Source organism: Microcebus murinus, chromosome 24 (genome assembly GCF_040939455.1).
Source record: "Microcebus murinus isolate Inina chromosome 24, M.murinus_Inina_mat1.0, whole genome shotgun sequence".
Lineage (NCBI taxonomy): Eukaryota > Metazoa > Chordata > Mammalia > Primates > Cheirogaleidae > Microcebus > Microcebus murinus.
This window is the reverse complement of record NC_134127.1, coordinates 16,464,515-16,608,693: the sequence shown is the minus strand read 5'-3', so window position 1 is coordinate 16,608,693 and position 144,179 is coordinate 16,464,515. Positions and strand designations below refer to the sequence as shown.

General features: G+C 40.0%; 2 protein-coding genes across 3 annotated transcripts; both read right to left on the bottom strand.

Annotated features, from left to right (window-relative positions):
• Window positions 1-32,774: 32,774 nt before the first annotated feature.
• LOC105882541 (arylamine N-acetyltransferase 1-like) lies at window positions 32,775-133,203 on the bottom strand. 2 transcript variants are annotated; one of them, XM_075997237.1, is made up of 5 exons: window positions 133,014-133,203; window positions 82,240-82,315; window positions 62,240-62,372; window positions 41,690-42,067; window positions 32,775-34,044 (listed from the first exon to the last, which is right to left on the bottom strand). In XM_075997237.1, exon 5 carries the CDS (start codon window positions 34,036-34,038, stop codon window positions 33,166-33,168), a length of 873 nt encoding a protein of 290 aa, XP_075853352.1. In that variant the 5' UTR covers window positions 34,039-34,044; window positions 41,690-42,067; window positions 62,240-62,372; window positions 82,240-82,315; window positions 133,014-133,203; the 3' UTR covers window positions 32,775-33,165. The 2 variants fall into 2 exon arrangements, with proteins under 2 accessions (XP_075853352.1, XP_075853353.1); XM_075997238.1 differs by lacking the exon at window positions 41,690-42,067 and adding an exon at window positions 36,953-37,073.
• A 5,519-nt stretch (window positions 133,204-138,722) lies between these two features.
• LOC105882543 (arylamine N-acetyltransferase 1-like) lies at window positions 138,723-140,720 on the bottom strand. The gene has a single exon (XM_012785045.3). The coding sequence runs from the start codon at window positions 140,070-140,072 to the stop codon at window positions 139,200-139,202; it is 873 nt and encodes a 290-aa protein (XP_012640499.2). The 5' UTR covers window positions 140,073-140,720; the 3' UTR covers window positions 138,723-139,199.
• Window positions 140,721-144,179: the final 3,459 nt, after the last annotated feature.

The window sequence follows — 144,179 nt, the reverse complement described above, 5'->3', positions numbered from 1 at the left end:
CTCACAGCTAATACATTTCTCTGTGTGATTTATTTTCCAAAGTTGAATTAACCATTTTACTTTCCTTGCCCTTAGGTTTTAAAATTTGCAACTGTGATGAGTTATTGAGTTGTTTTCCAGTTGCAGTAGCTCTATTTCATTTCGAGCGCTATTCATTATATGACTTAATTGCACGGCAGCAGAAATACTACTGAGACATTTGTTTCCTTGGACATTCGTTTTTAACCTAATGGCTGTTCTAAACTTTGTGCACCGTTTTCTTTTTCCTTGCCCCCAACTGGCCATTATTTCACTTGTTCTTCACAGTTGACCTTGTATTCTTTTTTATTGGAGGGATCAATGCCATCTGTCTTAAAATGGCTTTGTTTCTAAGTGTCTCACACCCTGTCTATTCCCACAGACCTAGGAAATGAAGTGTGTGTCCAAGGACGTGGCTCTTGACCCTGGCTGCACAGGAAAACATCCCAATGCCATGGGCCCAGCCCACAGAGAGCCTGATTGTGTTGGCTGGAATGAGGCTCAGACACTAATAGTTTTAAACGACCTCCCTGGGTGATTCTATGTACAGCCCAGTGTGAGCACGCCAGGTGAGAGCCCTTTCATTCTTTCTCTGGACCTCACCACCTCATAGAGGACATTTTTCCATCCATTTTCTTAGCTCTCTTATCCTTCTTTTCCCTTCATCCTATAAATTGTACAAATGTCTCCCAAGCAAAACCACTTTCTCATCATACTTCTCTCCGAGCTACTGCTCCATCTCTGACATTTGCTTTTTTGCCAAAACACAAGAATATACACTTGCTGCCACCACTCCTTGACTCTTTGATCCTTGCTAAAGACCCCAGGCCACTCTGGTGAAAATACTTCCTCAAATTTGCCAAACACCCTCTTAATCACCATTAACGAAGGGATTTTTTTTCTCAGTCCTTATTTACCCCATAGAAAGAACTTCACCATTGTTAAATATACTCTTTTCCTTTGACTCAGATGGTTTTTTTTTTTTTTTTTTTTTTACATCTCTGTCCTACCTCTCTGACCTCACCTTCCAACTTCTTTACCCTGTAGGCTACATTCCAAACAGGAGCTAATATCTGGTTCCAATAGCCGTGGTGATAAACTCTTAGAATCAAGATCACCTAAGCCTGGACCAACTGCTTGGATTTTACCCTAAGTGGACAAAAAGTTAGCTCAGACTCCAAGAAGCAAAAAATAAAAAAATAAAAAAATAAAAAAACAGTGAGAAGCAGACATTGCCAGCAGAATAATCCCCTTGTCCCCTGAAATTAACTCTTTTTATCTGGAGAAAGTCATGCTTGTCTATCCCAGTTGCAAAGGACAGAAACCCAAGTTAAATTAGCTCAAGCAAAGTAGTGATATATTTGTTGGCTTATGTAACTTACAAGGTTAAGTGTACACTAACTTCAGACACAGGTGGAACCAGGGACTCAAATAATGTTACATAGACTTTTCCTCTCTCCAATCTCATAGCCCTTTTTTGTTCCCTCACGTCAACTTGTAGCAGATGATGGTAACCAGCAGTTCCAGCCTGTTATTCTACCAGCTGGCCACCCCAGAGAACTGAGAGCCTCCTTGTCAGTAATACCAGAAAAAGGTCCAGCCGAATTTAGTTTACCCTTGGTGGGGGTATATGCCCTTTATTAAAACCCATCCCTGTAACTCTAATTGGGCAGACATAAGACTGTGGACTGGGATCCCCCACTTGAACCACATGGGTTGAAAATAGGAGAGGATGATTTCCAAGGAGAAAATCAGCTGTTAACTTATTTTCTCCTAACATCTAAAGAGTTGCTGCAACCCTGTTTGTTAAATAATCTGTTCATCCCTCCGCTGCTTTGAGATTCAACCTCCATCATCCACTAAGTTCTCATATGTACACGAGTCAGTTGCTAGACTCTCTATTCTGTTCCATTAAAGTAGTTTGTTTATTCCTGGGACAATACCATGCTGCTTAATTATTATATCTTTTTACAATGTCTTGATATTGGGTAAGGCAAGTCCCACTTTCTTTTCTCTTTCAAAATCATACCTTGCTTATTATTTCATGTTTATTCTTCCACTTGATTTTGGGGTCAGCTTGTTAAGCTCTTTGAAAAACTTAGTAGGGATCTGGATTTGAAGTCTATTAAACATCTATATTAACTTACAGAAAATAGATAGCTCTTTGCACTATTGAGCCATTCCACCTGTGAAGCTACTATAACTCATATTGATTCATTCATTTTTTTTTTTAGTCCTTAATAAAGTTGTACAGTTTCTTCTACAAGGGTGTTTTGCATTGGTGGCTAGGTTTATTCCTAGGTACTTTATGCTGTTTTTTTTGTTTGTTTGTTTGCTATTGACTTAAAAAAAATTTTTATGTTTTTTTTGTGTTATTTTAAAACTGACTTATGGCTTTATTTCAATTTCTGTCTCTATTCCTAGCTGGCTCAGCTACTGTGGTTCCTTAACCCCAAATCCTAACAAGCAAATCTGATTACTTAGGGTAGTGGGCACTTTTACTTTGTCTTTGTTTTTGTTTTTTTTTTAAATAAATTTCAATGTTGTTGGTTAACTTAAAAAGTATGCAAAACAGGATACTTAATAGAATCTCACTTATAAATATAATAAGAACCTTAGTAATATGTGAGTCAGTATATTCACAGAAAATAATCTGAATGAATATACTCCAAACTGTTAACAGTCATTATCTCTGGGGTTATGGAAAACTTTCGGTTTCCAAATTATGTATTCCAGGATTGTAATTGTTCTTTTTTTCTCCAAAAGAATGTCTTCTGTAATTAAAACATTAACTAAATATTTTACATTTTTTTAGATATATTGAAATATAATCATCACTGAACTATACATATTTAAAGTATAGAATCTAAAAACCACATTCAAGATAACAAACACTTCATCACATCCAGAAGTTTCTGTGCTTCTTTGTAATCCCTTCCTCTCAGTTCCCCCAACCAGCCCTCTCCCTGTGGGATCCCTGCCCATCGCCCTCCCAGCCCATTGATGTGCTCACTGGCCAGGAATCTCCCCCTGAGCCTCAGTGTCCTGAGTTTTTATTGGGGTTTCATCGTGTGGGCACAATTATGATGGGGCTCAGAATACTACTCCAAACTATGGCACTCTGGCATGCTGAATATTTTAAGCTGAAGGAATTTAAGAACAATCTCAGAATCAGAAAGGTCTCTCTGACCTTCCTTCATCTTTCTCCCCTGAAGCAGATCATAAAACCTATAAAAAATATTCTGACCTTGCCCTGAAGCTGGTCACAAAAATTCTCACGTGAAAGGTTCTTTTCTTATGCCCGGAGAAAGGGAACATCCTTATCTCTGAAGACCAAGGGTCACAGAGAAGATTCTGAACCAACAGGCCTTGCTAACTTTCCTCCAGCTTGTGGCCATTAGATCATACACTTTTTCTTCTATCATATTTCTCAACTATTATTCACACTCCATCAAATCTTCTATTAAAAAACACTAAAGTTTAAATTTTTTTTGGGGGGGGAGGTCTTCATTTCTTTATGAAAACTTCCATGTCATGTAAATATATTAAATACATTTGCATGCTTTTCTGTTAAAATCTATCTTTGTTAGTTTGATTTTTCAGACCCAGCCAGAGACCCTAAGAGGGTTGAGGAAAACCTTTCCTACCCTACAATTGATTGAATCATTGGCCGGCTGAACTCAATCTCCAACCCCACTGCCCTGGAAGCTGGGAGGTCAGGTTGGTATTATGGGGTTCAAAGGCCCAATCCCCTAATCGCATAGCTGATCTTTCTAATGACTAGCCCAATCTTGCATCATCTTGTTAGCATAAATTCAGGCACGAGCCCAGGGGCTTATAGATAACAGAGACATTCCTATCACTCAGAATAGTCCAAGGGTTTTAGAAGCTCCATGCCAGGAATCTGGGACAAAGACCAAATAAATTATGTATTATATAACTCTAGTTCAGATGGCCCCCCCCTTCTCCTTGGGGTCCCCTGGGACTCCCATTCAGATTTCATCTCTCTCTTGCACACCCAACAGTGCTTGACATGCTGGTTCTACCATTTATTATAGTTAGTCACGTACATGCCTTTCTTCCTCTGGGCTGCAGGCTCTTTGAGGGCATAAAACATAATTTATTAATCTTTCTAACCCCCTCAGTGCCAACACAGTGGCACTGTGTTTTGTTTGGAACTAATCTTAATTAGGAAGCTTCATTTCTCTCAGAAGACCTCCTTCCCCTTTCAAACCAATGCAGAGACTCATTCTTTTTCTAGCGATGTTGTGAGCAGCAATATAAACCATTATCTTCTTGAGGATTCCCTGAGGATGTGCTTTTTAAAAATCCCAGTTTATTCATTATTAAGTTAGATATGCATTCAAATGCTTTAAATCAACGTAGCTGAAACAGTCCTGTTCTTTGAAGGGAAGAGCTACCCAATAATATAGTCTCATTTTCATTTCAGAGCTTTGTGAGCTTTCCTTAATTCTCCAATTTTAGGTAGCCTATCATTTAAGCCTTTTGGATGAATTCCTAGATTTCCTACAAAGAATCACTAGGTTTGTTTTTTTTTTTTTTAAGATATTTTATATAGAGTCCACTCATTCTGCCATCATTTCTTTCTTTCATTGAAAATCTAATGAGACACTGCTTCTTGAATAATAAACTTGCACTTTGAGGAGTCTCCAGGGAAACCACATTCTATAACTTCCCTAATCACGTGCCTGGTGGTTTTCAGGTGTAGGATCACAATGTGGTTGGGGAGAGGAGTGCTGAAATTGAATGTAGAATTTTAGGTTTTAGTCCTTGTTTCTCCTATTTGGTGGGTTTGTGATTTGAGGGGGTCAGATGACAAATGTTTATTGAGCACCTGTATTGTGCCAAGTCTTGTGGGAATAAAGTTGTAACCAAGACAGACCTAGGAGCTTATGGTCTAGTGAGGATGGCGGACATTGGAAATAATTACAGGCAGAAGTGCAGAATTCAAGAGTGATATTGAAGCTTAGAACAGGGACCTGACTTAGCCTTCTAAGCTGTGGAAAGTGTATGGGTTCCTGAGAATTTTTGCCTTTTAGCATTCATTTCTCTTTCTTTTTATAACAGCATCCTGATTTTCCTTTAGATATCCACCCCTATTCCACTCTCATTCTGAGTTAGGCTGGACCATAAAAGCTTGTCAGGAATTGAAAATGAATATGAGGTTGCATTTACTTCACTTTATACCAAACTCGCAAACAAGCAGTGGAAAAGACACACATAAGATCAAAGATACAGATGAGTCAATGTAGCTCTCCACTGCCTCTCTTGTTCCTTGTGAGCTACGCTTAAAGTTGGATTTCAACACAGCTTACATAAGAACCCTAAAAGGCCAGGCACAGTGAGTGGCTCATGCCTATAATTCCAGTGCCCTGGGAGACTGAGGCAGGAGGATTGCTTGAGGCCAGGAGTTGAAGACCAGCCTGAGCACCACAGCAAGACCCTTTTTCTATTAAAAAACAGAAAAATTAGCCAGCCATGGTGGCATGCACCTGTAGTCCCAGCTACTGGGGAGGCCAAGGCAGGAGGATCGCTTGAGACCAGGAGCTTGAGATTCCAGTGAGCTATGATGACAACACGGCACTCTGCAAGAACCCACCAACACGGAAGAGCCAAACAAGGTGATTCCTCATTTCATATGGAAAGAAGAAAACATTGAGAATTTCTCAGAAGTTCCATAAAAGAAAAGCAAGTAGGAACTAGCTCTACAAAATACACAAACAATAAACTAATTAAAACTATAAGTTACTAGCGTCCAAATATATTGTCAGGACAGACCACTGGGGTATAATTGTTCCTAAAATCTGTTAATACATATATGGTGAGTCTGCGAGGAAATAGACACTCTCAGACATTGGTGGTAGCAGGATAAATTGATGTCAGCCTTAGGAAGGGCCAATTGGCAGTTCTCTGAAAGTTACAAATGCATATATCTTATCCTCCAACTATTCCAATTCTGAATCTTTTTCTATAGTAATGTTAGTATATGTGTGTGTATATATAATGACAATATATAATGACAATATATTGATGATTTTTCATTGTAGCATTGTTTGTAGAAGATTAGAAGCAATCCAAATGTCCATCAATAGAGAATGACTAAATAAATTATGATACAACTACCTGGCTACTTAAAAATAGCTGGAAAAAGGAATACGTAGGTTCTTTATATCTTGATGGGGAACATTCTCTTAGACACACTGCTAAGTGAAGAAAAAAAACAGTACAACAAAGTATACATTGTGGTATCAATTATTTTTAAAAGGAGGGGAAAGACAAAATTATGTATCTCTATTTGCTCCTACATACATAAAATTTCTCTGAAACAAACAAATAAAAAACCCCAACAGAAACTGTGTATTAGTGAGGGTGAGGAGGATCAGGGTACACTTTTTGGTGTTTGAATCATGTGACTATGTTACCTAGTCACAAAATTAAAATATTTATCCCAAACGGGGCCAAAGTTATTAGGAAAACATGGAAATTTAATTTCTTCTTGCTGTAGCATTTGCATTTTGGGGCATGTTTCATTCCAAACCATGTATTTTCAGACACGTGAATTCTATCTTTCCAGAGTTATTTTATCTTCTACTTAGGAATTGTGGCCACTCTCAGATCTGTTTTGTAGCGCCTGTAGCATACCTACCCTTCGCCTCCCAGGAGGAGGAACTGAATGTGGCCCATCAGGTTGGAGATAACGAAAGGAATGGGAATCACTCTTGCAATGCGTGGCTCAGAGATGCTCGTGTTAGGATTCTAGTTATTTCCCCTAAATGCAGTTGGTTGTTGACATTTTACCCACACTGAGACTCTTCTACCATTTCCCTTCCGGCTCACACTGCCTAGGAGATCTTGCTGTAGTTTGTCCTCACTGGTTTGGCATTTTTCAACTTAAAAGAGCTAGCTGGAAGGGATAAAAGAGGAGAAATTCTTGTGTTCTCACCTTCAGATCCTTTTCATGAAAATTAAGTGTTTATTTTTATTTCTTACTCATCTGTTCGAGGCATGGGGAGTGAACCTGAATTCCCACAGGGGCAGGAAGTAATGGGAATAATGGAAATGAATCAGGCGAGACAATAGGGGGCGGTGGGGACTGTGGAATGGGTGAGACAATAGGGGGCGGTGGGGACTGTGGAATGGGCGAGACAATAGGGGGCGGTGGGGACTGCAGAACTGGTCTGCATCTTATGCAGAGAACTCCCACTACCCGGACTGCTGATGGGTAGGAAGTGGGGAAAACATTCCCAGTGTGGCCCGATCCCATTTTTCAAGAGCAGCCAAAATTCAGATATTTTGGTGAAATTTTTGAATTTTTAGGATTCTGTACAGACCAAACAAAAACATCTGCAGGCAGATCAGATCTGCAGTTTCCAACTCCTGATTTTAGCCACCTCATCTTCAACAAAACTTGAAATCCTATAATTTAATTGTTTAAATCACCCTTGGTGTGAAATCTTGGAAGATATTTCTCGAGACTAAATATGTGGTATACATTCTTTTGACATTGTCCTAAAGATGATGTTTTAAATTCTAAAGGGATGAAATTCCTTTTATAGAAACAATACTGCCTTTACGTTAATAGGGTATGTTTTAAGCATTTAAGCTTTTTAAAAAGGGTGTGACCTCCCCAAAAATGTCCTAGGAAGGAGGAAAAAAAATTGGGGCAGGAATTGGGAACTTTCAACACAAAAGGGCTTGTAAAAGAGGCATAGGCTTAGGCTATGGTTGTGGGGACACCAGAAAGCCTATTTTGTTCAAATTGACTAATGCAAATAAAAGGTATGCATCAGATATCTGTGCAGAAGTGTCTGAGCATTAGCTACCATTTTTAATGATGATTCCAACTAAAAATGAGATTATAGACCCTTAAATAATTGTCTTTAACATCACACAATTTGACATGTGGATAAAAATCATACTATAATGGGCTATGAGACATAAATGCATTGATATCATTTAGTGCAACTCACCCATTTTACAGCCCAGAAAAGTGAGTTCTGATGCAGAAAGAATGTTTATCAAAATGGTACCGTGTAGTGCTGGGGCCAGGGCTGGAATCAGGCTAGAATAGGGTCTCCTGGTTCCTTTGTCAACACATCAGTATCCATATATGTTTATATAACACAGATGTTTACATCATTCATAGTTGTTGGAAAGCTGTTGATTGAGATATGAAAGTTACTTTCTCGGCTATGACGTCCTTGGACTATTCCGTCTAAATTTGTTGGGGCCTTCTAATTCCTATTGTCTGGGATAACAACAATAGGAAGAAGTCCCCATTCTGGCAATTTCCCAGTCCTCTCTGCTCTGCAAATCATTTAACAGAAAGCAGATACTTTTCTAAGAATGATGTCACGGTTTCTAAATCAAAATAATTGTCATTTATTTTCTGCCCCTTCTTATGCCCAGAATGGATTTCTTGCAGTGTTTCGGGTTTGTGCTGTACTGTCACGACGTCCTTGGTGAAGCTTTATGCAGAGCTGAACGGGGCGGGCAGGAGGGCACTGTGACATGGACGAGAAGCTGAAATTGGTCTGGAGACACCACGTGGCAAGGTCGGTCAAGGACTTCTTTGTCCTAGAAAATTGGTAGTTTCACGATGGAAAGTTGAAACGGGCTGAAATATACAAGTATAAAAATCTTTTCTGTTAAAAGTTCACAAATCCCTTAAGCATGTTTGAGATAATAAGGAGCAAAGCACCGGCAAGTAAGGGACAGATAAATTATAGCTGAATTTCGAGGCACTTGAGAGGAGAAAGGTGGGGTGTCGTTTTCTTTACTTGGTGTAGGTAATTATTTTCCTTTCATTTCTCAGTGTCTTCCTCTCCCACCTGCAAAATGATGCATCTTCATTTCGGTTAGCCGGTTCAAAAGGAGTCCATGGGATTGGAGTTTCACACTGATATTCCTTCGTAGAGTCCACATTCTGGTGTAACTGACCTGCCCCTCGTCCCCATGTGGACTGCAGAGAGTGACACGTTGCCATCAGTAGCTGGGGCCTGTAGCCCATGGTGTGTCCAGACATCTCCCAGTGCTGTGGAGGACTGGCAGTTCCAACATGCAACACGGGATATGGTGCACTGAGTAACAGCCCCCAAATATATTCAGGTCCTAATGTCTGGAATTGTCAATGTCACCTTAGAGGGTGTGCACATGAGAGCAAAGCAAGGATCTTGAGATGGGGAAATTATTCTGGAATACTGGGGTGGGCTCTAAACACAATCACAAGTGTCCTTTTAAAAGAGAGACAAAGGCATGTGTAAATCACTCCATCGATATTTTCTGAATGAAATCAATATAGTATCAAATTAGTAATGGCTTGTGTGGAGCTATTCCCTACATGGACAAATACCTATTTAAGAGGACATGTCCAATCATTATTGGGAAAAATTGCAACCAAACATATTAAGAGTTTTAAAAAACTTACTATGGGTAAAAAACTTGAGGAACTGTGTGTCAGGACTGTTTCTGTTGCCAGGAACAGAAAATGTAATAACCTAATTCAGCTGGGAATTTATTGGCTCATGCAATGGAAAAGTCCATGGATTGCTGACTTTAAGGCTTAGACAAAGTCACCCTCTGGGGTAACACTTCCTGAATAATGCTTTCTGCTGCAAGGGCTTCATTTGAAGGCTCTGTGTGCTACCGTCAGCTGCAAGAGCCTCACTGCCCCTTCTTTCTTCAACGAGCTAAAAAGAACAAATGACTCAGCCTGTGGATTCAGTATAAGCTTAGACAGACAAATAGATGGTGGACAGACAGACATCTCTGCCCAACTCACATATCATCCTTGCACCAATCACCATGGCTAGTGAGATGTGATGCTCTGATCGGAGTCTCTGAACTAAAAAGGTAGACGTGAAAAATTGGGGTGCAATTATCAGAAGAAGAATGAATGAATGCTGTTTTTGCCAGGTACCAATTTATTGTCTTTCAGCTCCAAAGCCACCATTCTGTCCCCCTGCTTTGTGTTCCTGGAGCTGAACCCTGCAAACATTTCTCGTTACGCAGCTGGGACAACGTTGGGCTTTGTCTATAGGGGGCGCTGGAGACCCCTTTCAGTTGGAAGGGGCTTCTCTTCCTGGTTTTAGTGGGCTTTCTCCCTTCTGGGTTTTTTGGTACAGCTGTTTGCTTGCATGACACGCAGTGTCACTCGGCCACCAGCAAGTCGTGCTTCTCAGCGCAGGCCAGTGAGTTCCTGCTCCCCGGCCTTGACCTGCCAGCTGTGGCCCAGCTCAGGCCCAGCACAACCCAATGAATTGTACATACAATTAAATTACTTTTAGTAGTTAAGGAGTTATACGACCATTGGCACAATCCAGTTTTTTAAAAAATAGACTGTATTTTTTTTTTTTTAGAGAAGTTTTAGGTTCACAGCAAAATTGAGCAGAAAGTATAGAGACTCCCATATATGCCTGCCACCTCCCCTATTATCACCATCGCCCGCCCATCAGAGTGGTCCTTACATGGCAGTTGATAAGCCTGCATTGACAAATGCTACCTGATGCTTCCATTCCCCTCTTCTTGTCCTCATTCAGTGACTCCAAGGCTACATTTAGACGCATCTTGTTGGCTCCCTGCCAATTTCCTGTTGCAGTAACACATACTCCCAACGCCTTCTCAATGATTCTTTTAATCTCTGGTTAAAAACTGAGTGGCAGAAAGCTCACTCTCTCAGAGGCAGATCTTGTCCATTATCAAGAGGTGGACCGGGCAGTCATCTTTGTTAGAATGAATCCCCCCTACTCAGTCAAAATCTAGCCGTCTCTAATTTCTACCTGACTTCCCTCCGGAACAATACAAAGTGAGTCTGATGAAAGTCTTATCACTCCTAAGCCTTCCTTAAAAGAGAATAAATGTCTTCGATCTCTAAATTCTTTGACATCTGGGTGCCCTCATCAGCTTTGTCTTTTGGAAACTGGAAGAAGGTTAAATTGGGCCGCAGAGGACAGTTGATCAGGGAGAAAGGGAGGGAGGAGGGAGGCAGGGTGGGTTTTACTCGCCAGGGAGGGACAGGCAGTGCTGAGAGCAGCAGTGCTTTGGGTGCAAGGCGAGCAGAGGGGAGACCTGGAGGTTTTAAGAAGGAGAAAAGAGAATTAGGAAGAGATGTCTAGGGTGGATTCTTGGAATGTACACTGTGTATCCTCCTCTGCATTTCTCCCCCAAATTTTTATGCAAACGTTTGTTGCTAGCCAATGATCTGGTGTAAGAGGTCTCGTTATGTTGACTGCAACCCAGGGAAGGCAGAAACTGCTTGCAGGAGCCAGCATCCGGGTTCTGACTGCTTAGCAAAGTGCCTGGTAATCTGCTCTGAGTGCAGAAGCTGGGTCGTGAGAGTACGTACAGGTTGGAAGGACACAAGAAAACACAGAGATCCCAAACCAGAATCTCAGAGTGAGAGAGCAGAAAAGCAAAGACTAGAGAATGGGTTGAAATCTGTAGAGAAAGGCAGCTGATGAGTAATTCTTGGTGTCAGGATGGCTCAAGTATTCTTTTTTAAAAGAAAATTAAATTTCTTATTTTATGATAATTGACTTTTCACATGCAATTGTAAGAAATGGGGCAAAGAGATCTTGGGTGCCTTTTACCCTTCTCCAGTGGTAATATCTTATAAAACTTGTCAAATAAAAAAATGTTTAAAAAAACTTATAAAAAACTCATAGAATAAAATTTATAAAATTAAAAAAAAACAGAAAAAAATTGTACAAAATCACAACCAGGATATTGACATTGATATAACCCACTGATCTTATTCAGGGTTTCCCAGTTTTACTTGTACTCGTGTGTATGCGTGTATTTAGTTCTATGCAATTTTATCACACATGGATTTATATATCGACCTTCATAGTCAAGGTACAAAACAGTTCCATCCCCACAAAGATTCCATATATTGCTTTTTATAACCACACCCGGCTCTCTCACACCCCACACCCCACAATCCCTAACCTCTGGCAACTGCAAATCCATTCTCTATTTCTATCCTTTTGTCCTTTCAAGAATGTTGTATAAATGGAATCATATGCTATATAACCTTTGGAGACTGGCTTTTTTTCATTCAGTACAATTACTTGGAGATTCATCTAAGTTGTAACATGTATCAATAGTTTGTTCCTTTGTATTTCTGAATAGTACTCCTTGGTGTGGATGTTTTTTTTTAAATAATTCACCTTTTAACCCTTAACCATTCATTCCCTGCCTTTCGCTACAGGCATCAACCCCTCCTTTCTGCTCTGTCCCACTTGCATATCTTGGTTTAGGGATCTGGGTTACTTCCAGTTTTTGCATATTATGAATAAAGCTGCCACCAACATTTATGTACAGGTTTTTGTATGGTTCATTTCTCTGGGATAAATACCAAGAGGGAAATTGAAAAGTTTTCTGGTATCTGCCTATTTGGTTTTATTTTATTTTTTATTTTTTTTATTTTGGCATATTATGGGGGTACAAATTTTAAGGTTTCAATAAATGCCCTTTCCCCCCCTCCCACCCCAAGTCTGAGTTTCCAGCATGACCATCCCCCAGATGGTGCACATCTCACTCATTATGTATGTATATACCCGCCCCCCTCTGGTTTTATTTTTTTAAAAAACCTGCCAAATTCTGTTTTTCAGAGTCACTATATCATTTTAGATTTTTATCAGAAATGTACTTTTAAGAGAATGCTACTATTTTAAGTTACTTATGTTATTCTATTCTAATGTAAATATATTCTATTCCTCTGCACTTAGACCCAAGTCTGCTACATGTATGAGTGCCTCACAAAGTCAAGGACTGGGCGCCAATTTCCATGCCATTGCTGATGCTGATAGAAAGCCGAGGATGATGGCAGGAGATGAGATAATTCTTGGGGTGCAGGCCCTAAAGCCATGAGAGTGAAATCCCCTGGAAATTCACCAGAATCTTGGAGAATCTATTGGAATTCCCACAGGCAGAGAGGCTTCGGTGAAGTACAATTCAATCTCCAAGTACAGGGTGTTTTCAGCTTACATCTGGTTTACAACTAAAATCTAGACTACATGTAAGTCTGTTCTTTAAACTCTTTATATCTTACCTAAAGAAAAATTCTGAAGAAAAGTGATCATTTTATCATAAAGTTTAAAGAGAAATGCAAAATAAAACAAAAGGTCACACCCGTCAGAATCCTCCCCCACCCCATAAAACAGTCAATTGGTGGAAATGAGAAGAAACAAGAAGCCCTGTTATATTCGAGATTCACAAGGCCGCAGGACAGAGAGACAGAGTCACCGAGGCTGTAGTTATCAAAAGGAGTTTTATTGTCTAGCTCGAGCTAGGGTCCGAGCCCCCAGAGTGCCATCGCAGTGGCCTCTTCTCTGGGCAGGGACCCTCCTTTGTGTGTTAGTCCCCTTTTTTATGACTTGGTTGTTCACACACTGGTCATGCATCCACCCCCACAGTGATTCATACTTCATCCTGCCCCTGATAGGCTCTAACCTATTCTGGGTCCTAGCTGAGAGACTCCGGTTTTCCGCGTTCTTTGTCTTTTTCTTCTGCATCCCATAATGTACTCACAATGCCTTGCAGTTAGCAAACAAGCAGTAAACAGAAGCTGGAAGGTGTCCATTGTCCTTATAGCCCAGTATCTTCCAGCCCCATGTACTGAGGGCGGGTGTGTAGCCTGGTGCAAGCCACTGCAGAACAATCTGGCTGAAGTCAGTCAAATCAATTATGCACGCATATGTCCCATGCCTTGGGAATCCACTAATGCATCCATAGCCCAGAGAAACGTTCAATGTCTGCTGTGAAAGCAAACCCATGAGGACACTCATGGCAGCATTTAGTGGCGCTGGAGGGATGCAGCCTACTTGCTTGTCACTGTAAGGTAGTGGAGACAAAAAAGTATGATGTCGTGGAATGCACACTAAAATGACACGCAGCCATTGGAAGCAACAAAGCTTTCAAAAAAACAAACAAACAAAACAGAAGCACCACAGCAATATAGATAAATAATCTTAAACACACAGTACTAAGTGGAACCGACCAAGCAATCCAAGTGTTTCTATATTAGCAAAATAGAACTTATGTGAATTAAATGTACACACAGATAACACTATGCATATTAAAAGAATAACTACAGATTTAAGGATGTATATCAAAAACGTTAGGGTGGTGGTCTGTGAAGGGTGGGATAGGGGAATGGAATGGGAGAACAAGTACAAAATAAAGAATAAACCAGTATTCAACCGTGCCGCCTTGCGCGGATCAAAGATGTGTGTAAGCCGTGAAGTACAATTAATTCAACATGAGACTTAAAGAAAAAGTGATCTTCATTTTCTTTACACAACCCAATGCTTCTTTCTTTTCAGTTAAAATTAAATCAAAAGCAACATTTCCCCCGACTATTTCTTTTACTCATTAACACTGGTCCCTTGGCAAAATGGTAGCTGGAAAATTCAGCATTTGTAAAATTGATTTTTAACGCTGGATGAAAACAAATCTAAAATAAAATATTAGCTGGATTGAAACTTCTGTTTAAGCTCCCTGGAGCACACGCTCTCCTACGGGCTAAGACTCTCTAACGACAGCTCTCTTAACTGTTTGGTCTTTGTGCTGAGATTCTCCCAACATTTGTGTACTAAAAAAGAATATTAGCCTTCCTGGGGATGATAGAATTCCTAATCTCATGGGAAAAGCATTAAACACTGATGTTTGTCATTTAATGTAAGAAGCTTTTTACTTTTAATCTGGAGATTGAAGCACACTGAAGTTTTTTTGTTTTTGGTTTTGGTTGACATGACATGACAGCTTTTGTTTTCATTTTGTTGTGCAATGAGATTTCTTTGTTGTGTGCCCCACCAGACAGTCTAGGTTCTTAGCAAACAAACCTCTTTGGAGGATGGTTGGAGGATGGTTGGGTATCAGCTTGGTGAAGATTGCTGTGGAGTGTTTTCCTCTGGCTTTGTCCTCCTCGTATCTCCTATGTCCTGACTTAGTGACTAGTTTCTACCTGGCTACGTCTGCAACTGAGTCAAAACACCCCAGTTCAGATGGCAGGAAACCAGTCTTTGAAATTGCTATCACTTAATACACCTCGTCTGCCTCCCCCGCCAAAGGGGTCAGGGGTTTATCTGGAGGTGAATGAATAAAGGGAGTGAGCATCATTGCATGTTTGGGGCGGAGCGCAGGGCACGCAGGCACAGTGAGAAATCATGCTAGCACATACATGGCACAATCAAAAATAGTGGAGAAGTCCCTGGGGGTGGATTTTAGGAGTATAATGAGCTACGGGTTAATATGGTCATTGTCTCAGCCTTGTGCACAGGTGGGATGCAGGGAGTAGGCTGCTCAGTGGGTCCTTGGGCACAATCTATGCGGGGTATCACTTATCTTGTTTTCTCTGGACAAACAGGGGCTGTAGGCTTTGTAGATATCTCGTGGCTGCAAGGAGGTTCTGCCATTTCGGGGAAAGAAACTCAAAAGGGAATTCATCAGTGCAGCAGAAAATTACAAAGTTCCGGTCAGCAAATCTTACTGGCCTGGGAACTTGAAACATAAGAGAACTACAAAACAAAAACGAAAACCACAAAAAAGCAAACAAATAAAAACCTGTAAAAAAAAAAAAAAAACAAAAACTTTTCTTACTTATGGAGCCAGTTACAGGTACAGATGCAAAAAGAAAATCCTTAAATAGAAAGATCCTTGGGGCCAGGAGATTTGGAAGCCACTTTTATGATTTCATGGCCTCAGAAGTGACATCACAAAGGAGCCCTCAGGGAGTGAAATGTACATGCAACTGTCCGCTCACCGGATTGGAAATGTTTATCTTATCAAGAAACAGTGAATGAGAATCTATGGGGTGATATTGAGGAGAAGGGGCTATTTTGGAAATGCGTTGACAAACAGAGGGAACCGAAGTGACCCCTGACTTTGTCACCACGCTGCACGTGAAGGAATAATAGTGGCTATTTGGGAAACGCTTCACAAATAGCCCTCATTTCTTATGGGAGGCCGTCCCATGAGTGTGCCGGTTGATCTGGTGTGTCAGCTTGGCTGGGCCACAGAGTGACTCTGGGTATTTGGGCAAACAGTACTCTGGGTACTTCTGGGAGGGTGTTTCAGATGAGATGAACAATTAAAATGGGTGGATTTTGATGAAAGCAGACAGCCCTCCATAACCTGGGTGGGCCTCATCAACTCAGGCCTGAACAGGACAAACAGACCCACCTCCGGCAGGAGGGAGTTCTCCAAAGACTGCTTTCAGACTTCATCGGAAACATCGGCTCTTCCTGGCTCTGTAGCAGACTCCTCTGGACTTGAACTCAGCTTTCCTAACTCTTCCCCCTGCAGACTTTGCACTTGCCAGTCTCCGTAATCGCATGAGCCAATTCCTTATAATCATTCTCCCTCTGGACATATGTACACACACACACACACATCCTGTACGTAGGATTTCCCTGGAGAACTCTGACTGTGATATTATCATCATCTTTATTTCACAGATAGGGAAACTGAGGCTCAGAGAGGACACCCAGGACATCGTAGAGATAGGTTCAAGCCCAGGTATGCCTGACTCTAGAACCTGAGCAGGTGGCCTCCTGAGAAGGTGAAACATAAGAGAAATGACAGCTCCACAATTATATGGCTGGGAAGTCTATATTTTGAGTCCTGGCTTCCACTCCATCTCACACCTGCTTTTGTTCCTGCCTTTGGTCAGGAGACATAAGAGGCGCTGAACTCAGGAAGTTCCCAGTCCAGAGCTGCCAAGACAATCCAAACCTCCCTGAAATGGCAACACCTGTGCAGGGTGGTAGACTGCCTCACCTGGGAGGCGGCCCCCCTTCTGTGTCCTCTGTCACCTGTATAAACAAACACAGGGGACATGGCTCTCAGGCACTTCAGCAAGATGTGTGGCCTCTGTGGGGTTATCAGCCAAACACTATATTTGGTTTTCAAATCACGGCATCTGTGAAAACCAATTTGTCAGGCTAATAAATTCGATTCTGAGTTAAAAAGCCCTGCGAGAGACTTGGAGCTTTGAATTCTTATTTTTAAATGTTTCATCTCCAGCCCTGAAAGGAAAAGCCCTTTCCTCCCCCTCAAGGGTAAGATTGTCTCATTCTTGTGACTCATATTCATCTTTCAAGATACAAGGTTTTTCACAGTTCTTTTCCTTTTGAAAGTGGGCGTCTTTTTTTTTTTTATCTCAGATTTAAACAATAACTCAATCTCCCCAGTGCTTGACTGTTTCTGGAAATCTATTTAATTTCACAAAACAAGTTACCAAAGCATGCAGACGTGTACCATTTCCATTTTAATAGTATCACCTCTCCCTGAAGTTTGGATTTAGATGAATATAGCCAAACGCCTGGAACATTCTGCATTTTGAACACCGCTTCTTTGTGGATGGGATATCTATTTGACAGAAAGGCTTTTTATAATAGTTCAGACCCACTTTTGGAATATGAAGGCAAAAATATAAAACTTGAAATTCACCTATGTCCCCATTGCTTTGGGTTTGTTGGAAAAATGGATGAACAGGACCACAAATTGCCTACACTAAGGAAACAAGAAATTCATTTTGGGTAAAGATTTATGAGGTCTCTGAGACCTCAAGGAAGATGCTAAGGGCCATCAATTATTCGTGGCTTCTGTGGTTTTTTCCCCTGTCTCAACTGCCTTGCCTAAAATTGTGATGAATTATGTCTTAACCCAGATCACATGTGCTCAGCTATTAACTTCTCTCTCACTCCTTTAAAGCGAAAGGATGCCACTGCTCGTCTGCAAGCTCATTTCTGTTAGGGAGTAATTCACTTCTTGGATGTGTTTTCCTCATTTTGAAAAAAATTTTGCTTTTTACCTTGTTTGGCTTTCCTGGGCAGTGGGCAGAGGATGGGAGTTGCAGTCAGTTCAAATCTTTCCTCTGCAATTTGACTAGCTGGGTGGCCTTTAAGATTAAGCTTTCAAGTTTTCTAGACCTCAGTCTTTGCACCTTTGCAGTGGGTGAAACAACATCCCCCAGGATAGTTCTGAAGAATGAGTATGTTTGTCCTTAAACAGGTCTGAGCCCAGTGCCTGACACAGTAAGGTCTCCAAGAAAGGTACTGGATACCCCACAAAACACTGTCATGTTCATTACCACATGTTACCTGTACATCACCTTTCTATTCCTATAGATGAGTGCATCACGTCCCACCATTCTTTTTATAGAGATGAGAACCTCAGGCAGGGAGTATGTAAATACACCACTCAAGGCCACTAAGAATCAGTAGCAGATCTAGTATGGCATCCAAGCCTCTTCTTGGTTTATTGACATGATTTCTCTCTTTCTGAACATGTTCCATTAAAGGAAAACCCATCAGCTCTGACATCACTTGGAGGAATTTTCTTATCCACAAAGGTCTAGTTCTTATTTCACTGCGTGATTTTAAGACTTTGATACAACAGAGAGTTAATCCTCATTCTATACTTAAGAGGCAAGGAGTGGGGATTTAATTTTTAAAAGGAGGGAACACCAAGATTCAAGTTATTATGTTAATGTGCTTAAATATCCCATATGCATGTGGACCCCTAGTGAAAACTATGTGGCATTAAATCTAATTAATTTTAATTGACATAATTATATATTATTTATCCCCTGCAACATGTTATAATATGTGTATGCATTGTGGGATGGCTAAATCAAGCTAATTAACAAATGCATGGAGGAAAGAAATAGCAGAGGATGTAAACAGGTGGAAGAATATACTATCCTCATGGGTCGCCAGAATCAACATTGTTTAAAATGTCTATGCTACCCAAAGTGACCTACAGAGTCAATGCAATCCCTATTAAATCATCATTTTTCCCAGATATAGAAAAAATAGTTTTATGCTTCATATGGAACCAGAGAAGACCCTATACAGCAAAAGCAATCCTAGGCGATAAAATCAAAATGGGAGTTATCAATTTACCAGACTTCAAACTACACCACAAGGCTATAGTAATTAAAACAGCTTGGGACTGGCACAAGAATAGGGACACTGACCAGTGGAACAGAACAGAGAACCCAGATATAAAACGATCCTCATATAGCCATCTAATCTTTGACAAAGCAGACAAAAACATACACTGGGGAGAAGAATCCTTATTCAATAAATGGTCCTGGGAAAACTGGATAGCCACATTCAGAAGACTCAAACAGGATCCACACCTTTCACTCTCACGCTGGGTAACAGACTTGAACATTAGGTGTGAAACTATTAGAATTCTAGAGGAAAATGTTGGAAATACTCTTCTAGACATTGGCCTAGGCAAAGAATTTATAAAGAAGACCCCAAAGGCAATCACAGCAACAACAAAAATAAATAAATGGGACCTGATCAAATTAAAAACCTTCTGCACAGCCAAAGAAACCATTACAAGAGCAAACAGACAACCTACAGAATGGGAGAAAATTTTCACAAGCTATACATCCGATAAAGGGCTGATAACTAGAATCTATTTAGAACTCAGGAAAATCAGCAAGAAAAAAATCAAACAACCCTATCAAAAAGTGGGCAAAGGACGTGAATAGAAACTTTTCAAAAGAAGACAGAATGCCCAACAAACATATGAACAAATGCCCAACATCTCTAATCATCAGGGAAATGCAAATCAAAAATATGATTTATCACTTATCTCCAGTGAGAATGGCCTTTATCAAAAAGTCCCAAAACAATAAATGCTGGCATGGATGCGGAGAGAGAGGAACACTCCTACACTGTTGGTGGGACTGCAAACTAGTGCAACCTCTGTGAAAAGCAATATGGAGATACCTTAAAGAGATACAAGTAGATCTACCATTTGATATAGCAATCCCATTACTGGGCATCTACTCAAAAGAACAAAAGATATTCTATAAAAAAGATATGTGCACTTGAATGTTTATAGCAGCACAATTCACAATTGCAAAGATGTGGAAACAACCCAAGTGCCCATCAATACATGAGTGGATTAATAAAATGTGGTATATGTATACCATGGAGTACTATTCAGCTCTAAGAAACAATGGTGATCTAGCACCTCTTGTATATTCCTGGTTAGAGCTGGAACCCATTCTACTAAGTGAAGTATCCCAAGAATGGAAAAATAAGCACCATATGTACTCACCAGCAAATTGGTTTCACTGATCAACACCTAAGTGGACATATAGGAATAATATTTATCGGGTGCCAGGCAGATGGGAGGGGGGAGGAGGGGATTGGTATATACATACATAATGAGTGTGATGTGCACCATCTGGGGGATGGACACACTTGAAGCTCTAGCTCTGGGGGGGAAGGGGGAAGAAGGCAACGAATGTAACCTAAACATTTGTACTCCCATAGTATGCTGAAATTAAAAAAAATTCATGACCTCATATTTTTCTGTGGTGTTATTGACTGTAATCACCACGTTATACAACGTATCTCTTAAACTTATTCCTCCTAACTGAAATTTTGTATCTTTTGACCAACATCTCTCCAATATCCCCCATCCCCCATCCCCTGGTAGCTACCATTCTATTGTCTACTTCTATGAGTTCATCTTTTCTTCGATTCCACATAAAAGTGAGATCATGTGGTAGTTGTTCTTCTATGCCTGGCTGATTTCACTTAATATAATGTTTTCCAGGTTCATCAAAGATGATAGGACTTTCTCCTATCTAAAGACTGAATAGTATTTCACTGTGCATACAAACACATATGCATGCCATATTTTCTTTATCCATTCATCCACTGATGGACACTGAGGTTGATTCCATGTCTTGGGTATTGTGAATAACGCTGCAATGAACATGGCAGTGAACATATCACTCCAACATACTGATTTCATTTCCTTCGTATAAATACCCTGCAGTGGGATTGCTGGATTATATGGTAGTCCTATTTTTATTTTTTTTGAGGAAACTCCATACCGTTTTTCATAACAGTTGTATTAATTTACATTCCTACTATCAGTGTACAAGGGTTCCCTTTTCTCTATGTCCTCACCAACACTTATCTTTTGTTTTTTTTTTTTTAATAATAGCCATTCTAATGGTCATGAGGTGATATCTCAATTGTGGTTTTGATTTGCAGTTCCCTGATGGTTAGTGATATTGGGCATCTGTTCTTATACTTGTTATTTGTATGTTTTCTTTGGAAAAATGTCTATTCAAGTTTTTTGCCCATTTTTGATAGATTATTGCTATTGAGTTCCTTATGTATTTTTGATATTAACCCCTTATGTATAGTTTCCAGATATTTTGGATTGTTAAATAGTCTAAGAAAATAGTTATCTATAAGTCATTTCAATTTATCCACTAATATCGGAGCCAAATGGGATAAAATATGTTGAGAAACTGTTGAGTACCAGGGTAGTTGGAATGGTTCCTAGACAGTGGTGTGCTCTGGTTTCCTACGGAAGTGATGTGAGTAATGACATCACTGCCTTCCATTCAAATTACCATCTATTATCTTGCCAGTCATCTTGTTCTTAGAAGTTTTTGAGAGTTTTGGAGAAAACAACATTGGCTTGTTTCTAATTTATTCCTTTCTTTATCTTTTCCTTTTTTTAGTTCTAGAATAATTGCATTCTGAAGGGAAAATGCCAAGGCGTATTAAACGATGAAGTTTTGATTACTGAATGGTTTAGGTGATGTTAATACAAGAAATGTTACTATATTTAAAATCTTTGGGGAGCCCTCTTGTTTCCCTGGGTTTGATTCAAAACAAAGGATGGAAAGGTCTTACGTGATCAAACTGAATCTCTCCGGGTGAATCACATGTATAAAAATATTTTCCTGTATCAGAGGAATAGTCTCTCATAGGCCAGAAAAATAATAGGAGCTGAAATAGTCATGGGACATGGAAATTAGATGGAACGGTTTGAAAATGTTATAGTTCCTGGCAGTGCAGGCAAGATTATGGATTGAAAACAACTCAAGGAAGTTTCCTAACAATGTGTCACTAATCAGCATCTTCACACTGTTCAATTTCCTGCTTCCTTATGTATGAAAACTATTTACCGACCACATTCTTCTCTTTTTGGTAGAAGCCTTTACTCTCCCCACCCCACTCCTCCCTCCCTTTACATTACAGACTGGAGCTGCAAACACTGACCATGCAAAGTGTTTTAATCAGCAGGGCCCTTTCAGGTCAGAAGCAGGACAGAAGACCTTTAAGGGTGTGAATAGACATTTAGGAAACAGGAACTGGAGGATGACAAGTGAACCAGTTAGATCCTCTTGGTTACAATTAATAGAAAATCCTACTCATCTGATGAGCAAATTTACTATCTCACGAAACAGGAAGGCTACACGTAGCAAAGTCTCCAGGGTTGATGGAATCGCTTGTTCAAAGATAAGCATCATTTTTTCTGTCTCTCCAAACTTCTGTCCAAAGCATTAGCTTTATTCTAATGATGGGCACTCTCCTGGTTATAAAATGACTACAAATAAATGGGTCAACATGCTTTCTTATTCACATCCAATAGAAGCAAGAGAGAAATAGCCCGGACTCTGATTCATCTCAGGCAGGGGCCCGCCCTAAACCAAAACCAGCAGCTGGGGTAGAGGCCTTACACCAATTGAGTTGAGGCTGAGTTGAATGAATCAAGTTTTCCCTTTGGAGTTGAGGAGGAGGAGGATAATAAAACAAAGTTAGATATCTGTTAGGAAGGAGAAAGGAGAAATGGATATTGGGTTGGCAAAAGACTATATCACACAGGGTGTTTGCTGACAAAATACACAAAATTATTCTAGTAATTGACACAATGGAAACATCTCAGGTAAGCCTTCCTCCCATCAGTGCAATGACAGACCCCAGCTGACATAGTACATATAATTTGTTCTCCCATTTTACAGATAGGGAAACTGAGAACAAGCATGGCATGGTTATTAAGCATCAGAGCTGGGATGTGAAACCCAGGCAGCCTGGTTCCAGTGACTGTAATCCCAACCACTGTAAAATAACCGCTCATGTTTCAGTGAATGCCACCCAGATGAGCCAAGAAATTTCCACCAGTCAATTCAAAGCAAACTAAGGTCATATAAAGGGAGCTTATGACATCCACCACGCCACACAACACAGCATTGCCTATAATTACAACGCAGGAAGCACCAAGCAGCAGTGAGCTCCGTGGCCATAGGATGGCTAACGTCCCAGCACAGCACACATCCCTGGCAAAGCGTATGGTTATCCACACCCCTGACCTTCTCTTCGACGTGCCTCTGTAAACTCTCCCTGACACCTGTGGTTCCATCTTCCCATCACTTTAGCCAACCCAGTTCTCCTTGGCCCTTTCTTCACAAGAGACTGACGACAGCTCACAGTGGCATTTGCCTTTAAGGCAGTGGTTCTCAACCAGGTTCCCTGTTTTGCCTCCAAGTGGACACTTGGCAATGTCTAGAGACATTTTTGGACCTCACAGTTGGGAGGTGGGGGGAAGTGCTCCTGGCATTCAGAGGGTAGAGGCCAGGGGTGCTGCAAAACACCCCACAATGCACGGGTCGGCCTCCCACCAAGAATTATCCACCCCAACATGTCAACAGTGCCAATGTTGAGAAACTCTGCTGAGAAGGAGGGCGTGTGTGAAGCACGTGGTAGAATTTGAGGCATCAGGTCATGGGGAGCAGGGTAGGAGAGGGTCTTCTACTTCTCCCCAAACGATGAGCATAGCCATGTGCCTGGCTCTCTGCTTGACTAAGTAATAAGACAGAAAAGCTATCTTGACACCTGTCTTCATTTGTTTCCTTGTGAGTAAGTAGTTTTGGGGAGAGGATCCATCTAACTTTCTATACAATCCAAATTCCTGGCACTGACTCAATTTTCCTTGTATATGCATAAAGGAAGAATGTTTATGATTTCTTAAAATGTCACTGAACCATATAATTATTACTTTTAAGGTCATCATGCAAAAATATTATTCCCATGCTGCGGTGGGAGCTCTTCTCCCCCTGGGCCTGCAGACGGGGTGGGGGCCACGCGCGCCAGCCCGGCCCGTGCCCAGCAGCCAACTTAGAACAGGTGCGGACCCGGAGAATCTGTTTAATTAAAACGAAGTATAGCAAAAGCGCATGGTGAATGGAGCTGTGGGTAAAGGGCTCGTGAGATCCAACCTGAGTAATCCCTCCCTGATTCTATTACCCAGCCTTTCAGCCCCTTTATTATGCAATTGCATGAAAGATTATACATACAGAATCTCGTCCCATTTACCTGCCTTTTGACAAAGTAATTCCAGTTGTAAGATAGTTGTCAATGGAAAAAAGCCAAACTCTGTAAAATAATTTTAAAGAGATTTATTCCGAGCCAAATTTGAGGACCATGGCCCGGAGCCACTGCCAAGAGGCCCTGGGCAAGTGGACTCGCTGTGGCTGGGTTACAGTTTGGTTTTTATTCATTTCAGGGAGACAGGAGTTACAGATAGTCATAAATCAATACGTGGGAGGCACACATTGGTTTGGCCCAAAAAGGTGGGACATCTCAAAGCAGGGGGTTACAGATTGTAGGTGGGTTTAAAGATTCTTTGGTTTGTAATTGGTTAAAGACATGAAGCTTTGTCTAAAGGCTTGGAATGTTTCAATGTAAGGAGCTGTTATCAGAGATAAGCCACCAGACATAGATTTGTTGTGTAAATTGAGGACCTGCAAGTTTGTCTTGCATACCCTTAGGCCTGTTAATGGGTTACAAAGGAAGTCTCCAAGAAGGGAGGAGGGCATGATAGGCATGTCTGACCTCCCTCCTCCTGGCAATTTAATTTTTAGGATATTCCTTTGGCCACGAGGGGGTCCATTCAGTCAGCCGGTGGGGGGGGGGTGAGCATTTTAGTTCACATAGTATAACAATTTAACATTTCTTTCAACGCCACTTCTCACGCTTGGGCACATACACTGGATTAAAATAACACTGTTCCCTTTTAGACATAGACTAACAGCTATAAATTGGCCATTCAGCCAATATTCTCCCCAAGGGGCTTTCAGAGGGAACTTCCCTATGTTGAAACAGAACTCACTAACAACAAACACAGATGACGAAAACAATAATGCCAAGGTCTTCCAACAAAGGGGAACCATCCAAATGAGAACCAAATTCTCAAATGAGAACCAACATCTCCTAATCCAAAGAGGAATGAATTGCCCATGTTCCCCAGGAACCATGCAAACAAGCTCCAAATCCAAACCAGGTTCCCCAGATCCACTCAACCGTGACCTCCACCCCCAAATCGCACCTCCCAACAAACCCAAACAAAGTGCCCAGCCACGGAGCAGGAAGGCCTGAAAACCTCCCAAACGGGTGGAATGAAAGGTTTCTGGAAGCACGCCAGGGAACTTACTCAGACGAATGGTCAAGGCATCCATCCAGACACGTCTCAAATCCATTTCCTTTTCCTCAGCAAAGTTAAAGCTAGTTGCAGCTGCACCTAATTCAGAGAAGAGAGAAGCAGGTAGTCCCTGGTGGCTAATCAGGCTCTGGCAGCTGCTGAGATGGTCGTTCACTCTCTTACCCTAAAAGGCAAAGCTCCTACCCGCAGCTTGACCCTAGGGCCGCTCCCTGCCTCTTCCAGCAGTCTCAGGGTGCTGTTCCCCTGGGGTGCCAAGGGGCCCAGCCAGGGAGGCCAAATTCTGTTACTGAAAGTTTGTCACTTCTCCCCCAAGGCCGCATCAGAATAATGAGGATAAATGGTTTGGGGTGAAGGAAAGAGAAGTTTATTCATTTGCTGGCAAATGAGGAGAATGGCAGATTTGCATCTGAAAGTTGTCCTATTTATAAGCAGAAATACAAAGCTTTTAAAAGGCATTTTTATCTTGGGGCTATTGCTGTTCAATGATAGTGGATGGCCCAGATCAGTCCCATCTGCAGGTAAAGACAATCTCTCCACCTCTGCTCCAGGACAATCCCATTAAGCAATCACTTTTGGAATGAAAATTGGCTTTTATAACCCACTTGGGGGAATACGGGGTCTGGTTTCCATGGCTACCCTCAGGGGGAGACTGGGACTGACAGGCAGGAGGACAGGGAGAAGGTAACAGAGAAAAACTTTTGCTTTTTTTTTTGAGACAGAGCCACACTTTGTTGCCCAGGCTAGAGTGAGTGCCCTGGCATCAGCCTAGCTCACAGAAACCTCAAACTCCTGGGCTCAAGCAATCCTGCTGCCTCAGCCTCCCAAGTAGCTGGGACTACATGTGCCACCATGCCTGGCTAATTTTTTCTATATATATATATTAGTTGGCCAATTAATTTCTTTCTATTTATAGTAGAGAAGGGGGTCTCACTTTTGCTCAGGCTGGTTTCGAACTCCTGACCTGGAGCAATCCACCCGCCTCGGCCTCCCAGAGTGCTAGGATTACAGGCGTGAGCCACTGCACCCGACCAAACTTTTGCTTTTGAGGCTTTCATTTTGGGAGACTGATTTAGGAGCCTTATCACCCTCTAGCACATTTTCTATCATTCCATGAATACAACAAAGGGAGAATATATATTTGGGAAACAGTGAGAGAAGTCATTGTTAGGCTCTTCCACTAAGAGGCTGGATTAAGACAGGGCATTGATTTGTCCCTGGTGCCTTTCAAACCCACTGTGATTTCCGGGTCCCTCCCCCAAACTACCTTCCACCCTCCCTTCCCCTGGTCATGACAAGCACGTGCCCATTTCTCTCTTGGCCTGCAGGGCTGACCGGCTGGTGGGAGCTTGGGGCTGGGGGCAGCATGGGAGGTTGAGCCTCCCTGTGAAGGCCAGTGTCTTGCCTTTGGGGGCAGGGGAGGAGGATGTGATGAAAGAGGGGCAGAGGGTCTGGGAATGGACGTGGACAGCACAGCCCTGGATGACAAGCTCCAGCAACTGCCTCCCGTGCCAGCACCTGTTTAGTGGATTTCACCTCTCAAGCTGCTTTCGTTTCCCTAGTTTTCTGCAAAACAACATGCCAGGACAGCCTGCCATGGCCTGTGAGCCAGAACTCAATGGCTGTGGAGCTGGTTCGAGTTCGAATTACCTCTGTTTTTACGTTACCTGTGATTTTATTCCACCTGTCTTGTGCTTCCCTGCCCAAAACAAGACTTAGCCCCTTTTCCAGGCAAGGTGTGCCTCACACACATGCCCCATCTCGCTGTGCCCATCTCATCACGGACCTCTTTGCAGGATGGCGCCACACTGCCAACTCTGCGGTCCTCGTGTGTGTGTCTTTGCCCTCATCCCCCACATCCAGTGGTCTTTACTTCCATTATCTCTCTCTCCTAAGCCCACTGCTGCTATCTGAAAGCAGGCCCTCATTTCTTCTTTGCCAACCACTTAAAAAGCCGGGGCCTCTGGGAAATCTCTTTGATTCTGTGCCTTGTTTGTTCCCGTCTCCTTCCTGGAATGCAAGTGTGATGGCTGGAAGTCCAGCAGACGTTTTGCATCTTGAGGGTACGAGCTACAGATGGTCCCCTGGTGGTGGAGGAGAAAAGAGATGGAAGGAGCTCAGGTGCCTGGTCACTTTCGGGGAGTTGCCACACCAGCCTTGGATTTTCAGCCTCCAGACCTCTTTTATATGAAACAATAAACTCCTATTTGTTTAAGACAGAGGTCACCAAACTGTTCTTGTAAAGGGCTGTGTAGTAAATATAGTAAATTATTTATCATGGTAAATATAATTTACCATGAGAAAATATCTCAGGCTTTGTGGGCCGTATGGTGTCGTTGCAACTGCTGAACTCTGCTATTGCAGAGCGAAAGCAGCCACAGACAACACAGAACCAAATGGGCATGACTGCGTTCCAATAAAACTTTATTTACAAAAACAGGCAGTGAGTAGATGTGGCCTATCAGCCATAGTTTGTCCAGCCCTAGTTCAAGCCATTGGTATTAGAGCTCTGCTACCAGCAGCTGAATCCAGTTCCCACCTACATTAGCTGGCTTTGCTAAGGCTGCCAGAACAAAATTCCACAGACCAGGGGCTTAAACAACACACATTTATTTCCTCACAGTTCTGAAAGCTGGAAGTACGAGATAAAGGTGCGAACAGGGCTCCTTGTTCTGAAGCCTCTCTCCTTAGCCTGGAGATGGAAACTTCCTTACTGTGCCCTCACATGGTCTTTCCCCTGTGAGCGTGTGTGTACCCCTGGTGTCCCTTTTTTTGTGTCCAAATTTCCTCTTCTTATAAAGACACCATGTGAGCTTGGATTAAGGTCCATACTAACGGCCACATTTTAACTTAATCAGCTCTTTAAAAGTCTTGTTCCAAAATACAGTCACATTCTGAGATACTAAGGGTTAGGACATCAGTGCATGAACTATGAAGGGACACAATTCGGCCTATAACACTAACCGATCCCGTGGTGACATTTACAGCTGTTTAACTTTGGGCAGTTATTTAGTCGCTATGAGTCTCTGTACTCTCATCTATAAAATAGGGACAATAAAACATATTTTTGCAGGTTTTGAAGGAGAATTAGTGACAATGTGTATAACTAAAAGCTCATTTTTAGAGACCTAGATCACTCTTTTTTTGGCCCTTCCAGCCCCAGACAGAGAAGAGAGGTGGGCTCGCATGGAGCAGATGGCATGGGAGGACAGGCCAGCTCAGAGATCGGAGTGGCCATAGCCTGAGCTTTCGACAGGGGATCAGAGAAAAGCTGTCAGTGATTACACTTACCAAAAATTAAGGAGAAGCCAGAATATCTGTGCCCCAGAAGGAATGTGTTGTTAAGGAGAAAGAGGATCAAAAGATGGAATGCCGAGTTCATCTAGATTCTAACTGGATTAATTGGTCCTTTGTTCCAAATGACTTGAGTTTTATTTTTATATTTTATTTTATTTTTGAGACACAGGCTCACTCTGTTGCCTGGGCTAGAGTGCCGTGGCGTCAGCCTAGCTCACAGCAACCTCAAACTCCTGGGCTCAAGCGATCCTCCTGCCTCAGCCTCCCGAGTAGCTGGGACTACAGGCATGCGCCACCATGCCCGGCTAATTTTTTCTACATATTTTTAGTTGGCCAATTAATTTCTTTCTATTTTTAGTAGAGATGGGATCTTGCTCTTGCTCAGGCTGGTCTTGAACTCGTGAACTCAAACAATCTGCCCGCCTCGGCCTCCCAGAGTGCTAGGATTACAGGTGTGAGCCACCGTGCCATGTTATTCGCTGTCGAGAGACTGAGTGGTTTCCCTGTGGGTAGGAAATGGTTATACGAATGTCAACATCCCAGACTTTGGATAGGTGCCCTAGGATTAATGATTAGTGATCTCCCTTGCACGAACATGCCTTCTTTGGCCGAGAGCTGAGAAGTTTTCAGGTGGAGGACCAGCAGATTGATGGAGATCAGAACTAGAGTCAGTAACAGAAAATAGCAATAGCTAAGTTTCCACATCTGTTCATGTCAAAAATCCTGCCTGATGAGAAAAAAATAAGAAATTAATTTTTTTAAAAAAAGGAGATATTTGTTATTATACTCTAAGCCCTGTTGCAAACAGAATGTGGAGGGTTGAATTCACTTGCAAATGAAACTTGAGTATTAGAGTATGGTGACATTGGCAGTGACAATTTCTTTTGGCACCTGGGCTGCACAATATCCTTTTACTCTTAGGAAGTGTTGAATAATAGGCTTTCTTAGCAGCAAGTGAAATTCACCTCTGACCAGAATGACAGATTCCAAAAGCTGGGAGTTGGCTCGAGTACTCAACTGAGAGGAAGAACCAACATATTGAGAATTCGATTTATTTATGTGTCTATTGCCAAAACTATGAATTCACTGGGCCACATTTATTAAGCACCAGGATATTCTTTTTACTAAAGGACCCCACAGTTTAATGGTGCAGACAGAACTGAATGTGACGCCGCCGCCTGCCTGCTGGGTGCTGGTTTGGAGAAGGAGGGTGACATCAAGATGATGGAACAATAGTCCCAGACCCGACCTCCTGGTCACCCCGTGGGGGACTCTGCTGCTGGACCCACCGATGCCTGCCTACTGGCACCCGTGTGGCCACGGGCACTGCCCTAGTTCACTGTGAAATCCTCCAGGGTGGCTCTCTGCCTGGCTTCAGTAGCACTGACCACGGTGGCCCTGCTGACAGCCTTCTCCCCTCTCACCTTCTTCATTTGTGGCACCAACCAAGTGACGCTGCTGCCAAGATGCAGCCTTTCCCAGTTCCTCAGTGTGAAAGCAGTCCCAGCTCTGCTTCTCTCCCTTGGTCATGGCCGAAAGGAAAAAGCAAGAAACAAAACCAGAGTCTGTTCCAGGCATATGTCATAGTCTTCTGCTTTTTACTTCCAGGAATTGAGAAAGCAAGGGACTCCTGGGTTTGGATCTTTCCAGCCACCCCTTTGGGGAAAGCTCCTTGCCATCCTTCCAGAATGGGTGGGAGAGTGAGACAACCAGGCTTACACTACTTGCACAGAATCCCCTTATATTACAGTCACTATAGCAGACTCACGAGCCTGCTTGGTGTGGGTGGAGTGGAGAAATGTTGACCGCAGTGGCACAAGATAGCTGTGTGCACATTCCCTTCCAACAGTAAGGCATGTATTTTAGTTATACCTCATGCCATCATTCAGCAAACAAGTTTTGAACACTACCATTTGTCAAGAACTGTACTAGACAGAAGCTGAAGCTATTCTCACGTTTATTCAAAAACATTTACTCAATGCCTACTGGATAAATGATAAATGAGGCGGAGTCCCTGCCTACTGTGATCATAGTTTAAACCTCCATGAGGCAGGGGGAAGTCTCTCGATGCTTACAATGTGCTCATGTCTCTATTCATAGTTCTTGAGTCATATGTGGACCTGGGTATATTTACTGAACCTCCTTGAAAACTTCCTGTGCTAATCAGTCAACATAACCCTGACCCCAGAAAGTTCTCATATACACTGTTGTATAAAAAAATATATATTTTTAGGTATGGCATCATCTCCCCAAATTTTCATGCTTTAGGCACCTGTTCTAAATCTTTCCATGCAGTCTGGCATACTCGTCAGAGACGCTGACTAAACACCTAGAAAAGAAAAAGATAAGCTAAAGGAGTTAGATCAGTTTATACTATACTTCAGCTGATACCTTTTTTTTTTTTTTTTAATTTTCTCTTTGTTTAAAATTTCAGATTGTTCTCCTGCCTCTGGTGAGCAGCTTTATTACCATGATTTTGAATTCCTTGTCAGGGAAATCATATATCTCCATGTCACTTGTGTCAATTTTGGGAGATTTATATTGTTCTTTTATTAGGAATATATTTTCCTGCTTCTTCATTTTCTCTGGCACTCTATGCTGGTTTCTGTACATTATATAAGATAACTGCCCCCCCTCCCAGTCATGTCAGTGGTAACTCTATGTCTATTGATCGGTACTGGAACAAGTTTGCTCATATGTTGAGCTTCCCACCATTACAGCTTCCACCAAAGAGACTGCATCCTAAACCTCCTAGCTCTGAGAGGTATTAGACACACACAAGTCTTTCTAGATCACAGGAAAAAGTGGCAAGGTCTCATATCCACCTCTTTCTAAGATATTCACCCATAATAGTATATCCCAATCAATACATAGCTACATAAAATACCCATGCTACAATGTATCTTATTCTCTTACTAACATTTCTCCTTCCAGTCTCTGCTTTTCTCTTAACCTTATTATCCACGATCATAAGCTGAAGAGGGAGAATGATATAAAAACTGGTTTACATTTCAAACTATAGACCTGATACTGAAATTCACGAACGGAAAATCTGAGTTATAAATAAGTAAAGATTCATATTCTGATGAGATCGGGCATGTTCAAGATGGTATGATCGTAAACAGGATTCATATTCCGAAGCCCAAGACATACTCTTAGATCTGAAGCATCTAATATCCTATCAATATTTCATCAAGAAAGAAGCAGGCAGATGGAGGGACATAAAACAAGATGGAAGGAGAACTTTCATTAAATGATGGTCCAGTACCAAAAACTCACTGATATTATTCATTCATCCATCTAACAAATATTTTTTGAGAGTTTACACTAGGTCTGCCACTGAATAATATCAGTATTATCCCCATTTTACCTCTGAGGAATCAGAGCCACTGATTTAAAAGTAATTCAATAAAAAAGATATCTGCACCATTTGATCCAGCAATCCCATTATTGGGCATCTACCCAAAGGAATAAAAATACATTCTATAAAAAAGACACCTGCTTTCGAATGTTTATAGCAGCACAATTCACAATTGCAAAGATGTGGAAACAACCCAAGTACCCATCAATACATGAGTGGATTGATAAAACGTGGTATATGTATTCTATGGAGTACTACTCAGCCATAAAAAACAAAGGTGATATAGCACCTCTTGTATTATCCTGGATAGAGCTGGAACTCTTTCTGCTAAGTGAAGTATCACAAGAATGGAAAAACAAACACCACATTTACTCATCATCAAATTGGTACTGATTGATCAACACTTATGTGCACATATAGTAACATTCATCAGCTGTTGGGTTGGGAAGGTGGGTGTCGTGTGCACCATCTGGGGGATGGACATGCTTGAAGCTCTGACTTGGGTGGGGAAAAGGCAATATATGTTACCTAAACATTTGTACCCCCATTATATGCTGAAATAAAATAAAGAACTAAAAAAAAAAGTAATTGACCCAGTAACCACAGGATTTCAAATCAGATCTACATACAGAAGCTCATGTTCTTTCTCTTATGACAAAGCATGGAAGGAAGTATTAATAAAAGAATATGACTAGAAGATGAGAAAGAGGGTGAGAAGAAGACTACATTGATGAGCAATCACGTAGGCCCATAACATCCTAAGTCTCCAAAAAAAAAAAAAAAAAAAAACTTTGATTCACATATTAGCCAAAAAATGTTTTAATATACTCTATAGACAATAAATTTTCCACAATTTTCTACTTCTTCTAGTAGTAAAAATTTTTCTATGAATTCAATAATAAACAAATTATAAAGGCTTTATAGCATAAATCACTATGATTCCCAAAATACCCACAGGTTATCATTAAAATGACTTTATTAGTAATTTGAAAAGATGTGTTGTTATGTTTCATTAAAAAGCTATTTAATTATACATACTGACATTGTTAGGGGTGAAATGATTTCATGTCTAGGATTTTCTTCAAAATTATGTGGAGGTATAGAGGAAATGTGATAGCTCATCAGTTGATCATTAGTCAGGTGGATGATAAAAACAAGAGGTTTTTTTTTTTTTTCCTCCTTACACTAAAAAGTTAAATATTGATAAATAGACCACCATGTTTGGGCACAAATTTTCTCTCCAGGGAAATATTAAATATATTTTTCAGCACTTCTTCTACTTCTTTCTCATCCAGAGTCTTAATGTCTACCAGATCTATATTGTCCTTATAATTGAATCTCTTGGAGATGAGGGTGAAGCCCACCAAACCGTGAACCCCTTCTGGGGTCTGCAGGGAACACAGCGATGTGGTTTTAAACACGGATGTTGGAGATTCCTGCATGTACGTATTCACAGGCTCAAAATTTTCAATCGCTTGAGGTTCAAGAGTAAAAGAGTACATTTTCCGGTATTTGTTCTTTTCCAGGAGTTCAGAATTAAGAAATTCTTCATTTGGAACGTGCTGCTCTCTTCTGATTTGGTCCAGGTACCAGGTGCCGCTCTCTTCTCTCAAGCGGAAGATGCAAGGCACCTGAGGCTGATCCTGCCCAGAAATCAACTCCAGAGGCTGCCACATCTGGAAGGAGAATCCAAACCCAGCATCAACAATGTACTTCTTGCTACCAATGGTCACCTGCAGTACAAGGTGAATCATGTTACTGCTGTATTGGTCGATTTCAGGTATGTAAACATACCCTCCAAACGTGGTGGTCTCAAAACCGATTGTGCGCAGAGCCCAGTACAGAAGTTGATTGACCTGGAGACACCACCCACCCCGGTTCTTTCTCACAACTTGATCAAAAATGGCCTGTAAGCCGAACTCCATGGTTTCCCCACAATGTATGTTAAGGTTCTCAAAGGGAACGGCCCGGATGTGGTGCTGAAGAATGTCAGTTAGTGTTTCCAAGTCCAAGTTCTTCCTAGAGTTCTTATAACCAATTCTTTCAAAATATGCTTCAATGTCCATGATGTCCTAAGCAAGGAAAACAAAGGAAAGATAGACAGTATTATTTTTGCACATGGATTTCTTTGAGTAGCCTAATTATAGGTATAATGTATTTTACATATGGAAAAACACTCTATGGTTACAAGTATCTGTATTAATAACTCCTCGTTTAGTACTTTATTGTACAAAATCCTTTCACATGCACAAGTTCACTTAATAGTCTCAGAACCCTGTAAGGAAAGCAGTATCATTTCTTCTATCTTCCAGGCATGAAAAGCTGGAAATCCAGAAGAAATGATGAGCCACATGATAAATAGCTTGTTTGTGGTTTTCTTGGTAATGAATAAAGAAGAGATTCCAGTTGGTATCAATTAAGTAGCTTTAGAAACGGACTCTGACATAAGCAGCAGAATTATTTAATAGAGGACATGGTCAACAAGGTACATGACCCACGTGATTTCCCCTTTCATTGAAACTTATACAGTCAAAGCTCTTCACTCGAAGAATGTATTGGTTCACTCATTAATTGATTGATTCATTCAATAAATAGTTTACTGAATAACAATCATGTGTTTGCTACAGATCTAGAGCTTACTTGCCTGCAAACACCTTACATTTTAGTGGGAGTTGGAGTGACATAGAGACTAAACTAAATAAACGAATACAACATTCAAGCTGTTACATTGTGGTAAGTGCCCCAGAAAAACTGAAGCTATGGAAGGGGTTTGTAAATGCACAGGGAGAGCTTAAATGTCAAATAAGGTGGTTAGAGAAAGACTCACTAAGACTTTTCAGGATGCTACAGAATAAGCCCTGTGGATATGTATGGAGAACGTTCCAAGCAGAGGGATCAGAAAGTAAAACGGCCCTAAACTGGAACCTGTGTAGAGTGTTAAAGAAACTTGTAGTTTGTACCAAAGTTATTGGGAAAAAAAAAAAAAAGGAAAAAAGACACATCTAGGAAGCCAGGGTGATTGGAGCAGAGTGAGTGAGAGGGAGAATAGACTGAGATGATATCAGACAGGTAACAGTCACCTTGGGGCCAGTGCTGGCAGTTTGATTTTACTCTAAGTAAGATAAGAAATCTAGGCCAGGCGCAATGGCTCACACCTGTAATCCTAGCACTCTGGGAGGCCGAGGCGGGTGGATCGATTGAGCTCAGGAGTTCGAGACCAGCCTGAGCAAGAGCAAGACCTCGTCTCTACCAAAAATAGAAAGGAGTTAATTGGACAGCTAAAAATATATAGAAAAAAAAAATTAGCCAGGCATTGTGGCACATGTCTGTAGTCTTAGCTACTCAGGAGGCTGAGGCAGAAGGATTACTTGAACCCAGGAGTTTGAGGTTGCTGTGAGCTAGGCTGATGCCATGGCACTCTAGCCTGGGCTACAAAGTGAGATTCTGTCTCAAAAAAAAAAAAAAAAAAAAAAGATAAGAAATCTAAATGAGAAAGGGATGGAGGGAGGGTTATAATTTGAACACTGTTTGCCATAATCAATGGGACATTTCCGGCTACTGTATGGAGAAGAAGCTGTCCATATTGAGCTCTACGGACAGTCACAGGAACTAGGCAGGACACAGTCAAACACATTTGCACTAGGACCAATGTGTGGCTCAGGGATAGCGTGTCACATAAGGAGAATAATGAGACTTTATCGAGGGACTTTTGCTGACACCTAAGCACGTACATTCTGCTGCAGGACTCGATGCTGGTGAGATATGAACTCAGAGTTATTGGGGCAGAACTTATTGAACAAGACTAGCAAAGAACTGACTGAGTTGAGGGATGAAGACCAGGAGAAGGGAGGGTAAGGAAAGCCATCGATGAAGCCTAAAGCTATCTTTTAACTTTCAGGTAAGGTGAGCCAAAAAATAATAATAATTGCTCCTTATTTTATTTAATCCTTTTAGAAAAGGTTTTCATAACCTGCTATCAAAGAGTCTTAATCTACTGAGTCTTTCATGCAACATTGGTGCCCAGACCGCAAGACTAACTCCTTTGTAAGGTGGCACGTCCCGAGCATGACATAGTACAAAGGGACCTGCCTTAAATTAGTGGTGATAAACGAAGCATCTCTGTTTTCCCTCCTCCTATCGTTTCTCTCATATTCTTTTCTTTCTGCTTTTGACCCAAATATCCTTCCAATATGGCCAGTGCTTCCAACTTCCTATGTCCATGAGGGCTGTAATATTATTTTCCCCAAATCTATTCATTACATTCATTTCATTGCATTTCTTCTCATCCTACCTTGCACCAGCATCTTTTCTCAACATTGAGCCAAGCTCTAAAACTCAGGCATAGAGAGAACAAATTGTATTTATTCAGACCACCCCAAACCCTCTCCAGCCCCTAACACAGAATCTGTACTGAGTATATAAGAACAGCAGAGAAAGCCTGATCCAAAGGGAACAAGTGGCTTGCCCATGTCTGGCCATGTGATTCTTTCTTAGACCATAATTCCTTCTACAGAGAAATTATTTACATTCCTTTTTGAATGGTATAATTTGTTTACGAGTGTTTGTTTTCCTTCTTTTTCTTCTCTCTCTCTTGCATTCTCTCTCTCTCCCTCTGTCTCACTCCATTTCCCCTCTATTTCTTTCTTTTTTTTTTTTTTAAAAGATGAAGTGTTGAGTTGGAATTTAGTAACTGCAGGTTCATTTGAAAGAAGTCCATTTCTGTTCAAGGCCTGGATACTGGCAACATGTTGTAACAAAATAATATTTGAGTGTTTTGTGACTAAACATAAGAAATTGTGTGTTGTGACCTAAGGTGAAATGCCGAAAGCCCTTGAAAAGTAGCTACCGGGAAAGTAGCAGACTGAAAACGCTGTTAGCTTTATAGATTCATTTCTGGAATCTCAGTGCAGTTTCATATCCTGGCCTTCCAGCTGGATCGTAAGTATAAGGCAAGACTTGACTGAGGCAGAGTACACATACCGAAGAGGCCCACTGAGAACCCACAGAAAGCCGCTTAATATCTTTCTTAGCAAGTTGAAAGTAGGTCAGTCTTCAGTTTTAATTCAGAATATTTGAAATGTTTCTTCTTGCTGGCCTTACTCTAAAATAACAGAAAAAGTATTGACAACAATATAACATGACTTTCCTCGAAAACAAAAGGATAGTGTTGTGGTCCAGATATTATAAAGAATTCCTAAGAAAGTCACAGAACAGAGGGAATGGACTGCATAGTCAAGGTGACACCCGAACTGCGCAAGGAGGAGTGTAGAATGTATAACCACCACAGACGGAGCAACGCTGATGGGGCCAGAGCCTCCAGCTTCAAAGCTAGAGGTTGTGGAAGCCACCAGGAGGAGCCCAGAAGCAACAACCAGATGATGACCTGCCCTGGGATTGGCAAGGAAGGTTGAGCCATGTTCCATGGCCCCATCACTGCCATGGCATACACCAGACACAACAACCAGGATGTGGTGATAGCACCAGGTTTTCCTTTAGGTGACAACCATCATTGAGGATGCTGTGGCAGAAAAAGAAGGGAATGCCCTTAATGCACGGTGTCACCAGAAAGAAAGGGAGACCGTCTACCTCCAAAGGATCTGCCATCAATGTATCTCTCGTCATATTCCTCTTCCTCCACCTCCACTGAAAAAATTGAGGAATCCAAGCCCAACCCCAGCTGGACATCTCACCAGCCACACTAGATATAAACAACACGAGGTGGAGAACAGAGTTATGCATATACAAATGTGATGAAAAAAATAAAATGAAAATATACTTAGATTGGGATTAGAAGAAAAAATACAACCAATTCAAGAAGAAAAATTAACTAAATAGAAAAAAATTGTTTTTACAGGTACCAGGAGCTATAAACCATGTGAAGTGGACTCAGTAACAAAGAGCGAAACAATGAGGTGATATGGTTTTTATCCATAAAATACTTATGGTTATTATCCATAAAATATTATGGTTTTATGAAAAGAAAGATTTCAGAACTTAGAATACTTATTGAGAACATAAACAAAGTTAATATAATAATTAATGATAAACAGAAACCATATAGAGTTTCATATCACGTTACTTACAAAGAAGAACTATCCATAGTAAAGGCTAATAAAAAGACACAGCAATGAAGACAGTGGAAAGAAGCTAACTGATACAGAAAGCAAAGACCATCAAATGTGAAGATAATTGGAGCATCTGAAGAAAACTCAAAAGTATAGTAAAAAATGTATATAAAGACAGCAAAAAATATGTTCTAGAAGCAAAAATTGAATCTGAAAAACAAGAGAAAGATTCTGGGAAAGTTTGATTCAACATGCTTGACATTGGACTATACTCTTGTTAAATTATTAAAATTCAGAATTAAAGGGAACTACTGAAGCATTTGGCAGAGAAAGAAAATATTTCATAAGGGAGAAAATATAATAAAAGGCTGGTACAGAATGTTCCATAGAAATATCCAAAGGTGAACTATATCTGCAAAGTACTGAAGGGAATTGTTATCCCCAAATGGTATCCTGGCTAGTACTTTATTTACTCATAAAGGCAACATAAACATAAAGATACTCTCAAATATGAAAGAGCTGGAGAAATCCAATGACCATGAGCTACCCTGATAAAGATTTTCTGTTTTGTTGGTTAGGGAAGGATAAGATGAAAATGAGAACTAAGAACTAAAAGAGACCACACTAAAGGATTGCTGGTGAGCAATGACTCCTTTCAGTACAGAACTAGGAGTCAAAATGTTATGAGAATTACAGCCACTGAACAAACCATTTTGGCTTATATGGAAATAGAGATATGAAGCTAAACATGAAATCTGAAGATCAAGAAAGACCAGACTCTAGGAAAATCTGACGCGGTATTGTCGAAATGGGAACTGTAAAAAGATAAACTTAAGACACATTAACATTTGGAAGAGTTTATTTGAGAGGACAGCAATTTATGAATTAGGCAGCATCAGATGACAAGAGGTTCAGTGCTCCTTGGAGGAGGGTGACCAGAGTGAAACTTCTAAAATGTCCACAGAAGTAGACAAAAAAAAAAAAAAAAATGTTTGATTGGTAGAGTGGAGAGTGAGTCCCTTGTTAGAGGTTATTGGCAGTTTCTGATTAGCAAATTCACTAGTGTCACTAGTTTCATGTTACTGTTTATACTGGGAACACAAAGCACTGGATCCATCCAGCCTAATGACCTGCCAATGAAAAATTCTTTTAACAGAACATATTCTGATTAAATTATTGAAATGTAAAGGTAGAATGCATATAGGTGTGATAAAATAGGAAAAGGTGGAACCTCACGGGAATTGGGGAGTGCATTCCCTGTTCAAAGTAATTGAAAAAACATTTAAAAGACACGGTTGCTCCAATGAGACCTAGTGATCCCTACCATAGGTAGACAAGGGTAAACAAAGGAGCATACTTAGTGTACCCAGAGTGGGCACATGGTGCTAATGAGGATTCAGAATGGAGGTTAGCAGGGCAAGAACGCTTTCGGTAAGTCACCTAGGTCCTTCAATTCCGTGTCACCATTTTGCACTGACCCTGCCCTGGCTTCTGTGTTCTCATATTTGAGAACCTGTAACCTAGACTCTCTTGGGAGGATTTCCTCAGGGTGTCTGGAACTTCTTTGCTCTCCTTTGCAGAGAGCTGGAAGTGCCATTGATTTTGTCCTGCTAGGGCAGCCCTGCGTCAATGACTGATTGGCAGGAGCTTTGGAAAGGCTTGAGTCTGGACAGGCTTTTGAGCTATAATTCACATTCAGGCTGCTGCTAGGATTCATCCAACACTCTCTTAAGTCATGGATCCTGTCTCAGTGTCTGGTTTTGGGGAACATGACTGAAGTCACCTTGGGGGCCATTTTGGAGAGTTACGCAAAAGAAAGGTAAGATACACAGGATTGGACAACTTTTCAACAGGGCCTGAATGCCAGGCAAAAGACTTGCCACCACACCCCCTCCCCAAGACTACATGAATGTTTGCTGTTTTGTTGAATGATCAATATTTAATAGTTTGCCAACTGTTGTGATTTCTCCCTAAGTGACTTGGCACTTCAGTTATAAAGCACCGTGCTTGGAAGTACACCTGGAGAGCAGGTTCGACATGCAGAACTTTATGTTCCATTCCCAGTCTCTGGGATATCTAAATCTTTCATGTACAGCAGTGGTTTTCAAATGTTTTTTTGGCTAAAAAAAAAACCCTTATTCTTTTCCCATAGGAAGTTGTAAGTGCCCAACACAGAAGAGTTACAAGCAGACTGATCCAGACGTAGCATGTCTATGAGATGCTGCTGTTACACCTTACAGCTACAAGGAACACAGTAATGGATGGAAGCGGATTCTTTTACACCTACTGTATGGGTTTCTGGCATTAGCGAAGAGAAGAATTATAAGGAGAGCTAGTGAGTGTCTTTTTGTATGAGTGGTTTTTATCTCTTCCTGTTCCTTTGCTTTGCTTTGCTTTGGTCTCTGCCACCGTGCAGGAAGGGCAGGGCATCCCACGGGACTGACACTATCACCAAGCCCCCTCCCAAGCCAGCCTTTTGAGTGGAAAAGGGCTTCCTGGGCCAGCCATTCCCAAAGAGCATCATTCACTGGTCTTTAGTGTCCCAAAGGCCCGCAGCCCAGGCACCACTGCCAGTAAATGGCTACAGTGGCCAGGCAGGAGGTGTGGGTACTTGCAGCAGGCCAGGAGTACAATCTAAGTGACAACAGCCACTGCAGCTGAAGACAGTAACTCCCAGACAAAGTCAGTCTGTGCATGGGATGCAGCTTGAGAGCTTATAGAAAGTTCCTTTGGAGGGAGAGAGCGGAGTCAGCTGTTTTATGTTTCAGGCACTAAAAGGAGTGGCAGGGAGAAGGCAAAGAGCTGTTAATCAGAGAAGAGCAAAGAAGTGGCATCACACCAGAGCACGGGAGCAGCGACCAGAGCAGGGTCCATGGCGCCCACAGTGCCTGGGGCTGTTTGCCCGGGCAGGCTCCTGTCTCCTGGGGAATCCTGCATGTTGTCTGTGTTCGGGGGGGAGATGCCCTCAGAGTGACAGTGAAGGAGTTAATGTTTTGTCAATTATAGCTCCTGGAGACATGCCCCACTAAGCCTGCTTCCAACAAGATAAAACTTCATCCAAGAACTCCCCTAGACATTGCAGACAACCCAGTGCAACCTCCCTCCTGGGACAAGTGGGAGCTTAAGGGGTTTTCTGATCAGCCAGTGCAAGAGGAGCAGGGACTGTTAGGAGCTTGCAGTCTGCAGGACTAACTGGGTTCTTCGGGACACACCCAGTTGAGGACAGAGAAGCATGGACTCCCATGTTATAAGTATCCAATAGGGAAATCCAGTTGAGGAAGTTCCCTTAAACACATTAGTGGTTTTTTTTTATCACACATATTTAAACCTCACAACAACCCCTTGAAGTTCACACTATTGTTAGCTCCATTTTACTGATGGAGAAACCGAATTTTGCAGAAGCTAAATGACATGGCCACATTCTCACAAGTACAAAGTGGTTTCTCTGTGACTTGAACACACATGCTCTAAATCTGTTAAAGTCACCATTATGCTGTAGTTAGTTATAGCGTTAGATTCTATCATGTGCCAGCTAAACTTTCTGAACACCCTGAGAACTTGAAATTCAGGCATGGCGTAGAATCCATTCTCCCATACACACATTGGAGATAGGATTAAACCCCAATTTCAAAGTACACTGCAAGTTACTTACAGAGCTCCACTCACTGGGTCACTTCAGCAGGAACCAGGTTGACTGCAATCCTCTTGACTTCTAAGGTCTGCAGAGGAGCTGCCCTTATAGGCTTTCAAATGGCCCTACCCCCAGAGTCTGGTTAGTATCTCCCCAGGAATCTCTAGGAAATATAGTTGCAGGACCTCAGGTTGCTCCTGTGTACCTCTGATTCAGATATTTGCATTGAAAAAAATGTAGAAGCGTTCTATTATGCAATGACGCCCCATGCTCCAGGCTGGGCCAGGTGTGCCCTTATGTGTCACATATTCCTGCTCCCTGGGGCCTGATGCCAGATTTCCTAGCTGTGACGTGGAAGGTGAGAGCTTGGAAGGGTTCAGGAAAAGCAGATCCAATAACCTAGAGGAAGCAGAAGAAGAAGGTGGAAGGTTTTAATCACACTCCCGTTTTGTGGCACACTTTCTTCATCAACTCCTATGAGGCCTTTCTTTTTTTATTTTTCTTCCTTTCATCCCTCATCCTCAGCTCCATTCTCCACTCTACCCAAGGCACCATGATGGGTGTCTAAGTCCATGCATAGGGTCTGAGTGTGACATAGGTCCTATGGTTTTGTTTCCACTTGTGTTTTTTATTTAATGATATTAGTCTAGAACTCTTGCTATTATGCATTTCTCTCTACTCTCCACATATTTTTAATGTTTTTATTGATACATAGCAATTGTACATATTCATGGGGTAGAATGTTCTGATACATGTGTACATTGTGTAGTGATCAAATCATGGTAGTTAGCACGTCCATCACCTTCAACATTTATCATTTTCCTGTTGTGAGAATATTCAGAACGCTTTCTTCTACCTATTTGACATATGCAGCACGTTGTTGTTAGTTATGGTCACTGTACTGTGCACTAGAGCACCAGAACTTCTTCCTCCCATCTGTGACATTATACTAGACCAACCTCTCCATCTCCCGCCGCCCCCATTCTCTCCAGTCTCTGGGAACCTCTATTCTACTCTTAACTTCCATGTGATCAGTTTTTTTAGAGTCCGCACATAAGTCAGACCTGACTTATGACATGATTGTTGCCTTTGAACCTGCTGTTCCAGCACATGTCTCTGCAGTGGATGGCTCTGCTGTCCGAACTTGAGACTGTCTGTGACAGGCTTTTTCTCAGCCTGTGCTTGGGCAGGTAGATGGACTTGCAAATTAATGCCCCTGGGACCACCGTTCAGTCCAGCATGATAGCAGTTGGAGGCTAACGTCCCTGTGTCCTACCTGCTCAGGTGAGATGACTTTTAGGCATGTACAACACCACCTCCTGGTGTCATCTAGTGGCATTACGCTCCCTTTGTCCACAGGGATCCTGGAAATGATGCACCTTTCTTTTATTGATCCTCACACTGCCCTGGTCTAACTGTCCCACTCCCGCTCTGGTGCTTCCTTAAATCAACTCCCAAATAAGCTACTCGAAAACAAATCCTTGTCTTGGGATCAGGTTCTATTTATTTTTATTTTTTTGTAGAGATAGTGTCTCACTATGCTGACCAGGCTGGTCATGAACTCCTGGCCTCAAGCAATCCTCCTTCCTCGGCTTCTCAAACTTGCTGGGATCACAGGCATGAGGCACCGTGCCCAGCCAGGGTTTGCTGTTAGAGGAACCCATGCTGAGACAATTTAACTCACCTGTTCTACTGGTGAAGAACACTTAGGCTGCCTCCTACTCCTGTTTTTTACAAACACCGGTGTGATGAATACTTTCCTAGACATCCTCTGTAGATTAGCAAATGAGCTTTGCTGGGATCTATATCGGGAATAGGATCTGCTGATGGGTGGGGCATAGGCATATTTAATTTCACTTAGCACTACCAGATTTCTGTCCTTTTGTATAGAAGAAAAATTCCCATCTTCCTCATATCCCGATTGACACTTGGTATTAGCAACCCTCAGATGTGTGCCAGTTTTCTGTGTCTCGGGTGACAGCTCGGTGTTCTTTTCATTTTCACTTCTGTGATATCTAGTGTCCTTGAGCAGCTCTTCACATACCTATCGACCCTTCATATTTCCACTTGCGAGTTAAATGGCAAGGTTTTGAGGAAGAGCTGCTTCTGCCAAATTAGCCAGGACCCAGAGTGATGGACTGCAGAGCATCTTTGCTAGAAAAATAGTGGGCTGAGGTCAGGGTGGGGGAGGGACAGGGAGGAAATAATTCCTGAATGCAGAAGTAGGGTCTGGACCATTTGGGGCAGAGTATAGGAAAATAATTGTAGTATGGATGATGGCCACTGCCTCCTTGATTCTGGGAAACTTGCCACCTGAAATTAGAATGTTACCATTCAGATTAGCACATTTATAATTCTGAGATGGCTTCTAGCATCATTGCCAAAGTGACAGAGGCCCTTAAGGATGGCCAGCAGGAGTTGTCTGGGAAACTATGAGATCAGGCAGGGGCGTGTGGCTAAGGTGGGGGTCGGGCCAGAGTCAAGGATCCTGGTGTCCAAGGACAAGAGTGACTCGGATTGTAGGGCTGGGACGTAAGAGGGCTTGAGAACACCGTATAGACACCAGTGGAATGGTTGTCAAAACTTTCAAGCCAAAATCTGACTATATCAAGGTTTTGTTTTGTTTTGTTTTAATATGTGGAAGGGGAGCAGAACTTGGAAATACTTAAACTATCACTGAGCACTTCGTCACCATAGCAGTGAGAAACGCAGAGACAGGCTGGGGTAATAATAGTGACAACATAAAGAGAAGCACTCACTTCCCTGTGACATAAGCAAGTTGAAAGCATGCTGTTTGTGTTTTTAAAGACACTGAAAGCATCGGAGACAGTAGCATGTCTGGTTTAAATATTCTAACATGTGGTAACTCAGTTTTATGTCAAAATTCTAAAGTCTGGTAGCTGATTCTTTGTTTTCTTGCTACAGGGGGAAAAATTGTTTTTGCAAAGGCAGGAAGAAAGGAAGACAAGCTCTTCCTTTTCTGAAATTCCCTGAAGAAGGTCTCTATGGGAATACAGGCTCCAAGCTGAAGATTTTTTTTTTTTTTGCTTTTGCTTAATACACCAGTTTTAATATTTGTTTACCAAAACTTCTGGTTTCTGTTTCAACAGGTAATGTGTGGAGTTACCCTTCCCATCTTCTCATCAAGGAGAAAACCGAGTAAAATGGAAATAAATACTTCTTCTGAGATCTATCATAGAATGGGGGTCACAGGGCAAACCAAGTGGAGAGACAGATGATTGAATAGAGAATCAGAGTTTATTCTCAATCCTGGGAACTGTAAAAAGAGAAATCTTAGGGCCACCCATCCAGCTCTTTAGACAAACAGAAGGTACCAGAGATCATTTATCAAGGGAATTCGTTGCTGACCTCCTGTAAGCAAGAACTTGATATTGTCACTAGGTCTAGCATGTAAAACCAAAATCTGTTTGATTCCACACTAAGAAGAAGTGAAAAGTTTATCTTTGCAGGTAACAGAACGGGAGATAGGACAGAATCAGACATTCTTCCACCTAAGCAAGAACATCTACATAATTGATGCTTACTTCACTCCCTTTTTCTCTTCTGACATTCCCCTTATCTTATATAAAATGTAGGTTTCCTGGGCCTCACGAGAATATAAACATTTTCCTTACCACTGCCCCCCTCCCAGACCGTCCTTTCACTCTGTACACTTGCAAATGCTGAAGCTTCCAAATTGCCCTTCTAAAACACAGCCACAGGTCTGCCTGTTGTTCGTGTTTTTCCCAGGCACGTCCTCAGTTTGGCTTAATAAACCTCTGTTGCTTGAGATTTTTGCCTCAGTCCCTTATTTGGTTCAACAGAACTAAAGCCCAGGACCAGAAGACCGCAGAGGAAGCCGGCTATATTTGGGAACACTTGAACATGCAATCAATGAATTGCTCCGTGTTGGGCAAGCTGCAGAGTTTAAAAGTCTTTGGGGCTCAGTCTTGGTGGGTCTTCGTACTTTTGTGTTTTACCCCAGGAGCCCCATGAGGTTCTCACTGTGAACACTAGAGAATAATCCCCTTGTGCTTCCGGCAGGGGGAGGAGAAAAATGACCAAGTAATTCAGGTTCCCCTTCCCTCAAGGGAAATTGCTTTACAAGAGCCTAACTGAAGGGAGGGAAGGGAAAGGTTCAACTCCACCCCCCTCTAGCTTTCCTGCCTCACCTAAGAGGGGGAAAAGCCGAGAAGTGCCTTCGAGGGTCTCGGCCTGCTAGAAGGTTGTGACCTGATTCTAAGGACTATGGAATGCTTCTCTTCTCCTTATGCCTTATGAATACATCCCCAGCGCTGCTGTGTGTAATGGAGAGTTACAGCTGAAAAACTGCAAGTTTCAGACTCTCTTTAAGAAGGAGTTTCTAGGGAAACTCAAAGACAAAAGGGGAGACAAACACAAGAACACTAAAGGAAATTGCAGCCCCAGAAACCTGCAGCTATAGGAAACAGTAAGCACAGTGTAACTCCTAGCCAGATAAACATAACCCTCACACTAAAGGCCTACGTACCTCGATACCTATTAATATAACCCAGTACATAATGTTTAGCTTCTAATATACAATGACAAGAAATGCTAAAACACAAGAAAAGACAAGTCTGAGCTGGGCATGGGTGGCTCACCCTGTAATCCTAGCATTTTGGGAGGCTGAGGCAGGAGGATGGCTTGAGCTCAGGAGTTCGAGACCAGTCAGAGCAAGAGCGTCTGTACTAAAAATAGAAAAAGTATCCAAGCATCATAGTACACACTTGTAGTCCTAGCTCCTCGGCAGGCTGAGGCAGGAGGATGGTGTGAGCCCAGGATTTTGAGGTTGCTATGAGCTATGATGACACCATTGCACTCTACCTAGGGCAACATAGCGAGACTCTGTCTCAAAAAAAAAAAAAAAGAAACAAAGTAAGCATCATAATCCAATTCATACATGGCAGAGATTTGGGAGTTATCAGACCAGGAATTTTAAATAACTATTATTGATACACCAAGGTCTCTCATGTAAGAATGGGAACCATGCAAGAATAGATATAACCATAGAGATTATAACTCTGAGAAGAAACCAAAAGTAAATGCTAGAAATAAAAAACATCGTAATAGAAATAAAGAACACTTTTGCTGGACTCACCCATAGACTGCACGTGGGCAAGAAAAGATTGAGTGGCATTGAAGATGTGCACTAAAAACCTCCCCAAACTGAAATTTGAAGAGAGAGAAAAAGAGAACAAAACAGAGTAGGCATGAACTATGGAATAATACTAAAAGGTAGTATGTTTGGATATATAGTGGGACTAGGAACATTTCCATAAAGTATATATAATGTTTCTATTGGATGCGAATAAGAAAGCATATTGACCCATTTACTTGTAGTCACTGGGCGGGGGAGGGACTGGTCTGAATGGTTAAGAGTCTGGAGACAGGCACTCGCCTCTGGTGGTCAGCGGGACCAGAGCACAGGATGCGAACGCCGAAAAGGGGGCTCTGCCCGTGGAAACAGCTGATGACTGGGCCAGCTCAGGGCGGGACAGAAAGGGCAGGACCCTCTGCTAGGCAGACGTGAGACTGCAGGGCTGTGAGGCTGAAAGGACGGCGGTTGGCCTGTTGATTCAGCCCGCCAGACCAGCATCTGACAACTCCTGAGTGGTCGCCCCTGGGCTAGCTCTTCAGGGGTGGGCAAAATTCACCAATTTTGGGGTACACAGCCCAGAGACGCTGCAGCACATGGTAGTTTCAGGCAACACCCTCCCAGGGCCCAGGGACTTTCTTGCTGGGCGCAGCCGGTTCTGCCCATGGAAATGAGACGAAGCAAGAAAAGCTGCTTTTCGTGCAACTGGCGAGAATCTGTTGGACTTTGGTGCTGATAAATAAGTGGCAGCCAGTTGATTCAGGCCCACCGATCTGGCTCAGGTCAATCAATGCGAACTCAACTCTAGGGATTGCTCTGTGCATCAGGGCAGCCACCAGCATTGGGGTTTGTGGACAGGGAAGGAAAGACATGGCCAGGACCTCAGCAATTGCACCAAGTGAGCCGTCCCAGCAGGAGCAGCCTCTCAAGGGTGGTGGAAGAGCCCTGAATAACATATTAGTGGCTCCCCCTAGCGGCAGATCAAGCAACCAGAGAAGCACATCCAGGCTTGCAGGCACCACCTGCAATCTATCCTGCACTTATCACCACCCTAAGAGGGAAGAGGGTCCAGGTAACTCTTGGGAGTGAAAAGTCCCCTCCCAAAGATTGGGGCATTTGTATACCCCATCCAGGGGACCAGAGCCTAACACAGAGACATCAGATTACCTCGATAACCAGCTCCTCTACGCAAACAACAACCAATGACAGAGAGGGTAACCCCAGACTGCCCTCCATCTCAAGCTATTAGAGGGCAGTGGAGTCACACTCACAAGTGCGATAAACCACCTGGGAGCTGAACCAGGGGGACCAAACTCACTAGTTTCCATTGCTAAGAGGTGAAGACAACAGGTCAGAGGTAACCTGGCTTGCTAAAATACCTATAAGGCAATACAGGACCAGCGCACCTCTCCCCAGCACTGTCAAGGAACGACCCTTGGGGACTCAGAGTTGGGGCCATAACCCAGTCCTAGCACCCCTGGTTCTTGACCAAGTAGCCAGATGAGAAAGAATCAGCAAAAGAATGCAGGAAACAGGAAAGATCACAGGGAAAAGTCACCCCCAAAAGAAATAATTAGTTCCCCAACAATGGATATCAACTTAAACAAAATGATTCAAATAACAAAGGAAGAATTCCAAATATGGATTGTAAGAAAACTCAATGGAAGTGAAGAGAAAATAGAAACGCAACACAAAGAAGCCATAAGAACAATACAGGAAATGAATGAAAAATTCTCTGAAGAAATTGAAATATTACAAAAGAACCAGACAAAAGTATTGGAAATGAAAGAAGCATTCAGGAAGAACTCATAACCACGCTGGAACCAAAGACTATTCTCTCTGAAGGTCCCTGGGTTTCAGCTGGACATTAGGGTGATTCTGTACCAATATCTCTTAGGTAGCATTTTCAAAGGATCTTCTAATCCAATGTTGTTTTTTCTGTATTGATTAGCTTAAAATAGAATATGTCCTTATTTGAGAACCTTGGCTTTTCTTCCTTCTTTCCTTTATTTCTCTCTACTTCTTTCCTTCTTTTATAAATGGACAAATAAGAATTGTGTATGTTTATGGGATATAAAGTGATGTTTTGGTATTTATATACATTATAAAAAGATTAAATCAAGCTAATTAATATATACATCACCTCACCAACTTACCATCTTTTTGGCGTGAACATTAAAAGTCTATTCTTTTAGCAATTTTGCCATTTCCCACTCTTGTTCAGACAGGAAGAAGTCTCACACCCTCTTTGCAGAGGGGGACTTCTGGTCGGAAGCAGTCACTGCAGCAAGCTGGGGAAGAAGGTGTGTGGGGTTCCCACTTTCTTTTGTAGGCATGGTGAGGGGTCTTATAGCCCCCTTCTAATGAAAGATTCTAGAAATTTATCTTCCAGAGCAAGTTTGGGAAGAGGCATGGGGGGTGATGCCTCTTCCATTCTTGCTGGGAGAGGCCTTCAACCTCTTTTCATGGAGAGATTGCAAGGCTAGAATTATCATGGAAGCAGCTGGGGATGGGTGCAGAGGGTACCCACTCTACTGTTCAAGTGAGCAGAAGTCTCACACCATCTTTCCAGGAGGAGACTTCTGGTCCTGGGTTACCCCTGAAGCAAGTCAAGGGAGAAGGTTTAGGGCATGCTCACTTTTGCTTTCAGTCACTCAGAGGTCCCCTAGCCTCCTTAAAGTGAGAAATTGCAGGGATTTACCCCTGGAGCAAGCTAGAGAAGAAGACACAAGGAGTGCCATCCCTCCCATCTAGGCTGAGGAAGTTTTATTTTTCATTTGCTGTGTAAGCTTCCAGATACTGGCTTCACAGGGACCAGGACCACAGCTAGCTGCTGGAAAATTGAGCATCCAAACCCTTTCCAGGGGGAACTTGGAAGCTGGCCTGATCGCAGGTGTTATGATTGCTGGGAATGCTCACATGCTTCAAAATCCCCCTTTGTTCTTTGTGCCTGGGGTAAATCCTTCAATCCTCTGTCCCTGTTATTCCTCAAGGAAGGTGGCTTAATGGCCAGGTCCTCTGGCAGGCACTGCAAAATTTGTGCACTACTTGTGTGGCACAAGCCCCTAACTGCTCAGGAGGAAGCTGAGAGTTGGGGATTCCTTCCAGATTGGAATGGGGTTGGTGTGCAAGTGTATCTCTGTTTTTCTCTACCCGTTTTGATGTGGATGTTTTCTCACTCATCCTGTGTGTAGGCGTCTTTCAACTAAAGTCTGTCTTTCTCTTGGAGAGAATTGATCCACGTGTAGGTGTCTGCTCGGTGCATGCCTGTGGCAGGAGGGGAGTCAGGAGCCTCCTCTTCTGCCATATTGTCGCTGACATCACCCTGAGAACATTTACCTTTTATATACACGAGACACAAGCCCATCTCTTCCGCAATATACGTTATATATGTGCATGTGTGTCTGTAAAGATATATTTCTGCATATATGAATAATTTATTTGTATTCCAGGAGAAAATATAATCTAGAGAAAAATTTTAAAGCAGAAATGTTGATTCTTCCTCCCCAGCCTTTTAGTTAATCAAGAGAGTACATGGATTTGTGGGATTTTCAAAAAAAAAAAAAAAAACCAGAGCAAAGAGATGGGCTATTTTGTAAAAGAAAAAGTACCACGTTACTTACTGGAAAATAGATAGGAGACACACCGTTGGGGGCAAACTGTGAGGGTTCAGAGGAGAGCAGGCAGAGAATGGGTAGCTGATGAAAGCAAACAACGCCACTAACAAACTAAATGCCACCCAGGACCATATTTTGAAGCCTCATTCTAGATCCAGCAATTAAAATCTCTAGTCAAATTAATGAAGATATTTCAGAACTTTAACAACCAACATTATCTTTTTAATGAAATACAATTCACATCATCGGACAGAAAACAAGCTAAGTTTCCATGGTTTCTGCTTGCCTTCTTTGTTTTGTTTAGTTTCTTTGGCTGCTAGCCCGATGTTTCACCTGAGGCAAACAGATGTTTCATCTGACCCAAACACCCCAGAAAGGAGCCCTTGTCTGTCCGTGAGAAGAAGAATGAAAGTACCCTGATGGCCTCCAGAATGTGTCTGAGGAACTAATTATTAATTCAAGATGTTGCCATGACAAAGTACATTTCAAAAGTCTGTACACTGCGTCCAATAAAGTAAGAGTGCTTCCTTAACTGCTTTGCTATTTATTTCTCTGCTGTAAAGAAACACATATCAGGCCACTATTAAGGGTTTGTGTAAATAAAAATTCCTTACTAAAATTACTGTTGATGGCTATACTTCTTGATTTATATTCATATTTTTTTCATTTTTTTTTAATTTAGAAAGGAGAGCTTTATTTCTCCTTTATTTCTCATAAAGAGTTGGAATCTGTCAGTGGCCATTCCAACAGGCTGGAAAGCCAAGCCCCCAGCCGGAAGCCAGGGGAACATGCTTCTAGGCAAAGACAATGAGAACAGGAATTTATATTGAGCATGATGGCCAAATATACACATTTAGCAAGCTATAGGAGGAGTTACCAATATGAACATTTCAACTTTATTACATATTGAGTAATTATTATCCAAGGAGGTTATGCCAATTTATACACATATGCCAGAAGTAGTTAAGACTTTCCTATTCCTTCATATCGTGTCCCACATTTTTTTTATGCAGGCATGTATTGCTATAAGCTTTCCTCTTATAATTGCTTTTGCTCTATCCCATAGGTTTTGTGCTTCTGTTTTCCGTGTTGTGTTTCCATTCTCTTTTGTCTCAAGGAATTTTTCAATTTTTGTTTAATTTTTTTCATTGACCCAATCATGTTTCAATTAGTTTTTATATTGCATATCTCTTAACAATTGTTGTAGTTATTGTTATTTTTGATAGCTTTTTTAGTCTTAAAATACTTAAAATACAAATGGTTTACTCCCTATAATCATAGTATTAAAGTATTCTGAATTTGTAGATATTCTTACTTTTACTCATCAGTTTCATACTTTCAGATGTTTTATTATTACACATTAGCATCCTTTTCTTTCAGATTGAAGAACTCCCATTAACATTTCTTATAAGATAGATTTGGTAGTAATTAATTCCCTCAGCTTTCATTTGGATGGAAATGTTTTTATCTCTCCTTCATGTTTGATGGGAAGTTTTACCGGATGCAGTATACTTGGCTGACAGGTATTTTTCCCTTTAGCATTTTGACTATATTATCCCACTCTCTATTGGCCTGCAGGGTTTCTGCTGAGAAATTCAATGAAGCCTTATTGGGCTCTGTTGGATGTGACATATTTCCCTTCTCTTTTTGCTTTGAGTGTTTGTTCTTTGTATTTGTTTTGATAATTTGATTATAATGTGCCTTGAGGAGCTTCTCTTTGGGTTGAACTTGATTTGTGACTTTTCAGCTTCCTGTAACTGGAAGATGTAGTCTTTCTTTAGATTTGGGAATTTTTCAGACATGATTTCCTTAAATATCCTTTATAGACCTTTTCTATCTTATCTCCTTTGGGAATTCCTATTATGTAGAGATTAGTTTGCTTGATGGTGACCCATAATTCTCACAGGCCTTCTTTACTTTTTTTTATTCCTTTTTGTTTTCGATCCTCTGATTGAGTAATGGCATATGTTCTGTCTTCAGGCTCACTGGTTCTTTCCTGTGTTTGATTAATTCTACTGCTGATGTTTTCTAATGAGTTTTTCAGCTCAATTATTGTACTGTATTGTATTGTCTTATTTCTAAGATTTCTATTTGGTTTTTACAATTTTTTCTATTTATTTTTAAAATTTCAAATTTTGTTCCTGGATTGTTTTCAAAGTTTTATTTAGCTTTCTATTTGTATTTTCTTGTGATTCCCTAAGCATCTTTAAGAGAATTCTTTTCAGTCTCAATTCTTTTCAGACATTTCATAGATCTTTAATTTTTCTGGGTCTATTGCCAAAGCTTTGTTAGTTTGTTTTGTTGCATCATATTTCCCTGAGTTTTTATAATTCTTGCATCATTTACATTGATGCTTGTACATTTGGGGAGACAGCCATCTCTTTCAGTTTTTGCAGTTGTTCTTTGGTGGTGTTAGACCTTTACTAATTAGCATTGAAACTTAATTTCTGACCTGTTATTGCTTCTTTTCCTGGGGAGCACTTATAGTGAGCACTAGACCCAAACCACTGCCCTGGAACTAATTCATTGCTCTCCTATTGTTTCCTGGTTTGGGGAAGTCTTATAGTGAACACTGTAACTGAAATGCTGCACTGGAACTAAATCACTGCCCTGACTTTGTTTCCATGTCTGGTGAAAACTTGTAGGAAGCACTGGAACTTAATCCCATCCCTTTAATTTTTTACAGGATAAGGGAAATCTCCAGGCAAGCAGCTGGGCTTCATGGGAAATCTGGCCAGGTATTGGGGCCTTCTCATGGATTGTGCCTCCTGCAGGCCTATGGTGCTGACCAATCTCTTCAGCATTGCATTCCCACTGATCTGAGCACAGAGTAGCTGCAATTAGTGTCCAGTTCTTTGGCTCCAGGAGGTTCAGCCCTCCCGGTACTCTCAATGGTTCTTGTGGGATGGGACCAAAGTGCGTTTCTCATGAAGATTTCCAGATCAATGGGGAGGTTGACTGTTCACCTCCAATTCCTTCCTCTCAATCAGCAACAGTGGGTCTAGAAAAATTTTCTGTGATTGGATTTACGATGGCTTGAGGTAGTGGATGCCAAAATCTGAAATGACCATTTCTCTTACCAGTGTGGTTTCTTTTGATTCTGTGGATGAGTTTCTTCGTTTTTCCCTGAGTTCTGGTAAATTCAGGGTGGTTTATTTATCTTTGAATAGTTTCTAGTTGAACTTTTGTGGGGAGACTGATGCTGGGGGATCTTCTATTCCACCATTTTGTTCATTGCCCATTAATTGGACTCTTACGCCCTCCCACAGCTCTTTTCATTTATGGACAGTTGTCTAATTGGCTATTTATTTATTTTGAGACAGAATCTCGCTTTGTTGCCCAGGCTAGAGTGAGTGCCCTGGCATCAGCCTAGCTCACAGCAACCTCAAACTCCTGGGCTCAAGCGATCCTTCTGCCTCAGTCTCCCGAGTAGCTGGGACTACAGGCATGCACCACCATGCCTGGCTAATTTTTTCTATATATATATATTAGTTGGCCAATTAATTTCTTTCTATTTATAGTAGAGACGGGGTTTCTCTCTTGCTCAGGCTGGTTTCGAACTCCTGACCTCGAGCAATCCACCCGCCTCGGCATCCCAGAGTGCTAGGATTATGGGTGTGACCCACCGTGCCTGGCCTCTAATTGGCTTTTTGAAGGATAGAGGCTGGTATCTCCTATTCTGTTAGCTTGCTGATATCATCAAAGAGTTTTATTTTTTATTGTAAATATAATTAATGCATAAATATGGGAAAGGCATTGGGGACTGGAACTGACAGAGACCAATTTTTTGTTCTTTATACTTTTCTTTAGAGGAAATCATTATTATAATTTGAAGACATTTTAATATGTATATAAGCATGAGCGTGAATTTTTTCCCACTTTGGCACACATAGAGTTATCTAATATTATCAACTACAAATTATTCTATGGTTTATAAATAAACCATAATGTTAAAGCAATTCTCTATTTAAAATATTTAGTTTCTATTTTTTTGTCATTACACATTATGCTATAATTTTTATACTTACATATGATTTCAAAGATGTATTTACTTCTATTAATATATAATGAATTACTATAAGTGGAAGTGCTGAGAAAAAGTGGCTATATGTTTTCATAGATATTGCCAGATTGCTCTATAAAAAAATTTACCAATTTTATTCTCTGACTAGAAGTGTATGACAGTGCCTATTTTCCATATTTTTGCTAACGATGAGCATAACTTTATATTCTTTGCCATACATATATGATGGCTAAAAGTTGTTGCTGTTGTTTTTGTTTGTTTTTCTATATATATGAATGACATTGAGAAGCTTTATGTTTAGTAGATATGTGCATTGTTTTTTTTTTTTTTTTTTTTTTTTTTTTTTGAGACAGAGTCTCACTTTGTTGCCCAGGCTAGAGTGAGTGCCGTGGCGTCAGCCTAGCTCACAGCAACCTCAATCTCTGGGGCTCAGCGATCCTACTGCCTCAGCCTCCCGAGTAGCTGGGACTACAGGCATGCACCACCATGCCCAGCTAATTTTTTGTATATATATTTTAGTTGGTCAATTAATTTATTTCTATTTTTGGTAGAGACGGGGTCTCGCTCAGGCTGGTTTCGAACTCCTGACCTTGAGCAATCCGCCCGCCTCAGCCTCCCAAAGTGCTAGGATTACAGGCGTGAGCCACCGCGCCCGGCTATGTGCATTGTTTTTTAAAATAGTTACCTATTTGAGTACTTTGGACATCTTTATTGATTTGTGAGTTATTTACATATTAGGGAAATTGCTCCTTTACTACATCAAATGCTGTCAGATATACCACAAGTATACTTCTAACTTATTTATATTTTAAATTTCTTTATGCTTTTTTCACTGTACATAAACTTTAAAAGTTTTTAAGTTTTCAAGTTGATCTTAATCTTTTCTTATATGATTTTGTCATATTTTAAAATTTTCTTTATCTCATGATTGTCCATCTATATCTCTTTATGGTTTCATTTTTTGCAGTTAATGTTTTGATCTATCTGGGAATTTACTTTGGATTTATCTCACCCCACTCCCCTAAAACTAGCCGATTATCCAACACCATTTATTAAGTCATCTCTCATTTCCCCATTGATTTGAAATGCGATATTTATTGCACTGTAAATTCTTCTGCTTGTATTTTTTTGATTTGTTTCTCTTCCTGCAGCAAGACAAAGTTATCTTAGTTACTTAGCTTTATAACAAGTTTTAATATCTGACAGAGCTAGTTTTTAGTTTTGTTCAGATAGGTAGGCTTTTTAGACTCTTATATGATTTGGATGTTTGGACCTTCCAAATTTCATGTTGAAATTTGATCCTCAGTGTTAGATGTAAGGCCTGGTGGGAGGAGTTTGGGCCAGGGGGGAAGATCCCTCATGAATGGCTTGGTGCTCTCCCTGCAGTAACGAGTAAGTTCTTGCTTTATTAGTTCACACAAAAGCTGGTTGTTTAAAAGAGCCTGACGCCCTCCCTCTCTTGCCATGTGACACGCCTGCTCCCCTTTCACCTTCTGCCTTGATTGGAAGGAAGCCCCTTGAAGCCCTCACTAGAAGCAGATGCTGGCCGCCATGTTTCTTGTACAGACTGCAGAATCCAGAGCCAAATAAACCTCTTTTCTTTATCAATTTCCTAGTCTCGGGTATTCCTTTGTAGCAACACAAAGCAGACTAAGATAGATCCTATCAGGACTTCCAGAGTGAGGTCCGAAGATTCAACAAGCAGTTGGACAAGAGGCTCTGGATCTTTGAAAAGAAATTAAGAGTAAAATTTTAAAAACTGATGGCAGTGAGAGCCATCGGTTCACAGGAAACAGAAAAACCATGAGAGTAAATGAGATCTCATTGAGAAAAAGCCTGAGGAAGATGTAAACTCGGAGGCCTCCTGTCCAATGGAACTCCCCCGCACATGTAAGCAATTTCCGTCAAATGTGTGTTGATCCCTTAAAATTTTTCTGCTTTTAAAAATGTCTACCAATGGGAAAGACAATATACTAAAGTGTTCGGGTAAAACTGAAAATCAGAAAAGGGTCTTACCCAGAGTAAATATTAAGTGGAGGTTAGGGTCCTTACATAACTCGACACTTTAGGGCAGGGGTCCTCAAACTTTTTAAACAGGGGGCCAGTTCACTGTCCCTCAGACACTGGAGGGCTGGACTATAGTTTTAAAAAAACTATGAACAAATTCCTATGCACACTGCACATATTTTATTTTGAAGTAAAAAAACAAACGGGCAAAAACACCCACATGTGGCCCGCGGGCCGTAGTTTGAGGATGCCTGCTTTAGAGCAATGACTTTTAAATGTTACTGTGACCTCTGTCATAGCATTTATCATGCTGAATTGGGAATGTGTTTGTGTTTCAATCTTTCTCTTCACCAGTCTGAACTCCTAGAGGTCAGGAACTCTCTTACTAATTTTTTTTTTTAGCCTGGAACCAAAGAGGGTGCTCAATAAATGTTATAATTGAATAGACCAAGCACCCCAACTGTAGGCCAACAAGCTTTTCCTATTGAACCAGACAGGCGGGAGACAAGTCTACAGTATTTCTGTCATCATAATAAACTTAGTTGTAATGTGGGCATTGCCAGCCCTTTTTGATTTAAATTATCTTCGCATAGGCTGATAACTTGTGGACCACATGGGAATTAATGACCTGCTATAATTAATTACTCTAAATCAGTCCAAGGGCAGATGTTGTAGGTAGGGATTGTTATTAAAACTTGAAGTAGATAGGAGCTTGCTGGTTTTGGAAGATTTTGTTATAAAAATGGCACCTTTTTACTTTTTGAGTTGAGAAAGATATTTCTCTCATAGGGTGTAAGGGAAGTCTATTTGCACATACATTATCTCAAACACATCCCACATCCTGGCCTACACAAGTGCTACCTAGTAAATAGGAGGAGAAGGCAGAATCTCCGGGGAGGCCAAGTGCTGGGATATTGTGAGGTTTGTCGTCACAGTCAGGCTGCTTTCTTTCTTCCGGACGCGTTTCTGGCTGATGTTACCCTTTGTAAGTAGTCAGATTTTAGGAAACAGAATAAAATTAATCTTCAGCAAGGATTACTTTTTCCCCTAAACTGGAGAATATACCTTTTAGTTTTGCTCCACACTTTTTATTTTTTTTTAAACTCTTGGGTCTAGGTTAGTAGCTCAGAGTATGGGCAGAACATCATAATCGCGAGACTAAAATGGTGAAGAGCAAAACGTCATCGACAGGTTAGAGGATGGAGTTGAAAAAGGCTTCTCCTGATTCTTTTCAGAACCCATTTTTCAAAAGAAAATTTTTAAGGTTGACCCAAAATTTTGTATCTTGTTTGATTCTTTAATCAACAATAGTGACTAAATAGTTCGTGTCTTTGAACATTTGATTACAAAACATTTTGACATAGTAATCCATTATAGACACCAGAGTGTCTGAGAATGACTAATTTAAGGCAATGTAAAAATAGCAAAAATTCCAAGAAATCTGTGGGGCATCTAGACAGCATATATCCCTTTAAAGGAAAACAATTATTTCATGTGCTTATTCAGAACCCAAGAAAAATAGGTGTTTCTTCACCATAGCTTGTAGTCATTGGTTTTACAAAACAAAGCTCTTCCTTTTCATTTATCAATATTTGAGATCCTCAGGATGTTTGATAAGTGAGGCTCTCAGTAATGAAGAGAATTCATTTGTGGATTTTAAAACAGTTCTTCTGTCTTCCACATATTTTTGGTGCTTTTCAGTTTTAGGTAGAAAGTCAAACAGAGTCATTTATTTTTGGCCAATTCGGCTTTGGATAGAATGAAATAATTAAAGTCAATTCTAAATATTATATTTTACCTCCTTTTAAATTTTGCTTTATTTTATGGCCTTCTTCTGTGGCCTAAAATATACGATGCTAAAGCACCTAGCACACAACATCTGTCATGGAGTAGGGTCTCAAAATTAATGTCCTTTATGTAAAATTTCAAAGATATTTTCAAAAAAAAAAGAAACTAACATTTTTGTTGAGAAAATTATGAGGGATAATAGGAGACACTGGGGGTATTGTAAAGTAACTTTCATTATAAGTAATCAACTCTCATTATTATATATCAGTCAAGAGGAAGATATAGAACACTGATATGTCAAAACACATGCACACACACACACATAGACTCCAGAAATTATTGTGTTTTTCCATATTCTTTTTCTCCCTAAATTTCAGAGCACTGATGGTTAACTGTTTTGGATTAAGTGACTCATAAACCTATTCTGCCAGATTTGGACGGTTGAAAGCATCCCCAGTTTTGTTAATGAGTGTCTGCACAGCAGCTCTCGAGCCGTTTGCCAAGAAGCAGTAGACACTGGCAATTAACGTAAAAGGTGTCTGTATCGATTTGTGCAATAGCCAGCATGCGTATTTCTCTAAACACACCTTTAAAAAATACTAAGAAATGCAGTGCTACATGCCACGTGTAATGAGACCCCCCCAAAGTTTTTAACAGATGTGAGAAATGTGCCCCCCACTGACTGAGAGGCATCAGTATTCTAAAGTTTCATCCTATAGGTAATTTTGGGGAGAGAAAAGGAGTGGAAATCCCAGGGCTCGCTTCTGCTGGGAGGCAGATGATGTGGTTGCAGGGGTGGAGGAGGTGGAGAGGGAAGAAGATGATGAACGAGGAGAGCAGAGTTCTGGAAAAGGACCTCAGGAAATGGCAGAGAAATGGGATTCTTTTTTAGCTACCCAGAGTGTGAAACATTCAAGAGAGGGAACAAAGTCTAAATGGATGTAGAGAAAGTTTTCTGTAAGGTGTGTAGTATTTAAAATCCCTGGATTAAACCCTTTAGAAGATATATAATAAAAATCAACTGTATTTTTTTTTTTTGAGTCAGAGTCTCACTCTGTTTCCCGGGCTGGAGTGCAGTGATGTCATCATAGCTCACTGAAACCTCAAATTCCTGGGCTCAAGCAATCCTCCCGGCTCAGCCTCCCAAGAAGCTGGGACTACAGCCCCGGGTCACTACACCCAGCTAATTTTTCCATTACTTTTGTAGAGTTTGGGTCTCATTATGTTGTCTAGGCTGGTCTCAAACTCCTGGCCTCAAGCAATCCTCCTGCCTCAGCCTCTCAAAGTGCTGGCATTACAGGTATGAGCCACCATGCCTAGCCTGTAATTCTTTAAGGTTGCTGAACAGTGCTTTCCAGTGTGGCCTCTGTATAAAGACAGAACCAAAATGCACTTCTTGGGCTTATAAGGGCTTTTACATAGCTTGTTTAGAGGCTGTGATGGTTAGTTTTATGTGTCAACTGAACTGGGCCATGGGGTGCCCAGATTTATTTCTGGGTGTGTCAGTGAGGACGCTCCCATATGAGATTAGTATTTAAACCAGCGGACTGAGTAGACTGCCCTCCCCAATGAGAGTGGGCATCCTCCAGCCCACTGAGGGCCTGAACACAACAAAAGGTGGAGGAAGGAGGAATTTGTCCCCCTTTTTTTTCTGCCTCACTGCTTGAGCTGGGACAGCTCAGCTTATCTTCTTCTGGCCTTGGACTGAGATTTACACCATTAGCTCCCCTAGTTCTCATGCCTTTTGGTTTGACTGAATCACACCACCAGCTTTCCCGGGTCTCCGGCCTGCATCCGGCAGATCATGGCCCTTCTCAGCTTCCGTAAGTGCATGAGCCAATTCTTCACTGTTTATCACTTGCCTCGTCTCGTCTCGGCTTTTTTCTTTCTTTCCTTCTTTCCTTCCTTCTTTCTTTCTTTCTCTCTCTCTCTCTCATCTCTCTATCACCTATTGGTTCTATTTCTCTGAAGAATTCTGTTTAATACATAGTTATTAATTGGATAAATGCTCCATATTAGTTTCATTTTTTTCCTTTTATTTCATCATATTATGGGGGTACAAATATTTTTAGGGCTACAAATATTGCCTCTGCCCCACTCCCTAGTTTCATTTTTTGTTAGAAATCTTTAGTATGTTCATAATTGAAAAAAGGTCTAATTTTTAAAAACACTAGCTTTTGGAAATGTCTAAGGTTACTCTAACCTTACTTGTCTTCAATAACTTTTCCTCTCCTTTTTCCATTTACAAGATCTGTAATTATTTTTCATTAATTTTCAGTGTGCACAGCTAGAGTTGGGAGTGCATTGTAAGAATAGAGAAGAGGGTATATAGACCTTCTGGAAACCTTATCTCACTACCTAAGCTTTTTGGGATCTTGTCCTCCTCTAAAACTTTACTGTTATGTAACATATGCTGCGTGTAAATGTGATATTTATGTCTCTGTATTTCTTTTCCTTTTTCCCAGGTTTTGCATTAGCCAGGACCTCCAGAAAGATGCTGTATGGTTAGTTGCTTTGACAGTCTTATTTCTTCTAATGGAAACCCTTCCCTTTGCATCTTATGTCTACTAGAGCATTCAGTGGTGACAACAGGTAAAATATGACATAAATGTCTTTACCAAAGCAAGGCAAAAGTCCACATCTAGCTAGAAAGCTTATTATATTTCTCTACAGGATAGAACAGGAAGGAGAGAATAGAAAAAGAGGGAAGGTGGGAGGGAGCAAAGAAGTGTTTGAAACAAGGAAACAGGAGTAAAATGGAAATCATAGAATAAATGGGAATAAGAACTATTAAAGTTAAAAATTCTCACTGCTCTCAGATCTACCTCTTTGTTGACAACAGAAATTTCTCACCTTGAATATATATAAACCTTCTTCTAGAGAGTGGAATCTTAGATCTTCTTTGATAGTAATATTTATCTTCTCCTAACTGACCTTCCCTCTCTTTCCTCATGGACCACAAGGTGTGGAGATCAACCCTGACTAGTCGTGCAATCTTGGGCAAGCCCCTTCAGCTTCTTCTTGGAGATAAGGGCAATGAACAGCATCCTCTATCTCCAAATCTCATCCAGCTATGCTCTCACCCCACAACACTTGGAGCAAAACACTCCATGACTTTGGTTTCTTCAAAATGAAAGGTATATGGGTATCTTTTAAATTAAGGATACCATGGACAAAGATGACAGAAGATGGAAGGGAAGATGTTATCTACATTGCCCAAAATTAATAAGGGACTGAAACAAGAATAAGACAGAAGGCCTAGGAGAAAAAGGCAAGAATATCAGAAGACAATCTGCAGAAGAGGAACTCTAAATGGCTACAAGCAGAAGAGATGCTCTAATTTATTAGTAATCAGAGAATTGCTAATTAAAAAACAGCAATTCGGTATTATTTTACTCCCATAAGACTGGCAAATATTAAAAAGTTGGATAATGCCATAGGAGGTTAGAGTTGGCAGCCATTGTGGAGAGCGAGCTACAAATACTGAGTCAAACACACACACACACATGCACACATACACACACAAGCACACACACAGACCTGGGTGAGAATTTATTTGTAATATATCTTAGAAGAAGAATTGCTGAGTCATTATAGACATTACAGATTACAGAGATTCTGCTCCCAAGATATGTTACAAATATATTGTCACCAGGTCCATATGGGATCGTGAAGCTGTTAATTTACAGTAAAGTTTGTGGTGGGAGAGAGCTGGAAGCAAGCAGGGAGAGTTGTTATATAAAATTGACGCTTGCACACCATAGTGTTAGTAGTAGCAGATTAGATGTACATAAAGCCATATATATTAGAATTTAAAACTATTATGTTAAGTGAAAGTATGAAACAGAATTAAATTCATTTATGACAGTTTAAAATACACGCATGCATACACACACACAAACAATAGGCATGTTAATTTGAAAGTTTTGCAGCCATAAACCCCAGCCATTTAGAAAGAATGATAATTTTCAAGAGGAATATTTATGATTGCTTGGTATTTTGGAGATTATTGAGCTTACCTCAGTCTCCCTCGGAGAGAATCTAGTTGTTTTTTAATCTAGAAGAAGACAACAGGCAGTGGCAGCTTTGTGGACTGATCTGAGAGAAGACGTTGGCCTTGTATCTTCATTTTCAAGATGTCTATGTAAGAACCTGTCGAAACAAAGAGAGAAAGAAGAATGGAAGCAAAACGCATTCTATTCAGTACACAGGCAACACAAAATTCCTACATATTGTACTATGCATACAAAATTTATAGAATTTGTTATGATACTGTTTTACCACATTAATGCTATAACAACCTGGGATAGATTATAGCATTTTGCAGTGGAGGTGCTCCTGAATCAGGACCCAAAGTGCAGCCTTTCACAAATCCATTTCCTTTTCTTACCTAATTTTAAAGAAATCACTTTTAAAATCTTCACACACCAATGAAGGATTCTGCATGCTGTAATTTTTCTTATGTGTGGTTGCTCCCAATTTTCCTAAGACATGATTATTGTCATTTTAAGTTTTTACAAGATTTGTCTTCTCAGAACACAGAATGCCTTTGCTAATCTTATTTAGATATCATTGGAAGGAACTAAGTTCCTCATTAGACTAGTTTTAAGTTCATTTTTAAAATTATAAAAGTGATGTCTTTTTATTGTAGAAAATGTAGAAAAATAGAAGAAAATAAAAATTACCTATGATCTCACCATTCGACACAGCTAGTTTCAACGTTTGGTAAATATACATAAATTATCTTTTCTTCCTATGCTGCTAAAAAATTCGGATCATATCATATTGCAATTATTTACTTGCTTATACAATGACTTTGTTCCAGGACTATTTTAATTTGGCTAATATACATACCCACAAAATAAAATAAACTAAAAAATGAGTGGAAAAGGAGATAAGATGAGAGAAAAATAAGACAAGAAAAGGTAAGAGAAAGTTAGGTTGTGAGGTCAGTACACAGTACACAATGAGCTCTAGTATATTTGAGAGAAGTGGACCACACATGTGGCTCTAAGCCTCCTGGGAGCCAATGCAAAAAATCAAGGGCATGATTTCCAGAGGCCATAAAATACATACCATAATGAAATCAGGTGATATATGGCTCTTGCTGATAGTAGGCCTAAGGAGTTCATTCCATGAATCATCAACCAGTAGACAACATAGTGAACAAGAACCTCCTTAATATTTTCCCAGTAATTACAATACCCTCATTCATAGGACTTGGAAGAATCTCTTTGCAAACCATACATCTGATAAGGGGATAACATCCAAAATATATGAAGAACTCAAGCAACTCAATAGCAAACCCCCCCCCCCAAACAAACAATCTAATTTAAAAATAGGCAAAGGACTCGAATAGACATTTCTGAAAAGAAAACATACAAATGGCTAGCAAGTATATGAAAAAAATGCTCAATATCACTAATTATCAGGAAAATGCAAATCAAAATCACTATATCACCTCACATGTGTTAGAATGGTTATTATCAAAAATATAAAAAATCACAAGCATCAGTGAAGATGTGGAGAAAAGGGAACCCTTGTACATTGTTGGTGGTCAATTCATATAACACTTATAAAAAAAACCCATTAAGGTTCTTTAAAAAATTAAAAATAAAATTCCCACATGATCCAGCAATCCCACTTCTGGGTATATATCCAAAGGAAATGAAATCTGTATGTCAGAGAGATATCAGCACTGCCATGTTTATTGTAGCATTGTTCACAAGAGTCAAGATATGGAATCAACCTAAGAGTCTATCAGTGGATAAATAAAGAAAATGTGGTACATACACAATAGGACACTCTTCAGCCATAAAAAGAAGGTGATTTTGTCATTTGCAACAACATGGATGGAACTGGAGGACATTATGTTAAGTGAAATAAGCCAGGCACAAAAAGACAAATACTGGATGATCTCACTCACATGTGGAACCTAAAAACGTTGATCTGATGGAAGTAGAGAGTAGAATGGTAGTTACCAAGGGCTAGGGCAATGGAGGTTGGAGATTGAGGAGATGTTGGTCAAAGGGTAAAATATTTCAATTAGATAGGAGCAATGATAAGTAGATATATTTTATATCATGGGAAAAAGCTATAGTTAATAATATATTGTATTCTTGAAAAATGCTAAGAGAGTAGATTTTAAATGTTCTTACAACAAAAATGATAACTTTGTAAGGTAATACATATGCCAATTAGCCAGATTTAGCCATTCCAATGTATACATCTTTTGAAAGATAATATTGTACATGGTAACTGCCTACAATTTTGTCAGTTTAAATAGATAAATACAGTAATATGTGTGGAGCTGGTACCACGACATCTGGTACACAGATGCTTTGTATCAAGGCTTTATTTATTCTTTAATTTAATCCTCTCTATTGCTTTGCTTTTCGTCACCCTTTGCAAAATATAGTTGTGGGATTACCAGCCTAAAAATCTTGATTAAACTGAATGTGACTTTGAAGGAAAAGAAACTGGTAATATTATAAGAAGCCAGATCCTAGTGGCTTTATAAAACCAGTTTAATTATTTTAAATGCAATTGTATTTAAAATACATACATTCATGTATTCATTTGAGATAAGCTTCTAACTCTAAATATTTAAATAAGACCAGCCACATTCCTGTAAATTGTACAGATCAAATTTTATTTTCTACCTTTATTTCTGTCTGTTATATTCCACACTCAAGAAAAGCCATGTGCTCTGATTTCAATTTTACTCAGCAAATATTTGTGATTAAGTATATACGTTTTTAATCACTGCCTTTGGCAGTAAGGTAAATGACAATTGTCCATAGTTCAAACGAACTTTTGGACTATATTATATTATCTCTCATCAGTTATTCCTTAATAAAATATTCTTAGGGAGGGTTACAATTATGAAATGATCCTTCCTCAGGAAAGTTAATTTTTTTAGAACATATTCATATTTTTACTTCTGTATTTTTAATCCCTTCTGCAGGCAAAGTGATAAATTTAATAAATGTTTAAAAACTTCGATTATCTCCGCTTCTGTATATTTCATCACTATTTCTTTATTTTGTTATTTATTTTCTTATCGTCAATATTGAAATGGCTCGAGTATCTCCTATGTCCCATGCCCTTTTTCACTCTCTCCTTATAATTTGTAGCCAAATATCATTCCACTATCCTGCCACTCAATTTCTACTTATTCCTCATTCCACTACAATCTTGCTTCTGTACCTACTTCATCACCAAAAATAATTTGCTAAAAACATAAAAATTTAATAAACAAATATAATAAATAATAAAATTCCATATGTACAAAAAATAAATTGGGAGGCGTCAATGTACCAAACTTCAAGCTATACTACAAGGCTATAGTACCAAAACAGCATGATACTGGCACAAGAACAGAGACATAGAGCAATGGATAAGAACAGAGAACCCAGATATAAAACCATTCTCATATTGCCATTTAATCTTTGGCAAAACACACAAAAACATACACTGAGGAAAGAATCCCTATTCAATAAATGGTGCTGGAAAAATTGGATAGCCATATATAGAATACTGAAACAGGATCTGCACCTCTCACCACTTACAAAGATTAATTCACAATGCATGACAGACTTAAACCTAAGGCATGAAACTTTACAAATTCTAACAGAAAATATTGGAAAAACTTTTATGGATATAGGTCTAGGCAAAGAATTTATGGAGAAGACCCTAAAAGCAATCACAGCAACAACAAAAATAAATAAATGAGACCTGATCAAGTTAAATAGCTTCTGCACAGCCAAAGAAACAATCAATAGAGCAAATAGACAATCTACAAAATAGGTCAAAATATTTGCATGCTATATATCTATAAAGGGCTGATAACTAGAATCTACCAAGAACTCAAGCAAAGAAGCAAGAAAAAGTCAAACAACCCCGTTAAAAAGTGGGCAAAATACATGAACAGAAATTTTCAAATGAAGATAGGCTAATGGCCAATGAACATATGAAGAAATGCTCAACATCTCTAATCATCAGGGAAATGCAAATCAAAACCGCAATGAGCTATCACTTATCTCCAGTGAGAATGGCCTTTATCAAAAAGTCCCCAAATAATAAATGCTGGTGTGGATGCAGAGAGAAAGGAACACTTATATAGTGTTGGTGGGATTACAAATTAGTATAATGTCTATGAAAAGTAGTATGAAGATTCCTCAAAGAACTACAAGTAGACCTGCCATTTGATCCAGCAATCCCACTACTGGGTATTTACCCAAAGAAAAGGAAGACATTTTATAAAAAGACATTTGCAATCAAATGTTTATAGCAGCACAATTCACAATTGCAAAGATATGGAAACAACCCAAGTGCCCATCAATACATGAGTGAATTAATAAAATGTGGTATATGTATAACATGGAGTACTACTCATCTAAAGAAGGTGAACTAATACCTTTTATAACAACCTGGATGGAACTGAAGACCATTCTTATAAGTGAAGTATTGCAAGAATGGAAAAACAAATACCACATGTACTCACTACTAAATTGGAACTAATCAATCAACATTTATGTGCACATATGGAAGTAAACTCAATGGAAATCAGGTGGGTGAGAGGGGTGAGGAAGGGATGGATAAATTCACATCTAATTGGTACAATGCACATTATCTGGGTGATGGGCATACTTAATAACTTTGACTCAAACTGTACAAAAACAAATTATATAACCAAAACATCTGTAGCTCCATAATATTCCAAATTTTAAAAATACATAAAATATAAATAATAGAAAATAAATTGCAAACATCATGACATTCCCTAAATAATTCAGCAGGTATTTAAGAATAGAGGCACTGTTTTTTCTAACCAATACAATTTGCATACACTCAAATTTAAAAATAACTCTGTCACAGCACCTATAATGTAGTCCGAATTCAAATTTTCCCTAATTGTTTCCAAAATGTCTTTATAGCCATTTTGGTTTTGATTCATGCTTTTATTTGATTACAGACTCTTAATCTCTTTTTGTCTAAAACATTCCCTCACCCTTTGTTTTGTTTTGACATTGATCTTTTTGAAATACCTAGGTCTTGTCCTGTAGAATGTCCCACATTCTGGATTTGGCCCATCCTGTAGTGGGTGGCAGACAATCAATCATTTACTTCACTGAATGAATTCCTCTTGGTCCTTCAAAGAGCTCATATAATATCCCCAGCTCTCAGACGACCATATTCTCACTAAAATGTTCAGGATTCCCTTCCTACCATTGGGAGACAGAGCACCAGAACGGCCCCCAAATAGTAAATCTATGAATATTTACAGTTGACAGTAGTTGTGGAGCACTGTTCTTTACAAAGATTTCCCTTTCCCATTTCCCCCCATTCTGTCATTTAGAAAAGCTCAACTTGATATTAATATACCTTTAATAGTTTTTATTAAAATCCTGACAATTTAATTTTCAACCATAAAGATGTGCCCCTCTGTAGACTCTGAGTTGTCAGGGAAAGGCAGGTCAGTAGGTAGATCATACAGAATTAACAGACAGAAAGCCACATACAGAATAAATTGTGAATACCTCGAATTCTTTGACCACACATCCAAAAGGATTTCAAATTCAACATATTGACATTTATTAAGCACACACTATGTGCCATGAATTGTGGACATGGACACAAAGATAAGAGAGAAACTGTAGCCGCCTTCTGGGGACTTGAAGTCCAATTACATACACAAGTAATTTTGTACAATCCAGCCCTTAATAAGGCTCTGTAAAGGCACAAATAACAAACAGCAAGACAGGACAGGGAGCTCTGCCCTGTCCACAGTGACCCAGGGGGCCTAGTGGAGGGGTGGCACCTGAACCAGGCCCCGTACTGGGCATGCTGAGATCTTACCTAAAATAAGCAGTAGGGGATAGGGAGGCAAGAGCATTAAAATGCTACATTCCATTAGCAAAATAAGCGCCAAATGCATCTCATAAAGAGGCCAAAGTCTGCTTAAAGGAGTATTAAGGAATAAATACAACATGGAGGTAGGTATTTTTCATCTGGGTACTTTCAGTGCTGAGTGAGTGACTGGTTCCCCAATATTTATGGGAAGTGAAGTGGATTTGCAAATTTCTTCCTAGATATTTAGCCAACCTATATTAGGTTGTGGGCACCAGAATGGTAGGAATGGGTTTTATATTTCCAGGGACACGCAGTTTCACCTCTGTGGCCTGTTGTCCCTTAATTTTCCCCATGCAACCCATCCATGGGGTCTGCAGTTGAGCCCTGAATATAAAAGCCATTCTCTACAAGGGATGATAATTGTCCTGTAGGAAGTTCCCCTGCCTTGTCTCTGTCTTCAGACACGAGGTAAATGAAATCTCTGAAATATTGATGAGTAGAAATGACTCTATTAATAATGAAAATATGGTAACAGCAAGATCTTACATGTGAAAGGAGAGAGCACACTTCCCCGAAATCCAAGCTCACATGCCCATGCTTAGCTGCCCCTGATTGTTCTGTGGGAGGACAGGGAACCCAGTGCCAGAGGATGGAGTCATTCTGTCACAGAGAGAATGCATCCTGGAAGAATGACTAAAATTATTGTGTGGGTGGCAAAGGAAGAAAAAAGCCTTTGTCGAAGAAAGAACAATCAATATCTTAATACTGGTGCTGTTGCACCAGGAAGCCAAGAATTCCCATTGGTGCTGCCTTGTGGGATAAAAGACAGAAGGATGCCTGGGCACCCCAGGAGTGGAAAGAATGAGGGAGCTGTTGGAAGAATGTGGGGACAGCTCTAAGCATCATTCCTCCTTTCATTGCTTTTGGCGTCAGCATCCCTACTGGGCAGAATGACGAGGCCCCTGCAGAAGGGAGTCGAAGACAGAGACACTCAGAAATGTGAATTGAGTGCTCCCTGTGAGAGTCAGTGCAGACACAGCGATGCATAAAACTGGCCCAGTCCTGTTCCACCGGATTCACCGTCTAGCGTGAAAGACAGGAAGGTAAACAAGTCATATTCAAGTAAACAAGAACGAACTACAAGGGGCTAAATAAGAGGATGTGGTTGGAGCTGAGAAGAGGATATCTAACTGTTTGTGTGTGTGCGCCATGCGCTGGGGATAGGAAATAATGAGGGGGTGGTGATCAGGGAAGATTCCTGGGAGAGGAGTGACTAAGCTGCAACCTGAGCTGTGGATAGGACTTAAATAGGAGACAGGATGAGGGTAGAATGTTCCAGGCAGAGAAAACTCTGGGGGCATGATATGATCTGATGCACAATTTTATACAATTTACTCTACCTGAAGAATGGAGAACAGAGGGGAGGGCACCAGAATGGCTGCAGAGAAACCAGTCAGAAGACTATTGTAATCGCTCAAGCGAAAGATAATGATAAAGGCAAAACTGACATCTTGCCCTGAGACTGACCTTATCCACCCTTTTGGGTAATAAAGAGTACTATATGTCATAGCACTCACGGTACATTTTATTAAAATTCACATAATCATTATGCAAACAGAATTATGTACTACTGTGTAAGCATTGAGCTGTAGAGATTGCTTATTTTCTCTATTGAGGAATCCACCTCTTTTGAAGTTTTGGTTCTCTTGCAATACAAGTACAATTTTCCCCAAAATTGCTTATAATTTTTTCTTTGAGAATAATTATGTTTTGTTCTTGGTGGTGACCACTGACATAGAGAGCTGTTTTGCAAACATGTGCAAAGTTTTCTGATTGACTGGATGGTCAATCCAGGAAGGAGAGGAAGTCAAGGATGTCCCCAGGTTTCTGAGTGTGGGGCTGAGACGCAGGCCCCAGGTGCAAGAGCTAATCTAGGCAGGAGGCCTGGGGCAGGACTGCAGGAGTGTCTTGAATGTGTAAAAGAAGAAAAGAGTCTCTATCTGGAGGACAAAAAGTTCCTATTCCTCGCTGAAATGACCCACATAGGAAAGCGCCTAGACAACATCAAAGAGAAAAACAGAATATGGCAGTGAATTTAAACTTGACCTTCACCTGATGAAACAGTCAGAGCTCCATGGCTTTTTCAACCAGTGTTGACCTAGAAATTACACAATTCCACACCTTTATTTAACTAGGGAAACAGAGGCCCACAGAGGTTATGTCGCTTGTTTAAGGTCATGTAGCTAACAGAACTTAATTTTTTATATCACGTAATTGCAAAACAACTTAAGTCACTTGGCTTATGTCTTGTGCATCCTTCTGTACACAAACTAATTGCAATCCCCACTTTGCTGAAAGCTCTTTTTAAATTTTCTTTTAATGAAATGAATTTTGAAATTTACAACACATTTTCCTCAATTAATATTTGTAATTCTACAAGGGGAATCTTTCCACTATTTAGGCATTCATACATTAATTGAGAAGTTATCCGCAAACTTAGTTCCATAGGAATTTTCGTATAATTACCGATCAAGGATATTCTTGATTGCTTCTTGAAAATTTTACTGACAGATAACTGTTTTAGGCAATAATTTGGGGTGCTATAAGTCCTTGAAATTAAGGAACCTTTCTTTTGCTGTTCGTCTTCTCCACACAGGGCCATACTGAGACATGTTCATATCCAAACCAAACCTGGATATTTTAAAACCTGTGTGTATGTGTGCATGTGTGTGGTCATTCAGTATTTATTTAGCAGTGAGGCTTCCTGTACTGCATGGGGAAGGGCAGAGGAGAAGAGCCATCAGGGGCCCCGAAAACCTCTCCTCTCCCATCCGGCACAGTTCTGCTCTGGCTCCAAACATGAACACCTGTTCAGCAAAACAAGAATCCCTCCATTAACCAAAGCCACCCTCCCTAGATAGCAGTTTGGGTTTCTAAGTGTTCGCTTTGGGTATTTCAACCCTGGTACCCATCCTAAGAAGTTTATCAAGTAATTCCTCTGCCTTGGCCCATTTCCAGTGACTCACTCTTCAATCTCTCTGGTCCCAGGGTGCTCAGGCCCCTTGGGCGTGGCCTTCCTAGGGTCTGTCCCCTGGAGAGGGACCATTCATCACTTCTCATCAATGCTTCTTTTTCTTTAAGACCCTAATCTCAATATACGATTAAGTGATCAATAATAAATACTGGTAATAATAATTGATCAATAATAAATATTGATTATTCAATTAAGTATACAATTAAGTGATCTAATTAAATACCCCAAACTTTCCTTTTTTAACCCCCATGATTGTAATTGTCGTATTCTGTCTGTTTTGAACCCTGGACCTGGGACTTTATTAACACCTGTATTGTTCACCACAGAATCCCAACAGCTAGCTACTTGACACCTGGTTTATACTTATAATATTTGCTGCAAGAGTGAATGGATTAAATTAATCCAAAAGACCGATAATCCACTGTTCCTATTAGGGATGGTTCATCTGTGCATGATAACATCCAAGAAAAACGTGGCTGAAATAAGATGAAAGCTTATTTCTTCTTTATGCAAAAGAATGGAAATAGGTTGTCCATGACTGTAAGATGGGTTTATGAAATTCTCAGAAACCCAGGCTCTTTCTATCTTGCTGCTTCGTGTCTTTGGTATGCGGCTTCTGCCACCTAGTCCAAGACAGCAGCATGAAGTCCAGCTGTCATGTCTGCTTTCCAGCTACTGGGAAGAAGGGGCTGCAAAGGAGAATGCTGAATGCTTCTTCCTTTGAGGACACTTGCTATGTACAGAATTGTCTCCTTCCTTATAAGAGAAACACCAGGGAGCTCGCTCTCTCCCCCCACCGGCCCCCTGCCGTTAAGTGCACAAAGAGAGCATGTGAGCACACAGTGACATGGCGGCTGCCCACAGGCCAAGAGAAGAGACCTTAGAATGAAACCACCATGCTGACACCTTCATATTTTACTTCTCAGTCTCCAGAATTGTGAGAGATAAGTTTCTGTTATTGAAGTCACCCAGTCTATGGTATTTCGTGATAGCAGCCGGAGCTGACTAATGCAATACTTTCTGGAAGATGTACTTGATACTTTCAATATGGGTAGCACATAGTCACATGGCCATACTTAGCTGTAAGGGAAGCTGAGAAAAATAATCTGTACTCTGAAGAGCTGTGTGCCCAGCTCAAACCCAGACACTCTATGAGTAAGGAAGAGGAGAATGGGTTGTGTCAACTTGGCATCCAAACACACCCTTTTTATTAAAACTTAGTTTTCAAATAAAGACAATAGCAAAAACTTGCCTTTGTCTATCATGATGCGATTATCCCTTATACAACTAAAAACATGCTAACCCTCTCCCCAAAAGATGATACAGAGTCTAGTTGAATCCTATCCCCCCATTTGACAGCTTGAATGTAAATGATGAGATGTAAGGGTAATGAGTATGAATGCATTTCGTGTTAGATGGTGGGAGGATGGGAGAAAAGAAAAGAAAAAAAATTGGTTAACATGTACACAAATGTATTCATATCAAAATAAGGATGACATACTTATAACCATTAGAGTACTTTTTTTCTGCAACTGGTCAAGTGGTTTAAAGTGGCGTTTATAAGTATTTTCTTACGCTATCCATTTTGTAGTCCCTCTGCAAACTCATTAGTTGGTCATGGATCCCTGTCTGGTGGTTTGACCCCAACTTTATTCCTGAAGGGTCAGAGCCACTAGCAGTTCTGCCTGTATTGTTTTGTTTTAGTTTCACATTAAAACCTTAATCTCAGACATGAGAGTACTAAAATGCACTCCAGGGGATTGCCTGCTTTCCATATACTCCTATTTAGCCCCTGCCTTGGGTAGTAGGAGCCCACTTTCCCCTCGATAGTGCAAATCACTCCTGCCAGTACTTCTTTGCTGTCTGCCAAGACACTGGCATATGGCGCCCGAAGTATTCAGTTGGTAGTGTCAGCTACCATCGCTGTGTCCCCCGTGGGAAGCATTTCTCCCTGCTGAAATAAGCCTTGTAGACCTGCATAACACAAAATCATGGAGGTGGGAAAGATCTAGAGGTGCTATTGAGAGGAGCCAGTCTTTTGGAAGCTACCACTTGGTTCTTGGACTCATGAATCCTGGTGGTGGAAGAAACAGCCCCAATGATTGGTTGTTGATTTAGAGGATATACCACATCCTAGAGGATATTACTTCAGCCTCACAAGGTGTTTCCTTCAGTTGGTGTTGTAACTCTCAAAAGTCTATTTTCTCAATCTACCAGGTCAACACAATAAAGAACAATAGAATAATAATAGAGAACATGATAAGACCACTGAATGCTATGAACATGAGCCAGTAACTTTACATCATTTGCTGTAAAATGAGTTTCTTGGTAAGAAGTTATTCTGTGTAGAATAGTATGAAGGTGAATAAAGCAGTCCGTGGATGGTGATTTTTGCAGAAGCTTTGCATGTAGGGAAGGCAAATCTATATTCAGAGTAAGTGTCTATTCCAGTGGGAACAAAGTGCTGCCTCCTCTATGATCAGAGTAGTACTATGTAATCAATCTGCCACCCGGTGACTGGCTGACTTGCCCAGAGAACCGTGTTTCTCACTCCAACCTTCCTGCAGCTTCCTGGCACTCACCCTATAATTCAAGCCTGTTAGGTTCCCTCCCAGTTTTGGCTGCCGTATAAAATTAGCCCACCAAGCCTAAAATCTGAGTTGGGCCCCTTCTTTTAGGGGTAAATGCTTATTAGGAATTTCTTGTTTTCCAAGTTCTTAGAGCCACCTAAATTTCCTTTTTCTTTTCTTCCTCTTGCACATTTACTTATATAATGTGGATATTGCTTCTGTGAGTGGTTTGATCTTACATATATATATATGAAACTATCCTAGCTACTTTTTCTGGTTCTCTTTTCTTAAGAGGTGAAAGAGGGGATTCGGGGAAATTAGAAAATTATGTCTCTTTGCCACCATATTGCTTCCAGGTTCTATTGATATTTTTTCAAAGCCTCCCCAATGTCTTAATGTGCAACCAGAATTAAGAATCACTACTCTAGAGGGGTGGAGAAAGCTGGAAGCTTGGTCAAGCATCTGGATTTGCATTCCTCCTTATGCTGCAGGACTGGAAGGTACTAAGAGGAGAAATTGGAGAAGTCCCAAGAGGCCACTGTGCATCCAGGCTCAGGGCTCATCACTGTAGTATCCAAGCCAGGGTTCAAGCATCTCTCCATGCCTATGAGGATTCCAGGGCAAGGGATCTCCCTCACCCCTTGCTACTGTGTGATTTTATTAAAATGCAGCTCAAATCCCTGGAACTTTCATGGTCAGTTTGCTCTGAGGCAGGATTTATCATAAAACTTGGCCATGTATGAACTTGGCCAGTGTGTTTGATCAAAATTCCCCATTTGCCACAGTACTTGATACATAGGGTGCCTCCATTATTAGGTAGGTAGCTTTGGCCAAATGATATGTTCTAAGGCCCCAGGTATATTTGAGATACCATCCCAGGTTTCTTGGTTTCAATATCATCATTCAATCCTGGTTTTTGGTCTCTACAAAAAAAAAAAAAAAAAAGAAAGAAAAGAAAAGAAAAAACAACTAAAACCCACACAAATCAAAACAACAAAAAAATCAGTCTCAAACTCCCAAATCCAAGCATGATTTGTTATTATACAGTAGAAATGTTAGGAATAGGGGCTTTGGAACATTTTGTTTCTGTGCCTCTCTGACCCACCTCTATCTGAAGCTCCTAGTGGCCCTCTGGAGTTTCTCCGTGCATGGGTTCAGTTTCTAGCATCTTTATCACAGCAGCTGCTATAGTTCTTGTAGTCACAAACTGGTTCTTTAAAGTGAGCGTTGATTCTGCATGTTTTCCTTAACCAAGGTATGAGTTCTCTATTCTCAAGTGTGCCAAGGCTTTCCTCTGAGGACAATTCACATTATATTCCCTTGTGTAGTTTCCAGTGGCAGGTAGTCTACTGCATGGCCCTTTCAGGGAATGGCAATTTGAAGGAATGATTTAAAGCCCTCCAGAGTGATATCACTCATACCCTTTCTAAGTCAGGGGACTTGGGTTTTAGTCCTGGCTTTGCTAGAAGCTAGTTGACTTTGAATTCAGAGCTATTTCCTCAGGTAGTACCACAGGGCAATGGGTGTTGAAGGGACTAAAAGGAGACAGGGTAGGGTGAGGGCATCCTCACACAGAATTGGGGACTTATATAGGGTTCTCAGTTCTATGAGCCAAGGTCTTGCAGTGGGCATGGAGTTCACTCACTTTTCCCTTTGACACCTGGTCTTTTCCACTGATGTGGAGTGCTTTTTGGGTGGTGATACTCAACCAGGTCTCAGCCTGCATTCTGGATTAAACTTGTGCGTGTTTTACAGTTTTCTTTTGTGGTATGGATATAATTAGAACTGGGCCCTACACCTTCCTCAAATATGCTCATGTAGGATTTTTAAAATCATGATATTTAGGGACTCCATTTATGACTCTGAGCAATCAAAACTGGACATTGCTGCATATTCATCAAGACAAGGGTCCAGGACATCATTGGATGAGCTCATCACAGGCAAATGCCAGAGCTTACTCTGTTCTCTTTCCTGAAAATTCCTCTCCCCTTATTATAAAGGGATGAGGGTTATTATAACAAGGGAGGGGTTATATGGAAGAGGAATGTGAAATATATTATAAAATGAGAGCCTCTATAATCTTTAAAAAATTGTGATAAAATACATATAAAATTTATCATCTAAACCATTTTTAAATGTACAGTTTAGTAGCATTAAGTATATTCACATTGTTGTGCAACCAATCTCCAGCACCTTTTCATTCTGGAAAACAGAAACGACTACTCCCATTCCCTTCTCCCCCCAGCCTCTGGCACCTGCCATTTTGCTTTCTGTTTCTCTGGATCTGACTACACTTGATACCTCACAGAAATGGAATCATACAGAATTTCTTTTTGCGACTGGCTTATTTTACTTGGCTTAATGTTCTCAAGGTTCACTCCTGTTGTGGCATGTGTCAGAATTTCATTCCTTTTTAAAGCTGAATAATACTCCATTGTATGATATACTACATTTTGTTTATCTATTCATCCATTGATGGGTTCTTGGAATAGTGCTGTGATGAACATGAATGAGTAAGTATCATTTCAAGACCCTGCTTTCAATTCTATTAAGTATATACCCAGAAGTGGAATTGCTGGATCATATATGCTAATCCTATTTTTAAGGTTTTGAGCAATTACCTTACTGTTTTCCATAGCGACTATACCACCAAAAATGCACACAGGTTCCAATTTCTCTATGTTCTTGCCAACACTTGTTATTTTCTGTTTTTCTTTTGTTGTTGTTGTTTGTTTTTGACAGTAGCTATGCTAATGGGTATGAGGTAACATTATGGTTTTGATTTACATTTTCCTGATGATTGGCAATGTTGAGCATCTTTTCATAAGTTTATTGGCTATGTGTATATCATCTGTGGAGAAATATCTATTCAAGTCCTTTGCTCATTTTTTCATTGGGTTCTTTGTTTTTGTGGTTGTTGTTGAACTGTAGGAGTTATTTATATATTCTGGATATTAACCCTTTATCAGATATATTATTTACAAACATTTTCTCCCATTCCAAGGTTGCCTTTTCACACTGTTGATTGTGTCCCTTGATGCACAGAAGTTTTCAATTTTGATGTATCAAAATGTATTAATCTCTCTTTTTACTTTTGTTACCTATGCTTTTGGTGTCATATCCAAGAAATCATTGCCAAATCCAGTGTCATGAAGGTTTCTCACTATATCTCCTTCTCACAGATTTACGGTTTTAGGTCTTATGTTTAAGTCTTACTTTTAGATCCATTTTTGACTTAATTTTTGTATATGGAATTTAGCCTCTTTAACCTTTTGAGATGGTTGATGTCCTTGAGCTTGGTCCAGATGCCACACTTCTTTCTCCTCTAATGCTGACAAGCTTTTCAAAGGCATTGAATTTGCCTAAGATATTGCATGTTGGACTCATCTAAGACTTTAAAGTGTATCTTGTTGACAACTCCAAAGAAGCCACAAGTTCTGAGTGAGGTAGCTCCCGTAAGCAAATGAGATGATTTTTATGAAAACACCTTGAAAAGTATAAAATGATAATCACATGTGCATAGAATAATATTGACTCAATTTGAAGTACATACCAACCCCATTTTTTTTTTTTTTTTTTATTTTTTTTTTTTTTTTTTTTTTCTTTTTTTGTAAGAAGCAACAAGAGGAACCAACCCCATTTTTAATTGATTTCTGTGAGGCCCAGATGGATGGACATAACTAGGAATAATGAGATTTAGGTCACTTATAAAGGATGCCTGTGCCAAACATATTATGTGACTAATCCAAAAATGAATATGTATATTAATAAGCACAGATGTGTGTATATGCATTATATATGTATACTTTTTCTTCTATTCTCTTCCATGATTTTTTTCTTTGCCTTTCATCTTCTATTACTAATCTAGTTTCTTTGCACAGGTTTATCTGCTCTAGAGCAAGTTGAAATCTAATAATAAGCAAAATAATCCCTTTTAATATACCCTCTAATACTGCGGTCCCCAACTCCATGGCTGGACAGCAGGAGGTGAGCAGTGGGCAAGGGAGCAAAACTTCATCTGTATTTATAGCTGCTCCCAATCACTCACATCACTGCCTGAGCTCCGCCTCTTGTCAGATCAGTGGCAGCATTAGTTGCAAGAAAACAAACTCAGGGTTCCCACTGATTCTGCATTATGGTGAGTTGTATAAATATTTCATTACAAATTACAATGTAATAATAATAGAAATACAGTACACAATAAATGTAATGCCCTTGAATCATCCCAAAACCATCTTCCCCACCTTGGTCCATGGAAAAATTGTCCTCTATGAAATCGGTCCCTGGTGACAAAAAGGTTGGGGACTGCTGCTCTAATACATTGATAATAGTTTTATATGAAATAAAATGTAGTAGAAGTGCTGCGTGAGCCTTTCATGGTCTGCTCACGTGTCCTGGCAGGACACTTCTTCCCGGATGCAGGGAATAGGGCGCAGTGTTTAGAAGCCATATGCTCACAAAAGTGACGGTGACTTAATTGGAATAGGGACGACAGAGAGGCGTACTGATTGTGTGAAGTGGTGCTGAGTAGTTGGCAGGTGTGTTTGGATGTGGGAGAAGAATTTGCATTTGGATAGGATCCTGGATCTGAGGGAGGAAACTTGAGATTAGATGGGCAGGCACTGGTGAGATACAGAGCTAAAGGAAAAAGGGAAATTGGACTGAGTCACGGGAAAGGAAATTCACAAGAGAAAATGAAATTGTGCAGTGGTGGAGTGGGACTGGGGAGGGGTATAAGAGAACAAATAGAAAGGTTGAGAGGCAGGAAGTCTATCTAAATGAGAGAAGAGAAATTCACCAGGGAGTATGGAAGTGGGTAGACAGTACATTGACTAAAAAAGAACAAGAAAAACAACAATGTAGAATTCGTTCCTGTAGAGTGAAAAGAACAACATACCATCCACCTTTTAAGAGGAAGTTGTTCAGAGTGCAATGAGGAACAAAATTATAACAACTGTTTGAAGGAGAGTATAAACACAGGAGACTAATCAATATGAAGATAAAGGAAAATAGGTTTTTTTTGTTTTGTTTTGTTTTTTTTTTTGAGACAGAGTCTTGCTTTGTTGCCCAGGCTAGAGTGAGTGCCGTGGCATCAGCCTAGCTCACAGCAACCTCAAACTCCTGGGCTCAAGCGATCCTTCTGTCTCAGCCTCCCGAGTAGCTGGGACTACAGGCATGCGCCACCATGCCCGGCTAATTTTTATATATATATATCAGTTGGCCAATTAGTTTCTTTCTATTTATAGTAGAGACGGGGTCTCGCTCTTGCTCAGGCTGGTTTTGAACTCCTGACCTTGAGCAATCCGCCCGCCTCGGCCTCCCAGAGAGCTAGGATTACAGGCGTGAGCCACCACGCCCGGCCCAGAAAATAGGTTTTATTTATTTATAAATTTAAAAAGGAGAGTGAAAAAGATTTCAGAGAATTTTAATTTTTCTATATTTTATTTCAGAATGCCCAAAAAATTTTGTCAGTGATTTTCTTAAAGGTAGAATTAAATTTCCCTTTTCTTGAGGCATTGACTATATATATGCTGCATTCTTGTCTTTTTATATTTATAATGAAGGAAACGTATGTGCATGAACCAAACATATTTTGCCACAGCATTTTATTCTAACATTTTATTTGAAACAGTATATTATGTAGGTATTTATCTTCTTGTCACCAAGTGTGTTCACTAACATTGGCAGGTCAGAAACTATTATTAGAATCATGCAGGTTTAAATTATGTAGCAGTTGTTGATTTAGTTATAGGATTATATAGTAGCAGAAATTTCTTCCTCATTATGTTCTATCACAGGAGTCAGCAAACTTTTCAGTAAAGAGCCACATAAGTTTTGCTGGCCAGGTAGCCTCTGTCACAACAACCTAACTCTGCTGCTGCAGAGCAAAAGCAGCCACGGACAAAACATAAATGAGTGAGCATGGCTGTGTTCCAATAAAAATTTATGAACACTGAAATTTGGATTTCATAAAATTTTCATATGTCATGAAATATTATTCTTTGTATGTGTATTTTCAATATGCAAATACCATTCTCAGCTTACAAGTTGTACAAAAACAGGTGGCTGGTCAGACTTGGACACAGTTTGTGGTTTGCTAATGCATACTTCACTGTACTAAGGGGAGATTTCTTTTCATTTCATTTGCTTATCAGCATTTTTCTTAGTAATTTTTTCTAAAGTTTTATAAAATGAATTTGTAGATCAATTTTCCATATCCTTTATATTTTGTGAGACTCTACTATGTGTAAGAGAAGTGCATTATTTCACAAACTCAAAATGTGTGACTCTTTTTACACTGCCAGAGGGAATTATTTTGTAAAAACACAAGTGTGACTTAATTATTAGAGATATGTCTTCAAAAAATAACTAGATTTGGGTCTTCAGAATAAATATGAGAAAATTCCAAACCTAATTCTTAGCTCATAGCAGGCATTTAAGTAGAATTTGAATTGATGTTTATATTATAATACTAAAATTCATATCAACCTAAAAGGCCCTGAATATCCAAACAATCTTGAGCAAAATATACAACTATTTGACTTCAAAATATATTACAAAGCTATAGTAACCAAATCAGCATGGTATTGGCATAAAAAGAGACATATAGGCTAATAGAACAGAATAGAAAACCTAGATATAAATCTAAACATTTACAACCTATTGATTTTTGACAAAGGAGCCAAAAACATACATTGGGAGAAAGACAGTCTTCTCAATAAATGGTGTTGGTAAAACTGGATATCATATGCAGAAGAGTGAAACTAGACTCTTATCTCCCACTATACGAAAATAAAATAAAAATGGATTAAAGACTTAAATGTAATACCTGAAATTATGAAACTATTAGAAGAAAACACTGAGGAAATGCTTCAGGATTTTTGTCTGAGCAAAGATATTTTTGGTAAGACCTCAAAAGAATAGTCAACAAAGCAAAAGTAGACAAATGGGATCACATCAAGCTAAAAAGCTTCTGCACAGCAAAAGAAACAATCAACAAAGATAAGAGACAACATACAGAATGGGGGAAAATGTTCACAAATTCTCCATTCAATAAAGGATTAATAATCAGAATACATAAGGAACTCAAACAACTTCATAGCAAAAAACCAAATAATTTGAATTAAAAAAAATGGGTAAATGATCTGAATAGACATATCTCAAAAAAGATATGCAATTGGCCACCAGGTATACGAAAAAATGCTCAACATCACTAATAAGTAGGACAATGCAAATCGACACCATAATGAGATATCTCACCCCAGTTAAAATGGCTACTATCAAAACAACAGCTAAAGATACTAGTGAGAAGATGGAGAAGGGGAATGTTCATATACTGTTGTTGGGGATGTAAATTAGTACAGTCACTATGGAAAATAGGATGGAGATTTCTAAAAAAATACTTAAAAATATATCTACCATATGATCTAGCACTTCCACTGATGGGTATATATTTTTAAAAAATTAAAGCAGTACAATATTGAAGAGATATCTGCACCTCCCATGTTTATTTCAGCACTATTCACAACAGCTAAAATATGGAATCCACCTAAGTGTCCAGTGATGGATGAATGGATAAAGAAAATGTGGTGCATATGTATAATACAAAATGGAGTATTAGCCATAAAAAAAAATGGCATCCTGTCATTTGCAGCAACATGGATGGAACTGAAGGACATCATGTTAAATGAAATAAGCCAGGCATATAAAGACAGATATTGCATGTTCTTACTCATACATGAGAGCCAAAAACATTGATTTCATGGAAGTAGGGAGCAGGCTGATGTTTACCAGGGGCTGGGAAGGGTAGAAGAGAGCAGAAGAAGAGTTTAGTGAGTGAACTCAAAAATACAGTTAAATAGAAGAAGTAAGTTCTAGTTTTTGATAGCACAGTGGAGTATAGTTAACAATAATATATAATTTTAAATAGCTAGAAGGAAGATTTTGAGTGTTCCCAATACAAAGAAATGGTAAATGTCTGAGATAATGGATACGGTAATTACCCTGATCTGATCACTATACATTTTATTGTTATGTTTTGAATCATCAGTATGTACACTGTAAAATGTGTAATACATTTTTTTTATGTGTCGAAACAAAAATTTTAAAAGTATTAAAAAAACAATAATTTATTTTATATTTCAAAATAGCTAGAAGAAAAGATTTGGAATGGTCCCAACACAAAGAAATGATAAGTGTTTGAGGTGATGGATCTTCTAAATACACTGATTTGATCATTACACCTTGAGTGCGTATATTGATATATTACACGTATTCCACAGGTATGCACAATTATTATGTATCAATTTAAAAAGTTAAAATATATATGCAAAAGACACACACACAGAGAAATCCATTGCTCTTCTGCTGGGCACTGTCCTGCCTGTGATATCTGGAACTGCTACATTGTCATGTAAACATGACAGGGACCATCTGAGGACAAACCTAACTCGTGAGGTTAAGTCAAACCAGTCTAAGAAGTCAGAATGAAAAGATGGAAAGCAAATAGGTTCCTGACTTTGTTGACTTAGTGAATTAAGCAATCCCGAGGATAGCTTACCTTTGGACTTCTTGCTGTACGAGATAATACATTTTCTTCATTATTTAAGTCAGTTGAAGTTTTCTGTTACAGGCATCTAAAGGCACAATAAAGGGTATATAAGTAATTCAGTGCTAATTCAGTTTATGGTTTCAATCTATTACTTAACTGGTTCGACTACATTTAATAGCCCAAATCAATGATACAACAAATTCCACATCCTAGAGAATAGTCAAAGAGAAGAATGAAATTATATACATGTTTATAACATTTCACTGTCCAGAAAGCCTCTCAATTTCTTTAATACACTTCTTTTTTTTTTTTTTTTTTTTTTTTGGAGACAGAGTCTCACTCTGTTGCCCGGGCTAGAGTGAGTGCAGTGGCATCAGCCTAGCTCACAGCAACCTCAAACTCCTGGTCTCAAGCAATCCTCCTGCCTCAGCCTCCCAAGTAGCTGGGATTGCAGGCACATGCTACCATGCCTGGCTAATTTTTTCTATATATTTTTAGTTGCCCAGTGAATTTCTTTCTATTTTTTAGCAGAGACAGGGTTTTAATGCACTTCTGATTCCTCCTGCTAGTCATACTCTGTGTTACAGGCAAGACCACTTTCCATAGTTCTGTTGCTTCCTCTCTGCTTTCATCCTTTAATGATGGTTTGTTGCTGGCAATCCAGAGAAACAACACTTACTGATAAAATAGTAGCTTCCCAATTTCACCTAGGAAAGGGACCATGCCCATGTGCTGGGCAAATTGTTACTTTGAGGGTCAAATCGCTGATTGAAAACAGTGGGCAGTCAGGCTAGCTACACAATGATGTTATTTTCTGGGTTTGCAGGGCCCTCTACTCATGTCCGCAGTTTTTACATTGCTCAAATCTGCTTGGCTTCTGACCAAGCATGCCACGGATGGACTGTGCCTTACACAAGGACGTCAGCCAGAACTCAGATGTGATCCTGCTACGCTTTGCTGGTATTATGTGAGCAACAAGAAAAAAAATGTCCTAAACGAGGGCAACATTTGTGGAGTCTTCACCAAATGTAATGTATGTGGTTTTGAAAGATTGGTAAGGGAGTGGAGAGGAGCAAGGAGGAATGACTTGTAAATTGTCAACTGTATAAAGTGTACTGTAGGAAACATATATTTGTATAAAGTGATTCTATGAAATCAGCAACAATTAAACTCAAACTGAGACTCTATTATTTCTTAGTTTTACAGAAAATACCATAAACTTGGTGAAATGTTAAGTTCCCCGGATAGAATTTAACTTGAAAGAGGGAAGGAGCAGATGCCCAGTGGATGAAGAGAGGAAGTAGCATTGTGACATCATAGAACACCCACTGGAATAGGATTCAGATCATGAATACACCCTGGTCCCTCTGGCTGAGTGAGTCTGGGGTGAGTATTTAACTGTAACAGGGTTGTAATTAATTATACTTGCTCTGTCCATCTCCCTCAAACCATGTGTTGCTGTAGATGGCACATTTGGCTATGTAGAGGACAATAACCTCAAATCCAATTTACCAACCAATTACAGAGCTTGAATTAATAAAGTTGTCATTTGTTGTGATTAGTTGTAAAATTTGAAGGTATAGCATTACAATACAATTCAATGAAGACTAATTCCCTGGCTTAAATGCAATATATTTCAAGGGTGTAGCTTTTGTATATATTGTAGCTTATTGTATATACTGTAGCAGCTTACCCCCAAATAAGAATATCTGTAGAAGGGAATAGATAGCCGTTTTTATAGTAATATCCTTAGCAATAAACTTTCTCAGATGAGCCTTTGTGAGCTGTAGAACCAAGTTTTGAGGCATTACTCTCTGGTGAAGGCTTCATACATAGATAACTGATTCTTAAGTTTCCTTAATTTTAGTCCCAGGGAAGAGGTGACAAGGTTAATATTTTGCTATGAAAATTAAGTAGTCTAGTCAGTATTTCTAGAGGGGGTCTGTGTTTGAATCCAAGATTTTCAGCAGACAGCAGCTTTAAGCCCACTCTATCCTTTGAACCAGTGCTTTGTTCAGAAATCCAGACCTTCAGTTTAAAAAAGAACTTGGCATCAAGTTTTGACAAAATATCCAGCAGACTGACTGTGCTGTAGTTTGAATGGAGTTGCAATGCTTCTTTAAAAAGTAGGTGGGTGTAGACTACTATTTAAACATATCATATTAAAAGGGTTAAATTGAAGTTAATAATTTGGTGAAAACTGAGATCTACCAGAGTGAGAATTCCACTTTAAAAATCTGCTGGCAAGCGATCTTTACCTCAGCTTTACGTAATTTAAGGTGACTAATCACAATAGTTATGGACAGAGGTCTTACCAAGCACTAGCTGAAGTAAGTTCCAGGTTGTTCAAATTTAGAAGTAGTTAATCTAGGACTATGGAGCGTAGAAAATCAGCCCTCATACATCAGTAGCAATCTGTGTTGCAGTCACATTTCAAGTGACAATCACGCTGAGAGCAGCTTGTTCCCAAATCTGCTGTCATTAATAATTTCAAGAGCCAACTCTACAGTTTCCCACTGGGTTTTATTGTACTTCAGATTAAAAAAAAATAATATGACATTTACACCAGTAAATTCAATCATTCTTTGGGTGCCTTCTTTTGTTTTCTACCTTCCTATTTCCTGGCTAACTTAGCCAGGAGTTTTCTTTTTTTGTTGCTCTCCAAAGATCCTTATCAAACCAAGAGTCACATGTTTCTCAGCATTAAACAAACAAGATTGGCCTAGGACTGTTGGTAATTTGATAATAAGACAGAGAGAAAGAGTTTTCTTGGCAGTTGGTGCAGATCACTACAATTTTTTTCTGTTAGGAAAATATTACACATAAATTTAAAGAGTGCTTTGCTTTACACCTTGTGGTCAGTTTAGCTCTGTGGATGTTAAGAGACATTCTAAGGGTGAAATGAGAAAATAGTAATATAATGGAAAAAAGCAATCAAATAATATTTTGAAATTTATATAAATATGGGGGTGGTAGGAAAATATAGGACAGTATGAGACTGCATTCAAACTAGAAAGTCTAGTCATTCATGAAGCAATGAGTCTTTACCCAGTCCCAAAAGAAATATTGGAGCAGTGCTGATGAATATGTATAGAAACAACATGTATTTGCTGCTGGTGGGAATTTAATTTTGCAAAATTTCTGGAAAATAACTTGTCAATGATAGGATAGCATGGCTAATAAACAGAGAAAAATAAAAATAAAAAATCTAACAAGAGGAATAAACTCACAGAACATAATTGCCCCTTTGAAAGGAAAGATCACAGCACAATAGTCTTGTTTGATTAGCCACCGATGAAGTCAGTTTTCAAGCCTTGAAGAGCCCTAGCAGAAAGAGGGGTGAAAACTTCCTACCCCGGTTCCTGCCAGAACAGATAACAAGGGCTTTCATAAGCCAGCCTCACAGAGAAGAGAGATAGATAAATAAATAAATAAATAAATAAATAAATAAATAAATAAATAAATAAATAAATAAATAAATAGGAAAACAGACACAGTAGCTTCACAGCTGTTTTTGCTATCAGTTAACAATAATCACTTTTATTCTCCCATTACCCCCAAATAAAAATCCTGAGCCTCTCACGCTCAGGGCTGCCACTTCTTTCTTTTGTGCTGTGAGCCCTTCCCCCGCTCTCAGGGAAAGTAAAATAAACTTTTACTTCTTTCTATCCTAATCTTTGTGTTGAGAATTCTTTCTCATCCCACACTGTGAGTCCCCACCCTATAAAGGTCAGTATGTTTGAAAGCCTTTGAAGATATTCCTTTTTCATAACCTAGTAATTCCATTTCTGAGAATTTAATTTAAATACATAACTAGAGATATTTACAAGTAGGTTTACTGTAGCATTTTTTATGATAAAATGCTAGGAACGAACTAAGTGTTCTCTTTTAGAGGATGGTTAGATAAATTTAGATACATTCATTGAATCATAATTTGGAGAAAATAACTTGGGAAAATCCCCAAGTTATCTTAAGTTTTAAAACAGGTTATAAAAAGTTTGTAAAGTTACATCCCAAAGTTTGTCCATGAAAAGGTATGGGAAAAATAAAAAAATGAGTAGATGGTCATATACTAAAATGTCAGCAGAATGTGGTGATGGGTTATTTTCATTTTCTTCTATATACTTTAATTTATGAATTTTCTCAATAAATATATTTTACTTTTATAATTAACATTTAAGAAAAAGATAAATGTATGGGGAGGTGGAAAGAAAGGCTTGGTTGGGAGAAGTGGCAGGAGATTATTCCTAAGAAGGGGTTATTGCTGAAGCAAGACAGAAGGGCAAAATGAAGATCAGCTTCACTAAAACTACAGGGTAATGTTGAGGCTGGATTGACATGGGGTGCAGTGGATAGAATGCCTGGAATACCATGTGTTTTGGGAAAATCCAGGGACAATGTAGAAAAACCGCCCCCCAAACTGAGGGGGGGAGCAAAAGACAAAATAATCACTCAGACAAGTCCAGCCTGAGGAGTTAGATGAGTCTATCAGAAGTTAGTTACAAGGGTGCTTGCTCCTGGGTGGCACAGGAATTTCTTCCATGGGAGCTTCTTGCTAAATCTCTTCCCAGTGAGTAATGCAAAGTTTTTGCATTGTTATCTTTGCATGTTCACACTGAAACAAATCACAGCAGACACAGTACCATCATCAAACACTGTCATGTAACCCATGTTATATTAATGATATTACAATTTTCTACTAGGTGGAGATCTTAGTATTACAATTAGATAAAGGGCATTATAGGACACCCAAAGCAGCTCTAAAGCAGTCAGGGCCAGTTTGAGCCAGCTATTTGAAGGCAAGAAAGTGCTGAGGCATCCAATAAAGTGTTGGGCACTTTTCCTCTGCCCAATAGTTATTAAATATCTTGGTACCTGCTTAATCTACTTTGTAACAATATTGCTGAACACTGTACGCTAGCACAATGCTTACATTATGTGGTAGGGAACTTGCATTTTTCCCTCATTAGGCTCAAGAAACTGACAGGAAGTTGCCCTAGACAGTTGGTACTAGAACCATAGTTTGTCTGGGAAGGTTATCTCTGCAACAGTACACATTATGGCCATGTAAATAGAAATGAATTCAGATCAAACAGATACTGATCATGGGTTAATTCACTGTGTAAGTGGAACCCATAACTAGAGAAGATATTTTATCATCATTTGGGAAATTTAAAAAGCAAAAGTAATATATGCTCTCTCTATACTTCTATATTATTTGGATTTTTTTTACAAGAACAAAGTAGAAAAGCAAAGTTTCATTTTGTCCTGATGTACTCATTTTCTTCCCTCCTTCCCTAAGTCCCTCCCTCTCTCTTCCCTCCTTCCTTCCTTCTTTATACAGAATGAATAGCACTACACGTTATTCTTAACATGCTTTTTTTTTTGCATAGCACAACATATCTTTCCAGGTTAATACGTAGAATCTACAGAGATCATTTTGAGTTGAACTCTGACATATTTTCTTCTGCATTGCAATTTGTCATCTAAACTGATCCAGATGAAAAACCATTCCAACTTTGCTCAAAGAGATTAGTAATATATCCCAAATGACCAGCTCACAAGTGTGGAGTTGGGTTGAGACATAGATCTCCTGACTCAAGAAGATGTTGTTTCTTCTAGCTGCTTGCTTGCCTGTCTGTGAGAATTAATGTGCAAGATCCTTTCTTGGTACGACATTTTATAAGGTAAATAAATATTTCTGAACAAACTGGATTCCTTCATGAGTTAATATTTTACACCATAGAGGAAAAAAACAGGGAGGCTTCACACTGTAAAGACAGCTTTGCCAATTTCTTTGTATTTGCAAGGATTGACAAGATCCCATGTCCTGGATAACAAAAGAGAGAAGCCATCCCATAGCTATTAAGACATTTCAATATAGTGTGTTAGATGATGCCCAAACACCAAGGAGGAGAATGGACTCTGTGGACTAATGCACAATAAATCAATGAAGCAAAAAATCAGCACTGCCCTGGCCATGTTCTCAGAAGAACTGTGCACAAGTTCCTTGCTCAGAGAAAATTCATCATGCTGCTCCTCGAGATCTCAATTCCATCACTAGCCCACAATAAGACAGTAAATGTGAGGAATTTTCCATGGATCTGTCAAGAATTTGGAATTGTTACTTTCAAAGAACTTCTTGAGCTCTCAATTTCCTGATGGGGCAGGTTAGTGTTTGGTGATTTGAATGCCACAGGAAAATCGGAGGGTTTGGGAAGTTTAAAGCCATGTGCCGCAGACTTCATAGATATTCTGTTCGCATGGTGAAAACTAGATGTTTGGGGAAGATATCAAATGTGCCCTCAGGCTACATAGACATTTCTTACCCAGGTCTGTCTGAGAATATAAAAATACCTGCTATGCACCACTGGCTTTATCCCTGCAGAGAGGCAGGCATTCCCAAGTCAAAACCTTCTCTCTTACTGTATCACAAATTGTACTTGGTCCCAGCCCACCTTAATGCTCTCTTGAGTTAGCCAATGGCTTTCCCAGGGACTCTTTGCTCTGTTGCTGGAGACATTCAGAAAAATGATGCAGTCCTTGACCTTGAGTTGCTCACAACTAACTTGGGGGGAAAAGTGCACACAGTTACAGAACAATGTACTCAAAAGTATGAACTACTGTAGAACTGTTGTTACCTGCATCTTTATTCTCTTCTAGGACCTCAAGGAAAAATAAATAAGTGAACACTGAGACAATGCTAAGTAGTCTGGGTATCTCCTGTTGTAGGAGTGAGGGGAAACCTGCCCTTTTCCCTGAAAATTTGTTGAAAGATCAACTCACAATTAAGGTATATTAATAAAAGAAAGGTTTATTTACCATGGGCATGGGGAGAATCACAGAACGATTACCCACTATCCCAATGAAGTTCAGATATTTTTATTCATGCCTTTCAGAAGGGAGGGGGAAAATCAGGAGTATAGGTAATTCTGTTTAGGGGCTACACAGTTGCTATGGAGGATGAATGAATGGGGGAAACAGATTGACTTAAATTAACCTGAGAGACAGGATTATGTTGTAAATGATTTGGGCAAGGTCTGGTGATATTCTGCAATATATTGAGATAACAGGGAGAGGAAGGGAAGTCAATTGCCTCCTTCTGATGTTTTGTTCAGCCATTCTGGTTTTTGTAGAGAGAGAAAAAGCCCCCTCCAGTGCATTGTGATCTTGAGGGGCCTGTGATTCAAAATATTCTTTATACCAAGGAGTCATATTTTAGGGTAAAATTTCCTGAGCTCCTTCATTCCCCCTGTCTGGAACTTCTCTAGAAGTTTCACACATGAAAAGCTGAGTCGGTAGCTGTGGAGAGAGAGATCGGGTTAGTAGTCAAGTATCAAGAGATCTGAAAAGGGAGAGAAGGACATAGATTAGAATGAGAATGAATAAACAGAAAAGAATAGATCTAACCACATTTCCCCACACCCCGTGAAACCAGTCTCCCATTCTTGGGACATTGGTCTTCATTAATCTGATGGATAATATTTATCTTGTCTTCTAAGAGGTGTAGGTCACAGTCTTTACTTTCCCTGTGTGGTTTTACATAGAAACACATTTTTCACCAATAATCATGTAATCTCCTCTCTGCTGGGCTGCCAGGGCATCCATGATGCAGCAGTTTTCAAATACAACAAAGACTAAGCTGTTGACTTCTAACTGAAGTGCTCCAAATGCTCATATGGTGGTAGTGAACTCTTGTTCTACCCTCATGGAGAGATTTAAAACCGTCTTTTCAATCTCCTGAGTTTCAATGATGGGCAAAGAGTCCTGAGCACCAAAAATAACTTAGAATTGTGATATGCAAGTGTTTTGTTTTTTTTTTTTAACCATGTCTAGTACATTTCCTTGGTACCACTTTATGAATGTAAGAGCCTAAGTCTGTAGTTTGGCTGGCATTTAAAGTGGATTATGTAGTAACAGAGGGTGTCAGATAACAAAGCCCACAGTGCCCTGACCATCTAGGTGGGAACCACTTATATACTCTGTCACCACACATGATAAAAAGACCAGTGTAATTTACAGATAGGGTCAGGTAGGAACCTGTGACCTCCCAGTCTGGAGATTGCTGTGTTTCTTCTTCCTCATTGGCACTTCCATATCTCCCATGTCCATTGTTTTATGTGAGCTCTGAGCTTTAGCTTTTGGGTGATTTCACACTGGCAGGTGACTATTGTGTTGATCCATGTATAATGCATTTCTGAGTATTTCCTGCAGGGCAGCCAGTCTAGTCTTGACAAATTCTCTCAGTGTTTGCTCATGTGGAAAAGTCTTTATTTCGCCTTCATTTATGAAACTTAGCTTTGCAGAATACAAAATTCTAGGCTGGCAGTTGTTCTGTTTAAGAAAGCCGAGGATGGGGCCCCGATCCTTTCTGGCCTTTAAGGTCTCAGTTGAGAAGTCTACAATTAGCCTAATGGGTTTTCCTTTGTAAGTTACTTGATGCTTTTGTCCTACAGCTCACAGGAGTCCTCCTTCTTGTTGACTTTGGCCAGTCTGATGACCATGTGTCTTGGTGATTGCCTCTTTGAAATGAATCTCCCTGGTGTTCCTTAAGCTTCTTGTACATGGATGTCTAAATCTCGAGCAAGACCTGGGAAGTTTTCCTCAATTATTCCCTCAAATAGGTTTTCCATCAGTTATGTTTTCTTCTTCACCCTCAGGGATGCCCATGATTCATTCTTATATTTGACCATTTTACATAATCCCTTATTTCTTGTAGTTGCTTTTGTGGCCACTAGGGGGAGCCACTGGCAGGAGGGTCAGGACAAGCTCCCCAAGCTGGTAGGGCTGTTTAATCTTCAGTGCTGAGAACCTGGGCTGGGATTTTTTCCACCCATATCCAGTTAGCACGGTTTTCTGTGGGGTGGGGTGGGTGCTCCCCCAACTGGCCACTCCTTGGACCCCCCCAGACACCCCGTAAAATTGAGTCAGTGAATGCTGCAAAGGGCATGCTAATTGACCCTCTCTCAGTAGGTGGTGCTTGCCAGAAGGAACAAGCTGCAATATTGTTTTGGGGTCCTAAGACTGGATCTAGTCCTTCAGGAGAAGCCTTGAATGCCCCATGTGTTAGGTGGGGCCCTGGAACTTCCTTATTCTCTGCCACAGCAGAGGTGGTGGGGGAGTGCAGCTGGGCGGGGCTGGGTTCCATGAGTTTGCCCTCCATCTCTATAAAAGCTGGCAAAGTAGCTGTTTTGGCAGGAGTCGAAGGTCAGCTCCTGAGCAAAGCCACCAGGGAAGGACTGAAGTGGCTCCACCCACCCAAAAAGTCTGTTTGTGGAGGCAGGTCTGTCTGAGATTCACAATCTGGCAGTCTGCTGTAGGCCTTGCTCCTCTCTACCTCCTCCACTCTGCAGTCTCTCCCTGACATCTGCTGGCAGGCAGGAGCCCAAGGCAGCCAAGCTCCCCCGTGACTGTGCTGTGGGTCAGGAGGTTCCCTGCCCAGTTTGGAGTTTTGTTCTACCATTCATTAAATATATAGCCTTAGACTACTGACCTCACCTCTCTGAATCTTGATTTTTTTCTTTATAAGATTAAGTGATACCATGTTGATAAAATGCCAAGAACAAGACACTCAATCCAAGTTATTAGGAAAGCAAGTCCAACTTGAATCTACCTAAGAGAAATGGTGTAGAAAGAGTGTAATCAGTATGGAAAGTCTTCACACTTCTAGGAAGAAGTAATCCAGCTGAGCATAGTGAGGTGTGCGAAATACAGATATGTGGAGATGGTGCATAAAAATGACCAAGGTTGTCAAAGGTATGGAGAAATGAATTGTCTACCTGGATATATAGGAGGCTAAACATCCAGGGTTCAGTCTCCTACCTTCGCCTGTGTCATTGTTAGCTACATGACCTTGATTTTTATACACCATTTCTGAGTTTCTCTTATAAAATTAGAATGATCCTATCAAATTGTAAAAGAATCACAAAAAGTGAAGAAGGGACACAGGGGAGAATGAGATAAGATAACGAGGAGGCCTAAAACTTCTCCTAGAATGAAAAGTTAAAAGGCTGGAGACAGAGGGCCACTAAAACACTTACAGTGTCAATGATTCAGACTTAACTATAAGAGCAAAGATGATTTAAGCAGTGGCCTTTTGAGAGAGATCAGCAAGGAAGAGTTCTGTGGGCCTCTTTAGAAGGATTTTTTAACCAGCTGTCAGCATTCAGTGGGTTCAGAGCTCCAATTCCTAGGGCTTTGTTTTCTGCCACAGTGATTGTAGCATGTGTGGCTGACCCCTCATTTATTGCTCTCTATCCTCTTGTTATCATGTTAAAAAAAATCTGACAACTGTCTTCTTTTGTTTTGGGGGATCCTTTACTGTATGATCTTGTTGGAAGACAATCTCTCCCTCTCACTACAAAAAGCAGAAAACATTAATTTTCCCAGGTTTGTGGCATGTGATTTAGGGCCAGCCAATCAGATTATCCCTGCCTGGGATAGCTAGGCAAAGAAGCAGGGACAATGGGGCCACCCTTCCCTGCACGGGTTGTGATTTAATAATGATGTCCTATTTCCATAGGAAAGAGTAGCCATGGTGCTGATGTGCCCAGCATCCAGGGTTGACAGCAGCAGGGTTCTCTCCCTTTAGCTTTATTTAAGTGATTTAGCACCAAATCTTATCCCAGGATTTGGACAGTGACAGAAGAAACCCTGGGCCAGTGGCTTGTGAAGTTCAGTATGTGTATAACCATCACTGGGGTTCCTGTTGAAACTCCAGATATCCAAGCCATGCTCCCCAAAGTTCTGATTCAGTACGTTTAGGGGTGGGGCCCCCAAATATTCATTTTTAATCGGTACCCCAGGAGATGTTGATGCAGGTGGTCTGTAGAGGATGACTTGAGAAATAATTCCTAGAAAGATCAATGTGAATGATGCTGAAAACAGTTAATGTGCAAGCGGATACTTAGCAATCAACAGTCTCCCTGCTTACTCACAGAGGAAATTAACATGCAAGGAGCACAGGGCCTTTCAGCTGGGAATTATTCCAGGGACCCTCAAATCACAATCCGGTGCTTTATAAATCCAAAGTTCTCCTTGTGTAATTTTATAAATGTTGTTGGTGTTTTTGTTTGTTTAATGTAGCAGCCCAAGACTGGCCAGAGGTAGGTCAGTTAATCTTGTCTTATCTGGATTATTAGGGCCCCTGACTCTCAGAAGCACTAAATTGTTGCTATAATTTTCTTTCTTTCTGTGAGAACAGAGGGGGAGCACAGCACTGAACGCAGGTTGCTATGCTAAGTTTAACCCTGCAAAAGCAAATGAAACGTGGAGCACTTAATTTCTTCCACTTGAGTTGCAGTCAGCCAACAGACCCATTAAACTCTTGCTTCCTTTGTATAAGCAGATGGAGTACAGACCTAAGGTTCTTTTGCTTTCCCACCCCCTGCCCCAAGGGATGGAAAATGAAATTTCATATTAAAAAAGCTTAGCTAATGCTAAATGCAGCAAAATATCCTGAATAGTTGTCCCTCTGATTTAAAAGGCTGACAAGTGTCTCACAAACATCTTTACTGGAAAATGATGATAATAAAAAAAATCCTAGAGTGAAGAAATTCTACCTTCAAAGTAATGGAAAGAAAACTAGTTGAACACTCTCAATCCTTCAGCACCCCAGCATTTACAAATCTTGGGAGAAACTCAAGTTAATTTCTAAAAATTTTTTCCCAATCACTGTTTCTTTGCTCTCTAAAGAAAAGTATGCTTACGGGATTATTTTTGGTAGGATATATTGGGTAGGATTCAGTTTACCCTTTTCAACCATACAAAAATAAGATCTCTTGGGATTTTGCCCATGTCCCCCTTGATTACAAGGCCCACATCCATCTTTTTCTATGTGAGACTGCCCATTAGACAGACATCATCTTAAATGCAATACCAGTTCAGTGAGGGCACGTTAGTGCTCAATGTCTATTCAATCAAGACAGCATGAAAAAGCAGGACTTCCTCACACCCTGTCCTTATCCCATGCGTGCAGTCACTGTTGGTGTAATCCATGGGGGAAAGTCATGACGGTGAGCAGGACTGAGACTACAGGCATCTGGAATCTCACTACAAACACCCCAATGTATCCTTGGCAATTCACACTGCTATACATATGCAGTTAAAGTAAGTGATAGGCCGTTAAAACCAGTGGTGGTCCACTCACGAATTGATGGGTACTTGGGTTGATTCCACATCTTTGCAATTATGAATTGTGCTCCAATAAACATTCAGGTGTAGGTGTCTTTTGGATGAAAAGTCTTTTTTTCCTTTGGGTAAATACCCCAATAGTGGGATTGCTGGATCAAATAAATACTAGGTCTACTTTTAGTTCTTTGAGGAATCTCCATATTGTTTTCCATAGAGGTTGTACTAATTTGCAGTCCCACCAATAGTGAATAAGCATTCTTTTCTCTCTGCATCCATGCCAGCTTCTATTGTTTTTGGACTTTTTAATAAGAGCCATTCTAATTGGGGTAAGGTGATATCTTATTGTGGTTTTAATTTGCATTTCCCTGGTGATTAGTGACTTTGAGCATTTTTTCATGTTTATTGGCCATTTTTCTTTCTTCTTTTGAGAAGCTTCTGTTGATGTCTTTTGCCAAACTACTCGGTCATAAAAAAAGATGAATCGATGCCTTTGCAACAATCTGGATGAAAATGGAGACCATTTTCCTAAATGAAGTATTTCAAGAATGAAAAAAACAAACACCACATGTACTGACTAACTGATGAGCACATATGTGCACACAGGGAAGTAAAACTCAGTGGAAATCAACGAGGGAGGAGGGGGAAGAGGGGAGGGGAAAAACCTACCTAATGTGTACTACAAACCTTATTTGAGTGACGGGCTCAACTGTGGTGGGGATTCAAACATTACAAAAGTGATCCATATAACATAAAACATTTGTACCCCCTTAATATGTTCAAATTAAAAAAAAACCAAACAAACAACAATCGTGGTGTCCAGAAAGAACAGGGCTTGGCTTCTTCCCCTAAAGGTGAAAGAAGTAAAAGCTCTTAACTGTGGTCAACTGCTAACACGGACATTTTCAGGCTAATATGACTAGAGGGTTATGGATTGCTTGCTGCTTTAGCCTTTTAATATCTATTCTCAACTTTTCCCACTGGATTCTCTGACCAGGATGTTAAACTAAATGGTCTCTGTTCTTGACCAACTTCCTAAAGACCCCGGAGAAATATAAAATACACACACACACACTGTCTAACCTTCGGAAAGGCTTTTGATTCTGCTATGGGTTGAATTGTGCTCCTCCCTCATTCATATGTTGAAGTCCTAACCCCCAGTACATCAGAATGTGACATTATTTGGAGACAGGGTCTTTATCATAGAGGTAATTAAGTTAAAATGAGGACATTAGGGTGGACCTTAACCCAATATTATAAAACCTGGGAATCTGGAGAAAGACACTCACACAGGGAGAACATCTTGTGAAGAAGGCAGAGGTCAGGGTGATGCTTCTACAAGCCTGGGAATGCCAAAGATTGCCACCAAGTCACCAGAAGATAGGGGAGAGGCATGGGACAGATTCTTCCTCACTGCCCTCAGAAGGAACAACCCTGATGGCACCTTGATCTGACTTTTAGCCATCAGAACCATGAGGAAATAAGTTTCTGTTGTTTAAGAAACTCAGCTTTAGTATGTTGTGATGGAAACCCCAGAAAATTAGTGCAGACTCTATCCCATATTTATTTCATCAAGCTAAACACTGTGTTATCTATTGGTTTTTTAGCTGGACTGGAATATGACTTAGTGGCTTAGATCTTGGAAGGAAAAGGTTGTTCCTCAACCTCTTTATATCAGAATGCTGGGAAGTATGGCTTATTCCTTTGTCCCTGACAGAAGGACGACAAGAACAAAATCAGAGTAAAGTCGATCGGAAGATGCCGATTTCACTAGTGTTTATGAGACTTCTTTATCGGTATCAGTAAAAAATTCATTTGAACCCTACCAAGCACAGAGAATTACGGTGGGTTGCAGAGATATGTGGAGGCACAGCTAGTTTGGTTAAAACAGCACCTCCATAGAAAAGATAATTTAAAAAGCAAGGAGGCGTTGACCAGTGCTTCTTGAACACCGATGTGCATGTGAAACACCTGTATTTTGTTAGAATTCAGATTGATTTACTAACAATTCAGATTGATTTGCTAAAAAGCTCCCAGATGATGTTAATGCTTCTGGCCCAGCTGGCCACACTTTAAGTGGCAAAGGCATGTGCCAGATGACAGCTCTGGCACCTCGTACCTGGCAGCAGACTTTGAGGCCTGAGTCAATGAGGCGTGATTTCATAAGTAGGATGTGCAGTAGTTTTTCAAAGGAGGGTTGCTAACAGAGAGCCTTGAGGGACTTGATATCCCACGTGGAAAAAATGGGAGGCAGGGCAGGTGATGTAGCAGTGCCTAGGGAACAGAGAGACCAGAAAACGCAGCGCTGGAGCAAAGAAACCAGGTTGGCTGGAGCAGTGAGTGGTTGGAAGAAAGCTGTGGATAATAAAGGTGGAAAGGTATACAAGCTTGAATGGTTAAATTGTAAAGAAACTTCTGCTAAGGACACCTACATTGTTCCTAGACTATAGGGATTCACTTTAAAAGGTTTTCATTCATTTAATTATGTATGCCTAAAGGAATTGATATGTAGATTATACTTGTCCATAAGGCTACTATTAATCATTTTTATTATTAAGAACAATCAATTATAGAATATAAAATAGTAGTTAAAAGAACTAATTTTTGTAGGGATCTATACAACAGAATAGCAAAAAAACAAATAACCTGATTAAAAATTGGCAAAGGACCTGAAATAGATATATTTTTAAAGAAGACATACAAATGGCCAACAGGTATATGAAAAGGAGCTCCCTAACCATCACTAATCATCACAGAAATGCAAAACAAAACCACAATGAGATATGACCTCATACCTTTTTGGGTGGCTATTTCCAAAAAAGTCAAACGATGAGTATTGGTGAGGATGTGGAGAAAAGGTGACCCTTGTCCATTGTTGGGAATGTAAATTATAATAGAACAGTCATGATGGAAGCCAGTATGCCATTTCCTCAAAACATTAAAACTAGAACTAGTATATGATTCAGCAATCCCGCTTTGGGGAATATATCTAAAAGAATATATCTAAAAGAATCAGTATGTTGAAGAGATATTTGCATTTCCATGTTCATTGCAGCATTATTCACAAAAGCCAAGTTATGGAATTAACCTGTCAGTCAATAGATAAATGGATTTTTTTAAAGGGATTTTTTAAATGGAATATCATTCAGCCCTAAAAACAAAAGAACTTCTACCATTTGCAACAACATGGATAAATCCGAAGGACATTGTACTGATTGAGATAAGCCAGACACAGAAAGACAAATATTTCATGATCTCACTTATATGTGGAATATAAAAAAGTCAGACTCATAAAAACAGAGAGTAGAAGGGTGTTTAATAGGGTTTGGGGAGGGAAGGAAATGAGATATTAATTAAAGGGTACAAACTAAAGTATAGCGTGGTGACTATGGTTAATACATTGTACACTTGAAATTTGCTAAGAGTAGATTTAAAGTATTGTCACCACACATAAAAAAGGTAACTATGTGAGGTGATGGATATGTTAATTAGCTTGATTGTGATAATCATTTCATAGTATATACATATATCAAAACATCATGTTGTATACCGTGAATATATATCATTTTTATTTGTCAATTATCCCTCAATAAAGCTTAAAACAAGACAAAAGAGAAATATTAATAATTCTTAGAATACTCAAAATTATGATTCATTCTCTTTACCACATAAGGGTCAGTCCACATTTCATGAGAAATTTTGGAGGATCATGAGAGAATTCAAACAAGAAAAAGGAAAAGAAAGGCTTAAAATAGCGCTTCTATTAATAAAATTAAGTTTTGGCAAATCCATAATAGGAAGAATGAACCCACCTGAACTGGAAGGCTTTGGGTTGGAACATAGTCTTTCTTCAGGGAGTGCTGTCTGACTCCTGGGTTTGGATCTTGATAACCTGTGTCAGATCCCACGTCCTTTGAGACTGGGGCCCTGTCTAGCTAACGCTGCCCCCAAGAATGCTGTCTTTACCCTCAACTCCAGCCCTGCTGCTAGGACCCTTCTACTTGCTGACAGACTTTTGTAATGACTGCTGTCGATATTTCTGGACTGCTACAGATTGGCTGTGCTCAAATCCCTGATGTCATTATCCACCTGCTTTTTGGCTACTGGGTCACATTTTACCTATTGACAAACGACCCCAATGCAGGCAACATGCTTATTATCTCTCTTTCCTCCCTCCCTTTTCTCTATCGTGTATGTATGTGCACACACGCACAAATCCCTTTTCAGAATCTAGTAAACAAGTAATATATAAATAACCTTGTGGAGCATATGTTTTCCTCTCTTGACTGTATTTTCTCCCATTGACTATAAATATTTATGGAGCTCCTATTATGAGTAAGGCTTTGCAACAGGTGCTAAGGATGATTCCTTACCACTCAAGTACACTGCATTCAGGAATCTTATACTCTGGACATGAATGAGCACTTAAGTAAATAATTGCACTGTAAGGCAAAAAGTGATAGCTAGAAAGTTATAAAGGGCTTACAGAGTCCAGAGAAGGGAAGGGGGAAAGAAAATGAATGTTCATTGAGCATCTACACTCAGCCAGGCATTCTCATCTAATCCTAACAGCCAATCTTGGGTATAGGTTATTATTTCCATATTTACATGTATGGAAACTAAGACCAAAACCTGAGATTACACAAAGTAAGAAGTGATTCTAAGCCTCAACTCATGTATGATTTCAAAGCCTGTGCCCTTTCTACAATGATATTCTGAGATAATTGAGGAGATTAAAGAAGGCTTCGTCGAAGGGGTGATGTTTAATGGACACACAAATAGGTAGTGTATCTCAGAGAGTATTAAGAGCAAAGGATCAGGGGTGGGAAAATGTCCAAGGAGGGTACAAAGGCAATTATGATGCTGTTTAGATCATTGGAAGTGGTTGGGGGGTGAGACTAGAAATACTGGTTATAATCCAATAGGGCAGAGTTTAAATACTAGGCAAAAAGATCATGTCTTTATCAAAATTGCAGTAAGAAGTCCTGAAGGCTTTTGATTAAAAGACGGATATAAGTAAGCTATTCAAGATGACCTTGGCAGAGCTATGTAGAATGCATTAGAAGAAGGAGAGAATATTTTTTTTTTCCTAGTAAGTATTTATTCTTGAAGATTTTGAATCCACCATTGGGAAGTAGAATAGTTTAAGGGTTGTGAATACCAGCCCCTTCATTTAATATGTGTGTGACTTTGGGCTCATTTTCTTACCCCTTTAAGCCTCAGTTTCTTCATTTGTAAAATGAAGAAAATATTATTACACATCTCCTAGGGTTGCTATGACAATTAAATGGGAACATGTGCAAAGCACTTTAATGATTAACCACAGAATTTATTCTGGAAGTCATGATGCGGGAGAAAGGATACAGGATTTGTTGTCAGCTTGTATGTGTTTGAGTTCCATACCTCAGCACTTACTAATATGACTACGGCAAGTCACTCAGCCTCTGTAAACTCAAATATTTTCTTTATAAGCTGTGGATGACAATTTATGATATCCATTAAATAGGGCTATTACCAAAATCAAATCAGAACAATGCATGTGACAGCACTTTGAAACAGGAAAGCTCTGTAAAAATACTAGTATTATTCTTATTGAAAAAGAAAGCATCCTCACTGTTGGAAACTTATGACAAATGCTGTAGGATATAACTAGTGTTATAACTAGTGTTATAACTAGTGTTGCCAGTCAGTCATCTGTTCTTCCTGATAACCTTGTGTGATGGACAGGGCAGAGATAATTAATTATATTTTAAGGAAGGAAAGAAAAATAAATGCCCAAGCTCACTCTCCCAAGAAGAGGCTTAATCAGATTTTCAACATTAGTTTTTTGAACCTGGCCCTGGCCTTTTTTCTACTATATGTTATTTACCAAACTACAGCCACCTGGTGGCAACTATAAATATATCCCAAGTTTCCAGTTAATCCCAGCCCTAAATCAGAAATTAAGCACATCACAGTTTCCAATAGGCATTTTCTTACACAAATGCATTCCTGGCAATACCCAATCATGGATCAATATTGATAAAAATGTATAGGTTTTATTATAATTTTAATAAAGTATTCTATCACTATGTCTTATGAACAAACATATTAACTTGCAAAAACAATGTGTTTGCATAATAAAAATTCAGACAATAGTAAAAATGTTACACAAAGGAAAGTATGTTCCCTTCCCACTCTAAACCTCAATCCTCTTTGTCAGAGGTAGTCACTGCTAAGCACGGCATATGTAACCTTCCAGAAATTTTGCGCATATTTTTTGTTACACAAAGGACAGTATCGTATTTTTCACTACTCCTTTTTTAAATAGTCATTAGCATCTCCTTCAACTTAGGAGTTTCTATAAATGGCAAATATTTGCCAATAACATATATATTTTGCCAAATATGTTACCTTTATAACTGTGTTACCTAACATTTGCATAGCACATAATATTTGCAATGCACTCTTACACATGTTTTATCTTCCTGACAGAGGGAATACCTCCATTTTGCAAATGAAAACCCTGAGCTTTGGGAGATATAATCTTTCTACAGTTTGAGACACAGAGTAATACCCGCTGAAAAAAGTGACTTTTTTTATTACAACCAAAGTTTGCCATTGGACTTTGTATTTAATTGGATTTGGGAGGGAGGTTATTGATGGGTCCAAAGTCTAGTTACCAGGAAAGAAAGATTCCTGGGAAGAAAGTTTAAACAGAGGTGTGGTAGGGTAAACTAGGAAATAATATTTGAAAGCAACAAATGCATTCTCTGCTAAAATCTCTGAAGTGAGAACAGGACAGATGTTAAAGTTTCAGATTATCACTGTCTTGTTTTCCACAGGGAACTGTATGTGGGGTGTGTGTGTGTTTGTGTGAGACACAGGGAGAGAGAGAGAAAAACTCTCTCTCCATCAGCTCTGTAGGTGTATAGTTTGCCAATTACAGATCTTGGGACTTCTCAGCCTTCATAATTGTGTAAGCCAATTCCTTACTTTACAGATATATAAAATATTCTCTGTTTCTATGGAGAACCCAAATTAATACAGATTTTGGTATCAGAAGTGGTTCTAGAAGAATAGAATTTTAAGGGTGACTTTTCTGAATTGTTTCTGGGGTTTCTGGAATTGTTTCTCTAATCTGATTATATTTAAAGACTCTAATGACTCAGTAAGTAGAGTGGTAAAAGATGAGCTCAAGGATTTGAATTACCAGCTCATTTGATGCATAAGTGACCTGAAAGCTTCAATGTGTCCTGAAGGAGACCCTTATCTCTTGTAGCCACAAGGCTAAGATTGCTGAAAATTAAACTGAATGTCATCTTGTGCCTGGCTGAATTACAGGACAAGTTGAACTTCCAGCCTTGCAGGGCATCTACTATTAAGGTAAGGATAGTAAGGACATTGGGAAAAAAGGGGATCCTAAAAGCTGGAATGAGGACCTGTGGGAAGATCCTGCTGAAGGTGGGGGCACTGAACTCATTTTGATGAATATTTTTTGCCAGTTGGAGAGGCCTGCTCACCCCAAGCGGAAGTGACCTCCCCATCCATAGCTGCAGCAGACTCTCTATCCGAGGGGACTAACGCTGCATTGTCGGGGGGAAATTGCCACGTACAACAATGCTGATCCTCCTTAGGATCCACCCCTCTTTGTTTTTAGACTTATAATTACACCCATGTCCCAGCAGACCCCAAAAGGTGAGGTACAAAATGTGACCCATGAGGAAGTACACTACAAGCAGAAATATATGCAAGCATAAATCCCAGACACATGTGTGGGAATGGATATTGAAGGTGTGGCATAATGGTGGAAGGAGCATAAGGTTGGATCAGGCAGAATTTATTGATATCGGTTCACTAAGCAGATTCTACATTTAATGTTTCAGCACAGGGAGTTAGGAAGGGACATAATACTTTGGTGGGTTGGATAAAACACGGACAAAAATCGGCCCATAGGGGCCTTGGTTTCATGTAGGTGAAAGGATTCAAAGATTCAGGGAGGCTGGAATATTAGAGTGGATTTGTCATGTAAGACCTACTCATCTATACCAGGAGGGTCAAAAAACATCTTTTTACCACTATTGGCCCTTTCTCTCCTTTTTATACATCTGGAAATACTGTTATGTGAATAATAGGTCTGGTGATGGTTTTTCATAATTCCTGTAGGTTTTCTTTATCGTTTTAATTATCTTTTAATTTTGCTCCTCTGACTGAACAATTCCAAATGTTCTGTCTTCAAGTTCACTGATTCTTTCTACAGCTCAATTGAATCACCTTTTGAAGCTTTCTTTTGCATTTTTCAGTTTAGTCATTGTGTTCTTCATCACCAAAACTTCTAATTTTTTAAATTGTTTCTGTTTGTCATAAACTTCTCTTATTATTCATGTATTGTTTTCCAAATTTCATTTAATGTTTTATCCATATATTCTTATAGTTCACTGAGGAGGATTATTCTGAATTCTCTGTCTGGCATTTAATAGATCTCAATTTCTTTAGGGTCCATTGTTGGAGCTTTTGGAGGTGTCATGATTTCCTGAGTCTTTTTAATCCTTGTGTCCTAGCACTGGTGTCTGCTTATTTGAGGAAACAACCACCTGTTCCAGCTTTTACAAATGTCTGTTGGCAGGTATAGACTTTCATTAGTTAGTCTACCCTGTGATCCTGGACAGGCCAGCTGGTAATGACAGCAGGCAGAAAGAGCTTTCTTTCAGGTTCTTTAGATGGCTGGGCTACTGCTTTTGCAGAGGTTGGGTGAGGAAGCTGACTGGGTTCTGCCGTCAGGTGAAACTACTCTCTGAGTTCTGCAATCAGGCAGAGCTGCCAGATGGGCACTTCAATTGCCTCTGATCTGGCTGGGCAACAGGATGTATTCCCTGGCCAGGTGGTACCACTGTTGAGTTTGGCAGATGGACAAGATTGTAGTAGGGGCCCTGAGGTTAGGTAAAGTTGCTGCTTGGGATGGATGGGACCATCTCTTATACTTAGTAGTTTTCCACCCTGCCTGGGTAGTCTTGGGTGGGCTTCAAGGCTGAGCTGAGTGCTTTCCAACTCCCAGGTATGACAGAACTAGCCCCTGCTTTTTGCTGAAATGTGCTGTGGTAGTGATCTCCCTCCCTGAGTGGAGTTTTGGAGTGGGAGTTGAGGCCATATTTAATGCTATTTAAACTTCTGGGTGTGGGAGAATTAGCCCCTGCTCTTTGCCAAAATGCACAGTGGTAGGTGTCTCTTTCCCTGTGTGGGGATTTGGGGTAGGGTCTGAGGCAAGCCAGGCAGAACTTCCCACCAGTTCTGGTTGAGAGTGATCAGCCTGACTTTGCAGGTGAGCTATGTTATTAGCTGATACCTCAGATTTGGAACCACCACTGGCAGGTACACAGAGCTATCACCAAGATCTGATCGCTGGTCACTGTGGGCTCTGCCCTATTGCTTTGTTTCTACCAAGCAATGTTCCTGCCTCGGCCTTGAAGAGTGCTAGGATTACAGGAATGAGCCACCACACTGGCAAAGATCTATTTTTTAAAAAAATTAAAACTGATTCAAACCTTATGCTTTCTAAAGTGTCAACTGCCAAGTAATTACCTGAGCTACAAATAGTATCTCTAAACAATATTCTTTCTCTTGAGAATTATCAAGAAGAGGCAAGACTGCTATGAATGGGGCAGGGAGGAATATATGTGGCATCCAAATGCTACACTGGGATGTTTCTTCATATTCCTGTGCCCAGTTGTGAAGGTAAATAGACAAGTAGATCAAAGGCATCCTGAAAGCCCATGGCAATTAGGGCTCAGGTCCCTTTGGGGTGATGATATGGATTAGCTGTTAAGTAAAACATCCAGATGGGCAGAGGAGACAGCTGAAGAAGAAGGTACCACAGAACAAAGAGTGGAGACGATTAGCATCCTCGGGCAGCGATGTAGCCCTGAGATCAGCTGCGGTGGGAGCTAGAGTTTGTCCAATTAGCCTTTCTTTTTTAAGAGACCAGAAGGAAGAGAAACGTCTCCCCAAATGTATATCAAGATATAGAATAGAGTGGTGCAAGGGGTGGTCTCTGGGGGACCTGGCAATGTGCCACCAGATTCCACTTTAAGGAAGGACTTGCTGCCCAGCTCCTGGGAGCACTGTTAACAGACAGCTTTAGCTGTGAGCACCTTCAGGATTTGCCTTGGTAGCAATGAGCTTCCTCATTCAAGAGCACATTCTTCCTGGGCCAATACCCCATTCTGACAGGGGTAGAAAGATCCGGACATTTTGTCTCAGGACAATTCTCATGAACCATATGTGCTCCTCTGGGGCTGTCTGAAGCTCTTCTAGAGCTGCATCAAGGTTCTACTCTCCTTCTTCTCATCCATTCACAGATGTCAATGCTTACTAAATATCCTAGACTCCTTTTCAGTATCTGCTTCCAGAGACCCTCATCTGCAATGCACACTCAAATCAGAATCATTTGAGGAGGGTTTAATAAAGGGTCTATTGACTACGTGTTGACAAGATGAAAGGCAGCCACAAGGGATTGTGCCTTAGCCTAGGGTTAGTAACAGGGAGCTGTGACCACTCATTAGCCCACAGGGAGGAAAGGAGGAACTAGTTATGGGGACCAGAGGAACAGAATCATCATGCAAAGAGAGCTTGAGAGGAGCAGAGCTTCCAGGTGGAAGGACTCAGCCAGACCCAGGTGACTCTGCAAAGAGAGAGCATTGGGGAAATATAATTGAAAACAAAATCTTCTCCCAACCCAGAAAACCTCTCCAAAAAGATAGTAGAGAGAGAAAATAGTTTTATTATTGAATAAGCATTGAACTAGGATATTGTGCAAATCACTAAGAGAAATCTGCTAAGAGATTGCAAAGAAAGAAATCTCATCTTTTCATACACTCCCAAACATACAACCCCTTCCATATATGTTTTCAAGATAAACATCAACTGGTCCTGAATGACTTGACAGCACCATTTATCACACATAGTTAATCCTTAACTCACTTGGTAATTGGAGTGACCATCTGTGTTAGCTACTTGGCTTTATACAGAGGAACAACAAATTTTTTATATCTTATGTCAAGACATAGTTTTGCAACTTAGAACAAAGCAACCACTGAAGTTAGGCTCCCACAGAAACTGAGAGATAAGGGTGGTGTCTTCTTGTTTCTATTTCAAGGAGATGGCTTCCAGGTCCTTGAGAAAGACATTCCAGGTTTACAAAGTTGGCAAGAGGCTTATTTTGCTTCTAAAAATATTTACACACACTTCAAAGTGACACAAAGATAATTTACCATGACACTTTTTCTAAGGTATATGCTCTAAGAAAAGAGAAGGGCAGAAGTCTCTTCCCTTATTTTAAACAGGAAGAAATAAGCCTCTTAAGTTTTCATTTCCATTTGTCCTTACATGAGTCAGTGGAATAAATACAACCTTGCTCTCCTCCTTCCTGCCAGTCTCCTGCCAGAATTCCCCGTTGGCTGAACCTAACCAGATGGCAGAGGACAAGGGAAACTGCGAAGGAGGTCCACACGGCACAGTCTCCTGGGGCCAACTACAGGGTACAGTGAGGTGGACAGTGGATCTGCAGGGACTAGCAGAAGATGTCTGGCACCTATGGGAACATAAAAGACAAGGAAGGAGAAAGTTTCAAGATGAGTGAATAAAATTATGTCAAATGAGAAATCAAGTGAGACAAGATTCGAAAAAATTCCCACCGGACTTCAAGACAAAGATTTATCCATCTTTGACATAAACAAATTCAGCGAAGTAGTGAGAGTAGAAAGTATAGTGCGCTAGTTTGAGTAGCGAACAGAATGTCAGGAAATGAATGGAAATGACCCTTCCAACATGACGGTCTGTAGGGAGAAGCCGGGGGAGTTGTGCAGATGATATTTACTCTAATTTGTAGAGTAGAAAGAATACATTTTAGGATGGGAGATAGGAGCATGTTTAATCACTATGAAAAATGCTGTGCTACTGATTGAAGAGACGTCTAAATGCTTTAAATAACAGATGTGTGGCAAGCAGAAGAAAAAAAGGTGAAGAAGAGAGGGTACTGTTGACCAAGTCTTACGCTGAGGAGACAGGAGGAAGTAGGATGCAGGGCACATCTTGGCAGCCTATATTTAGGGGGTAAAAACACAGGCTCTGGAGGGTCAACAGTTGGATTCTTCACAGATCAGTTGTATAGCCTTGGATTGAACAAATTCTCTAAGCCATAATTTTCTGATCTTTATGAAAGTTAAATCATACTTATAAAATGCTCAGCATATTGGCCAGCACCTACTAAATATTCAATGAGCAGTATTTACAGTTATCACTGGTGCTGGTGAGTGGCTACCCTGAAGCAGGGGGAGGAGCCCCCTTCTATTGTAAAAATAGGCAAACACAGAGGGAGAGTGGATACATTACAAGTGGTAAGGGTATAGGACAAATTTGAGGGAGCTGATGCTATTTTATTTCTAAGAAATAGAAGTGTGCAAGTAGGTAGAAGATGTCGGACTATGCGGATTAAAGAGAGCAATTCAAGTTTTATGGGATGGAGAGAGAAGATTAGGGAAATAGTTGGGTTGCTAGGCACTGTGGAAAGCTCATGGAACTTGGTGACCATGAATTCCTAGTGGCACCAATCCATCTGTGATCTTTTTCAGCAAATGGGAAATGAGTCATTTACTGAAAATGGACACTGAATTTAGCTCTCAGTGCCCTGATAAGGTAAGGTAAAAATTAAGTCAACTAGATTACATAATTTTCATTTTTCAAAATAAAACAATTTTATAGGCAATTATTTTTGAAACTCAATGCAAGGATGAATCTGGGATGCCTGTTTATAAAGGCCATTGAGTAACATATTAGGTAATGTTCTCAGCTCCAATCTGTGAAAGATAGAGAAGCATTCACATGGGATTAATTATCATGACAAAATGAAAGGCTGGGGGAGAAGAAAGTGCCGCTGAAGTGAGTGCCATAGTCAGAAAAAAACCATTTTTGCCATGTAGCCCTTGGGCAGGAAAAGAGGATGAGAGGCAGAGAAAACTGTTAAACTTTAACACTTTAAATAAAAACATTTCTACAGGGGTTTGAAAAATATGTGGTCCAGTGTGTTGCTTCCTAATATCTTGACAACATAGGAAAAGGTTAGCATTTCGGTATGGGTGGTTAACAGACCTGCTAACTGCTTCTATCAAATATCAGATGTCTCAAGCAAGCCTTTGGCAAAGGCCAGCGAAGCATCAATTCATGGTTGAGTTCTCTGAAGACTGTCTGCCTGAAAGGCTGACATTCCATGCTATTGATTTGTTTTTGTGGATGAAAGTTTCTGGTTTTGTTTTTAACACTTCCTTTAGCTTTATATAGTATAATTGATAAATACAGTATAATTGATAAATAAAAATTATATGTATTTATGGTATATAACATGTTTTGATATATGTACACCTTGTGAAATTATTAAAACAAGCTAATTAACATATCCATTGCCTCATACCATTTTTTTGTGGTGAGAACATTTATTATCTATTTTCTTAGCAATTTTTAAGTATATAACACCTTATAATTAACTATAGTCACTGTGATATATAAAAGATTTCCAGAAATTATTCATCTAGTCTGATGGAAACTTTATATTCTTAGACCAACTTCTCCTCATTCCCTACCTCCAAGATCCCAGAAACCACCATTTCACTCTGCTTCCATGAATTTGATATTTTTTAGGTTCCACACATAAGTGAGACCACGTATTTATCTTTCTGTGCCTGACTTATTCCACTTAACATAACATCCTCTAGGTTTATTCATGTTTATTCTCTCCTTTTTTAAGGCTGAATAGTATTTCATTGTATATATAATAGTATTCCATTATATGTGCTCACTTTGGCAGCACATATACTAAAATAGTATTCCATTATAACATTCTATAATATTATATACTGGAATCTGTGTGTATACACACCGCATTTTCTTTATCCACTAACATTCACTGATGAACACTTTGATTCCATCTCCTGACTATTGTGAATAATGCTGCACTGACTACAGGAGTGAAGATATCTCTTTGACATATTGATTTCATTTTCTTTGGATATATACCCAAGTAGTAGAATTGCTGCATATTATGTTATTTCTATTTTTAAATTATTTCTTTACCTTGCCTAATTGCTCTGGCTAGGACTTTCAGTATATTATTGAATAGAATTGCTGAAAATAAACATCCTTTTCTTGTTTCTAGTCTTAGAGGAAGGATTTCAGCTCTTCAGAATAGAATCTAAAGATACTTCTGGGCATGTCATATATATCCTTCTTTGTTAAGGTACATTCCTTCTATTTTCTTGAGAGGTTTTTTTTTTTTTTATCATGAATGGATATTCAATTTTGTAAAATTCTTTTTCTGCATCTATTGAGATGATCATATGACTTTTATCCTTCATTCCATTGCTGTGGTGTATTGTATTGATTGATTTTCACATGTTGGATCATCCTTGAGTCCCATGAAAAATCACCCTTGATTATGGTACATGAACCTTTCAATGTGCTGCTGAATTCAGTTTGCTAGTATTTTGTTGAAGATTTTTGCAGCTATGTTCATCAGGAATATTGGCCTGTAATTTTCTTTTCTTGTAGTGTCCTTGTCTGGCTTTGGTATCAGGGTAATGTTGGCCATGTAAAATGGATTTGCAATTGTTTCTTCCTCTTTAATATTTGGAACAGTTTGAGAAAAATTGGCATTAATTCTTCATTAAAATTTCACCACTGAAGCCATAAGATTCTTGGCTTTTCTTTGTGGGGAAATTTTTGACTATTGATCCAATCTCTTTACTCTTTATTGATCTATTCGGATTTTCTATTTCTCCATTATTCAAGCTTAGTAGGTTGTATGTTACTAGAAATTTATCCATTTTCTCTAGGTTGTCCTTTTGCTTGGCACACAATCTTTCTTAGTAGTCTCTTAGAATCTTTTGTATTTATGTGGTACTAGTTGTAATGATGCCTCTTTAATTTCTGAGTTTATTTATTTGAGTCTTCTATTTCCTTGGTTTAACTAGGATTTTATCTTTAAGAAAAAAGACTTTTGATTTTGTTGGTCTTTTCCTTTGTATTTCTAGTCCCTATTTATTTCTGCTCTAATCTCCATTATTTTCTTCTGCTGCTGGTTTTGGACTTTTTCTAGTTTGAGGTGTAAATTTGTTTATTTAAGATCACTCATTTCTCATAATGTAGGCATTAATCACTATAAACTTCCCTCCTAGAACTACTTTTTCTGTATCCCATAAATTTTGGTATGTTGTATTTCCATTGTTGTTTGTCTCAAGATATTTTTAATGTCCCTTTTAATTTATTCTTTGACCAATTGGTTGTTCAGAAGTGTGCTGTTTAATTTCTACGTATTTGTAAATTTTCCAAGATCCCTCCTATTATCAATAACTAGTTTTATACCATCATGGTTGGAAAAGATATTTGATATGGTATCAATCTTCTTAAATTTGTAAGTCTTGTGTTGTAGTATAACATATCTATCCTGGAGAATGTTTCATGTGTGCTTGAGAAGAATGTATATTCTGCTGCAGTTGGATGGAATGTTCTGTATATATCTATCACGTCTGTTTGAAATAGAGTGTGGTTTCAGTCCACTTTTTCCTTATAGATTTTTTGCCTGATCTGCCCATTGTTAAAAGCAGGGTATTTTCCCCTACTATTATTTTATTGCTGTCTATTTCTCTCTTTAGTCTACCTTTAGTCTAAATGCATCCTTGCAGGTTAGATGTGTTTCCTGAAGGCATAAGATACTTGGCTTGTGGTTTTTTTTTTATCCATTCGGCCAGCCTATGTCTCTTGAGTGGGGAGTTCAAGCCATTCACATTTATTGAGATAGCTGATAGGTGGGGCAGATTTCTGTTCATTATGTTGGGTTGAGCTTTGTTGTTATGTTTTCTATCTTGAGCAATTGTGGTATCTGGGTTTTGATCTTTAGCTTTGAGTAGATTTACATTCGTGTTTATTGTGCTGATCCGTGGGTAACACTGTTTTGAGTACTTCTTCAAGGGCTGGTCTTGTCTTGGTGAATTCCCTCAGTTTTTGCTTATCTGAGAATGTCTTGATTTCTCCTTCATATACAAAACTTAGTTTTGCAGGGAATAAGATTCTAGGCTGGGTATTGTTCTGTTTCAGGAGAGTGAGAATGGGGCCCCAGTCTCTCCTTGCTTGTAGAGTCTCAGTAGAGAAGTCTGGTGTTATTCGGATTGGCTTTCCTTTGTATGTTACTTGCTTCTTTTGTCTTACAGCTCTTAGAAGGGCCTCTTTAGTTGATATTTTGGTCAGCATTGAATCTCCCAGGGGTCCTCTGAGCTTCTTGAACTGGTATATCGAGATTTTTAGCAAGGTCTGGGAAATTTTCCTCTATCGTATCTTCAAATACCTTGTCCAACCCTTGGGTGTTTTCTTCTTCCCCTTCTGGTAACCTATGACCCTCACATTAGGTTTCTTCTCATAATCCCACATTTCTTGTAGGCTTTGCTCTTTTCCCTTGTTTCTCTGCTCTATCTCTGTGACTGATTTATTTAATTGGAAGGTGTTATCTTTAATCTCTGAGATTCTTTCTTCTGTTTGATCTTCCCTGTTCTTCAGGCTTTCCACTGTATTTTGTAGTTTCCTGAATTGATTCTTCATTTCCAGGAGTTCGGTTAAACTTTTCTTCATTGTATCAATTTCTTTAGTGAATTTGTGTTCCAGGTCCTGGAATCTTTTTGTGGTTTCTTTGTGTTGGTTATCAAATTGTTCTTGCAGGTCATTGAATTTTCTTATGATCCACATTCGAAATTCCTCTTCTGTCATTTTGGTTGCCTGATTTTGGTTGGTGTCTGCTTCTAAGGGGCTGGTGCTCCTCTTTGGGGCTGTGGTTTCCATTTGGTTCTTCATATTTCCAGAGTTCCTTCGCTAATTTCTTCTCATCTCGGTCAGTTGTTGCTTCTTTCCTTGAGGTTTTCGTTTGGATACTGACACAACTTGTTTAGTCTCCGAGGCGGTAGGTGGTGTTTGTGGGTGAGATTTGACCACACCCTGCCGTGAAAAGGGTGTGCAGAATGTCCTCCCTGTCAGTAGGCGGCGCTTGCTTGGAGGAACAGGCTACACTGTTGTTTTTGTGTCCTATAACCAGCTCTTGTTCCTCTAGAGAGGCACTCTGGGGCCTCAGGTGGTCAGTGGGGCCCTGGGACTTCCAGGTGTGTCCTTTTCTCCCCCTCAGTGAGGGCTGGTCTAGTTGTGGGTCTGGGCGGAGATGGGTTGGATGCAGTTAGCAGGGGTCAAAGTTCTGTTCTCTGCTTCCAGAATAGCTGTCAGGGAGGGGCTGGAATGGCCGTGCTCAGTCAGAAAGTCTGCGTGTGGGGGTGGGGCTGTCTGAGACCCACGGTCTGGAGCAGGCCTCGCTCCTTTCCACCCTCCCCAACTCCACAGCTACTCCTGGGCCTCTACCAGCAGGCCAGACCTCATGCCACTGGGCCTCCCCTGGCTGTGATGCCGGCCAGGAGGTTCCCTGCACAGGAATGCTGCCTGGGCTGGGTGAACGGCCTCCCTTTGGGAGGAGGGTTGCCCTCTAGGATGCTGATCTGCCCCTTAAGGCACACAAATCTCAGTAAGCTGTTCAAGTATATCCCTTCTGTGCCCCGGGCAATGTGAGACCGGGTGCACGGGATCTGATCTACAGGTCTGAGCTCTGGGCCCCAGAGTTCAATCCCTAACCCCACCAGGGAGAGGAGTGCCGGTCCCAATTTACCCATGGGGAACCCAAGCTGGGCCTATGTCTCTCAACCTCAGGGTCTGCCCTGTTCTCCTGGGATCTCCAGGCCAGCAGCACCTGGGAGGGCTGGTGGGTAGGGAGTTCACAGTCTGAGTTCCCCTCAGTCAGCTGTAGGGCCCCAAAAGGGAAAGTCCCGTACCCTGGAGGTGCCTCCAACTGGTGGCTATATTGTCTCTCTCGGCAGCCGTGGCTAGGGTCGGTGGAGGGGAGAATGAGGCAATATGGCGCCTGCCACACGGCTTGGGTCTGTGCACAGGGAAGTGCCCATGGGAGTTGGGAGCCTGGTGCCGCATCCGCTACAGGCTTACCACTCACTGGCGGTGGCCATCTCTGGGCTGGTGTCCGCAGGTCTCTCCACCCGCTGGGGAGCCCACCAGCAGTCCGAGATGCAAGGGAGGGGAAAGTTAACTCCTTCACATACCCTTGCCGCTGGTCTCCAGGCTGCTCCAGAGGTCTCTGCTTCCAGTTCTCCTCTGCAACCTCCTCCCGTGGAGTCTCCCGTGGTCTCAGGTACCCCTCCTTCCGACCCTCATCTGATGTATGCTCGTCTTCTTGCTTCTTTCTTCTAATTTCTCCTAGAATCTGTCTTTTCTGCAGAGACACTCTGGAGGTGTTTCTCGTCCGCCATCTTGATTAATTCTTGTTTTGTAGTTTCTTTGTTTCATTCTTCCTCTCTTATTGTTTTCTTTTGTGATTTAATCATTTTATAGTAGTATGCTTTGGTTCCTTTCTCTTTATCTTTTGTGTGTCAACTACAGGCTTTTTCTTAGTACTTATGAGTTTTATATAATATATCTTATAGTTAACAGTCTATTTAAAGCTAATAACAAGGTAAATTGTATGCCATACAAAACTTTACACTTTACTCTTCCCACATTTTATGTTATTGATGTCACACTGTTATGTCCGGATCCCAATACCCCAGAACAGAGAGCCGGTCATGCAATAATTTAGGTTGCAACAAGGAGTTTATTGGGGCTAGCTCGAGCTAGGGTCCAAGTCCCAGAGCACCAGCTTGGTGGTCTCTTTAGACAAAGACCCTTGGCAAGGTTTTGGCACAGGTTTTATACTTTTAATTGTTGTGCAACTCAGGTTACTGGTTACAAGTGGTATCCGGAGCCCACCTAGCACCCACACATCCCACTCAAGCTGTTCACGCACTGATCATGCTGGCCATGTATTTATTGATTGGTTGGCCAGGTCCCAGGGACTTTGCACTACCTTATCAGGTAGTGCCTTACTGGTTTCCTTCCTGGGGCCTTGTTTGAGTGGCAAGGTTTTTTTTTCTTTCAATTCTTAGAAAATGTCATCTCATTCTGTCCTGTACTGCAGGATTTCTGCTGGGAAACACACTGACAGATTCATGAGGATTCCCTTGTTGTGATAAGCTGTTTGCAATGTCAATTTATCAGAAATAGCTGGTCTTTGCTACATCTCATTTGCACATTCTTATACAATATCAATAGCAAGATGGCCCTAAGGCATTCCAGGCTGTGATTCTCAAAGGAACAGGTGGATTCAGCTGAATGAAGAGCTACACACACACATACACACTCATCTTTGGAACTGTTTAGTGAAACACATAATCAAGAAATATGGCAATTTGAAAGGGAAATGTTGAAGTAAGTTGTTGATTCCTTGACTTAGAAATTTCATCATAGCTGATGTCATCATGCCAAATTTTTGTATAATCAGGGATAAGGTTTCTTTCTTTTTTCCTTTTGCCTAATTCTTTAATAACACTTGTACCAAGTCATGAGAGTGTAGTAAAATTGGGCTATTGTAATTGTGCCTGTTTTGATAGAAGGTGTTTGAGAAGGGAAGTGGGTATGTTTTCCTTTTTAGTTTTTCTTTCAGAACAGAGCTACCCACTCACTCCCAAATAAGAGAGTGTGGGGAGAAGAGGCATATTTTTACACAGGAAGATTGTGTTCTCTTTAATGTGCAGGCTATTTCAATGGAAATGATGCCTTGGAAAGGACAATTGTTATTTATAAAGAAGGCTCTCTTTAGAGGCAAGACTTGTCTAAAATTCCTAACATGTTATTTTTGCTTTAGAACATTTATCTGAGCTTCCAGTGGTCCCTTTTCCTGTTCACCTACTAGAAAGGGCCTGTGGTTTTTTGCAACTTGTTGAGGATAGCCAGAGTTCTGGACAGCACTGTATCACATTTTAAAACTCCCTCTGAGTCCTGTCTCCTTAACTCCACCAGCCACCCAGAACAACACACTATGTCATCCTGGGGAGGCATGACTTTCCTACCTGCCAAATCTACATCTGTCCATGTTTTTCCTAACCCCCTCCTTAAGGAAAAACTTCCTTTATGATTGGTAAGATTAGAGAAAGTTTGCTGGTGAGTGGACTCCCTTTGTATTAAAAAGTACAAGCTGTGTCTCAAGTGTTTTCTTCTAATGGCAGCTAGAATTTTTCAAGCTCTTACTCAATTACTACTTTAAGAACTTTCCATATATTAACTCATTTAAGTCTCATAGCATTCCTAAGGAGATGCTACTGTTTGCTCCATTTTTGGATCTGGAAAAGGAGGCTCAGAGGGGTTGGTAGCTCACCTAAAATCAATTAAGTGGCAGAGCTGAGATTTGAACCATGACAGTTGGCTTTGGAGCCTTTGCAGGTCATCATTATGCTATGCTCTGCTATACTGCCCCACTCATCCCCAACTTCCCACTACATTGCTCCAATAGTGTAGACAAACCTAGGCCAAATCTGCTTCCTTGGGCAGTGGGATCATTTCTTCCTCTTCCACTCTAAGCAGCTTAGTGGATAAGTCAACTCAGACTCTCTGGGGGGCTGGCCATTTATCTTTCTTATTTTATTCCTCCTTTCAAACAATCTCCTTATTTATACTGATTCTGTAATTTAGATTCCTTGGGAGAAGAATCTCTCTATTGGACCTTAAGCATAAGCTAAGTGTTTTAATGCAACTTTTGCTAGAACACTGATGGATTATCAGACCCTTGTCCAACTAGTATAGATGTTTGGTTCCCATTGAGCTATTATTTTTTTTTTTTTTTTTTTTTTTTTTTTTTTTTTTTTTTGAGACAGAGTCTCGCTTTGTTGCCCAGGCTAGAGTGAGTGCCGTGGCGTCAGCCTAGCTCACAGCAACCTCAAACTCCTGGGCTCGAGTGATCCTTCTGCCTCAGCCTCCCGAGTAGCTGGGACTACAGGCATGCGCCACCATGCCCGGCTAATTTTTTTTTTTTTTTTTATATATATATCAGTTGGCCAATTAATTTCTTTCTATTTTATAGTAGAGACGGGGTCTCGCTCTTGCTCAGGCTGGTTTCGAACTCCTGACCTTGAGCAATCCGCCCGCCTCGGCCTCCCAAGAGCTAGGATTACAGGCGTGAGCCACAGCGCCCGGCCTGAGCTATTATTTTTTATACAGAGCTTCCTTGGAATTTTACTAGAGAAGCTAGGGGTGAATGGCAGGGAAGAATTCCTTGGACCATTTATTAATAGGACCATTCCTTGGCCCTAAACCAGGATCCTTTCTATAACACAATACTTTATCCCAAATACTGCACATTGTAAATCTATCTTAGATTTGAATTGTAGATACTCAAGTCACTAGCTTTATATGCATTTAAATGAGGATTTCAATTTATTTATTTAACATTTATGCATCTTAATGGAGATTTCAATTCTCAAAGGAGTATGAGAATTATTGTACATGGGCAGCTATCTATACTGATCAGGGTTCTTTAAGTCACAAACAACAGAGGCTGAATAAAGCAAGCTCAGGGGTGAGGTTATTAATGACAAGCACCATTGTACAGCTGGTCTGATGACAAGCCATCAGCAATCAAGATTGTTTATCAGTTTATCATTTCTTCTCTCTCTTTTCTGGACCATATACTTCTTTTTGCTAATCTGCTGCATTCTTTTCTCTATATGTATATTAACATCTACTGGTTTCTTTTGCTTATGCTTAGATTTCTTTGTCTCCACATTGGAAAGCATATGGCTGTTAACTGCCTCTTTCTCTCTCTCTCTCTCTCTCTCTCTCTCTCTCTCTCTCTCTCTCTGTCTCTCTCTCACACACACACACATACACACACACACACAAACACACATACATCATGATCTTGTCACTGTACTTTCTACAGATAATTGACCTTTTTTTTTAATTGACTTTTTTTATCTTTTTACCAAGCCCAAATTTCTAGGATGAAAATATAACAAAATTATCTTTTCAAGTCAAGCTATAGGCACTATTGGTCATTTTATGAATGGACTTCCCTTAAATCATTTAATCAGGGAGTCCAAGGAGGAGGCTGTGGTCCTGCAGTGTAGTTCAGAAGGAGTTACAGAAAGGTCCTGAAAATGTGTCTAAATCATGTTTTTTACTTATGAGACTGTTTGAGATTAAAGTGAAAATGTTAGGGTATAGTAAAATGGAGACTTCCTAGTGGAATTCCTGTGCATAAGAAAAAAGATTCTTCCATAGGTATATTAGATATCTTGTGTGGCATAACAAATTACTCCAAAACTCAGTGGCTTAAAATAGCAAAATGTATTACCTTACAATGTCTGTATGGGTGTGGCTTAGCTGTGTCTTCTGCATCGTGTTTCAGAGGCTGCAATCAAAGGGGTAGCTGGGGGAGGATCCACTCTCAACCTCACACATGTGGCAGGACTGAGTTCCTAGCAGGGAGCTGGACTGAGGGTCTGTTTCTGGCCTTTGGCTGGAGGCTTCCCTCAGTTCCCTGCCACGTAAGCCTCTGCATAGAGTAGCTCACAACAGGACAGCTGGCTTCATCAAAGTGAGCAAGTGGGAGAGGAAAAGGGAGAGGGCAAGAGAGAGTCACAGTCTTTTACAATCTTGGAAATGACATCTATCAATTTTGCTGGTATTCCATTCATTAGAAGAAAGGCACAAGGTCTATCCCACATTTGAGGGAGAGGATTACACAAGGGCAGGATACCAGGAGGTGGGGATCACGGGAAGACGTTTTAGAAAGCTGTCAACTCCAGTCCACCCTCCAGCTCCTAATGTTTGACATCCCTCCTACATGTAAAATATATTTTTAAGTTCCCCCAGAGTCTAATCCCATTATAAGGAGAAGTCATAATTTGGGCCTCTTTCTCTTCAAAGTGAACAGGTTTGTTTTAGAAGAGAAATTCCTCATCTTCCAAGAATGAATTGAGAAGTTACTGTGTAATATCACGTATAAGCAGAGAAGTTAACACTCATAAATGGAGAATGTTGGCCAAAGAAGACTAAAATAAGACTAATATTGCCAGCCTCACTTTACATCTTTCCTTTCTTTGCTGATCAAAGAAAAGTCAACTGTTTTTACTTTTAGTCCTCACTTTAGAAGCTAAAACACCCACCAATAAAAGATTAGCTGGAAACTGAAAGAAACAGTGCTTCCTACTACTCACAGAATTTCCTATTAGGAATGTCTGCTTTTAGTTTTGCACTTTTGGTTAGCCCTGAACAATACCCACCACGCTGTGGGCACTGTGATAGTGCTGGATGATTCTTTAAGATGTAACATGAAGGAAAAATTGGGAAAACTATGAGGCCGTGCATTTTAAGTGCCACAGAAGTTGTGTGGACAGTAAGCCTTAAACAGAGTAACGACTTGGAAACTCAGTGACAGATAGGATGGGAAGGCTTTGGGAGAGATGAGAATGAAAATGAGGATTAAAAAACAAGTCAAAATTAAGTGAAGAAGATGGAGTGCTATTACAGGCAGCTGGACTTCTAAGTGAAACACAGAAGAGCCTTAAATTTGGGAGGAAAGGTTCCAAAAGGCTGTCAGTATGCAACCTACGCAATTGGACAGTACATAACATCTGTCTGATAATGATTCTGCAATAAGCAGGTACCACAGGGGATACAGAGAAGTAAATATAAGCTCTGATTCTTGCCCTTAAGGAATGTTCAGTCTAGTTGGAAAGATAAGACACAGATGTATGGTAATAAAAGGCAGAAAATAAAAATCCCCTGATGAGTAATATAGATAATAAATGTTACAGGTGTTCAGAAGGGGAAGGAATCACTTCTATGACGAGATTTAGAGTGGCTTTAGAGACTTATACTTTCCTAGATTCCGCTAAGACCTTGAACCCAGGCCTGGAATGCTAGGCTGTTTGGACAGGTAGACACAGAGTGAGATGGTGGTGGCCGTAATGAAGATTTCATACAGGAAGGATAGTGCAAGCAAAAAGTCACAAGTCAGAAAGGGGCAAGATTTTTGGAGAACAATTTTATCTAGAACACATAAATTACTTGATTTTGCATAAGGAAACATGACTAAGCACAGTGGGGGTGGTATTTTGAAAGAAAGAAAAATTAAAAAAGGACCATTTCAGCCAAAACCAAGGAACACAACCTGGAGCTTTGGTTCTTAATGAATTATGGAACAGAAACCATTTCTCATTTGAGCTCTCCTCCTGCATTGATAATTCAGAACTAGACAAGGGCAGTGGCTGAAGTTCTGAGTTTTCATAAATTGTTGTCTTGGGCAACTGGGAATGGTATCAGATAATGCTGTTTGGAATTGACTTATTCTGGAGTGCAGTCAATCATCTCACCTTCTCTGTTAGCCTGCTTTTTTGTGTGTGCATGTAGCAAGAATGGGAGTGACTTTTGTTTATCTGTTATATTCCAGGGATCATGAAAAGGGAAACAATCATTACTTAAGCACATACAATTCTTAATGAAATAAAGCTGTTGATGCAACAGCTGCATTGGTGGTCACTGAATCCTCCATCATGTTCATTCCTGATTTTCTGTAGACTTTATGTCATGCCTGACTTTAGCAGTTCCCTCATGGTTCTTTTAATTTGCTTTGCACCACATATCCACTAATGTTGCCTTGTGTGGTCTGTGGACCATAAGCATTGACTTTCAGGCCTTATCTCAGATATAAGGAATCAGAATCTTAATTTTAACAAGTCCCCCAGCTGATTTGTATGCACATCAAAGACTTGAGAAGCACTGGTCTAATACATCTGAATTTCCTTCCTGGAGGAAGCACAGATGCAGTACCTTCCTTGATCTCCAAGCCCTGTATCAACTATAGGCACTAGTTCTGGCCCCAGAGAATCTTTTCCTTAAATCGTCCATAGGAAGGAGTTTGGGTATGTGTGTTAGAGGAAGATTAAAAAATGGATGCCAAGGTAACACAAAATCATAGGAATTCAATACAGGATTTTATAAGGAGACTAATTTTATCTGGATAGGGAGCTTCCAATTTAGTCTCCATTTTTCAACTGGATCACTAAGCTTAGGGTAGAGCCCATCAAGGAAGAGGACCAAAAAAGCATTTGCAGTTTTCAGGGCCTAACACTAGTGTTGCACCTCACTGGCTGAAAAGAAGGGACAACTGGAAGGCAGAGCATCTATAGCCCCAGAAATCAAAGATCTCATTTTTACACTGACTTCCGTGTCCCCCAGAGCTGAGGCAAAGAACAGAATGTCACAGAACTGGGCTGTGCAATGCTTCCATAGTGCATCTTGCTGCAAGGGTGACCTAACGCCAGTCTGCCCACTCTGTGATCAGCCAATCACCCACAGGAGTCCCGCCCCTTAGTGGCGAGTGTTCCCACAACCTCCAAGGGTCCAAGTGCATCTTTTTAATCTAAAGGCACAAAGAAACTAGGAGCCCCCTGCAGCAGTAAGCGTTCATTGTAATCACTGTCAGCCACCTCCAAAACTGCAGCCCTCACCAGTGACTTGCCAGCCATTACACACCCAAAGGTTAAGTGCTCTCACATAGCACAACGTAATCCCTAGTACCCACAAAAGGCAAAGAGATAAGGAACTCAGTGCAAGAGAGGGTAGAGCTTTAGACCTGAGAGAAACCCATTCAGGACTCTTGGGGGTCTGTAAAGGATAACAAGGGACCCAAAAAAGATGTCAGTGACACCTTAACTGTGTTCCTCAATGGGTCTCGGAATCTCCAGTAGATTCCTTCAAGTGGTTCCACAGACTGAAAAAGGAAAGGAGAAGCAGAAGGGGAAAGAAATGGAAGAACAAGTCTTAGAGAAGCCAATTCAGAGAGATTTTATAAGTTTCCCAAAAAGCCAATGAAATTTTACATTTTTTTCTCAGTAAAAATCATTCCAACAAGAAAAGAAGTGAATAGAGGGACTAAACACATAATTAAATAGGGCTTTCAGTCGATTAAAAAAAAATCCCAGGAGTAATAGGTACCAAAAGTGAGAAAAAAAAAAAACATACAGGCCTTTTAAAAAACTTATAGCATGTCTATCGAGAGCTTTTAATTAAGTAGACTTCTGACCATGGAGCTCTTAAAAAATCTTTTCTTCAAATCTCTTATTATCAGATTTTAGCCAAGACAAGCAGACCAAATTTTAGCCAAGACAAATAGTCAATATTCCTGGATTTTAAACCTTCCAAATGACTCAAAACCAACTTAGCCAAGGACACATGAGATGTCCCCAAAGAGAGGCAAAGCAGTCCTCGCAAGATCCACTGTCATCCCAAAGGCAGCTCAAGAAAAGGAAAGTTTTGCTACGTGCAAATGGGGTACAACCCACATTTTCATCTCGTCACATTCTCTAGGGTCTCAGTTTCTCAGCTGAACATCTGCACACAAAGGTTGACCTTCCCATGTGCCCCATAGATGAAAGACTAAAAGAGATGAACAGTTAGTAAGACAGGAAATCAAAAACTGTCTATGGAAGGGAAAAGGATCAACAACAAATGAGTACTCCAAAGTTCAAGGGCCATACAATGATCAAAACATTGTTTTTTCTTTTGAATTAAAGGTTTTACATCTGGCCGGGCGCGGTGGCTCACGCCTGTAATCCTAGCACTCTAGGAGGCCGAGGCGGGCGAATTGTTCAAGGTCAGGAGTTCGAAACCATCCTGAGCAAGAGCGAGACCCCGTCTCTACTATAAATAGAAAGAAATTAATTGGCCAACTAATATATATAGAAAAGATTAGCCGGCATGGTGGCATATGTGGGAGGCTGAGGCAGGAGGATTGCTTGAGCCCAGGAGTTTGAGGTTGCTGTGAGCTAGGCTGATGCCACGGCACTCACTCTAGCCTAGGCAACAAAGCGAGACTTTGTGTCAATAAATAAATAAATAAATAAATAAATAAATAAAAATAAAGGTTTTACATCTCTAAGGGACTTGTTTCCTGACTGGGAATTGAACCCAGGTTGTGGTAGTAAAAGCACATATCACTATGCTACAGGATGGAGTGCCTGTTTTGTAAATCTCACAGAGAATCCAAAGCAGGTGGTTGAGCATTTAAAGGATTTTAACTTTGTTTCAGGTTATACTCTAGCTCCTTAATTTTGTTGAGAGAATTTCTAAGGCTAGTGATGACACTCTTACGTGTCTTTTTAAAAAATGTGATCATTCCATAAATACGAATAAGGAAAGAGAGATCTCTAAAATATTTTTCAAATGTAGGAGTCTTGCTATTTTATAGGATCCATCTTTTGGCCACTGATATGAATTTCTGATGGTGTATTTATTTTGAGGGCAACTCAACCCAGTAAGCCTCTTCATGGAAAGCCCAGGAGGTTATTTTCCAGGTTTGGAGTAAGTTTTACCATACTGGACCCTGGAGAGGGCATAGAAGAGGAAGTCCCAACGATCCTTGTCAAACTCACTTCCAGGAATGGGCTGAGTCAGCAAAAGACTCTTGTTGCCATGGACAGTTAAGGACTGTGTCTGTGCGTCTGATGCCTCCAGTATCTCACAAACTTGGGGGTGCTGCCAGTCACAGACCTGTTAATCTGGCCACATAGGCCATGCTCCACAGTTATGTGTGGACTTGGACTTGCCCCCTGGCCTAGCTTAGGTTTAAGCAGAGCCCCAAGATGAGGCCAGATGCTTCTTCTATGTGTAGTTGCTGACCTGCAGTTGCCTCCTGGTTCACAGAAGATTTGAGGACAGCACTAGGCTTAGTTGGATCACTTCTCCACTGCTAGCACTGGGCAGGGCCAAATGCTCCCACTGCAAATCACCAACCTGCACTTACTTCTTGGTCTAAGGAAGATTTAAATGTGATCACTAGAAATTTGTTGGATCACTTCTCCATCATGAGGGTTAGGTGGGAGCAGATGCTCCCACTATAGGTAATTATTCAACTACAGCCCTCTTTCAACCTAAGGAAGACTTAATGAAAGCACCTAGGCTGTATGAGAAATCTGGCCAGCGATTCAAGCCTACACGTCCCTTAAAATGTGTTTCCTACAGCATGATGCTGTTGGCTACTTTCTCTAGCGCTGTACCTCCATTGGCTGAAAGGCAGAGCAATCACCAAGATCCTCATATTGGTCACTATGAGCCCCACCTCAATCTTTGTTTCTAACAGACTCCATGGGGTCTAAATTTGCCAGTACTTCCAATGTGTCCCATGGAATGGGACAGGAGTGAGGGTCCCAGCATGGTGAGGAAGCTGAATGCCCACTTCCAACTCACTTTTACCACTGTAGAAGCTATGAGTTCAGGAGAATTCTCTGTGTGTGGCACTGTTTCAGCCTGGGGAAGGGAAAGCATAGTCAAAGAGAACCATTTCTCTTACAGTTTGATCATGGCTTTTCTTGGTTCTGTGCTCCAAGAGGTTATCTCAGTCTTACTACTGAGGAATGGGATATTCAGGATCCTTTTCTTGCTTTTTAAGATAGCTGCTGGCTAGACTTCTGCAGGGAGTGAGCAGTGAAGCCAGAGAAATCCTATTCCACCATCTTGCTGATGTCACTTGGAATATCATTATTCAAGCATCTGTGCTAAGAACGCTTTTTTACAAAAATTAGAAATTCCTTAAAATGAACCTTTCTAAAAATAAACATAGAGGAACAAAGTCCATTATTCTAACATATTAGAAATAATTCAAATCTGAGGCTGGGCTTCTCCACACATTGGGATACCTCCCTGGCAGAACTTCTCAGTGGGGAAAATACTGTTGAGGGAAGTCGTGACTGACATCGTGTGTGGTAGATGGAGTTCAACAGCCAAAGCGCTCACTGAGTACTAGCACTGTGCAACTTTTCTACTAAAGGGGCTCCCCACTTTGCCTTGTTTTGTTGTTGGATGCTCATTGTGACAAATGTGCTTTCTCTGCAAATTCTGAACACTGTTTAGATCTTATTTTAGAAACAGTCTAGAACTGCACCGTGGTAGAGGCATAAAATGATAAGTGGTAACTTAACCCAGCAGAAGGGTGGGAGGCCTTCCAGGCACTTGATGGAAACCAGTAGAACTCAGGGTGTTTCTCCAGTGGGACTCTAAGGCCATTATTTGTTCTGTTAAAGAGGAAATACAATGGGGTGTCTCTTCTGTTGACCCTGCCCATGAGAATATGGATCTTGTCCTTTGATTTTGACCATAACCACATCAGGAAATCACAGACTCCACAGCCATTTAAATTCAAAAAAGAGTCTCAGGGTATAATTCCACACAATTTTACTGTAAAGTTTGGAATCTTATACCAGGTAATTTCATCCAAATCTTCCATTTTTGTAATCATCCTCCAACCCCTCTAGTCATCTCTACTTGGCCTCATTTTCTGACTCCTCCCTTCTGTCTGTTTTTTAAAAACTGATTTATAGGACCCTGACCCTCTGGCCTTACACCAGTTATCAAATAAAAACAAATAAAGAGTTAGAGGAGAAGAAGCTTTACTTAAAAATACTGTTGCAACAGGGAGAACAGTCTGATCTCAGAAATTGGCAAGCAACTCAAAATTAAACAGAAAATGGCTTTTCTTTTAGATGGTGAGGGGGTAAGCACTAAAGGTAAGTTGGGCATACGAGGGGTAGAGGAAGCATAATGCATTACCTGGTTTGACAGGAAATGTGTTTTGCTGAAGTCAGCTGCCAGCCCACCGGCCCAGCAGGGGTGACGAACCTGCTGCCTCAGAGCCACATGTGGCCCTCCAGATCCCCAAGTGCAGCTCCTTGACCAAATCCAAACTTCACAGAAAAAAAATCCCTTTATTAAAAGGATTTGTTCTATAAAATTCGGATTCAGTCAAAAAGCTACATTCAAGGATCTAGAAGGCCATATGTGGCCCCAAGGCCACAGGTTCCTCACCCCTTAGTCTAGGAGATTGAGACTCTGACATCCTTTTTATAAACCCTCCCAGGCAGCTCCTGGGTGCAGCTACACTATACACTACAGTACAGGAGCTCTACATGAGCTCCATGAACAATCTTACCAATATGGTGTCTTTAGCGTCATATCACTTACATGGTAAGGACTTTAATGACTTCAAAATTATTATCTACAGCTACAGATAGGGCTTTTTCTCCTGCACTCCATATCCTCCATATCCGTATATTCAAATGCCAAGTAGATATTAAACTTGGATTTTTCCAGATTCTTTACGTCGAAATGTTCCAAATTGAATCCATTATCTATCATGACCACTCCACTTCCTGATTAACAATACACTTCCACTCACATCCACTCTCCTGATGAACGATACAAAAACTTACCCACTCTGAGCCAAAACTCAATCCTCAGAGTGTCCCTCAATTCTTCCCTCTCTAGCCTTTTCCACATATAGTTAGTTACCAAGTTCTGTTGATCCTACTTCTTAGATCTTTCTCTCTATAATCTTGTTCTTTTTCTCCAGTCCCACCAATCCAACCTTAGTTTGGGCCCCCATCTCTTGTCTCCTGCAATATTGCAAAAGCATCCTAAATTATTTATACATGGACTAATTTCCACCACACCAATCCTTCTTTTCTGCACCAGAGTTATTTCTTTCCATCCAGTATCCAATGAAAAATTAAAGACATGTAGAGAAATAGGAAAGTATGACCCCTAGACTGGGAAAAAACAGGTAAGAGAAACTGCCTATGAGAGTGAAGAGATGTCAAGTTTACCAGAAAAAGATGCCAAAAATAGCCATTGTAAGATGATAGTTTGCAAGTATTTTCTCCCATTCTGTAAGTTATTTCTTCACTTTGTTGATTGTTTCCTTTGTAGTGCAGAAGCTTCTTAGCTTTATGTAATCCCATTTGTCTGTTTTTCTTCTTATTTTCTATGCTTTTGAGGTTTTACCCAAAATGTGCTTGACTACTAAACTAATGTCCTGAAGCATTTACCCAGTTATCTCCTAGTAATTACACAGTTTCATGTCTTACACTTAAATATTTAATCCACTTTGACTTTATTTTTGCATATATTGAGAGCTAAGGTTCTAGTTTCATTCTTCTGTATATGGTTATCCGGTTTTCCCAAAACCATTTATTGAAGACACTCTCCTTAACCCAATGTACATTCTTCCAGCCTTGTTGAAAATTAGCTAACTGTAAATGTGTGGGTTTAATCCTGGATTATATATTCTGTTCCACTGGTTTATGTGTCTGTGTCAATGGCAGTGCTATGCTGTTTCGTTGGAAGAATTGTCCATGCTACCAAAAGTGATCTACAAATGCAATTCCTTTTAAAATTCCAATGTCATTTTTCACAGAAGTACAAAAACCAATCCTAAAATTTGTATGGAACCAAAGGATTCCAAATAGCCAAAACAATCTTGAGCAGAAAGAGCAGAGCTGGAGGCATCACACTCACTGATTTCAAAACATAGTATAAATCTATTATAATCAAAACACCATAGTACTAGCATAAAGACACACACCTCAACCAATGAAACAGGATAGAAAGTTCAGAAACAAGCTCAAGTATTTAAGGTTGATTTTTGACAAAGGCTCCAAGAACACACAATGTGGAAAGTACAGTCTCTTTTATAAGTGGTGCTGAGAAAACTGGATATCCACATGCAAAAGAATGAAATTAGACCTTTATCTCACACCACATGCAAAAATAAACACAAATAGATAAAATAGATAAAAATATATAGATAAAATATAGGCCATAAAATAGATAAAAATATAGGCCATATGTGGCCCCAAGGCCACAGGTTCCTCACCCCTTAGTCTAGGAGATTGAGACTCTGACATCTGACATACTTAAACATAAGACCTGAAACTGTGAAACTACTAGAAGAAATAGGATATGATCTCCATGACATTAGTCTGGGCAATTATTTTCTGGATATGACTCCAAAAGCATAGGCCACAAAAGCAATAGTAGACAAATAGAGATTGCATTGAATTAAAAAACTTCTGCATAGCAAAAGGAAACAATTAATAAAGGTTAAGAGACAACCCATGGATTGGGAGAAAATATTTGTAAACTAGTAATATGACAAGAGATTAATAACCAGAATATATAAAAAACTCAAGCAACTCAACACCAAAAAACCCAAATAATTCTACTTAAAACTGGGCAAAGGATCTAAGATATTTCTGAAAAAGAGACATAGCATGGCCAACAAGTATATGAAAAATGCTCAACAGCTCTAATCGTCAGGGAAACGCAAATTAAAACCACAATAACATATTACTTCACATCTGCCAGAATGGCTATTATCAAAAAAAGGAATGATAATAAGTGTTGACAAAGGATGTGGACACAAGGGAACACTTGGATAGTCTTGGTGGGAATGTAAATCAGTACAGTTATTTTGGGGAAAAGTGTGAAGGTTCCTCCAAAAACTAAAAATGGAATTACCATATGATCCAGCAATTCCACTTCTGTCTATATATCTGAAGGAATTGAAATTGGTATATCAAAGAGATGCCTGCAATTCCACGTTCATTTCAGCACTATTCATAAGAGCCAAGATATGCAACCAACCTAAGTATCCATGAATGGTAGAATGGATTAAAAAATGTGTCATATACACACAATGGAACACTACCTGGCCTTAAAAAAGAAGGAAATTCTGCCATTTGTGACAACATAGATGGGGCTACAGGACATTGTGCTAAGTGGAATTAGCCAGACAGAAAGACAAATACTGTATTTATCTCACTTATGTGTGGAATCTAAAAATACTGATCTCATAGAAACAAAGCATGTAAATAAAGGTGGTTACCAAAAGCTGGGGTAGAGGATGAGAAATAGAGAAAAAGTTGATATTGATCAAAGAGTACAAAGTCTCAGTTGGATTGGAGGAATAAGTTTTAGTGATCTGTTGCATTGTATAGTGACTATAGGTAATAACAATGTGTATCTCAAAATTGCTAAATAGATTTTTAGCCTTTTCATAATGAAAAAATTAGGTATTTTAATTACCTTGATCGAGTCTACCTCTCATGTATACATAGATCAAAACATCATACTATACCTCATAAATATGCACTACTATCATTTATCAATTAAAAATAAAGAGATGTTTTTAAAAATGAATCATAAATATGTGGCAAAAAATTAAAGTTAACAAAATTAGGCAGCAGAAATAAAACAAGGCCAACATAACTCTGTGCATACTCATTCCAAGATTTTTGTTGCCCAGAGGTGTGAGAAGGAGATCACAAACACCACAAGGTCTGATGGTATGCATTTTCCCTTTCGTCTTAGTGCTATAAGTATGAGGGCATTTTGGAAAGAAGGGATGCATTATAGTAAGAACAATTTTTTCAGGCCGGGCGTGGTGGCTCACGCCTGTAATCCTAGCACTTTGGGAGGCCGAGGCGGGCGGATCGCTCAAGGTCAGGAGTTCGAAACCAGCCTGAGCGAGACCCCGTCTCTACCAAAAATAGAAAGAAATTAATTGACCAACTAAAAATATATATACAAAAAATTAGCCGGGCATGGTGGCGCATGCCTGTAGTCCCAGCTACTCGGGAGGCTGAGGCAGTAGGATCGCTGAGCCCAGGAGATTGAGGTTGCTGTGAGCCAGGCTGATGCCACGGCACTCGCTCTAGCCTGGGCAACAAAGTGAGACTCTGCCTCAAAAAAAAAAAAAAAAAAAAAAAAAAAAGAACAATTTTTTCTGGGGCTCAGACATGTGCACTGAGACCAGAAAGGGCAAGTGGTTTGTGCAGAGTCACACAGCCAAGAAAAAAACCTGAGTCTCCTGACTGCTAATCTGATGCTTGTGACTCTCCTGCTTGGCGCTTCTGGTATACAAATAAATACATATTATTATAAGAAAAATCACTATCACAACCCTCCAAAGCTCGGCTCTCTAGAGCCTGAGGATTTCTCCAGATCTTAATTATTTGTTAAGATGAAGGTTCACCCTGTTGGAGAACATTTAATGCTGCCCTGTATTTGGTCTTAGTGGCATTTGACCTGTGGTATCTCTCTATGAGAACTTAAAAATAATTTCCAACCATCTTTGAATATCCTTATGAAGATGGCTAGAAAACAGGTGGGAGCTTTACCTCACAGAGAAAGAAACCAAGGGGTGAGGTGACTTCTGGAAGAGTTATCAATGAATGACTTGCAAAGCTAAATAATGACATGTTTCATCTTCATTAGCCAGGGCAGGAACTGCGTGTGTCCAGAGGAAATACGGCTTGTGGAGAATGTTCTAATCAATTGTGGTGGACGTAGGCCAGACACTGAACAACCTTACCTCACCTCCCAGCCCCTGGAAACAGACATTCATCTCCTTTATATATTCACACACATGCTCGAATATTGACAGCAATTTATTATATTACAAAATGCTCAGTTTCTTCTAACCATCTTTTTCTCTCTTCTTAGTGACCCAGGGCTCTAATGAGCCATTCCTCACATGCAGAACCACACAAGGAGAATGACTCACACACACATTAACAAGCTCTGTCTCTGTTTCTTACTTTATCCATCTCAATAGGCCGTCTTGCAACATTCTTAGATTAAAAAGGGATATAGAAGGTCAGTCTGTTCACTCCTTTACCTAACTGCAAGGAAACTATAACTTACTTCCTATGAAGTATATATTCAGTTTTACTCTTTAAATGGCAATACCCCTTTTCCAAGGAGTGAGAACTATTTTACCTGATGCCCTGTGGGAGCCAAGAATATTTGCTTATTAAAAGTAACCAGTAACCCACTGGAGACCAGGCAGTGGGCTAGTGTACTATATATTTTAACATAGTACACTATATTAAATAAATAAATCTATGGGGTATAATACATAATCTTATTCCCATTCTCTTGGAAGAAACAAGGCTACACAACTCACAAGTATCAGAACTGGGATGTGGAGTGTGCACTGTCACTACCCATGCTGAGTTCTTAAGCATCAAGAAGGGGTGAGACTGTTGCGGCACGTGTACAGCTAGTGTTACAGCTCTTGACCAGGGAAAGAACCTAGCGGCACATGAAGAGTTGGAGAACAGCCTTTATTCCTCCCTAGCAGGCTCAGCACACCTAGTGTTACAGCTCTCTTCCTGTCTTCTGACCCTTCTGCCTTGGTCTCCTCCTGCTTTTATACCCTGGGTAGGGCTCAAAAGTGTCCAATCAACTACAAGCTTTAACATCCAATCAACATCAAGCTTTAACATCTAATAAGCAACAAGCTTTAACATCCAATCAACAACAGTGGAATTAAAAAATTACCCAATCAGGATCATGCAAGCAGTGTGGCCAGAAACAGGCAGTGGCACATGGGCCTGGGGGCATTCCTGACACAGCAGCTCTCTACCAGGGGGCCCAGCCATAGCAGCGTGCCCTCCAACTGGCCAGGCACAGCGCTGGCCGGAGATGCAGAGCGACGGGGAGGCGGCAAACGGTCGCGTCCCGGCACCCAACATTTTCCGTATCAAGACCATTTTCTGTTGTCTCAGTGTTATAAAGTAGGCCATCTGCAATTGCCATCCAAATTGTCAGAAAGCCCTTTTATGTCCCTGGGGTTTAATGTAGGTTCACAGCATAAGCACATAAGTATCCACAACTGCCTTGCTTTTCCTTTGTACGGTGACAGGTTGGAACATTTTAATAAGCAGGAATATGAAAGAACACTCCCTCCATTTGTGGAAAACAAGAGGGACCTATTGTAGGAGACAAGCTGCAATAACGAAAATGCCAGGAAGAATGAACTTATCTGAGGAAGCAGACTCCCTGGATCCTAAAGTTCAAATAGTAGCTGCACCCACACACCTTCACTGCAATAAGGATCAAACAAATGTGATATATTTTTTACTGTTATACTGTCCTTGTGCACACGCGTATGTGTCTGTGTGTACGTGCGCTAATGGGGTAGAGCCAGGAGTTCCCAGAGACATTCACAGCAGCAGTAGCACTCTTCCCTAACTTGACAAGAAAAACCCATGGCGGACTCACCTCTGAAAAAAGATTGTGGCCTCCCTCCGAGAACCAACTTGGGATGATAACTTGTGAGCATCTAGCCTCACAGGCTTTCTTTCTTCCCAAGGGCAACCAGCTCAGAGGGGCTTTTCAGAGATAACAGCTCATTCTGGAATATCTTCCTGGCATGTAACCTTGCAGCATGCACTCAAGTTCTTCAGGGGTTTATTTGCTTCATCTAGAAATTCAACTGAATTCAATCAAATACATCAAGTATTTATTAAGAAACAATTATTTGTTAGACAGTGTATTAAATGCAAACCATGAAGGGTGTAGAGATCAATAATCTATAATCTTTCAAGAAGTTGATTTTATTTTTATTTATTCTTTATTTTGAGACAGTGTCTTGCTCTGTTACCAAGGCTAGAGTGTAGTAGTGTCATCATTGGCCACTGCAACCTCTAACTCCTGGGCTCAAGTGATCGTCCTGTCTCAGTTTCCAAAGTAGCTGGGACTACAGGTGCCTGCCACCATGCCCAACGAACTTTTCTATTTTATGTTGAAACAGGGTCTCACTATGTTGGTTAGGTTGGTCTTAAACTGCTGGTCTCAAGCAATTCTCCCACCTTGGCCTCCCCAAATCCTGAGATTATAGGTGTTAGCCACCTCTCCTGTCCTGTTTCAAGGAGCTAATTTTACAACACAATTTAGATATTTTTCTGAATAACAATAATAAAAGGCTGAGTGCTAAGAGTACTAGAGTACTACTGAGGTAAGTTGTGAGGTATCTGCAGGATTTTAACCACCTGGTAAATGGTTTTCTACACAGAGAAGCAGCATGGGCCCAGGTTAGGGAATAACCACATATTAGGTTTGAGTGGTGCATAGATGGCATGACGGAGAATAAATGAGAAGACTGGCTGGAATGACAAATTAGGAGAGGGATGGAGCAAGGACTGTCACATTTGGTGATCTGAAGATCACTGGAGACTTTCTCAGAAGGAGTTTGAAAAGCCAGTTTGAAAAGCTAGAATTGAGGGAAAGTGACATGTGAAGTGGTGTCAACCAGTCTTGTTAGACATGTGGAGGTAAAAAGTCTGGATTGTAACAGCATATCCTGCCTGATATTTTCTTTTTTCGTTTTTGGCATAAGACCCTTTACCATAAAGCATTAACTCATAATCAGCCAATGGAGTATCTGGTGAATCCGCATGTGGGTTACTAATTCTCATGCTACACTCAATTTCAGTCCTCACTGTTGTCCCCAGAGATAGGACAGGGGCAGGATTAAATAAATTGCAATGTTTTAAATGGTGATTAGAAGAAGACAAAAGGATTTCCTAAGATGTGAGTCTACCTACTGAAATATGGTGAGTCTGCCTGAAATTCAATAGATTTTCCATAGCAGGTAGAACCTGCAAGAAAAGTTCATGTGCCAAAACCAACTCAGATGAGACCTCCACCAATTTGACTGTTGCTGCTACTACTTTTAAACAATTAGGTTATGCCTTGGCTACTGGGTCTAATTACAGGCTGTAAATTAATACTGTTCCAGTGCCTGAAGGAAATACACCTTGTTGCATTTTTAGCTGAGAATGTTTCACAAACAATGTCCTAAATAAACTCTACAATCTGAAACTGGGTTGTCTCTTGTATAACAAACCTATCAGGTTTTTTGTTGTTTGGGGTTTCTTTGTTTTGTTTTGTTTTTGCAGAAATACCTTAGGTAGCACGAATTAAATTTAAAAGGTTTTCAATGATTCCTCCTGCTCTCTTTGGCAAAAAGGTAATTCAGTAAAAAGATTAAGAGATTCAGAGACTTGAGGTAAAGATAGACAGGAAGAAAAACAGGGTAAATTCAGTCAAAGCACAGTACTCTTTCCTGTGTCCTTAGTCTGTTGCTTAAGGTTGTTATTTCCTTTTAGCAAAGAATCTTTTAAGGAGGCAGTATTTTATGTGCCTCCAGGTACCAATTAAGAAATGCATCCCATTGTCTTCGTGGGGAGTTTTATCCCTGCTTTTTCTAACATGACTTGCAAATAAACAATTCTATCCAAATTAAAATTTCCCATTGTGGCCACTTTAATTCTAGGTTAACGCTATGTACTTCTGAACCCAGTTCCGTTCTGTGTGACCCAGGCAGACTGAGGCCTCCTGTTTCTGTCATGACTTCCAAAGTCATATGCTCCCTGACAGCATAAAACCCTGCATTCAAAAGCCAAAAAGAGGCTGGGTGTGGTGGCTCATGCCTGTAATCCTAGCACTTTGGGAGGCGGAGGCGGGCGTATTGCTCAAGGTCAGGAGTTCGAAACCAGCCTGAGCGAGACCCCGTCTCTACCAAAAATAGAAATAAATTAATTGACCAACTAAAAATACATATACAAAAAATTAGCCGGGCATGGTGGCGCATGCCTGTAGTCCCAGCTACTCGGGAGGCTGAGGCAGTAGGATCCCTGAGCCCCGGAGATTGAGGTTGCTGTGAGCCAGGCTGACACCACGGCAGTCACTCTAGCCTGGGCAACAAAGTGAGACTCTGTCTCAAAAAAAAAAAAAAAAAAAAAAGCAAAAAAGATAAAGAATACCTACCCAAGGCCCTTAAATTGGATCCAATTCAATTAAATGTTCATTCCAATTTGATTTTGTACTATCAGTAGTTCAGATTGTGTCTAACAGACTCATACACCTAGCCATTTAATAATCCATTTGAGTAAACTGGGGCAGAAAACACACACAGAAAAACAAAACCCCAAGAAACAAAAACAAATAAACAAAAAAAGGAAACCTATTGTTCAGATACACTTGGCAAGCTCAGAACACAAAATAAGTGGAACTTGGAATCCAAGGGAGAAGCTTACCAGATGCTGCAAGTGATCACTGGGCTCAACGGCTCCTGGCGAGCTCTTGCGTGGTCACTCTCTGCTCCTTGAACCTGTCGACCTGTTAAAAACCCAAGACACTTTAAATTTGACAAAGTTTACTTGGGTAAGAAAAGAGTTCTACAAGTGGGCAGCATTCTCGACAGAATATGGTTCTGAATGCCCCCGCACCTAATGAGGCGAGCGGCATTTATAACCAGGAAACAGGAAATGAGGTAGGGAGATAGTACCTGACTGGCCCCGTTTGGCCCAGGCCTTACTGGGGCATACTTCCGGAGCTTTTAGCCTGCGATTGGCTAAAGCTTTGGCTGCAATGGTTCTCTGGGACTCAGTTGCTTGGTTACAAGAGTTTACTACTAGGTCAGGTTACAACTGTTTACACATCAAGTTAGAGTACCACTCACTAAGCAAGGAGGCCACTGTGGGCCAAACCTTATTACCACAAGCACAGAGGACACTTTGAGCCAAACTTAAAAATAACACTATATTTACCACACTTTACCTCACAAAGAAAAGAAAAAACAACTTTTCTCCTGTCTAATTGAGGCTTTGGACCCTTTGACCACCATCTCTCCATTCCTGCAATTCCCCCAGTCTCTGTTGATCATGATTCTACCCCTGCTTCTTTGAGTGTGATTGTTTTAGATTCCACATAACAGAGAACATAGTTCCTGGTTTCTTTCCCTTAATATAATATTGTCCAATTTCTATCCATATCATTGCAAGGACAAAATTTCTTTCTTTTCTAAGGCGGAATAGCATTCCCTTGTGTATACATACCACATTTTCTTTATCCATTTATTTGGTTATGGACATTTAAGTTGATTTCATAACTTGGATAACGTCAATAGTGCTGCAGTGAACATGGCAGGGCAGACATCTCTGTGAAAAACGGATTTAACATCTTTTGTGTAAATACCTAGCAGTAGGATTAGTGGATAAAAACAGGAGTTCTATGTTTTGGTTTTTGAGGAAAGCCTATACAGTGTTCCATAATAGCTGTACTAATTTACATTCCTCTCAGCAGCCTACAAGGATTTCCTTTTCTCCACATCCTGGCGAATACTTGTTACCATTCAACTTCTTGATAATAGCCTTTCTGATGGGTACGATGTGATATCTCCTTGTGGGTTTAATTTGCACTTTTCTAATAATTAGTGATGTTGAGAATTTTTTCATATATCTGTTGGCCATTTGTATGTCTTCTTCTGAAAAACGTCTATTCAGGTCCCTTGGCCATTTTAAAATCAGATCATATGTTCTCTTTCTATAGAGTTGTTTTAGTTCCATGCATATTTTGATATTACCTCCTTTTCAGATGTTGCCTTCCAATCTCTTTGCCAGTCGATAGCTTGTCACTTTATTCTGTTGTTTCCTTTGTTGTGCAGATGAGTTTTAGTTTGATGTTATCTTATTTGTCTATTTTCGCTTTTGTTGTCTATACTTTTGGGAGGCAAATCTAAAAAATTATTGCCTAGACCAATGCCATGTAATTTTCTCCCCATGTTTTCGTCTAGAGGTTTTACAGTTTGGGGTCTTATTTTTACAAGTTTAATTCATTTTGAGTTCAGTTTTATATATGGTGTAGACAAAGTTCTAATATTGTTCTTTTGCATATTCATGTCCAATTTTTCCAACAGTCTTTTTATTTAAAAGACTGTCCTTTGTCATTGTGTATTCTTGGCACCACTGTTGAAAAACAATTAACAGCATATATGAAGGTTTATTTCAGGGCTTTTTCTTCTTTTCTGTTAGTCAATGCATCTATTTTTATACCAATACCATGCTGTTTTAATTACTATTGCTTTGTAGTATAGTTTGAAATTGGGTGGTGTGATGCCTCCAGCTTTGTTCTTTTTGCTCATGATTGCCTTCACTATTGAAGGCTTTCTGTGGTTTCAAATAAATGTTAGGATTGTTTTTTCTATTTCTTTGAAAACTGAAATTGGACTTTTGATAGAGATTGCATTGAATCTGTAGATCACCTCAGGTAGCATAGACTGACAAGATAGGATGGTCCAGGCATAGCCTTGTCACAGATGAGGCACTCAAGAACTCTCTTCTAGTAGATCCTGCCCCTCCTGGGGCATGTGGGTGAGTGGGGGGGGGCTCTTGGAGCCTGGTCATCTAGGGATGACCAAATATAACTTCCCACTACTTTCAGTAGTGACAAGCTCAGCTTTGCAAGTGGGCTGTGCTGTTCACTGGCACCTTTAATTAGGTGCTGCCACTGGCACATACAGAGAGCTATCACTAAGATCTGCATGCTGGTTGCTGTGGGCTTTGCCTTCTTGCTTGTTTCTATCTGAACCTATAAGATCTAGGCATGCTGTTACCATGTTCTCTGTGAGGAGATACCAGAATAAGCTTCCTGGGAAGCATCCCAGAATGTTAGGGAAGCTGGATGTTCACTGTTGGTTCTTTTTTCCCTCTTTAGGAACCATGGTGCCTGGGGAATTCTATGTGGTGCTATGTTTTCTTGGGGGATGGAAGGTTTGGTCACAGTGAAATTATTTATCTCATCTTTCTATGAGGTTATTATTCCATTCTATGGACCACACAGGTGATTCAGCCTTATTTTCAATTTGGGAGGTTTTGACCAAGGTGTTCTTGTCTGTAGATAGTTACTAGTTGAACATTCTGTGGGGGTTAGTGAAGCCTGAGACCTCCTATTTCTCCATCTTCCTGATGCCATAGACAAGAAATCAGGAAGTCTACTGTTTAAATAGACTTTATGTTTTAGAACACTTTTAGGTTCACAGCAAAGGTGAACAAAAGGTATAAAGATTCTTCATATACTCTTGCCATTAATTACCTACATTAATACATTATTACCAAAGTTCATAGATCCCATTGGGATCCACTCTTGGTGCTGAATATTCTGTGGCATTTGACAAAGGTATAATCACATTTATCCACCATTAAAATATTTTAAAGAATAGTTTCATTGCCAAAAAGTCCTCTGTGCTCTGTTTATCTGTCCCTATTCCCTAATCCTTGGCAACCACCAATCTTTCTAGTGCCTCCACAATTCTGTCTTTTTCAGAATACCATATTCAGAATCATACAATGTATAGCCTTTTCACATTGGTTTCCTTTAATTGGTAACATGCATTTAAGTTGCCTCCATGTCTTTTCATGGCTTGATAGCACTTTTCCTTTCCTTTCTTTCTTTTTTTTCCTTTTGATATTTAGCTGTAGAGAATCCAGTTGTTTTTATTCTTTTTCTTGTGATACATAATAGTTGTACACTTATGGGTACATGATATTTTGATTCATGTATAATGTGTACTGATGAAATTAGGGTAATGTGAATGTCAATCACCTTAAATATTTATTATTTGTGTTGGGAACATTCCAAATCTCCTATGGCTATTTTGAAATATATGATAAATTACTGTTAATTATTGTCACCCTATTGTGCTATCAAACACTAGAACTTATTCTTTTTAATCTCATTGTATTTTTGTACCTATTAACCACCCTCCCTTTTTCCCTGTCCCCGACCACCATTCCTAGCCCCTAGTAACCAAAATTCTGCCGACTACATCAATAAGATCAATTTTTTTAAACTCCCAATGTAAGTGAGAATATAGGATATTTGTCTTTTTGGGCCTGGACTTTTATATTTAACATAATGACCTCCAGTTCCATCCATATTGCTGAAAATGACAGAATTTCTTCCTTTTCTATGGTTGGATAGTATTTTGTTGTGTATATATACCATGTTTTCATTTTTATTCTATGTTTAAATTTCAGAATATTATAGGGGTACAAACATTTTGATCACATATATTGTCTTTGCACTGCCCAAGCCAGAGCTACAAGCATGCCCATCTCCCAGACAGTGTGCTCTGCACTCATTAGTTGTGAATTTATTCATCCTCTCCTCCCCTGTTTCACCTGCCTGGCACCTAATGAATGTTACTTCCATGTGTGAGCAACCAAAGTGTTGAGCAGTTAGTACCAATTTGATGCTGAGTATATGCAGTGTTTGTTTTTCCATTTTTGTGCTAGTTCACTTTGAAGAGTGGGCTCTCACTCCTTGCAGGATAATGGAAGAGGTGCCAGTTTACCATACATCACTGATGGGCATTTAGGTTGACATTGTATCTTGACTATAAGGAATAGAGCTGCAATAAACGAGAGTGCACATATCTCTTTGATATACTAATTTCCTTGCTTTTGGATGAATACCCAACAGTGGGATTGCTGCACCATATGGTAGTTCTATTTTTAGTTCTTTGAGGAACCTCCATATAGTTTTCCATGGTGGCTGTACTACTTTACATTCTCATCAACAGTGTACAAGCATTCCCTTTTTCAACATCCTTGGAAATATGTTATTTTCTGTCTTTTTGATAATAGCTACTTTAACTGAGGTGAGATGATATCTCATTGTGGTTTTGATTTGCATTTTCCTGTTGAGTAGTGATGCTGAGCATTTCTTCATTTACCTATTGAGCATTTATGTTTTCTTTAAAGAAATGTGTATTCAAATCTTTTGACTATATTTGTGTTATTTGGAATTTTGTTGAAATGTTTGACTTTCAACATTGTTAATCCTTTGTCAGATGAATATTTTGAAAATATTTTCTCCCATTCTGCATGTTGTCTTTTCACATAGTTGATTATTTCCTTTGTTGTGCAGAAGCTTTTTAGCTTGATATAATGTCTATTTTTGCTCATACTGCCTGTGCTTTTTGTAACCCACCAAAACAACTGTGCCCCATCCAATGTCCTGAAATGTTTCCCCAACATTTTCTCTAGTGTTTTCATAGTTTCATAACTTTACACTTAAGCCTTTAATCCATTTTTGTTAATATTTGATTTTTGTATATGGTGAGAGATAGGGCCTAGTTTTATTATTCTGCAAATGGATATTCAGTTATTCTGAATATACACCATTTATTGAAGAGACTGTTCTTTCCCTGGTGAATGTTCTCGGAGAAAATGTGTGCATTTATTTCTGGGTTCCATATTCTGTTTGACTGGTCTAAGTGTCTGTTTCTATGGCACTATCATGCTGTTTTGGTTACTACAGCTTTGTAGTATATTTTGAAATCAGGGATTGCCTTCACCTTTGTTCTTTTGGCTCAGGATTGCTCTGGCTATTTGAGGACATCAGTGATTCTCTAGGAATTGTAGGACTATTTTTCTATTTTTGTGAAAATGACACTGGTATTTTGACAGGGATTGCATTAAATCTGTACATCATTTCAGGTAGTACAGACATTTTAATAATATTAATTATTCCAATCCCTGACTATGGGACATCTTTCAATTTTTTAAATCTCCAATTGCTTTCATTGGTGCTTTATAGTACTCTTGTACAGATATTTTACTTTTTGGTTAAATTTATTTCTTGGTATTTTTTTGAAATTATTAGAAATGAAATTACTTTCTTGAAATCTTTTCCAGATTGTTCACTGTTGAAATATAGAAATGGTACTTATTTTGGTATGTAGGATTTGTATCCTGGAACTTTATCAGTTAACAGTGTCTTGGAGAATTCTTTAGGTTTTTCTAAATATAAGGTCATGTCATCTGCAAAGCATGAAAACTTGGTTTTTCAGTTTGATTGTTTTTTGTTTTTCAGACAGGGTCTCACTCTGTTGCCTAGGCTAGAAGGCAGTGGTATCAACATAGCTCTCTGCAACCTCAAATTCCTGGGCTAAAGTGAATATAACTAGGGGACAACAGAGAGGATGAGAGGAAGACTCCATTGAAGAACAATCACCTAACCCGATAATATCCTGTCTCTCAAAGAAAAACTCTGATTCACATTGTATTAGCCAACAATTGTTTAATATACTTTATAGGCAATAAGTTTTTCCATAACATTCTATTTATCTATCACCACTAACAATCTAGGAATTCAGCAATAATCCAATATTGCAAGTTTTCTAGCATAAGTGACTATGGTTCTCAAGATTACCACCCATTAGCCTTAAAATGCCTTTATTATTATTAATTTCAAGAGGTGTGTGCTTATGTTTCTGTAAAAAGCTACTTAGCTGCATATACTGACATTTTTATGGGATAAATGATTTGATGTCTAGAATTCTCTTCAAAATAATGTAGGGGGTTAGAGGAAATATGAGAGATCAGCATTTGATAACTGGTGAGCTGGGTAATAAATAGAGGTTTATTTTGCTCCTTATCTTAAATGGTAAGAGATCGATCACCATGTTTGGCCACAAGCTTTTTCTCCAGAGAAATATTAAATATATTTTTCAGCACTTCTTCTATTTCTCCTTCATCCAGAGTCTTAAACTCTACCAGGTCTTTATTGTCCTTATAATTGAATATTCTGGAGGTGAAGGTCCAGCCCACTAAACAGTGAACCCCTTCTGTGGTCTGTAAAGAACAAAATGATTTGCTTGTAAGCACAGATGTTGAAGATTCCTGCAAGTATGTATTCATAGCCTGAAAATCTTCAATTGTTCGAGGTTGAAGAGTAAATGAGTACATTTTTTGGTATTTATTGTTTTCCAGGAGATCAGAATTAAGAAATTCTCTGTTTGGAATGTATTGCTCTCTTCTGATTTGGTCCAGGTACCAGATGCCACTCTCTTCTCTCAAGCGGAAGATGCAAGGCACCTGAGGCTGATCCTGCCCAGAAATTAACTCCAGAGGCTGCCACATCTGGTAGGAGCGTCCAAACCCAGCATCAACAATGTACTTCCTGCTACCAATGGTCACCTGCAGTACAAGGTGAATCATGTTACTGCTGTATTTGTCAGCTGCAGTTATGTAAACATACCCTCCCAAAATCGTGGTCTCAAAACCAATTGTGCACAGAGCCCAGTACAGAAGTTGATTGACCTGGAGACACCACCCACCCCGGTTCTTTCTCACAACTTGATCAAAAATGGCCTGTAAGCCCAACTCCATGGCTTCCCCACAATGTATGTTAAGGTTCTCAAAGGGAATGGCCCGGATGTGGTGCTGAAGAATGTCAGTTAGTGTTTTTAAGTCCAAGTTCTTCCTAGAGTTCTTATAACCAATTCTTTCAAAATATGCTTCAATGTCCATGATACCCTAAGCAAGGAAAATAAAGATAGATAGTATTACTTTTGCACATGGATTTCTTTGAGTAGCCTAATTATAGGTGTAATGTATTTTACTTATGAAAAGCACTCTATGGTTACAAGTATCTATATTAATAACTCCTTATTTAGTGCTTTATTGTACAAAATGATTTCATATGCACAAGTTCACTTAATAGTCTCAGAACCCTGTAAGGAAAGTAGTATCATTTCTTCTATCTTCCAGGCATGAAAAGCTGGAAAATCAGATGAAATGATGAGCCAAATGATAAATAGCTTATTTGTGGTTTTCTTGGGGATGAATAAAAAAGAGATTCCAGTTGGTATCAATTAAGTAGTCTTAGAAACATATCCTGACATAAGCAGCAGAATTATACAATAGAGGACGTGGTACTCAAGGTACACGACACACTTGAGTTTCCCTTTTGTTGAATCTTACACAAAGTTCCCCACTAAAAGAATTATATTTATTTACACACTGATTGATTCATTCAATAGTTTCACTGAATATCATTTATGTATTTGCTAGTCATCGAGTGTTTACCTGTCCTCAAAAATCTTACATTTTACTGGGAGTGGGAGTAACATTCTGACTGGATAAAATGTTCAATAGTCAACTGGTAAATGGATAAAATGTTCTATTGGTTAGATTGTGGTAAGTGTCCTGGGGAAACCTAAAGCAAAGAAAGGGATTAGTGAGGGCACAGGGAGAGCTTCAGTTTCAAAGATGGCAGCTAAAGAAAGACGCATGAAGACGATAAGGATGCTGGAGAATAAGCTCAGTGGAGACGTGTGGGGAAGATTATTCCAAGCAGATGAACAGAAAGTTAAAAAGCCATAAGCTGTGTAAGAAACATCTACAAAGCCAGGGTGATGGGAACAATAGTGAAGTGAGAGTGGACCGAGATGAGATCAGGTAGATACAGTTTTACAGTCAATGTTGGCATTATGGCTATTACTGTAATTGACGTGAGAAATAAAAATGAGAGGATGACAAAAGGGTTATAATTTGAACAATGTTTGTCATAATCAATGGGATCTTTCTGAGTACTGTATGGAGAATGAGCGATCCACATTGAACTCTGTGGATCTTCATGTGAACTAGGGAGGAGAAATTCAAACACAAGTTTTAGTACCAATGTTTGGCTCATGGATGGCAGGGAACGTGAGTAGATCAATGAGACATTTATTGAATGACTTTTGCCAAAATCTAAGTATGTACATTCTGCTGAAGGGCTAAAAGCTAGTGAGATATTACCCTAAAGCTATTGGGGAAATCCTAGTGAAGAACAACACTAATAAAGAATTGACTAGTAAGAATGAAAAGTTTCTTGTAAGCAAAAAAAAAAAGAAAAAGAAAAAGAAAAAAAAATAGAAATAAAAAATAAAAGGAATAAAAAAAAAAGAATTGACAAAGTTGAGGAATAAGGAGCAGGAGAAGGGAGGATGAAGAAAGTCATCAACGAAAGCTTAAGCAATCTTTTAGCTTTTATGAAATGTGAACCAATAGAAAAATGCCCCTGATTTTGTTTAATCCATTTAGAAAATGTTTTTGTAACCTGCTATCAAAGAGTCTTCATCTATTGAGACTTTGATTTGCAGCAGTGGTGCCCAGACCTCCAGAGTAACTCCTTTGTGGTATGGCATGGCCTAAGGATGACATGGTACAAAGGGACCCGTGGGTGGTGGTAAGTAAAGAATCTCTATTTTCCGTCCTCCTATCATTTCTTTCATATATTTATCTTTCTCTTTTTGACCCAAATATCCTTCCAATATTGCCAGTATTCCCACCTTTCCCTGTCCTTGAGGTCTACAACATTATTTCTCCTAAACCTACTAGATTAATTGCATTTTATCCCATCCTAACTTGAACCAGCACTCTTTCTCCACACTTAGACAAGCTCTAAAACTCTACCACTCAGGCACAGAGAGAAAAATTTGTATTTACTCAGATCACCCCTCCCTTGTCCCTCCCTTTTTCATAAGATGCAATGTTGAGTAGGAATTTAGTAACTGCAAGTTCATTTAAAAGGAATTAATTTTTGTTAAAGTCCAGGATACTAACAAAGGTTGTAACCAAATAGTACTTGAGTATTTTGTGACTAAACATAAGAAATTGTGTATCGCTAAAGTTATAATTCAAGGTGGAATGCAGAAAGCACTTGGAAAGTAGTTGCCAGGATAAGAACAGACTGAAAACACAATTAGCTTTATACATTCACTTGTAGAATCTGTAGAATTTTATATCCTTTGCTTTAGGCTGGATCATAAATATAAAAGAAGACTTGAAAGATGCAGAATGAACACTTGGAGGCCCACTGAGAACTCAAAGAAAGGCACTTAATAGCTTTCCTAGTAAGCTGAAAGTAAGTTCATCTTCAGCTTTAAATCAGAAGATTTGGTATGTTTCTTCTTGCTGGCACAAACTCCAGAAACAATAGAAGAGACAGTTTTAAAAACACAACATGACTTTCCTTGAAAACCAATGGGTACTTTTGTGGACTATAATTATGAAGAATTACTAAAAATCACAGAACAGAGGGAATGGACTGCATAATAAAGTGAACACCCGAACTGCACAAGGAGGAGTGTAGAAAGTATAACCACCACAGACGGAGCAACACTGAAGGGGCCAGAGCCTCCAGCTTCAAAGCTAGAGGTTGTGGAAGCCACCAGGAGGGGCCCAGAAGCAACAACCAGATGATGACCTGCCCCGGGAGCAGCAAGGAGGGGTGAGCCATGTTCCATGGCCCCGATGACTACCACGGCATACACCAAACACAACAACCAGGATGTGGTGGTAGCACCAGGTCTTCCTTTAGGTGACAACTGTCATTGAGGATGTTGTCGGAGAAAAAGAAGTGAATGTCCTTAATGCACAGTGTCACCAGAAAGAAAGGACCATCTACCTCCAGAAGATCTGCCATCAATGTATCTATCTCCTGACATATTCATCTTCCTCCACCTCCGCTGAAAAACTTGAGGAACACAAGCCTGGCATTAACTAAGGTGGAGAAAGAGATATGCAGACATGAATATGATAAAAAACATAAAAATATGATAAAAACATAAAAAACATATGAAAATATCTATGAGATTGGGATTACAGGAAAAGACATGACATGCAACTGTCATATTCATAAAAAGACAATCAAAGTGGAAAAATAAACTGAATAGAAGGAAATTCTTTGCAGATTCATGGAGCTATAAACCATGTAAAATGGACTCGATGACCAAGCACTAAAAAATGAGATGATAAAAAAATACCCTTTTATGAAAAGAAAGATTTCAGACCTTAGAATACTAAAAAGGACATAAACAGACCTGATCCATAATTAATAATAAATAAAATAGAAATATATCAATATAATATCATATCCTACTACTTATCTAGAAGAAAAGGTAATAAACCCAGATAAGGCCATGTGTGATCCTGGGCAGGGAACCTCCTGGCCCACACCACAGTAGTTGTGTGACTCAGCTGGCTTGAGGTCCCGCCTAATGGCAGAGGCCTGGGAGTGACCATGGAATCCCAAGGGGAGGGTGGAAAGGAGTGAGGCCTGCCTCAAACTGCCAGGCTGTGGGTCTATGACAGCCCCATCTCCACAGCCATACTTTCTGGTCGAATGGGGCCACTTCAGCAGCTTTGGCCAGAGGAGGGGAACAGACCTATGACCCCTGCTAAAAAACATTGGTGAAGCTGAGAGCAGGCTTATGGAACTCAGCCCTGCTGCCCAGCCTCACTCTGCCACCTGCCCGGCTGAGGTGAAGAGTAAGGACACACCAGGAAGTCACAGGGCCCCACCCGCCACCTGAGGCACTAGAGTGCTTCCCCAGAGGAAGTAGAGCTGGTCACAGGACCCCCATTTGGGGGATGGACACACTTGCACCTCTGACTCAGGCAAGGCAAAGGACATATATGTAACCTCAACATTTGTACCCCTGTAATATTCTGAAATTTAGAAAAAAAGATTAGTTCATATACCTGAGTGCAAATTTCTTATAGCTAGAATAAAAAAGTGTTCAGAATCAATTTTATTCCTATTTTTCATTTTTAGCAAATATAAGCACTGAAAAACTTAAAAAAAATAAA

Excerpts from the sequence above, each read along its gene's own strand:
- LOC105882543 (XM_012785045.3), bottom strand. The coding sequence starts at position 140,072 with ATGGACATTGAAGCATATTTTGAAAGAATTGGTTATAAGAACTCTAGG.
- LOC105882541 (XM_075997237.1), bottom strand. The coding sequence starts at position 34,038 with ATGGACATTGAAGCATATTTTGAAAGAATTGGTTATAAGAACTCTAGG.